At 46.5% G+C, this 143425-nt stretch overlaps 3 protein-coding genes across 4 annotated transcripts; 2 read left to right on the top strand and 1 right to left on the bottom strand.

Moving 5' to 3' along the window:
• Positions 1-67522: 67522 nt before the first annotated feature.
• On the top strand, positions 67523-77664 carry CHI3L1 (chitinase 3 like 1). Of its 2 annotated transcripts, XM_052653857.1 has the most exons (10): positions 67523-67628; positions 67850-67879; positions 68786-68987; positions 69506-69562; positions 70332-70482; positions 72427-72548; positions 75348-75471; positions 76035-76217; positions 76724-76840; positions 77039-77664. In XM_052653857.1, the coding sequence occupies exons 1-10, from the start codon at positions 67604-67606 to the stop codon at positions 77177-77179; spliced, it is 1152 nt and encodes a 383-aa protein (XP_052509817.1). In that variant the 5' UTR covers positions 67523-67603; the 3' UTR covers positions 77180-77664. The 2 variants fall into 2 exon arrangements, with proteins under 2 accessions (XP_052509817.1, XP_052509818.1); XM_052653858.1 differs by lacking the exon at positions 76035-76217.
• A 2964-nt stretch (positions 77665-80628) lies between these two features.
• Positions 80629-88857, top strand: MYBPH (myosin binding protein H). The gene is made up of 11 exons (XM_052653773.1): positions 80629-80933; positions 81041-81175; positions 81907-82074; positions 84470-84558; positions 84913-85108; positions 85261-85400; positions 85939-86098; positions 87270-87406; positions 87516-87702; positions 88026-88076; positions 88597-88857. The coding sequence occupies exons 1-10, from the start codon at positions 80687-80689 to the stop codon at positions 88040-88042; spliced, it is 1476 nt and encodes a 491-aa protein (XP_052509733.1). The 5' UTR covers positions 80629-80686; the 3' UTR covers positions 88043-88076; positions 88597-88857.
• Positions 88858-90540: 1683 nt separating this feature from the next.
• On the bottom strand, positions 90541-124585 carry ADORA1 (adenosine A1 receptor). Its single transcript, XM_052654153.1, has 2 exons — positions 124245-124585; positions 90541-91180 (listed from the first exon to the last, which is right to left on the bottom strand). Exons 1-2 carry the CDS (start codon positions 124583-124585, stop codon positions 90541-90543), a joined length of 981 nt encoding a protein of 326 aa, XP_052510113.1.
• Positions 124586-143425: the final 18840 nt, after the last annotated feature.

Genomic DNA, 143425 nt, shown 5'->3' with positions numbered 1-143425 from the left:
AAAGAATTTCTTAGCCTTGTGTTTAATTCCCTTACAGGAGACAAGAAGGCTAGAGGGCACAGAGTTGGCTAGCTGATTCCCCCCAGGTCAGATAAGGCTTTTGTCTGGTAAAGTGGTTTCCTTTAAAGGACAGGACTTTGTTATGAACAACACTCCAGGCATATTTCCAAATAGTTTCTTTTCCTTTCCTTCTTCAGGGAACGTGAGATTCCCGCCTCCCCCCTCCCCCCCCCCCCCCCCCGCTCCGCCCCGCCCCCAGTCTTTAATGTGAGAACTGTGCGGAGCTTCTGGAAGTAAAGCCTATAAATTGTGCCCCACCTTGGACTGAGTCTCCAGGAGCATTTAACTCAAGCTAGGTCACACTTAGTGAGTGAGTGCTCCGTCACTCAGTCATGTCTGACTCTGTGATTCCAAGGACTGTAGCCCATGAGGCTCCTCTCTGTTCATGGGATTTTCTCAACAAGAATAATAGACTGGATTGCCATTTCCTCCTCCAGGGGATCTTCCCCACTCAGGGATCAAAACTGCATCTCCTGCACTGCGGGCCGATTCTTTACCACTGAGCCACTGAGGAAGCCCTGAGTCTCATTTCATCACAATCACCAACTGTTCCTACCAGTTTATTAAAAATCATAGAATCTATTAGAAAATATATGAGTCTGTTTCCTTTAAAAGACTAGCTATATACTCAAAGCTTTGGCAATGCTAATTTAACGAAAGAGGAGATTCAAATGCCTAGAAAAAAGAGGGAGAATGGTGGCTCAGACAGCAAAGCATCTGTCTACAATGTGAGAGACCTGGGTTCGATCCCTGGGTTGGGAAGATTCCCTGAAGAAGGAAGTGCCAACCCACTCTAGTTGCCATTTGAAAATCCCATGGACAGAGGAGCTTGGTGCATGCTACTATCCATAGGGTCGCAAAGAGTCGGGCACAACTGAGTGACTTCACTTTCTTATATAAGGGCACAATGTACAATGTGTCCTACCAGGCCCAGACCAGCCCAGTTCAGAGCTTCTGATAGCATATCCCATGATGATCTTGGGGAACTCACCTTAGAGCAAGCAGATACTTAGACTCACTGAATCAGCAGGCAGAGACTGGGGAGAAGTACCTTAAATAGAAGCCTGTGCAGAGCACTGGAGTAGGAGTTGCAATTTTGTATTAATGAGGCAATGGGCCAGAACCAAGATGCTCCCACAAGGAGAATATTTTGACCAACCTTCCCTGTCAGGCTCTCCAGAGGCCAGGTGGAATCCATCTCAGAGGAATCAGCAGGCCTTGGCCCCAAGCTAAAGTCCACCACCCTTGCACATGTAAAGCCTCGAGTAATGAGGAGTCTCAGCTTCGATATATTTGGGGGAAGATAGAAAAGGCTCAGCGCCGATAGTGGGGATGGAAAATTGTTCTACTAGTGAGAAGAAACTGAAGTGTGGGTGACTCTCAGGGAATTTGCATTTTGAGAAAAGACCCCAGAGAGAAGCAGGGCTTAATGCTACGGGTTGCAAGCTCCACAGGCACAGGGACTGTGAATTAATCTCCGGGTCCCCAGTGCCTACATGGTACTTGTTCTCTAGAAGGTATACAGCAAGCAAGGAGACTAAATTTTTTAAAATAATAAAAGTAAAAAAGTAAAAGTAATATGTGCTCATTGTTAACAGTCAGAACATATACATTTGAGGTTAGAAAATCAGAAGCCCTCACTGATTTCTCCAAGTTCCTTTTTTCTGTCTGTTTTGATCTATCTTTCATGTGGGGCATCTTTCCTCAAATGTCTGGTGATCCTGGCTTTTCTTCCATATGCAATAATGAGTAATCAATACTGGCAGCTCTGGGGGCTTGGTGGCTTCTTATCTAAGGGCCCCCACCTTGGGGGTGATGGGAGAGGGACATGGCTATTCAGTTTAAGTCATCATTTGAGTTTTGATAGTCTGACTTCTAGTAACCTTTTAAAGGCTGATTTCTTTTCCTGAGAGGAGTTTGTTAATGCTCTGCTTGAGGATCTAGCAGAGGGAAGGCCTGGTTGGTCTGAGCTTCCCAGAAACTTTCAGAGACTTTCATTTGATTCTGCAGTTGTCAGGCTCAGTCTTCGGTCTGGTATTCCCCACCCCATCCCCACTCCACTCTGCTGGACAACACGTTTCCAAATCTACAGTCGCTCCAGTTTATCTTGTGTTTTATGGGGATGAAAAGAGAATCCCAGGGGTCTAAACTGTTCACTCCTACTTACTGTTGTCAGCTTCATTCTGCTTCACAGTTTTCTGCTAACTCCTGTGCCTTCCAGGGGCCTTGGTATAAGCCCCTTACTTCCTGTGCATGCCTCACCTGCAGTGCGAGGGTTCACCTTTTTCAGCTCTGCTGAATGCGTTCTACTTATTCATTCTATTCCATCTTCCAAACCCTTGTTGACATCTCTTGTCTGTTTTAGTCTCCTCTTCCATTTACTTTGTCCCAGTTGATTTATACCATTTTAATTCTTTAGTTGCTATTTTGAGGGAGTTTCAGAAGAGAGTAAACACCTCTGTTTGATCTGGTGTGTGCAATGGGTACACTGTGCTTTTCCCTTTAACAATATATTGAGGAAGTCTTTATTTCTTTGTAATAAGGCATAGAATTCCAGGCTCCAATAGGCAACACATAAACCTATTTTAGGTTTATGTTTTCTAATGCTTCAACAAATAGAATGAAAATTACTTTATACTAATAATCATATACAGAAACAGGGGAGAGAAGAATAGAAGGAGAGATACAAATAGAGTGAGAAAGAGAGAAGGAAGGATACGGAAGAAAGGTGTCTACATGGAATGTCAGAGCCTGAAGGAGGAAGTGGGGGAGAAGCATGGGGAAATGAATGGGCTATAGTTCTGGTCTTGGCCCACACTAGCTAGACTCAATCCTCACCTCTCAGTTCTGGTACCAAAGGCATGCCAACTGCTTCAGATGCAAGCCTGTTGTTATCTGTGAGGAAAGCAGCTTCCACTGGGATGTGGGCCCCCAGGATTAGGAAACAAGCTGACATTTGGACAGATGAGATCACAGTCTGCATGGCCAGAGAGGGCTCAGTGTGCTCTTCATTGCCAGAGGGTTGTAGGGACTCCCAGACGTGCATTTCTGCACAACTGATGGCCACAGTGGCCAGCGTCAAGGTCTACCCCTGACTGCGACTGACGCCCATCTGAAGATTCCCAGGTAGGAAAGGAAAGAGCCTGGGAGCCTCCACTCCAGCTCTGGCTCTGTTTTATCCAGCATTGAGCAGTTTACAAGTTATCTGGCATCTGTCTCCTCAACTGCAATATGGGAGAACAGCCTCTATTAATAGTAAGAGGTTTTATGGGGAGGTTTGCACTTCTCTAATCAATGAGATCCTTTCTGAGCGTTTGACATTGAGTGGTGAGGGGAATGAGGAAATAATACTCAATAGTCAATTCCCTCAATATTTTCAGATATTTCTTAAGGACTATTCTATGTGACAATCACTGGGGCTAACAACACACAGTAGTGGACAGACATGATTCTCACTCTTGGGGCTCTCAGTCTAATGAGAGAGACACACATGCAATACATAAACTCACAAAATTAGTACATAATTTCAAATTAGGATAAGGGCTAGGAAGGCAATGGCACCCCACCCCAGTATTCTTGCTTGGAAAATCCCATGGACGGAGGCGCCTGGGAGGCTGCAGTCCATGGGGTCGCTAAGAGTCAGACACGACTGAGCGGCTTCACTTTGACTTTTCACTTTCATGCATTGGAGAAGGAAATGGCAACCCAGTGCAGTGTTCTTGCCTGGAGAATCCCAGGGACAGGGGAGCCTGGTGGGCTGCCATCTATGGGGTCACACAGAGTCAGACATGACTGAAGCGACTTAGCAGCAGCAGGAAGGAAAAGAGCAGGCTGCTTCAGGAGAGAGTAACAGGAATGAGGTAATCAGGGGAAAGAAAAGAAGTAGCTAAAAAAAAAAGAAAAGAAAAGAAAAGAAAAGAAGTAGCTACACTAACCAAGGTGGTGATGGCAATGGTGGGGCTACTAGGCACAGTGGAGACCCTGGGTGACTGGGGCAGGTCAGCGTCAGAATCCTGCGGCAGTTTTCATTTCAATCCCAAATTCAAATTACCATACAATTGCACTCTTTTCCCATCCCAGCAAGATTTTGCTCAAAATCCTTCAAGCTAGGCTTCCGCAGTACATGAACTGAGAACTTTCAGATGGGGAAAATGTGGAAAGAGTATCAGGTTTCATTTTCTTGGGCTCCAAAATCAATGATGACTGCAGTCATAAAATTAAAAGACACTTGATCCTTGGAAGGAAAGCTATGAGAAACCTAGACAGCATTTTAAAAAGCAGAGACATTACTTTGTCGACAAAGGTCTGAAGAGTCAAAGCTATGGTTTTTCCAGTATGGTTTTTCCATACATTCCATGTATGAATGTGAGAGTTGAACCATAAAGAAGGCTGAGTGCCAAAGAATTGATGCTTTCAAACTGCGGTGCTGGAGAAGACTCTTGAGAGTCCCTTGGACTGCAAGGAGATCCAAACAGTCCATCCTAAAAGAAATCAGTCCTGAATATTCACTGGAAGGACTGATGCTGAAGCTGAAGCTCCAGTACTTTAGCAACCTGATGCGAAAAGCTGACTCATCAGAAAATACCCTGATGCTGGGAAAAATTGAGGGCAAGAGGAGAAAGGGGTGACAGAGGATGAGATGTTTGGATGGCATCACTGGACATGAGCTTGAGGAAACTTGGGGGATAGTAATGGGCAGAGAAGCCTGGTGTGCTGCAGTCCATGGGGTCACAAAGAGTTGGACTTTGCGACTGAACAACAAGAACAGAATCCTGGGTACCACCAAAGCAGGGTTCTTTTGGTGACATAAAGCACAGTCAGAAAACCTCAAAGCTGACAGGTCAGCTGTGTGTATGGGAGTCGGGGGCAAGAAAAGGAGGCCACCTGGCTCTCTGGAGAAGCTTCTCAAAGTCTCCTAGTTTTCACTTCCTACTTCTTCCCACATTGCAGGATCTGCGGCACCTCTATAGATCCCGGGTGACTCTGAATAGGCTCCTTCGCAGGATCTCCATGTGAAAGAGAAGTTGAGAAGGGCACAGAAGTCTTACCCTCTCAGAGAGCTCACAGAAGTGACCAGAACCCTGATCTCTGACATTCACAGAGATTGGGCAGAAGGATCAGGGCCAGGCGGCCCCAGGAATGACAGTGACCGGCAGGCAGTGCCTTTACGGCCATCTTCCGAGGGCTTCTTTTTACAGCAGAAGAAACCGGAGTCCAGAGAACTTAAAGAAACATGTTCAAGGCTACACAGTTAGTAGATGGCAAAGTTGGGATTCACACACAGGCAATTTGACTCCAGAGCCTGCTGCCACTGGACATTCCCACTCAATCATTCTGGTCACTCACATTAAGGCCAAGGACCAAAGAGTGGACCCCCTAGAAGCTCAGAGTCTTACCGGGACCCTAGAGTTCATGCACTCACTGGCCATTGTCTTCAGACAAAATAAGTAACGTGTCCCAGTAGGTCCTGCAGTGGCCAAATGCTGCCCATCCCACAGTATCTCTACCATACCTCAGAATGTGACTTTACTTGAATAAGGATGTTTTGCAAATGTAATTAAGGTAGGAATCTCAAGATGGGATCACCCTGGATTGGAGTGATGCTGCTGCAAGCTAAAGAACACCAGAAGCCATCAGAAGATGGAAGAGGCAAGGAAAGATTCTTCCCTAGAAATTTTGGAGGAAGATGGCCCTGCTAATACCTTGATTTCAATCTTCTAGCCTCCTGAATTGTTAGAGAATAAATTTCTGTTTCTTCAAGCCAGCAGTTTGAGGTATTTGGTTACAGCAGCTGTGGCAAACTAATAGAGGTCCCTACAATTCCTTATAAGAAACATGGGCATTTAAAAACATTAGTAGAGAAGTCTGCGGGGGGGGGGTGGTGGGGGCGGTCCTAAGATGGCGGAGGAATAGGACGGGAAGACCACTTTCTCCCTCACAAATTCCTCAAAAGAACATTTCAACACTGAGCAAACTCCACAAAATAACTTCTGTAGGCTGGCAGAGGACATCAGGCAACCAGAAAAGCAGACCATTGTCTTCAAAAACAGGTAGGAAAAAATATAAAAGACGAAAAAGGAGACAAAGGAGGTGGGGAGGGAGCTCCGTCCCGGGAAGGGAAGCCCGTCCCGGGAAGGGAATTTTAAGAAGAGAGGTTTCCAAACACCAGGAAACACTCTCCCTGCCGAGTCTGTGGCGAGCCTTGGAAACACAGAGGGCAACATAACAGGAACGAAAAATAAAGAAATAATTAAAACCAAGAGATTACAAGCCCAACAGTAACTCCCCCAGAGGAAAAGCAGCACAGACGCCTGCATCCGCCATTGGGAAGTGGGGGCAGGGCAGGGACGCGCGGGAGGCGCGGGCTGCAGTGCTTTGTAAGAATTGGGCAGGAATGCCCCACGCGCAACCAGAACGATCTAACTTGCGCTAGCAAACCAGACTGCGGGATAGCTACCGCACGAAAAGCTCGAACATAAGACACCGCCAGGACTGAGCACAGAACAAAGGACGGAACGGAAAAAGCCAGCTGCAGACCATCCCCCGCCGGGGACAGGCAGCCAGAGCCATAAGGACTGGAAAGGGGCAATTGCAGACCCGGAGAGACTTTACTTACCTAACTGCAAGCAGGCTTCTTTGGTAAGACTTCTGGGGGTGCTGGACAGTCACCATCTGCCTCACAAGGGGCACCAGCGGTCCACCCAGAGAGCTGAGCAGCAGAGGCAGAAAAAGCGACAAGTCGCAGCGATCGCGCTCGCCAAACTCCTGAGCTGCTCGGACCTGGGAAGGGCACAAAGCACAGTCCCAACCGAATCTGTGCCTCTGAGGGCTGCCTGAGTGCCGAACCTGAGCGGCTTAGACCGGGGAAGTGCACACAGCCTAGGGCCGGTCTCAGACAGTTCCCGGCTGAGCATCGTAGAGCCGGAGCGGTTTGTGGGCCGCGAGAAGGGACAGGTCCAGCGGGGCTGAGACACTGTGTGCACACGACAGCGCTATTTGTTTGCAGCATCCCCCCTCCCCACAGCGCGACTGAACTAGTGAGCCTAAAAAACCAGCATAAAGAAGAAGTTAAACAGAGGGAACCGCCTTGGAAGTGACCCCACACTGCCCACAACATCAGAGAAGGGCCAGATATATTTTTACTATTTTTAAAATCATTCTTTTTTTTTCTAACTTTTTTTTTTTTAATAGTTAAGTCTTCTATTCCTCCTCTAATTTTTATTTCTATAACCTATTATTACTATTCAAAATAAAAAAAAACTACTCTTTCTCTCTTTTTTTTTTTTTGGCAAACACCATATATAGTCTTTGGGTGGCTATTGGTGTTTTTTTTTTTTTTTTTTTTTACTAACTCTTGTGGCTTTTTTTTTCTTTTCTTTTTTTTTTTTTTCCTTTTTCCTTCTGCTTCTTTTCTTTAATATTGTATTTTTGAAAATCCAACCTCTACTCTAGATTTTTAATCTTTGCTCTTTGGTTTTTGTTGTCAAGTTTGTACATTTAAAAACCCAAACTTCACTACCCAATTTTACCTGAGAGCGAGATTACTGGCTTGACCACTCTTTCCTCCTTTGGACTCTCCTTTTTCTCCGCCAGGTGGCCTCTGTCTCTTTTCTCCCCCATCTCTTCTCTATCCAACTCTGTGAATCTCTGTGTGTTCCAGACAGTGGAGAACACCTAAGGAACTGGTTACTGGCAGGATTTGTCTCTCTCCTTCTCATTCCTCTCTCTTATCCTCCTGGCCACCTCTGTCTACTTCCTCCCTCTCCTCTTCCCTGTATAACTCCGTAAATACCTCTGAGCGGTCCAGACTATGGAGCGCACATAAGGAAGTGACTACTGGCTAGCTTGCTCTCTCCTCTTTTGATCTCACCGCATCTCATTCCAGTCACCTCTAACTACCCCCTCCCTCTTCTCTTCTCCTTGTAACTCAGGGAACCTCTCTGAGTGTCTCTCAATGTGGAGAAACTTTTCATCTTTAACCTAGATGTTTTATCATCAGTGCTGTATAGATGGAGAAGTCTAGAGGCTACTGTAAAAATAAAACTGAAAACCAGAAGCAGGAGGCTTAAGTCCAAAGCCTGAAAACATCAGAGAACTCCTGAATTCAGGGAACATTAAGCAATAGGAGCTCATCAAATGCCTCCATACCTACACTGAAACCAAGCTCCACCCAAGGACCAACAAGTTCCAGAACAAGACATACCACGCAAATTCTCCAGCAACACAGGAACACACCCCTGAGCTTCAATATACAGGCAGCTCAAAGTTACTCCAAAACCTTTGATGTCTCATAACCCATTACTGGTCACTCCACTGCACTCCAGAGAGAAGAAACCCAGCTCCACCCACCAGAACTCCAACACAAGCCTCCCTAACCAGGAAACCTAGACAAGCCACTGATAGAACCCCACCCACAGTGAGGAAGCTCCATAATAAAGAGAACTCCACAAATTACCAGAATATAAAAAGGCCACCCCAAACGCAGCAATATAATCAAGATGAAGAGACAGAGGAATACTCAGCAGGTAAAGGAACAGGAGAGTTGCCCACCAAACCAAACAAAAGAGGAAGAGGTAGGGAATCTACCTGAGAAAGAATTCCGAATATTGATAGTGAAAATGATCCAAAATCTTGAAATCAAAATGGAATCACAGATAAATAGCCTAGAGACAAGGATTGAGAAGATGCAATAAAGGTTTAACAAGGGCCTAGAAGAAATAAAAAAGAGTTAATATATAATGAATAACGCAATAAATGAGATCAGAAACACTCTGGAGGCAACAAATAGTAGAATAACGGAGGCAGAAGATAGGATTAGTGAAATAGAAGATAGAATGGTAGAAATAAATGAATCAGAGAGGAAACAAGAAAAACGAATTAAAAGAAATGAGGACAATCTCAGAGACCTCCAGGACAACATGAAACGCTCCAACATTCGAATTATAGGAGTCCCAGAAAAAGAAGACAGAAAGAAAGACCATGAGAAAATCCTTGAGGAGATAATAGTTGAAAACTTCCCTAAAATGGGGAAGGAAATAATCACCCAAGTCCAAGAAACACAGAGAGTTCCAAATAGGATAAACCCAAGGTGAAACACCCCAAGATACATATTAATCAAATTAACAAAGATCAAACACAAAGAACAAATATTAAAAGCAGCAAGGGAAAAACAACAAATAACACACAAGGGGATTCCCATAAGGATAACAGCTGATCTTTCAATAGAAACTCTTCAGGCCAGGAGGGAATGGCAAGACATACTCAAAGTGATGAAAGAAAATAACCTACAGCCCAGATTACTGTACCCAGCAAGGATCTCATTCAAATATGAAGGAGAAATCAAAAGCTTTACAGACAAGCAAAAGCTGAGAGAATTCAGCACCACCAAACCAGGTCTCCAACAAATTCTAAAGGATATTCTCTAGACAGGAAACACAAAAAGGGTGTATAAACCCGAACCCAAAACAATAAAGTAAATGGTAACAGGATCATACTTATCAATAATTACCTTAAACGTAAATGGGTTGAATGCTCCAACCAAAAGGCAAAGACTGGCTGAATGGATACAAAAACAAGATCCCTATATATGCTGCCTACAAGAGACCCACCTCAAAACAACGGACACATACAGACTGAAAGTGAAGGGCTGGAAAAAGATATACCATGCAAATAGAGACCAAAAGAAAGCAGGAGTGGCAATACTCATATCCGATAAAATAGACTTTAAAACAAAGGCTGTGAAAAGAGACAAAGAAGGCCACTACATAATGATCAAAGGATCAATCCAAGAAGAAGATATAACAATTATAAATATATATGCACCCAACATAGGAGCACCGCAATATGTAAGACAAATGCTAACAAGTATGAAAGGGGAAATCAACGATAACATAATAATAGTGGGAGACTTTAATACCCCACTCACACCTATGGACAGATCAACTAAACAGAAAATCAACAAAGAAACACAAACTTTAAATGATACATTAGACCAGTTAGACCTAATTGATATCTATAGGACATTTCACCCCAAAACAATGAATTTCACCTTTTTCTCAAGTGCTCATGGAACCTTCTCCAGGATAGATCACATCCTGGGCCATAAATCTAAACTTGATAAATTAAAAAAAATCGAAATCATTCCAAGCATCTTTTCTGACCATAATGCATTAAGATTAGATCTCAATGACAGGAGAAAAACTATTAAAAATTCCAACATATGGAGGTTGAACAACACACTTCTGAATAACCAACAAATCACAGAAGAAATCAAAAAAGAAATCAAAATATGCATAGAAACTAATGAAAATGAAAACACAACAACCCAAAACCTGTGGGACACTATAAAAGCGGTGCTTAGAGGAAAGTTCATAGCAATACAGGCATACCTCAAGAAACAAGAAAAAAAGTCAAATAAATAACCTAACTCTACACCTAAAGCAACTAGAAAAGGAAGAATTGGAGAACCCCAGAGTTAGTAGAAGGAAAGAAATCTTAAAAATTAGGGCAGAAATAAATGCAAAAGAAACAAAAGAGACCATAGCAAAAATCAACAAAGCCAAAAGCTGGTTCTTTGAAAGGATAAATAAAATTGACAAACCATTAGCTAGACTCATCAAGAAGCAAAGAGAGAAAAATCAAATCAATAAAATTAGAAATGAAAATGGAGAGATCACAATAGACAACACAGAAATACAAAGGATCATAAGAGACTAGTATCAGCAGTTATATGCCAATAAAATGGACAACGTGGAAGAAATGGACAAATTCTTAGAAAAGTACAACTTTCCAAAACTGAACCAGGAAGAAATAGAAAATCTTAACAGACCCATCACAAGCACGGAAATTGAAACTGTAATCAGAAATCTTCCAGCAAACAAAAGCCCAGGACCAGACGGCTTCACAGCTGAATTCTACCAAAAATTTAGAGAAGAGCTAACACCTATCCTACTCAAACTCTCCCAGAAAATTGCAGAGGAAGGTAAACTTCCAAACTCATTCTATGAGGCCACCATCACCCTAATACCAAAACCTGACAAAGATACTACAAAAAAAGAAAACTACAGGCCAATATCACTGATGAACATAGATGCAAAAATCCTCAACAAAATTCTAGCAATCAGAATCCAACAACACATTAAAAAGATCATACACCATGACCAAGTGGGCTTTATCCCAGGGATGCAAGGATTCTTCAATATCTGCAAATCAATCAATGTAATTCACCACATTAACAAATTGAAAAATAAAAACCATATGATTATCTCAATAGATGCAGAGAAGGCCTTTGACAAAATTCAACATCCATTTATGATAAAAACTCTCCAGAAAGCAGGAATAGAAGGAACATACCTCAACATAATAAAAGCTATCTATGACAAACCCACAGCAAACATTATCCTCAATGGTGAAAAACTGAAAGCATTTGCCCTAAAGTCAGGAACAAGACAAGGGTGCCCACTTTCACCGCTACTATTCAACATAGTTCTGGAAGTTTTGGCCACAGCAATCAGAGCAGAAAAAGAAATAAAAGGAATCCAGATTGAAAAAGAAGAAGTAAAACTTTCACTGTTTGCAGATGACATGATCCTCTACATAGAAAACCCTAAAGACTCCACCAGAAAACTACTAGAGCTAATCAATGAATATAGTAAAGTTGCAGGATATAAAATCAACACACAGAAATCCCTTGCATTCCTATACACTAATAATGAGAAAGTAGAAAAAGAAATTAAGGAAACAATTCCATTCACCATTGCAACGAAAAGAATAAATACTTAGGAATATATCTACCTAAAGAAACTAAAGACCTATATATAGAAAACTATAAAACACTGATGAAAGAAATCAAAGAGGACACTAATAGATGGAGAAATATATCATGTTCATGGATCGGAAGAATCAATATAGTGAAAATGAGTGTACTACCAAAAGCAATTTACAAATTCAATGCAATCCCTATCAAGCTACCAGCCATATTTTTCACAGAACTAGAACAAATCATTTCAAGATTTGTATGGAAATACAAAAAACCTCGAATAGCCAAAGCAATCTTGAGAAAGAAGAATGGAACTGGAGGAATCAACTTGCCTGACTTCAGGCTCTACTGCAAAGCCACAGTCATCAAGACAGTATGGTACTGGCACAAAGACAGAAATATAGATCAATGGAACAAAATAGAAAGCCCAGAGATAAATCCACACACATATGGACACCTTATCTTTGACAAAGGAGGCAAGAATATACAATGGAGTAAAGACAATCTCTTTAACAAGTGGTGCTGGGAAAACTGGTCAACCGCTTGTAAAAGAATGAAACTAGATCACTTTCTAACACCGCACACAAAAATAAACTCAAAATGGATCAAAGACCTAAATGTAAGACCAGAAACTATAAAACTCCCAGAGGAGAATATAGGCAAAACACTCTCCGACATAAATCACAGCAGGATCCTCTATGATCCACTTCCCAGAATACTGGAAATAAAAGTAAAAATAAACAAATGGGATCTAATTAAAATTAAAAGCTTCTGCACAACAAAGGAAAATATAAGCAAGGTGAAAAGACAGCCTTCTGAATGGGAGAAAATAATAGCAAATGAAGCAACTGACAAACAACTAATCTCAAAAATATACAAGCAACTTATGCAGCTCAATTCCAGAAAAATAAACGACCCAATAAAAAAAATGGGCCAAAGAACTAAATAGACATTTCTCCAAAGAAGACATACGGATGGCTGACAAACACATGAAAAGATGCTCAACATCACTCATTATTAGAGAAATGCAAATCAAAACCACAGTGAGGTACCATTTCACACCAGTCAGAACGTCTGCGATCCAAAAATCTGCAAGCAATAAATGCTGGAGAGGGTGTGGAGAAAAGGGAACCCTCCTACACTGTTGGTGGGAATGCAAACTAGTACAGCCACTGTGGAGAACAGTGTGGAGATTCCTTAAAAAATTGCAAATAGAACTACCTTGTGACCCAGCAATCCCACTGCTGGGCATACACACCGAGGAAACCAGAATTGAAAGAGACACATGTACCCCAATGTTCATCGCAGCACTGTTTATAATAGCCAGGACATGGAAACAACCAAGATGTCCATCAGCAGATGAATGGATAAGAAAGCTGTGGCACATATACACAATGGAGTATTACTCAGCCATTAAAAAGAATACATTTGTATCAGTTCTGATGAGATGGATGAAACTAGAGCCGATTATACAGAGTGAAGTAAGCCAGAAAGAAAAACACCAATACAGTATACTAACACATATATATGGAATTTAGAAAGATGGCAATGACGACCCTGTATGCAAGACAGCAAAAAAGACACAGATGTGTATAACGGACTTTTGAACTCAGAGGGAGAGGGAGAGGGTGGGATGATTTGGGAGAATGGCATTGTAACATGTATACTATCATGTAAGAATCGAATCGCCAGTCTATGTCCGATGCAGGATACAGCATGCTTGGGGCTGGTGCACGGTGATGACCCAGAGAGATGTTATGGGGAGGGAGGTGGGAGGGGGGTTCATGCTTGGGAACGCATGTACACCCGTGGTGGATTCATGTCAATGTGTGGCAAAACCAATACAGTATTGTAAAATAAAATAAAGTAATTAAAAAAATTAAAAAAATAAAAACATTAGTAGATTCACAGTTGCTATTTGTCACTATACATTTTTCTCAATGGATATAAAAATATTACTATCATGAGGACAGTAATAAAAACATTACTATTGTGGTATATAGATTATATTTGCAACACTGTTATCTTACAGAGAGGTTACCTGAGTTTTGGAGAAGGCTATGTTGAAACAAGCAGGTAGGTTGGGCTGGAAGCCAGCTCCCCGACTCAGGAGGTGTTTCTCCTCTTTCGAAACCTAAGTCTGTGACTGCTTATGGTTCTTACCAGCCCACCCCGAGAAAATCAGAGTCATGCCTGCCCAGCAAAAGGTTTAGAAGCACTTTCCTTTTCCCTCCATTTGTCTCTTGGTTTGGCAATGATAAGAGCCCAATTTACCCCATGCTTGCTCCAGAAAACCAAGGATTGCTAAAAGGCTTTGTGTCAGGTTTGCCAATTCGGCTACTCGACACCTAGACCTCCGTATCACATCCCTGCCCCCTGTGTCCTGCCTCTGCCCCCGCCTGATTTCAACACCCCCGGCTGTAGGGCAACAGGGAGCCCTGATAAAGGAGGGCGAGCTGCTAGGGCTGGAGTCCGTCCCTGAGCCAGCACCATGCTGTAGTCTGTGGCCTGGGCACGTGAGTGGGTGCTGTTGGGGAGCGTGGGCTTGGCCCTGGAAGCTGTGGGGAAGTGGGGATGTGTGTGTGAAACGGCTGCTTGGTGCTGTGTGTAAGGAAGCAGAAGCTTTCAGGAGAACTTAGGAGGGTCATTCCATTCCTCCCTCTGCCACCTGGTTTGTAGTCCCTGTGGGCTCCCCCTGAGGTCTTTCAGCCCAAGAGCCATTGTGTTGCAAGCAAAAGCTTTTCTTAACAGGCTAAGAATGACTTTTCCTCTTGTTCTGGGAGCCCAGGGTGAGTACATCAGCTCTGGCTGGTTTTGTCTTTCTTGTGCTCTAAGACTACTACTTTCCCAGGGGCCCCTACTGCCAAAGGAGTCTTCCCAACCTCGTGCTGGCTGCCCTGCAGAGGGCAGTCCAAGGGCCGTGACCCTGGGTGTTCTTACAAATTTTCAGGCAAGTTTTATTAGGTTAATGGGGAAACCCAAGTCACCAGAAAGATGAAACAAAGATTTTTAAAGCAGTCACGTTGAGCCCTAGGTCTCCAAGGATGTTGATAACTCAGCCAACCTCTTGTGGGTTATGGCAGGAAATCACCAGGAAGTAAAAAATTGTGTCTGTGAACAGAGGACCAGAAGCCTCATTGAGAGATGGACTCTCTGGCCTAGCCCTTCCAAATTGGTGCTTTGCAACCCCCGGACAGGTTTTCTGCTTGTTTCAAAAGACAAACTTTCTCTCTAAAAGCATTCAGTTAGTGGTTTTCCTAGAATCTTCCTAAACCTACACTGCTCCGCCGATACCCTAGAGAGGGAGCAGCCTCAGCTCATGGAAACTTCCATCAGCTCTGGAACTAGCCCAGGCCAGGTGGGAGTCCTGCTGCCTGGCCTGGATGAAGGGATGGGCACAGGACCCTCATGGGCAGAGGAAGCTGGATTTGTAGTAAACTGTTGTGAGCCCCCCGCTCCCTGACCACTTCTCACTCCTGCTTCAGTAGCCACACAGGGCCTGGGAGAGTGAGAATGATATCTTAACCTCTGCCCTCTTGTTTGTGCTGTTTAAGTCTGATGGTAAATGGGGTAAGTGGTGCCTCTCTTGAAGCTAACTCTGGATTCCCTCAGCCTCATTCCTTGGACTCTGCCACACTCTCCCACTCACTCCCCCATCCTTACTCCCATCCCAAGAGCTCTTGCCAGATTTCAGTGGGTTCTCTCCTCCAAAGCTCAGCCCCCTGCAAGGGTCCTTGTCCCCCTAATGGCCTTGCTGTTCCTTCTTTTGGGAAAGTTCTAGCCTCCTTATCCATTAGCTGAACTCCTGTACATCTGTGGGGCCAGCTTAAATGTCAGCCTCTCTCCAGTCTTTTCTGGAGTCACTTGCTTCAACCTCTTTGCTCTGATAGCATCTGAACATTTTATAGTATATATCAGTGTTTCTAATTATTGGCTTATGTATCCCCTATCCCCGCCACTTCAGGCTCTGAGCTACTGGAAGTAAGAAGCCTAAGTCTCCTCCAGCTCTATGTTCTAGCCCCTTGGCTCAGTAAGGAAAACACACTCTTTTTGTGTCTGTTGAATTGATTGCATGTGTGGTTTGAGAGGACCAGGAGGGCTCCTCCTTGTGCAAGACAGGAGATAACTCTCAGGGTGATGTTTACCAACTTGGACTCTTTCCATCCCACCCCACTCCCTGTACTCAGACCCTCATCCTGAGGCTGTGCTGCGCCATTGGTCACACATTTTTCTTCTTCATCTCACAGGAGGGAACAGCTTGGGTCCAGAGAAATAACAAACATGGGGAAGAGAGAGAAGTTGAAGATTTCCACAGAAGTTTAACTTATTTATTTTTCAAGCCTTAGTTCTTTAAAGAAGTTGAGTCCAACTTTTTTGGTCCCCCACACCCCACATAGTAGAGCTACAGCCCTTGCTGAATCTCCCCCAAACTCCATGTACTTTAAAAAATTTTTATTTACTTTTAATCAGAGAATAATTACTTTACATACTGTTCATGGGGTTCTCAAGATACAGATGGTGACTGCAGCCATGAAATTAAAAGATGTTTATACCTTGGAAGAAAAGCTATGACCAACCTGTTAAAAAACAGAGAGATTACTTTGCCAACAAAGGTCCGTCTAGTCAAAGCTATGGTTTTTCCAGTGGTCATGTATGGATGTGAGAGTTGGACTATAAAGAAAACTGAGCACTGAAGAATTGATGCTTTTGAACTGTGGTGTTGGAGAAGACTCTTGAGAGTCCCTTGGACTGCAAGGAGATCCAACCAGTCCATTCTAAAGGAGATCAGTCATGAATATTCATTGGAAGAGCTGATGCTGAAGCTGAAGCTCCAGTACTTTGGCCACCTGATGGGAAGAACTGATTTATTTGAAAAGACCCCGATGCTGGGAAAGATTGAGGGTAGGAGGAGAAGGGGACGACAGAGGATGAGATGGTTGGATGGCATCACCAACTCAATAGACATGAGTCTGAGAAAGCTTTGGGAGTTGGTGATGGACAGGGAAGTCTGGCCTGCTTCAGTCCATGGTGTCACAAAAAGTTGGACACTACTGAAAGACTGAACTGAACTGAACTGAATTACTTTACAATATTGTGTTGGTTTCTGCATACACCAACATGAATCAGCCATAGGTATACATATGTCCCTTCTCCCTTGAACCTCCCTCCCACCTCTCACCCCACTGCAACATCACTCATTATCAGAGAAATGCAAATAAAAACTGCAATGAAATATCACCTCACACCAATCAGAATGGCCATCATCAAAAAATCTACAAACAAGATGACAGAGGAGTAGGTGGGCGTGGAGTACATCTCTCTGTGGATACATCAGGACTACACCTTCAGACACAGACGTGCACGCGGAACACCGGCTGAGAATGGACAGGAGGACCTGACTGGCGGAAAAGAATACATAGACCCACACAAAACTCGGGAGGATGAAGGAACCAGGGGGAAAAGCGTGAGTGTTAGCAAGACTGGACCTGCTCTCGGCAGGTGGGGGAACTGAGGCAGGGGTCCCATCCCCGCATCGGGGCAATTGTCTGAGTCAAGGGAGAAACATTTAAGGCTGAGAGTGAAACAGCTGACCTGTGGCAGCCTAAATGGAATGAGAATCAGACAGTCCTTGCAGCAGCCATACATACCTTGGACAGGAATGCTGGTCACCTGGAAGGGGCAGTGGCTGGGAGCTGGAGATTGGGGATTGTGGAGCAATCTCAGGGCGAGGGCTGCTGTTGGCTGTGGAGAGGCAGACCGAGGGGTTGCGAGGGAGGAGATAGTGGTGGGAAATGCCTGTGGAGGAAAGCCAGGCACCATGGAAGCAAGGCGATACTGCTAAGTCACATGTAGGGGGTGGAGCCATCCCCATAGCCTCTCTCTCCCCACATGCCAGCATCAGCAGCTGAACAATAGAGAGGCTGGCCCATCAAACGTCTGACGCACTGAACTACAGAGCAGAAGCCCACCCAGGGTGCTCCTTTAAGTGCCTGATGTGCCGATCTACAGAGTAGGACCTCAGCCAGGGAGTCCCCCCTCGATGTGCCTGACAAGCTGAACAACAGAGAAGGACCCCAGGCAAGGGAGCCCTCTAAGTGCCTGAACAGGTGGAGCTATGGAGAAAGACTGGCCAAAGAGGCCTTCTGCTCACCAGCCACAAGAGGCTTGAAAAAAGACTCCGATAGGGCCATAACTCCTGTGTCAGAGGCAGTCTGTGTCCCTGCACACTTGGCACCACCAGGGTCCCCACAAGCCAAGCAGCTGCACCGCCTTCACATTCAACTGTCCCTGGGGCAGAGCTGCCACAGGCAGAAAACGTCCTGTGTCTATGTGCGCAGGATCGCTTTGGTAGTGTCTGACTCTTTGTGACCCTGTAGACTGTGGCCTTCCAGTGTTCTCTGTGAGGGAGGGGTTTCTCCAGGCAAGAATACTGGAGCACATTGGCCAATACTGGTTGCCATACCTTTCTAGAGCACTATATTTCCTGCTTCTCTAGCTGCCAACCCCTCTGAGTACCTGTTGCTGCCAGAACCCCTGCAACCCAAGCAGCTGCACCACCTCCACACCTGGCCCTCACAGTTTCAAACCAAAGTCCCTCAGGGCAGCCTCGGGAGCAAATCCCAGTGGACTATCCCCATGCAAAAAGTGAAAAGCGAAAGTGAGTCGCTTAGTCGTGTCCGACTCTTTGCGACCCCATGGACTGTAGCCTACCAGGCTCCTCTGTCCATGGGATTTTCCAGACATGAGTACTAGAGTGGGTTGCCATATCCTTCTCCAGAGGATCTTCCCAACCAAGGGATCGAACCCTGGTCTCTCACATTGTAGGCAGATGCTTTACTGTCTGAGCCACACGGAAAGTCTGACCCACATGCAGAAGTGGAAATAAAAGCACAATTGAAACCCAGGAGCGGTGTGACTAAGGAAGAAGACCCCAAACCTTCCCACCAGCTGCAGATTAAATCCACATGATCAACTAGACAGACTCGGTGTCTATGGAATATATAAAAGGCCATTGAGAGCTCCCATAAAAGAAAACACACTAGTTCTGATAGCTGTGGGCATTGGAGGCAAGGACACACAGGAGAAGGACCAGATTAGAATCTGAGCTGTCCCCACAGCAGGTCCAGGGATGGGCACAGTGTTGGAGGGCATCCTAGGGAGGTGAGGTGGATAGTGACTCCCAGCAAGGGAAAGGACTCTAACAGCAGTGACTGAAGAAAAACATTTATGGAATAATAAATAAGAATATTATGTTTTGACTTGCTTTGTAGATTCTTTTGAATTTTTTTTCTTTTATTTCCCCTTCTGTTGTAGTTGTTGATTTTATTGGCACTATGAAATCTGATCAAGGTTTCGAGCTTTCTTTTTTCATTTTTTTTCTTCAGTCAACAACTTTTATTGATTTTGTAAACCTCTGCCTCTACAGTAGGCTCTTGCAGTTCTGTGGAGTTTTCCTCCTTTTTAATTTCTTAAATCTATTGTTCTATTTTCTAAATTTATTCCTTTGTTTGCTCTTCCTATTGATCTTTTCCCCTTGCAGTTAACCTTTGATATATATAAATTTTCTTTATCTACCTCTATTTAACATTGTGTATCTATTCTTTTTTTCTTTTCTTTCTTTCCTTTCCTCTCAACATATTTGCTAGTTTTATTTTCATTGCTTTATTCTCCAGTTGGCACCTTGCTTTAGTTTTGTTTCCCAGTTTGTGCTTTAGCTAGTTTTGTTCTTAACTGGTAAATATATTGTTTGATTTTCTTCGTTCTCTAGGTCAATCTGTTGTACTTTATTTTTGTTGGACTGTTTAGACTTTGCTCATGGGTGTACATGTATATGTGTATATTCCATTATTTTATTTATTATTTGCCTGATTTTGTAACTGCCATTTGTGTGGGGTTCATATTTGGTTTCTCGTTTGGGACTTCCCTGGTGGCTCAGATGGTAAAGTGTCTTCCTACAATGTGAGAGACCCGGGTTCGATCCCTGGGTCGGGAAGATCTCCTGGAGAAGGAAATGGCAACCCCCTCCAGTACTTTTGCCTGGAAAATTCCATGGATGGAGGAGCCTGGTAGGCTACAGTCCATGGGGTCGCAAAGAGTTGGACACAACTGAGTGACTTCAATGTCAATGTCAATGTCATAACAAACCACTTGTGAAATCTTCATTCCTGACCAGAGATCAAACCCTGAGCCTTTGGAGTGGGAGCACTGACTCCGAGACCCTAGACTACCAGAGACCTAACCCTCCAGAGTATCAAATAGTGAGAACTCACAGAAAAGAAGCCACTTGAACACAAGACCTGGCATGACACAACCACCAGTAGCACCCTGTGCAGCACGCCTCACCTAAACAACAAACACAACAAAAACACAAACCCAGTCAGCAGCAGGCAGGAGCACCACCTCACTCACCCTTGCCCATAAGAAGAAAAAATCTCAGCACAAATCTCGCCATATATGAAGCTCACACAAACCACTGGACCAACCGTAGGAGGGCAGAAACCAAAAGGAAGAAAGAATTCAACCCTGAATCTTGGGGAAAGGAGACCTCAAACACAATAAGCTAACAAAAATAATGAAAAGGCAGAGAAATACTGCACAAATGAGGGAACAATCTAGAAACAGAGAGATCCAAATAAATGAAGAGGAAATAGGCAAACTACCTGAAAAAGAAATCAGAATAATGAGAGTAAAGATGAAATAAAAAACTTTGAAAACAAAATGGAGAAAATGCAAGAATAGTTAACAAAGACCTAGAAGAATTAAAGAAGGAACATACAGAGACAGACAACACAATTACTGAAATTAAAAATACTGTAGAAGGAATCAGTAGCAGATATCTGAAGCAGATGAACGAATCAGTGAGCTGAAAGATAAAATGGTGGAAATAACTTCCACCAATATAAATTATTTATTTCCACCAAAGTGAAATAACTTTATTCTGAAGAGCAGAATAAAGTAAAAAGAATGAAAAGAATTGAGGATAGTCTCAGATACCTCTGGGACAATATCAAATGCGCCAACATTCAATTTATAGGGGTCCCAGAAGAAGAAGAGAAAAAGAAAGGGAAAAAATTTGAAGAGATTGTAGTTGAAAATTTCCCAAACATGGAAAAGGAAATAGTGAATCAAGTCCAAGAGGTGCAGAGTCCCATACAGGATAAACCCAAGGAGAAACATGCCAAGACACATACTAATTGAACTAACAAAGACTAAATGCAAAAAAAGAATATTAAAAGCAGCAAGGGAGAAGGAACAAGTAACATACATGGGAAATCCTATATGCTTAACAACTAATCTTTCAGCAGAAGCTCTGCAGGCCAGAAGGGAATTGGCAGGATATATTTAAAGTACTGAAAGGGAGAAATCTATAACCAAGATTAGTGTACCTGGTAAGGATCTCAGTCAAAATTGATGGAGAAATAAAAAGCTTTTCATACAAGCAAAAGTTAAGAGAATTCAGTATCAACAAACCAGCTTTACAACAAATGTTAAATGGACTTATATAGTGAGAAAATACAAGAGAAGGAAAAAAAAAATCTACAAAATCAACCCCAAACAATTAAGATAATGGAAATAGGAACATATATAACAATAATTACTTTAAATGTAAGTGGATTAAATGATCCAACCAAAAGACACAGGCTGGCTGAATGGATACAAAAACAAGACCCATACATATGCTGTCCACAAGAAACCCACTTCACACCTCAAGACACACATAGACTGAAAGTGAGAGGATGGAAGACATATTCCATGCAAATGGAAAACAAAATAAAGCTGGAGTAGCAATCCTCATATCAGACAAAATAGATCCTAAAATAAAGAATATTACAACAGATAAGGAAGGACACTCCATAATGATCAAGGGATAAGTCCAAGAGGAAGACATAAAAATTGCAAATATCTATGCACCCAACATGAGAGCACCTCAATACATAAGACAAACACTAACAGACATAAAAGGAGAAATTGACAGTAACACAATAATAGTAGGAGACTTTAACACCCCATTCACACCAGTGGACAGATCATCAAAACAGAAAATTAATAAGGAAACACAAGTCTTAAATGATACGTTAGATGAGATGAATCTCACTGATATCTTCAGGACATTCCATCCAAATTCAGAAGCATCCACCTTCTTCTCAAGTGCACATGGAACATTCTCCAGGTTAGACCACATCTTGAGTCACAAATCAAACCTCTGTAAATTTAAGAAAATTGAAATCATATCAAGCATTTTCTCTGACCACAATGCTATGAGGCTAGATATCAGTTACAAGAAAAAAACTAAGAAACACAAACACATGGAGATTAAACAAGACATTTCTAAATAACCAATGGATTACTGAAGAAATCAAAACAGAAGTGAAAAATTTCTACTGACAAATGACAATGGAAACACAACAACTGAAAACCTATGGGATGCAGCAAAAGCTGTTCTAAGAGAGAAGTTTATAGAAAGTCAATCCTACCTCAAGAAAAAAGAAAAACATACAACCTAACTTTACACCTAAAACAACTGGAAGAAGAAAAAGAAGAAGAAAAAAACCCAAAATTAGTAGAAGGAAAGAAATCATAAAGATCTGAGCAGAAATAAATGAAAAAGAAGTGAAAGAAACAATAGTAAAGATTAATAAAAGTAAAAGTTGGTTCTTTGAGAAGATAAAACTGACAAACCTTTAGCCAGGCTCATCAAGGAATAAAAAAAGAAAGAGAAGAATCAAATCAACAAAATGAGAAATGAAAAAGGAGAGGTTACAGCAGACAGTACAGAAACACAAAGGATTATAAGAGACTATTATGAACAACTCTATGACAATAGGATAACCTGGAAGAAATGGAAAGATTCCTAGAAAAGTTCCATCTTCCAAGACTGAACCAGGAAGAAGTAGAACTTATGAACAACCCAATTACAAGCACTGAAATTGAAGCTGTGATCAAAAATCTCCCCAAAAAGAAAAGCCCAGGACCAGATGGCTTCACAGGAGAATTCTATCAGACATTTAGAGAAGAGCTAATGCCTATCCTTCTAAAACTCTTTCAAAAAATTGCAGATGAAAGAACACTTCCAGACTCGTTCTACAAGGCCACCATCACCCCAATACCAAAACCAGACAGAAACAACACACAAAAAGAAAACTATAGGCCAATATCACTGATGAACATAGATGCAAAAATCCTCAACAAAATTTTAGCACACAGAATTCAGCAACACAATGAAAAGCTCATTCACCATGATCAAGTTGGGTTTATTCCAGTGATGTGAGGATTCTTCAATATACACAAATCAATCAATGTGATACACCATATTAACAAACTGAAAGATATAAACCATATGATCATCTCAATAGATGCAGAAAAAGCCTTCAATCTTTCCCAGCATCAGGGTCTTTTCAAATAAGTCAGTTCTTCACATCAGGTGACCAGATTATTGGAGCTTCAGTATCAGTCCTTCCAATGAATATTCAGGACAGATTTCCATAAGGATTAACTGGTTGGATCTCCTTGCAGTCCAAGGGACTCTCAAGAGTCTTCTCCACTACCACCGTTCAAAAGCATCAATTCTTCAATGCTCAGCTTTCTTTATAGTCCAACTCTCATATCCATACATGACTATTGGAAAAATCATAGCTTTGACCAGGCAGACCTTCACTGGCAAAGTAATGTCTCTGCTTTTGAATATGCTATCTAGGTTGGTCATAACTTTCCTTCCAAAGAGTAAGCATCTTTTAATTTCATGGCTGCAATCACCATCTGCAGTGATTTTGGAGCCCAAAAAAATAAAGTCTGACACTGTTTCCACTGTTTCCCCATCTATTTCCCATGAAGTGATGGGACCGGATGCCATGATTTTCGTTTTCTGAATGTTGAGCTTTAAGCCAGCTTTTTCGCTCTCCTCTTTCACTTTCATCAAGAGGCTTTTTAGTGCCTCTTCACTTTCTGCCATAAGGGTGGTGTCATCTGCATATCTGAGGTTATTGATATTTCTCTCGGCAATCTTGATTCCAGCTTGGGCTTTATCCAGCCCAGCGTTTCCCATGATGTATTCTGCATATAAGTCAAATAAGCAAGATGACAATATACAGCCTTGACTTACTCCTTTCCCAATTTGGAACAGTCTGTTGTTCCATGTCCAGTTCTAACTGTTGCTTCCTGACCTGCATGTAGATTTCTCAAGAGGCAGGTCAGGTGGTCTGGTATTCCCATCTCTTCAAGAGTTATCCACAGTTTTTTGTGATCCACACAGTCAAAGGCTTTGGCATAGTCAATAAAGCAGAAATAGATGTTTTTCTGGAACTTTCTTGCTTTTTCAATGATCCAGTGAATGTTGGCAATTTGATCTCTGGTTCCTCTGCCTTTTCTAAACCCAGCTTGAATATCTGGAATTAAACATCTATAATTCAATCCTATACCCCAACACTAATGCCAAAGAAGCTGAAGTTTAACAGTTCTATGAAGACCTACAAGGCTTTCTAGAACCAACACCCCCAAAAGATGTCCTTTTCATAATAGGGGACTGGAATGCAAAAGTAGGAAGTCAAGAGATACCTGTATTAACAGTCAAGTTTGGCCTTGGAGTACATAATGAAGCAAGGCAAAGGCTAACAGAGTTTTGCCAAGAGAACATACTGGTCATAGCAAACACCCTCTTCCAACAACACAAGAGAGAACTCTACACATGGACATCACCAGATGGTCAATATCAAAATTAGATGATTATATTCTTTGCAGCCAAAGGTAAAGAAGCTCTATGCAGTCAGCAAAAACAAGACTGTGGTTCAGATCATCAGCTCCTTATTGCAAAATTCAGAGTTAAGTTGAAGAAAGAAGGGAAAACCACTAAGCCATTCAGGTATGACCTCAATCAAATCTCGTATGCTTATACAGTGGAAGTGACAAATAGAGTCAAGGGGTTGGATCTGACAGATTGCCTGAAGAACTATGGCCAGAGGTTCTTAACACTGTATAGGAGGCAGTGACCAAAAACCATCCCCAAGAAAAAGAAATGCAAAAAGGAAAATGGTTGTCTAAGGAGGCCTTACAAATAGCTGAGAAAAGAAGAGAAGCTAAAGGCAAAGGAGAAGAAGGAAGATGCACATCTGAATGCAGAGTTCCAAATAATAGCAAGGAGAGATCAGGAGGCTTTAAGTGAAGAGTGCAAAGAAATAGAGGAAAACAATAGAATGGTAAAGGCTGGAGATCCCATCAAGAAAAATTAGAGATACCAAGGGATATTTCTTGCAAAGAAGGGCACAATAAAGGATAGAAACAGTATGGACCTAACAGAAGCAGAAGATATGAAGAAGAGGCGGCAAGAATACACAGAGGAACTATACAAAAAAGGTTTTAATGACTTGGATAACCACAATGGTTATCATCACTCACCTAGATTCAGAAATGCTGGAGTGTGAAGTCAAGTGGACCTTAGGAAGCATTACTACAAACAAAGCTAGTGGAGGTGATGGAATTCCAGCTGAGCTATATCAAGTCTTAAAAGATGATGCTATTAAAGTGCTGCACTCAATATGCCATTGGAAATTTGGAAAACTCAGCAGTGGTCAGAGGAATGGAAAAGGTCAGTTTTCATTCCAACCACAAAGAAGGGTAATGCCAAAGAATGTTCAAACTACCATGCAATTGCACTCATTTCACATGCTAGCAAAGTGATGCTCCAAATCCTTCAAGCTAAGCTTCAACAGTTTGTGAACAAAGAACTTTCAGATATACATGCTGGATTTAGAAAAGGCAGAGGAATCAGAGATCAAATTGCCAACATTCATTGGATCATAGAGAAAGCAAGGGAATTCCAGAAAACTATCTACTTCTGCTTCATTGTTACAGCTTTTGACTGTGTGGATCACACCAAACTATGGAAAATTCTTAAAGAGATGGGAATACCAGACCACCTTGCCTGCCTCTTGAGAAATATATATGCAGGTTAAGAAGTAACAGAACCAGACATGGAACAATATACTGGTTCAAAATTTGGAAAGGATATTTGTTGTTACCCTCCTTATTTAACTTATTTGTAGAGTACGTCATGTGGATGCTGGTCTGGATGAAGCTCAAGATAGAATAAAGATTGCTGGGAGAAATATCAATAACCTCTGATATGAAAATGTTACCACTCTTACAGCAGAAAGTGAAGAAGAACTAAGGGGCTTTTTGATGAAAGTGAAAGAGGAGAGTGAACAAGTAGGCTGAAAATTCAACATTCAAAAAATAAGGTCATGGCATCCAGTCCCATCACTTCATGGCAAATAAATGGGGGAAACAATGGAAAATAGACTTTATTGTTTTTACTCCAAAATCACTGCAGCCATGAAATTAAAAGATGCTTCCTCCTTGGAAGGAAAGCTATGACAAATCTAGACAGAGTATTAAAAGGCAGGACATCACTTCACCAACAAAGGTTTGTATAGCCAAAGCTATGATTTTTATAGTAGTCATGTACAGATGTGAGTTGGACCATAAAAACAGCTGAGTGCCAAAGAATTGATGCTTTCCAACTGTGGTGCTGAAAAAGACCCTTGAGAGTCCCTTCTACTGCAAGGAGATTAAACCAGTCAATCCTAAAGGAAATCAACCCTGAACATTCACTGGAAGGACTGATGCTGAAGCTGGAACTCCAACACTTTGACAACCTGATGCAAAGAGCTGACTCATTGGAAAAGGGCCTGATGCTGGGAAAGATTGAAGGCAGGAGGAGAAGGGGATGATAGAAGATGAGATGGTTGGATGGCATCACCAATTCAATGGACATGAGATTGAGCAAACTCCCAGAAATGGTAAAGAATAGGGAAGTCTGTTGTGCTGCAGTTCATCGGGCTGCAAACAGTCGAACATGACTGAGCAACTGAACAGCAATAGCTGATTAACAATATTGTGATAGGTCCAGGTGGACAGTACAGGGACTCAGCCATAACATATACATGTATCTGTCCATTCTCCCCCAAACCTCCCTTCCTATCCAACGCCACATAACATTGAGCAGAGTTCCATATGCTATACAGTAGGTCCTTGTTGGTTATCCATTTTAAATATAACTGTGTACATGTTCATCCCAAACTCCCTAACTATCCTTACCCCCAGCAATCCTGTCTCATTTTCTAAGTGAGTCTCTTTCTGTTTTGTAGTAGGTTCATTTGTATCATTTCTTTTTAGATTCTACACATAAGGGATGTCATAAGGTATTTCCTCTTCTCTGTCTGACGTAGTACACTCAATATGAGCTTTCTATGTCCATCCATGTGGCTGCCAATGGCATCATTTCATTCTTTTTAATGGCTGAGTAATATTACACATACACACACATACACACACACACACATCTTCTTTAGCCATTCATCTGTTGATGGACATTTAGATTGCTTTGATGTCTTGGCTGTTGTAAACAGCGCTGCGATGAACATTGGGATGCATGTATCTTTTCAAATCATGTTTTTCTCTGGATATATGCCCAGAGGTGGGATTGCAGGGTCATATGGTAGCTCTCTGGAGAAGTGAATGGCTACCCCCTTCAGTATTCTTGCCTGGAGAATTTAATAGACTGGTAGGCTACAATCCTTGGGGTTGCAAAGAGTTGGACATAACACCTTATCTAATGGTAGCTATAATTTTAGTTATTCAAGGACCACCATATTGTTGTCTATAGTAGCTGTACCAATTCACATTCCCACCAACAGTGTAGGAGGGTTCCCTTCTCTCCACATCCTCTCCAGCACTTTTTGTGGATTTTTTGGAAGATAACCATTCTGGCTGATGCGAGGTGATATCTCATTGTATTTTTTATTTTCATTTCTCTAATAATTAGTGATGTTGAACATCTTTTTATGTGCCTATTGACCATCTGTATTTTTTTATTTTTTAAGAAATATCTGTTTAGGTCTTCTATACATTTTTTGAGTGGATTGTTTGCTTTGATGCTGTTAAGCCTTATAAGCTGTTTGTAAATTTTGGAGACTAATCCCTTACCAGTCAAATCATTTGCAAATGTTTTCTCCCAATCAGTGGGTTGTCTTTTCATTTTGTTTATTGTTTTCTTTTGAAAACTTGATTAAGTTTTTAAGAGAAAAACGTTTGAGTTTAAGTAGGTCCCATTTGTTTATTTTTGCTTTTATTTCCATTGTTCTAGGAGATGGATTGAAAAAGATGTTGCTGCGATTTATGTCAGATAGTGTTCTGCCTATGTTTTCCTCTAGGAGATCTTTAGTGTCTGGTCTCACATTTAGGCCTTTAATCCATTTTGACCTTATTTATGAGTTAATGAAAGATCTAATTTCATTTTTTTACACGTGGCTGTCTAATTTTCCCGCTATGTTTGTTGGAGGGATCTTTCCAATATTGTAATCTTGCCTCTGTTGTCATAGATTAATTGACCATAAGTGCATAGCTTTATTTCTGGATTTCCTGTCCTGTTCCATTGATCTGTATTTCTTTTTTTTGCCCCAGCACTGCATTACTTTGATGACTGTGGCCTTGTAGTATAGTCTGAATCAGGACCTTGATTACTCCAGCTCCATTCTTCCTTCTCAAGATTGCTTTGGGTATTTGGGGTTTTTTTGTTTCTCCTTACAAATTTTGAGTTTTTTTATTCTAGTTCTGTGAAAAATGATGTTGGTAATTTGATAGGGATTGCATTGAATCTGTAGTTTGCTTTGAGTAGTATAGCCATTTTGACAATATTAATTCTTCCAATCCATGAACATGGTATATCTTTCCATCTATTTATGTTTTCTTTGATTTCTTTCATCAGCATCTTATAGTTTTCAATGAGTGAAATTCATTCAGTCATGTCTGACTCTTTGCAACCCCATGAACTACATAGTCCACGGACTTCTCCAGGCCAGCATACAGGAGTGGGTAGCCATTCCCTTCTCCAGGGGATCTTCCCAACCAGGGATCAAACCCAGCTTTCCCACATTGCAGGTGGTTTCTTTACCAGCTGAGCCACAAGGGATTCCTTAAATTCAATTTTTAATAGATACACTAATTTACTTACACAGGACATATTACCATTTGCTATGTAACATTAAAGTTTCCAGCTAAGAAACTAGTTAGTGAGATGAGAAGCACCAGAAAAAAGAAAGAGTCAACCATCTGAGGAGAATAATAGAGGAAAGACAGAAGGAGGCTGGATCCTTTATGATGTAGCTTAATTACTATAATGATTCTGGAACCACCTACCCCCAGACTCCTTGTAAGGGATACTTAAACGTCTTTGAAGAGAGATAAAAAAAAGCTAGTTATAAACTTTTGTATAGGATTCATTTAAAAAATTATTTTTGAAACAAAAGTAGTTAAAAACTTGGATTTAGAAGAGAGGCATATGAAAATGGACCCATGCAGATACAAAGCTGAAGAAGGTGCAGTCATTTGGCTGCGTGTAGCCTTTAGCAAGATCACAATGTGCTCAAAAAGTCTTTACCTTTTCAACCAGACTGTCATGTTTTCCTTTAAAGTCTTCACTAACATTCAGTGTTGAGACAGGCACTTCTTATAGATAATAAAAGTTGGTTTTTAGTGTTCCATGCAGGAGCCAGCTTTCATGCTTTCTGAGTACAGGTCTTTTGTCTCCTTAGGTAGATTTATTCCTGGGTATTTTCTTCTTCTTGATGTGACAGAATACGTAGCATCTTGGCTTATATTAGACACAATAAACCAACCTTATATTAGTCACTGTATCATATAAACCAGTGACTATTTGGGAGGCTGTCTTTGAGCTCAAGTTTCCAGTCCAAATGGTTCCTGCTCCCTTCATACACCCTCAATCCCATTTCCTTCAAAATAATGGATGACTTTTGCGCCTTGTCACTAACTGACATTCTGGAAAGTGCTTTCAGAGGCAAGATCTTTCCTAAGTTGATAGCATCTCAGGGGACATCACTCAGGGAAGAGCCACCCCTACCCCACCCTAGTCCCCAAAAAGGGCAGACCTGAATGCAGACTGGGGTGGGTGGGGGGTTTCCTGCCCAGCTCTTCCTCACTGAGCAGGCTAGATGGTTTTATAAGCCCATTCTATGTTTTAGAAGTCAAGACTGGCCATATCACTTCTTCTTCTTAACATAAACAAGAACAACAAAATGTCCTAAATTAAAATATTTGTTTTAAAAATAGGGTTCTTTTTTTTTTAAGTAATATTATAAAGTAAAAATAAAAATTAAAAAAATGAAATAACATTGAAGCAGATACCAATAAAATTGAAAGCAGAAAAACAATAGAGAAAATAAAATATTTGTTATTTCTGAGGAGCCCACATCTTTGTGTGTCAGCTAGGTGGAAAGTTTAGGACTTCTGTGACTTTTTCACAAATAAAGTATACTTCTTTAGGCACTGGGGCCAGGTGTCTAGATCTCACATAGCCCAACCCTCCACTCCCATCTGGAAAACTGTATGGGTCCCAGGGGAAGCCAACCCAGGCATGTGGGGAGACACACAAAACCCTTCAGTTGAGAGGTGAGGGAGTAGAACCCCCACTGGCATGGTGCCCTCCAAACTGTGTGCTCTGGATCAATACGGGAGGATGGAGGCCTTTCTCCTCTTACAAAGAGGCCTTCTACTCTGCATACTGTGTGCCCTGTCAGACTGCTTCTGATCAGAGGGGTGAATTTTCCAAATTTGCATAAAAATGCCGCAGAGCTTAGCAGGGTGCTCTGATGCCTGCTTTCGGAAAGCTCCAGTTTGATCAAAGAGGTAAGTCTTACAGACCATCAGAAAGAAATACGTGTCAGTCATCACAGTGAAAATAGCCTAAGTGCTAAGAGGTTGCTAGAGTAACTAGAAAATCTGGACTAAAACAGAATGGCTTCTTGGAGAAAGCGGCAAGGAAGAGTCTTCATTACCTGGTTATTTTCCAGGGCTGTATGGTGTGCCTCCTCATGTTGTAGGCCTGGGGGTGTTATGTCAAGCAGTGCCTGATGGGAGAAGGTCTTGTGCAGAGGCGGTGAAGAAGTCCTGTGCTCATTTATTCTCTCTATTTGTGCCTCTCAGTGTCAAGTGTTGTTCTGGGCACTGGGGATACAGAGATCAATAAAATTGTTCGCTCTTGTACTGAAGGTGAAACAGCAGTGATTGCAATGATCATAATCACAGCTCCCCTTTATTGCATTGTCTTAGATCTTATACATGCATTATATCTTTTAATTTTCACAATGCTCTTAGAGACAAATACTTTTATTACTTCCATTTTATAGATAGGAAGGCTGAGGCTTAGCAATCAAATAAGTTGCTGAGTAAGGCAGGGATCGTTGCTCACTGAGTTATCCCAAGCATCTAGGACAGTACCTGGCACACAGCAAACCTTCAATAAGTATTTACTCAGTCAATGACCATCAGACTCCAGAGCCCAAGCTCTTGGCGGTAGGTCCATGTAGCTTCTCTCCCTGGGTTGAGGGTCTAAGATAGGATCTAAAGAAGATGGGGGCAGGGTTGGAGCCCTAGTAAAGGTTCATGAAAGTCCTCGGGAGCCACCAGCCTTGGATGAGCAGACCCAGTCTGAAGGCAAAGAAAATTAACCCTGACACTCCTGCTTCACTACCAGGACTCTGCCACACAATGGTGGCTATGCCCACCTACAGACGATCCTTTACCGTGGCCTCCTCGTTGGAGACCACAGTGGGGGCTCAAGCCACGGGGCATGGAATTCCTGGCCCCTTCACCAAAGAGGGAGGGGAACCAAAGACTGCTAGCTTACTCTGAAGTAAGAAAACCCACAACCACCCTGAGTACTGTGCAGAGTAGGGGCTCCTTCTCCCATAACTTCTGAATGAGGATGCCAGGCACAGTGAATTCTGGTCTCATAAATTCCATCCCATGTATGTCATTTTGGTTTTATCCTTAAGCCCAGGTGCCTTACTAACTCCACAGTTCTAGATCACTCAGTCTAGAACTTCCTCGGTTCTCCAGGCTTTTCAGACATGAATTTTTAGTCTCTAGTCTCCTCATGGGACCAAGAGTGCCAGGCTGTGATGGCACAGGGGTAGCTGAGAGGAGCTACCCCACGTCCAAGGAGTGGCGGCTGCACAGGTGCAGGAGGGCCGAGAGGAGCTACTCCATGTCCAGGGTCAGACGGGCAACCTCGTCCAAGGTAAGGAGCAGCGGCTGTGCTTTGCTGGAGCATTCGTGAAGAGATACCCCACATTCAAGGCAAGAGAAACCCAAGTAAGATGGTAGGTGTTGTGAGAGGGGATCAGAGGGCAGACACACTGAAACCATAATCACAGAAAACTAGCCAATCTGATCACATGGACCACAGCCTTGTCTAACTCAGTGAAACTGAGCCATGCCATGTGGGGCCACCCAAGACGGGCGGGTCATGGTGGAGAGGTCTGACAGAATGTGGTCCACTGGAGAAGGGAATGGCAAACCACTTCAGTATTCTTGCCTTGAAAACCCCATGAACAGTATGAAAAGGCAAAATGATAGGATACTGAAGAGGAACTCCCCAGGTCAGTAGGTGCCCAATATGCTACTGGAGATCAGTGGAGAAATAACTCCAGAAAGAACGAAGGGATGGAGCTAAAGCAAAAACAATACCCAGCTGTGGATGTGACTGGTGGTAGAAGCAAGGTCTTATGCTGTAAAGAGCAACATTGCATAGGAACCTGGAATGCTAGGTCCATGGATCAAGGCAAATTGGAAGTGGTCAAACAGGAGATGGTAAGAGTGAACGTCGGCATTCTAGGAATCAGCAAACTAAAATGGGCTGGAATGGGTGAAATTAACTCAGATGACCACTATATCTACTCTGTGGGCAGGAATCCCTTAGAAGAAATGGAGTAGCCATCATGGTAAACAAAAGAGTCCGAAATGCAGTACTTGGATGCAATCTTAAAAACGCAGAATGATCTCTGTTCATTTCCAAGGCAAACCGTTCAATATCACAGTTATCCAAGTCTGTGCCCCAACCGGTAACGCTGAAGAAGCTGAAGTTGAACGGTTCTATGAAGACATACAAGACCTTCTAGAACTAACACCCCCAAAAGATGTCCTTCTTATTATAGGGGAATGGGATGCAAAAGTGGGAAGTCAAGGAACACCTGGAGTAACAGGCAAATTTGGCCTTGGAATGCGGAATGAAGCAGGGAAAAAGCTAATAGAGTTTTGCCGAGAGAATGCACTGGTCATAGCAAACACCCTCTTCCAACAACACAAGAGAAGACTCTACACATGGACATCACCAGATGGTCAACACCGAAATCAGATTGATTATATTCTTTGTAGCCAAAGATGGAGAAGCTCTATACAGTCAGCAAAAACAAGACCGGGAGCTGACTGTGGCTCGGATCATGAACTCCTTATTACCAAATTCAGACTTAGATTGAAGAAAGTAGGGAAAACCACTAGACCATTCAGGTATGACCTAAATCAAATCCCTTATGATTATACAGTGGAAGTGAGAAATAGATTTAAGGGACTAGATCTGATAGACAGAGTGCCTGATGAACTATGGACGGAGGTTCATGACGTTGTACAGGAGACAGGGATCAGGACCATCACCATGCAAAAGAAACGCAAAAAAGCAAAATGACTGTCTGGGGAGGCCTTACAAATAGCTGTGAAAAGAAGAGAAGTGAAAAGCAAAGGAGAAAAGGAAAGATATAAGCATGTGAATGCAGAGTTCCAAAGAATAGCAAGGAGAGATAAAGTCTCCCTCATCAATCAATGAAAGGAAATAGAGGAAAAGAACAGAATGGGAAAGACTAGAGATCTCTTCAAGAAAATTAGAGATACCAAGGGAACATTTCATGCAAAGGTGGGCTCGATAAAGGACAGAAATGGTCTGGACCTAACAGAAGCAGAAGATATTAAGAAGAGGTGGCAAGAATACACGGAAGAACTGTACGAAAAAGATCTTCACGACCAAGATAATCATGATGGTGTGATCACTCACCTAGAGCTAGACATCCTGGAATGTGAAGTCAAGTGGGCCTTGGAAAGCATCACTACGAACAAAGCTAGTGGAGGTGATGGAATTCCAGTGGAGCCATTTCAAATCCTGAAAGATGATGCTGTGAAAGTGCTACACTCAATATGCCAGCACATTTGGAAAACTCAGCAGTGGCCACAGGACTGGAAAAGGTCAGTTTTCATTCCAATCCCAAAGAAAGGCAATGCCAAAGAATGCTCAAACTACTGCACAATTGCACTCATCTCACATGCTAGTAAAGTAATGCTCAAAATTCTCCAAGTCAGGCTTCAGCAATACGTGAACCGTGAACTTCCAGATGTTCAAGCTGGTTTTAGGCAGCCAGAGGAACCAGAGATCAAATTGCCAACATCGGCTGGATCATTGGAAAAGCAAGAGAGTTCCAGAAAAACATCTATCTCTGCTTTATTGACTATGCCAAAGTCTTTGACTGTGTGGATCACAATAAACTGTGGAAAATTCTGAAAGAGATGGGAATCCCAGACCACCTGACCTGCCTCTTGAGAAACCTATATGCAGGTCAGGAAGCAATAGTTAGAACTGGACATGGAACAACAGACTGGTTCCAAATAGGAAAAGGAGTACGTCAAGGCTGCATATTGTCACCCTGCTTATTTAACTTCTATGCAGAGTACATCATGAGAAATAGTGGGCTGGAAGAAGCACAAGCTGGAATCAAGATTGTTGGAAGAAATATCAATAACCTCAGATATGCAGATGACATTACCCTTATGGTAGAAAGTGAAAAGGAACTAAAAAGCCTCTTGATGAAAGTGAAAGAGGAGAGTGAAAAAGTTGGCTTAAAGCTCAACATCCAGAAAACAAAGATCATGGCATCTGGTCCCATCACTTCATGGGAAATAGATGGGGAAACAGTGGAAACAGTGTCAGACTCTATTTTTGGGGGCTCCAAAGTCACTGCAGATGGTGACTGCAGCCATGAAATTAAAAGATGTTTACTCCTTGGAAGGAAAGTTATGACCAACCTAGACAGCATATTAAAAAGCAGAAACATGACTTTGTCAACAAAGGTCAATCTAGTCAAGGCTATGGTGTTTCCAGTAGTCATGTATGGATGTGAGAGTTGGACTGTGAAGAAAGCTGAGCACCGAAGAACTGATGCTTTTGAACTGTGGTGTTGGAGAAGACTCTTGAGAGTCCCTTGGACTGCAAGGAGATCCAACCAGTCCATCCTAAAGAGATCAGTCCTGGGTGTTCATTGGAAGGAATGATGCTAAAGCTGAAACTCCAATACTTTGGCCACCTCATGCGAAGAGTTGACTCATTGGAAAAGACTCTGATGCTGGGAAGGATTGGGGGGCAGGAGGATAAGGGGATGACAGAGGATGAGATGGCTGAATGGCATCACTGACTCAATGGACATGAGTTTGAGTAAACTCTGGGAGTTGGTGATGGACAGGTAGGCCTGGAGTGCTGAAATTCATGAGGTCGCAGAGTCAGACATGACTGAGCAACTGAACTGAATGAGTCTCCTCATTACAAGGAGACGACGCATGCAGTGCCTCTCATCACCTTTCCAGCTCTGCCTTCTTCTCTTACAGGTCTGTTCCTGGAATGGTGTTGCTGAGAATCAAGGACCAGAAGGTGCCCTATGTCTTTCAGGGCATAGTGGGTAGGTTTTGATGATGTGGAGAGCTTCAAAACTAAGGTGAGACTCAGCCCTTTTGGGAGAGGGTGGTTTTGTGCCCAAGGCCTGTCAAAAACAATGACAGCATTAAGAATCTCTACAAGAAGAAATATCCTTTTATTTCTTCAAGAAGAGATATCTCTTCAGGAAGAAATATCCCAGCATCTCACAGAGCTCCATGTGATAACATCCTGTACACTTATCACTTGGTAAGAAAAGACACAATGACAAAAACCACTCTACACTGAGTGTCACTCTGAAAACATTCCTATTTTATTAAATACATATTATGCAGTCATATAAGAGGAAAAATACATATAGGAAGGCATATCATTTTTAAAATTAATTTATTTTTTATTGAAGGACAGTTGTTTTACAGAATTTTGGTGTTTTCTGTCAAAGCTCAACATGAATCAGCCATAAGTGAAGTGAAGTCGCTGAGTCGTGTCCGACTTTTTGCGACCTGTGGACACCTGGCTCCTCTGTCCATGGGATTTTCTAGGCAAGAGTACTGGAATGGGTTGCTATTTCCTTCTCCAGGGAATCTTCCCGACCCAGGGAACAAACCCAGGTCTCCCACATTGTAGCCAGACGCTTTACCATCTGAGCCACCAGGGAAGTCTGAATCAGCCATAGGTATACACATAACCCCTCCCTTTTGAAACTCCTTATGGCATGTCATTTTATTCAATCCATTGACAATATTTGCTGAATGTCCAAATTATAGACCCTTTGATTTACTTACATGGCACCCTCTCCACTGCTGCCCAAAGTTGGTGGCTCAAGACTTGAGTAATTTACTTGTCTCCACGTCTTTCCCCTCAGTGAGGTCGTCGGTTCCTGTAGAGGGGCCTGCATTTGCTCATCTTCCTGTCTCATCTCAGTTAGGAAGGGTGGACAGTGGCAGGTTCTTCCGGAGGTGTAGACAAAATGCCTTGGAGGAACTGAGGAGGCAGCATGATCCTGCCTGGGGAAAACGAGAGGAGGGATTGTGGTGGAAGAGCTTTTGTGGAAGTCTTAAAGCAGGGAAGCTGGGCCTTCTGGGGGAGGAAAGCACAGGAGAAGGACATGGTGGAGGTGAAAGGGGAAGATGGCCTCTGAGAGCAAGTTGGAGCCCTGAGTGGGGACTGGTGTCAAAAGGGAGGGAGACTGGGGCCAGAGCACCCCTACCTTCTAACTCTAGAGGTAAGCCTTGGCCTCCTAATGGGGCTGGGGCCAGGAAAGCCTATTCGGAAGGGACACACAGCCATCCCCTAAAGAAGCCCCAGAGAGCTGGTAGGGGAAAGAAGGCCCTCGGGATGGAAAAATACATGAAGATGAAATGGATTCAGATCTTTGGGGAAGCTTAGTCATTCCCTATGGTAACTGAACTCCTCACAATCAACAGACAGTACCCCAAAGAGAAAAGGCTGAGATGTTAAGGCTTCCAGTCTAAGGAAGGCCACAAATCCATGTATTCCTCACACCCTTACCCTCATACTGTGCTTATATTAGCACATAAGATTCCAGAACGAATTATTCCTAGCAGGAATCAGGACTTGTGGTCCTGTGGGGGTGTGGAGAAGAGAACCCTGTGTAGATGAGGAAGCTGGCTGTGGGTGCTGACCAGGCTTCCCCGGGCTCCTCCACCACGGTCTCACCCTCACACAGCTCAGCTTTCTGAAGCAGAGAGCACGGCAGGGGCCATGGTTTGGACACTGGACATGGATGATTTTGCTGGTTTCTTCTGTAACCAGAGCTGGTATCCCCTCATCAAGACATTGCGGTTGGAGTTGAGTGAGTAAGGGGCTAGGAACCAGGGGCAAAATATTGGGTAAAGTATGAGCACCCCTCCCTGCCGCCCCAGCTCCCTGAACCTTAGGTTCTGGCTTCTTCTGAAGGAATAACTGCTCCAGTACCGGGATTTCCCAAATTCTTCCCCCAGGAGCTGAGGAAGCTGTTGCAACCGTTCTCTTTTCACACTTTCGTCTTCCTCCTTATGATTGTGCCCATGCTGGCCGAGGGTGTTGGCGACCAGCGCTTCCCTGTAGAGGGTCCTCAGCCTCTCTTCTCAGGGAGGAAGCCTGTGCTCAGCCTTCAGTGTGGCCCCCGCTGGCCCTCGCCGTCACTTGGTTGGGTCTGCGTATGATGGCCCCTGACTGCTTGTGGCGCTTGCAGCCCTGGTGTTTCCTGCAGAGCTGTGCTCCAGCTGTGGGAGTGGCTGTTCTCTGCCTGGGGTGTCTGATGTTCCGTGCCCCTAGGCTGTGGTGTGTTGAGCTGCTGCCTGACTATGGGCTACTGACTATGCTGCCTGTGTGTTGGCTTATGGGTTTGAGATCTTTCGGAGGAGTCTTGTTTGAATCATTGCTGTTTCCCCAGGTCTTCTGTATACGCCTTTAGACCCCCCAGAACCTGATGTTCCTGCACCACCCCAGCCCTCTGAACCTGAGCACAGTTCCAGCCTTGAACAAGACGCTTCATGCCAGGGCAAAGGCGATGGGCTTCACCCCAACCCTCTGGACCGGTCCAGTTGCTACAGCTGTACAGGGGGATGGTTGTTCCAGCAAAGCAGCCGGAGGAGCCTGGTGTTCAGCTCCTGTTGCAAACTCTGCACCTGGAGTTGAAGTTCCAAGGCCCCTTCAGCCCCAGCACCTGGGTAAGGGCCCAGGACCATTCCACAACCACCTCCCTAGCGCTCCCTGGTGGCTACAGTTGGGCTCCCTTCCTGCGTCTTTCCTTGCCCAAGCTTTCTGTTCTCAGCCTTGGGCAGCCTCTGTCAGCAGCCCTGTTCTGCTCTTCCTGGGCTGCCTTATTTTAAAAATAAATCTTTGGCTTGCAGCTCACTGTCCTCAGATGTGATAATTTACAGAGGCTATCTGTTAGTTCAAAACCTACCCCGAGGAAGGCAGAGAACCAAGAGTGGGAGGTGACAAAAGGTATGCCTAGGTCAGAGCCCGGTGAGAAGGTGGTCCATTCAGGATATGTCAGGTTCTTCTCTAGGTCTCTCCTTGAAGACTTCACTTTCCAGTGGGCAGCACTCAGGGTACAGATGACTGCATCTGGGGCATGGCCCTGGATCTGACCTGGCTCAAAAGCCTTTGGAGAGAACTTTTCCTGGTAACCTCCACTCAACTGTTATTCCACAGATGCACACTAGATGGCAGCAGAAAATAGCTTTTCCCTGCCTTAAACATTGCTCACGAAGGCACTGGTGCCCCACTCCAGTGCTCTTGCCTGGAAAATCCCATGGGCGGAGGAGCCTGGTAGGCTGCAGTCCACGGGGTCGCTGAGTCGGACACGTCTGAGCGACTTCACTTTCACGCATTGGAGAAGGAAATGGCAACCCACTCCAATGTCCTTGCCTGGAAAACCCCAGGGACGGCGGAGCCTGTTGGGCTACCGTCTATGGGGTCGCCCAGAGTTGGACAGGACGGAAGCGACTCAGCAGCAGCAGCAGCAGCAGCAGCAGCAGCAGCAGCAGCAGCAGCAGGGTCTCTCTGCTTTAGAATGAGAATCCAGGCCCCCTGCTGCTAAGCTCTTCTGCCAGATGTGTGCGCTCAGTCACAGTCACGTCTGACTCTGTACCCTGTGGATTGTAGCCCGCCGGGCTTCTTGTTTTTAGGATTTTTCAGTTAAGAATACTGGAGTGCGTTGTCATTTCTTCCCTCAGGGGATCTTCCCAACTCAGGGATCATAATCTTGTCTCCTGAGTCTCCTGCTTCGCAGGCAGATTTTTTTTACTGCTGAGCCACTGGGGAAATCCTAGTTGCCAGAGGAGTCTGGGTCAATTATTACCCTCACTTTACAGGTATTTAAACTGAAGACTTACTGTAACCCAGCTCTGGGACCAGAACAAAGGCTTAAACCGACCGTTATGGAACAGAAGGGCGTGCGCACACAACACAGTATGCTGACAAATGTGTGCGCTTAGTTGCTCCATATAGTTCAGTTTCGTTGTCCATTCGTGTCCGACTCTTTGTGACCCCACAGACTGCAGCACGCCAGGCTTCCCTGTCCAACATCAACCCCCAGAGCTTGCTCAGACTCATATCCATCGAGCTGGTGATGCCAACCAACCATCTCATCCTCTGTTGCCCCCTTCTCCTTCGGCCTTTAATCTTTCCCAGCATCACAGTCTTTTCCAGGGAATTAGTTCTTTGCATCAGGTGGCCAAAGTATTGGAGTTTCAGCTTCAGCATCAGCCCTTCCAATGAATATTCAGGACTGATTTCCTTTAGGATTGGCTAGTTGGATCTCCTTGCAGTCCAAGAAACTCTCAAGAGTCTTCTCCAGCTCCACAGTTCAAAAGCATCAATTCTTTGGTGCTCAGCTTTCTTTATAGTCCAACTCTCACATCAGGAAAAACCATGGCTTGACTAGATGGATATTGTTGGCAAATTAATATCTCTGCTTTTTTATATGCTATCTAAGTTGGTCATTAACTTTTCTTCTGAGGAGCAAATGTCTAAATTTTATGGCTGCAATCACCATCTGCAGTGATTTTGGAGCCCCCCCCAAAATAAAGTCTGTCACTGTTTCCATTGTTTTCCCATCTATTTGCCAAGAAGTGATGGGACCGGATGCTATGATCTTAGTTTTCTGAATGTTGAGTTTTAAGCCACCCTTATCACTCTCCTCTTTCACTTTCATCAAGAGGCTCTTTTGTTCTTCACTTCCTCCCATAAGGGTGGTATCATCAGCGTATCTGAGGTTATTGATATTTCTCCCAGCAATCTTGATTCCAGCTTGTGCTTCATCCAGCCCAGCATTTCTCATGATGTATATAAGTTAAATAAGCAGGGTGACAATATACAGCCTTGGCGTACTCGTTTCCCAATCTGGAACCAGTCTGTTGTTCCATGCCCAGTTCTAACTGTTGCTTCTTGACCTGTATACAGGTTTCTCAGGAGGTACGTCAGGTGGTCTGGAATTCCCATCTATTTAATAATTTTCCACAGTTTGATGTAATCCACAGAAAGGTTTGGCATAGTCAGTAGAGCAGAAGTAGATGTGTTTCTGGAACTCTCTAGCTTTTTTGATAACCCATCGAATGTTGGCAATTTGATCTCTGGTTCCTCTGCCTTTTCTAAATCCAGCTTGAACATCTGCAAGTTCATGGTTCGTATACTGTTGAAGCCTGACTTGGAGAATTTTGAGCATTACTCTGCTAGAGTGTGAGATAAACGCAATTGTGTGGTAGTTTGAACATTCTTTGGCATTGCCTTTCTTTGGGATTGGAAAGAAAACTAACCATTTCCAGTCCTGTGGCCTCTGCTGAATTTTTCAAATTTGCTGGCATAATGAGTGCAGCACTTTCACAGCATCATCTTTTAGGATTTGAAATAGCTCAACTGCAATTCCATCGCCTCCACTAGCTTTGTTTGTAATGATGCTTCCTAAGGCCCACTTGACTTCACATTCCAGGATGTCTGGCTCTAGGTGAGTGATAACACCATTGTGATTATCTGAGTCATGAAGATCTTTTTTTTATACAGTTCTTCTGTGTATTCTTGCCACCTCTTCTTAATATCTTCAGCTTCTGTTAGGCCCATACCATTTCTGTCCTTTACTGTGCTCATCTTTGCATGAAATATTCCTTTGGTATCTCTAATTTTCTTGAAGAGATCTCTAGTCTTTCCCACTCTATTGTTTTCCTCTAGTTTTTTTTGCATTGATCAGTGAAGAAGGCTTTCTTATCTCTCCTTGATATTCTTTGAAACTCTGTGTTCAGATGGGTATATCTTTCTTTTTCTCCTTTGCCTTTAGCTTCTCTTCTTTTCTCGGCTATTTGTAAGGCCTCCTCAGACAGCCATTTTGCTTTTTTTTCCACATGGGGATGGTCTTGATCGCTGCCTCCTGTACAATGTCATGAATCTCTGTCCATAGTTCTTTGGTACTCTATCAGATCTAATCCCTTGAATCTATTTCTCAGTTCTACTGTATAATCATAAGGGTTTTGATTTAGGTCATTTCTGAACGGTCTAGTGGTTTTCCCTACTTTCTTCAATTTAAGTCTGAATCTGGCAATAAGGTGTTCATGATCTGAGCCACAGTCAGCTCCTGGTCTTGTTTTTGCTGCCTGTATAGAGTTTCTCCATCTTCGGCTACAAAGAATATAACCCATTTGATTTCGGTGTTGGCCATCTGGTGATGTCCATGCATAAAGTCCTCTTTTGTGCTGCTGGAAGAGGGTGTTTGCTATCACCAGTGCATTCTCTTGGCAAAACTCTGTTAGCCTTTGCCCTACTTTAGTTTGTATTCCAAGGCCAAATTTGCCTGTTACTCTAGGTATCTTTTGACTTCCTACTTTTGCATTCCAGTCCCCTATGATGGAAAGGACATCTTTTTGGGGTCTTAGTTCTAGAAGGTCTTGTAGGTCTTCATAGAGCCATTCAACTTCAGCTTATTTGGCATTAGTAGTTGGGGCATAGACTTGGATTACTGTGATATTGAATGGTTTGCCTTGAAAGTGAACAGAGATCATTCTATCATTTTTGAGATTGCATCCAAGTACTGCATTTTGACTCTTGTTGACTATGATGGCTACTCCATTTTTTCTAAGGGATTCTTGCCCACAGAGGTAGATATAATGGCCATGTGAATAAAATTCACCCATTGTAGTACACTTTAGTTCACTGATTTCTAAAATGTTGGTGTTCACTCTTGCCATCTCCTGTTTAACCGCTTCCAATTTACCCTGATATGTGGACCAGTTACCTAATACTCCAGATTCCTATGCAATATTGTTCTTTATAACATCATACTTTACTTCCATTGCCAGGCACATCCACACCTGGGTATTGTTTTTGCTTTGGCTCCGTCTCTTCATTCTTTCTGGAGTTATTTCTCCACTCTTCCCCCTTAGCAAATTGGGCACCACTCAGTTGTTCAGTCATGTCCAGCTGAATGCCTAAGCATACACTTTTGTACAGGATACTAATCCTTGAAGCTAGTTCTTGAAGCTTTGGGTTGAATCTTGGTCATTCTATTTGAATAAAATCTGCATAATCCACTTAACCTAATGATCCATTTTGTTGTGTCCTCACCCAAGGCTGTTTTGAAGGCAGGACTCAGGGAGGCAGTTAAGGATGGAGACAGGTAGGGAGAGAGATGAGCTGACTCTTTGTATGGGTGCAAGCAGCACCAGATCCCTTGAGCAGTGACTTCCCCTTTATCCCCTGCCTGTGTGCGGGCCTTCTGAAATCTGCTCTTTTTCAGTCCAGAGCACAGGTCTGCTTTTGCCCATGTTCTTTCTGCTGAGGTCTCAACTGAGACTTAACTACCTGCTCAGAATGGAGTGTAGAATGGAAGTGTCCTTATGGTAGGGGGAGCACCAGGCAGGGCAGAGCTGACTTCCTGCCCCACCGCCTAATAGCTGTGCGAGTTTAGGTGAAGAAATGGGAGGTCAGTGTCCTAGTCTGTCCTGCTGGCAGGGTGGGTGAGCGTTAAGCACACGTTAGCTGGATCAACATCATCAGCAACGCCTCCCACCAGTCTTCTCACTGGGCTGTCTGCTTCTTGTACCTCTCTCAGCCAGTCCAACCTCCTCACTGTGACTAGCTTGATCTTTCTAAATTAGGAATCTAATCCTTTCATCTCCCATGCCCAAGAACTACCAATAACTTCTTCCTGCCTAAATCATAAAGTCTCTGTCAAGTGCCAAGACCTTCCATCAGGCCCTAGTCCCTCCTCCTGCTCTCACATTTCTCATCCCACTCCAGTTTGGTTGCCGGGTACCCCAGTGGTCAGTGCTAACCTCAGACACACCAGCTTCTCATATAGGATCCCCCATGTCTACCATCATATGTCTGTGTCTTCCTATAATCTGAGCCCCTGCCGCATAGCAAATACTGCTTTAAACAAGACTGTCTCCATTGATCCAACAGTCTGCCCCGCCCATCCTCCCCTCATTTTATAAACTAGGCCTTTGAAGTCAGGTGCAAATGCTGCCTGAAATATTAGAATTTGCTTGTCTTTGAGCCGCATAGTTTATATAAAAAGGAATTTGGGGTCATTTATGCTTTTGTGGCTTAGTCCATGAATTGCTGTCAGACCACTCTTCCTAACAGCAGTGCCCGCTGTGAGCGCCCTAGAGGAGTTCCTCTGGTCTTCTCTCTGAGCACACTCTGAGCACTCGCCAGCAGGCCTCACACGCCTGCTGCACAGGTGAGTCCTCAGCCCCTACCCAGGCCGGGGCCCAGCTCTCTGGATGGGCCACAGTGTCGCTCCAGCACGGCCTGCCGCTGAGTGTGCCATGCCTCGCTCGGAGCCACGGAGCCCGAGGCACTGTTGCCTTCATGTTGTTCCAATGATGAAATCTGCCGCACGAGCAAGGAGTGTTTAAGATACGAATGCTTGGCATCTTCCAGAAATCAGTCACAGGAGGCAAGGAAGCGGCATTACCAGGAGCTGTGACGCTGCCCTGTGCCCCTGTTGAGTAGACACTCTTCTGGCCAGGTTTTGGCTAGCCTTTCCTTCTCTTTTGTTACAGTTTTACCAACTGTGTGTGTGTTCCTAAATAAGATATTGCTTAGTCTAGCCATTTTTGAACTTTAAATAAATAGAAACATACGTGTGGTACCTTCTGTGGCCCACTGCTTATGCTTCCCAGAGCTGGAAGCTCTTCTTCACTGCTCTGCGGTATTCCCTCACACGACTACACCACGGCGCGTACATACTGCTGGCAGTGGGCATTTTGGGTTGCTTCCGGCTTTGGGCCAGTGTGGACAATATTGGTATGAACACTCTTGAGCATGACTTGTGATGAGTGTGCATAGGGTGTGTCCAGGACTTTTTAGGACCTGAGGCATGTTGAGCATGACTTCTGATAAGTGCGTGTAGTGTGTGTCCAGGACTTTTTAGGACCTGAGGCATGTTGAGCAAGACTTCTGATAAGTGTGTGTAGTGTGTGTCCAGGACTTTTTAGGACCTGAGGCATGTTGAGCATGACTATTGCTGAGTGTGTATAGAGTGTGTCCAGGACTTTTTAGGACCTGAGGCATGTTGAGCATGACTTCTGATAAGTGCGTGTAGTGTGTGTCCAGGACTTTTTAGGACCTGAGGCATGTTGAGCAAGACTTCTGATAAGTGTGTGTAGTGTGTGTCCAGGACTTTTTAGGACCTGAGGCATGTTGAGCATGACTATTGCTGAGTGTGTATAGAGTGTGTCCAGGACTTTTTAGGACCTGAGGCATGCTCAGGTTCATTTTCACTGGGTGCTGGTGAATGGTTTTTCAAAGTGATTATACAAGTTTTTCCCCCCATTAAAAAGTTTACATTTCCTTCCATCCTTTCTACCAATCCAGGAGGTGCAAATAGGTATCTCACTATGGTTTAAATTGCATTTTCATGACTTCTCACTATTTTACCATATTTTCCTGGGTCATTCTTCTGTGAGTAGAGTGAGTGTCTCTTGCCCATTTTTCTGTTTGGTTGTTTGTCTCTTTCTAATTAATTGTATGAGTTCTTTACATATTCCGAACACAGATCCTTACATCTTTACAAATTTGACTATATTTTCTCCCAGTTTGAGGTCTGGCTTTTCCTTCTTCCTGTGTGTGCTGGCTGCTCAGTTGTCGAACTCTTTTTGCCCCATGGACTGTATGAAGCTAGTCTCTTCTGCTCACGGATTTCTCCAGGCAAGAATACTGGAGTGGGTTGCCATTCCCTTCTCCAGGGGATCTTCATGACCCAGGGGCCAAACCCGGGTCTCCTGCATTGCATGCAGATTTTTTAGCACCTGAGCCACCATGGAAGCTCCATATCTCGGCCCCCCAACTTGGTAGATGGGACAGTAAATCCTTCTGTTTTCTGTTTCAGGAACATCTTGGCTATTCATAACTCGTTCAATGTACATGTTAGAATCATTTTGCCAAATTTCATTAAAAATTCTGTTTAGATTTTAATACGAACTACATTGAATTTATAGGTTAGTTTAGGGAGAATTGGTATTTTTATTGTTTCCTACTCTAAAGACATGGTATATCCCTTTATTTAGTTTTATCTTCTAAAAGTAGCTCAATAAAATTTTGCAATTTTTTTCATAAAGATCTTATACATTTCTTATGATACTTATTCCTAGGTTTTTAATTTTTGATAAATTTTATCCCTTTTAAAAATTAAAGTTTTTCATTAATTGTTGCTAGTGTATAATAATGTCAGTGATGTTTGGATATAGATGTTATGCTCAGAAATTTTTCCAATCTTCTTGTTAATTTCAGTGATTATTCTGCAAAAAGTTCTATGTAGACAATCATATCGTCTCCATGAATGTTTTGTATATTCTGAACCTTATGACTTTTGTTTAATTTTCTTGTTGTCTGCACCTCCAGTACAGTGGTGAATAAAAACAGTGACAGTGGGCATCTTTACTTTGTTTCTGGCTGGATAGAAGATGTTTGCAACAGTCAATCTTAAGTATGCTATTTATTGTAGGGTTCTTGTAGATCCCTTTTATAAGACAAAGGAAGTTTCTTTCTATTCCTACTTGGCTGAGAGTTTTCATAAGAAGGGCTGTGATGCAAAATAAATGAGTCACCAGTATGAAAGGTACAGTGTCAATAACAATGTTGTCTCTTTGTATGGGGACATATCATAACTAGGCTCACTATATGATCATTTTACGATATATGGAAATATCAAATCAGTATGGCACTTAATGGGAACTAAATTAGTGTTGTCGGTCAATTCTACTTCAAAAATTCCCAAACAAACTCACAGAAAAAGAGTTCAGATTTGTGGTGTGGTTTTCAGGGGCAGGGCCTTGATAAAATGGTGGAGTAGAAGGATGTGCTCTCATCTTCTCCTGTAAGAACTCCAAAGTTACAACACGCTGCTGAACAACCATCGACAGGAGAATGTTGGATCCAACCAAAAGATACTCCACATCCGAGGGCAAAGGAGAAGCCCCAGCAAGATGGTAGGAGGGGCAAAATCGAGTTTAGAATCAAACCCCATACCCACCAGAGACACTCAGAGGGCTCAAACAAAACCTAGTGCTCACCAGGACCCCACAGAGACTGAGCCAGGCCTGCCTTTGAGTGTTTGAGAGTCTCCTGCAGAGGTACAAGTCAGCAGCGGCCTGCCACATGGGCAGGGCTCTGGGTGTGGCAGAGCTGGATCACACAGCATGTGGCACAAGCCTCTTCAAGGAGATCACCATCAGCCCCACCATAGAGCTGCCAAGCAGACACCCCACAAACTGCAGAACAGTTATCCCAAATAAATTCTCGCACTGTTAAGAAAGTTCTAGGCTGCACACCTGACTTCCCAGCCTGGAGATCTGGCAAAGGGACTGAAAACTCCCAGGGAATTTGACATTGGAGGCTGCTGTGATTTGATTACAGAACTTACACAGGACCGGGGAAACAGGCTTTTGGAGAACACAAACAAAACCTTGTGCACACCAGGGCCCAGGAGAAAGGAGCAGTGAGCTCACAAGAGACTGACCCAGACTTGCCTGTGAGTGCCCAGGAGTCTCCGGCAGAGACATGGGTCGGCAGTGGCCTGCTGCAGGGTCAAGGGCAGTGAGCGCAGCAGTGGGTGCAGGGGACCTCCTGAAGGAGGTCGCCATTATCTTCATTACCTCCGCCATGGTTTGGTCTCAGGTCAAACAACAGGGAGGGAACACAGCCCCACCCATCAACAGAAAATTGAATTAAAAATTTACTGAGCATGGCCCTGCCCATTAGAACAAGACCTAGTTTCCCCCGCAGTCAGTCTCTCCCATCAGGAAGCTTCCATAAGCCTCTTATTCTGATCAGAAGGCAGACAGAATGAAAACCACAAACACAGAAAACTAATCAAACTGATCACATGGACCACAGGCTTGTCTAACTCAAAGAAACTATGAGCCATGCTGTGTCAGGTCACCCAAGACAGATGGGTCAAGGTGGAGAGTTCTGACAACACATGGTCCACTGAAGAAGGGAATGGCAAACCGCTTCATTATTCTTGCCTAGAGAACCCCACAAAAAGGCAAAAACATAGGACACAGAAAGATGAACTTCCTGGGTTGGTAGGTGCCCAATATGCTACTGGAGAAGAGTGGAGATAGAACTCCCGAAAGAATGAAGAGATGGAACTAAAGCGAAAATAACTTTGTGAATGTGACTGGTGATGGAAGGAAAGTCCAATGCTGTAAAGAACAATATTGTATAGGAACCTGGAGTGTTAGATCTACGAATCAAGGTGAATTGGAAGTGGCCAAAAAAGAGATGGCAAGAGTGAGCACCAACATTTCAGGAATCAGTGAGCTAACGTCGACTGGAATGGGCAAATTTAATTCAGCTGACCGTTATATCTACTACTGCGGGCAAGAATCCCTTAGAAGAGATGGAGTAGCCCTCATAGTCAACAAAAGAGCCCCCCAAAATGCAGTACTTGGGTGCAGTCTCAAAAATGATACAATGATCTCTGTTCATTTTCAAGGCAATATCACAGTAATCCAAGTCTGTGCCCCAACCACCAATGCCAAAGAAGCTGAAGTTGAATGGTTCTATGAAGACTTACAAGACCTTCTAGATATAACACCCCAAAAGATGTCCTTTTCATTATAGGGGACTGGAATGCAACAGCAGCAGGGCAAGAGATACCCGGAGTAACAGGCAAATTTGGCCTTGGAGTACAAAATGAAGCACGGCAAAGGCTAACAGAGTTTTGCCAAGAGACCCCACTGGTCATAGCAAATACCTGCTTCCAATAACACAAGAGATGACTCTACATATGGACATCATCAGATGGTTAATACTGAAATCCGACTGATTGTATTCTTTGCAGCTGAAGATGGAGAAGCTCTATGCTGGCAACAAAAATGAGACCAGGAGCTGACTATGGCTCAGATCATGAACTCCTTATTGTAAAATTCAGACATAAATTGAAGAAAGTAGGGAAAACCACTAGACCATTGAGTCTAAATCAAATCCCTTATGATTATACAGTAGAAGTGAGAAATAGATTCAAGGGATTAGATCTGATAGGCAGAGTGCCTGAAGAACTATGGACAGAAGTTCATGACTTTATAGACAAGGCAGTGATCAAGACCATCCCCAAGGAAAAAAATGCAAAAAGGCAAAATGGTTGTCTGAGGAAGCCTTAAAATATCTGAGAAAAGAAGAGAAACTAAAGGCAAGGAGAAAAGGAAAGATATACCCATTTGAATGCAGAGTTCCAGAGAATAGCAAGGAGAGGTAAGAAAGCCTTCCTAAGTGATCAATTTAAGGAAATGGAGGAAATCAATAAAATGGGGAAGACTAGAGATTTCTTCAGGAAAATCAGAGATACCAAGGGAATATTTCATGAAAAGATGGTCACAATAAAGGACAGAAATGGTATGGACCTAAGAGAAGCTGAAGATATTAAGAAAAGGTGGCAAGAATATATGGAAGATCTATACAAAAAAGATCTTCACGACCCAGATAATCATGATGGTGTGATCACTCACCTAGAGCCAGACATCCTGGAATGCAATGTCAAGTGGGCCTTAGGAAGCATCACTACAAAAAAGCTAGTGGAGGTGATGGAATTCCAGTTGAGGTATTTCAAATCCTAGAAGATGATGCTGTGAAAGTGCTGCACTCAATATGCCAGCAAAATTTGGAAAACTCAGCAGAAGCCACAGGACTGGAAATGGTCAGTTTTCATTCCAATCCCAAAGAAAGGCAATGCCAAAGAATGTTCAAACTACCGCACAATGGCACTCATTTCAAACTTTAGCACAGTAATGCTCAAAATTCTCCAAGCCAGGGTTCAACTGTGAACTTGCACATGAATGGTGAACTTCCAGATGTTCAAGCTGGATTTAGAAAAGGCAGAGGAACCAGAGATCAAATTGCCAACATCTGTTGGATCATCAAAAAAGCTAGAGAGTTCCAGAAAAACATCTACTTCTGCTTTATTGACTACAAGAAAGTCTTTGACTGTGTGGATCACAACAAACTGTGGAAAATTCTTAAAGAGATGGGAATACCAGACCATCTTACCTGCTTCCTGACAAATCTGTATGCAGGTCAAGAAGCAACAGTTAGAATCGGACATGGAACAACACACTGGTTCCAAATAGGGAAGAGAGTACATCAAGGCTGTATATTGTCACTCTGCTTATTTAACTTATATGCAGAGTGTATCATGGGAAATGTTCAGCTGGATGAAGTGGGAGCTGGAATCAAAATTGCCAGGAGAAATAACCTCTGATATGCTGATGACACTACCCTTATGGCAGAAAGTGAAGAACTAAGAGCCTCTTGATGAAAACGGAGAGTGAGAAAGTTGGCATAAAATTCAACATTCAGAAAACTAAGATCATAGCATCTGGTCCCATCACTTCATGGCAAATAGATAGGGAAATAATGTAGACAGTAACAGACTATTTGACCAACCTAGACAGCATAATAAAAAGCAGAGACATTACTTTGCTGACAAAGGTCCGTCTAGTCAAGGCTATGGTTTTTCTAGTAGTCATGTATGGATGTGAGAGCTGGACCATAAAGAAAGCTGAGTGCTGAAGAATGGATGCTTTTGAACTGTCGTGTTGGAGAAAACTCTTGAGAGTCCTTTGCACTTCAAGGAGATCAAACCAGTCACTCCTAAAGGAAACCAACCCTGAATATTCATTGGAAGGACTGGAAACTGAAACTCCAATACTTTGGCCACTTGATGCGAAGAACTAATTCACTGGAAAAGACCCTGATGCTGGGAATGATTGAAGGCAGGAGGAGAAAGGGATGACATCTTGCATTCCTAGGGCAAATCTGAGTCTTGATAGATAACAGTTTTTGTATATTGCTGGATATGGTTAATATTGTGTCTCATGTTTTTGCACTTATTTATTAATGAATAAGATGGGCCTGCATCTTACATTCTAGGGTGTCCTTGCCATCTCTTGCTGTCTTTTAGGCTTAAATTGAATTTTGCTAAACTTATAAAATGAGTTGGGCAAGTTCTATCTTTCCACTCTCTTGAGTTTTATTGAAGGACTCATCCATTTCTTGAATGCTTGCCCCATACTTTCACAGAGGATGATTTGTAACTGCTAATTAAATGTCTCTTTTTGGTTACAGGACTGTTGAACTTTGTAGTTTTCCTTGAGTAGATTGATGGCTGAAACTCTATTATTCTCTGGGCCAAAGTTCTTCCCTCCCTCCTCAGTGAATCTGAGAGTTGTATCTTGTGGCCCTAGAGCCTGCTTTTATTACTCAGAGTTCAGTATCCTTGTGCTCCTTGTATGGCTTTCATTTGAGATAAAGTTGGGGAGGTTACTGGTTCTCTCTTTTTCCCATCTGTCCCTACCAAGTGACCCTGGAGAGAATTGGGTCAGGTTGCACACCCATAATCTCAGAAGTCAGTGGTGTGGACTGAGATTGTTGAAGGTCCCATGGACAGTTACAAGCCTCCTGAAAAGGCAGTTCATCTAGACGTACCATCCTTACCTCCTCCCACTAAAGAGTTCTCAGATATCCCCAGGGATCTCCAGGGGGTTCAGGCTCAAAGACCTAGCTTCCTCTATGCCTTTCTGCCTCCTTCCTTTGCCCTGACCCCCACCCCCACCCCCAAGGCAAAACCCTCCGGATGCCACTTTCCCTCCAGTGTTAGACTCTCACCTGGGAAACACTTGCAGTTCCCTTGACCTCAGGGCCTGCTATTGCTGAGTTTGGGGAAAACTGGAAGGGATTGTGCCTAAGGGATCAGCGCCATGAGAGCTACGAATGGAGAGGTATGGAAAGGCATTTTAGATAGAGCTGCCTCTAAGAGGCTAGCGGAGGGCATACAGGAGTTGGGGGCTACTAAAAGACCCTGGGCACCCCTTCCGAGTCATGCTGCCCAGACAGCTATTAATACAGTCCTTTTGCTAAGCATCTTCACTGGATGCCACCACACAGGTCAGTGTGGAATCCCTTCTAACAAGCACTCCTGGAGTTCATTCCACCTTTCTCTGCTGTTAAGAAAACCTATTTCCTCATGTTCAGATCTTGGTGCAAAGTGAAAATAGCCAGTCATATATTAATTAAGCCAATAATTAACTCAGTCATTCAGACAAAAAAAGTGTTTTTTAAATACATCTCAAGTAGAAAGCAATGGCACCCCACTCCAGTACTCTTGCCTGGAAAATTCCATGGATGGAGGAGCCTGGTGGGCTGCAGTCCATGGGGTCGGGAAGAGTCGGACACGACTGACTGACTTCACTTTCACTTTTCACTTTCATGCATTGGAGAAGGAAATGGCAACCCACTGCAGTGTTCTTGCCTGGAGAATCCCAGGGACGGGGGAGCCTGGTGGGCTGCTGTCTATGGGGTCGCACAGAGTCGGACACGACTGAAGCGACTTAGCAGCAGCAGCAAGTAGAAAAGCATAGCTTCTGAAACGGACTGTTCAAATTCTCTTGGGCCTTACCTCATTTTATTAAGCACTGAGAGTAGGGAGAAGAAAACACACAGACTTTCCTGGCACTCCCCTCTCCTCCTCAGCCCCCACCATATGGCTTGTGAAATCCTGGGAGTTTAGGATGGCCCCAACATCATCCATTTCAGAGTGTCTTCACTATTTCCAACTGTTGCCCGAGCCAATAGCAAACTAGACAGCTCAAAGCAGCCGGGAGCCCAGGCTTAGCTGAGCATGTCCCCCCAGTCCTCCCATCTTCTCAGCCCCTTCATTTCCTGGAGACCACGCTCCAAGAAAGGAAACTGAAGGGGCAACCTCAGAAGGAGAGGCACCTGGACGAAAAGGGCAGAGGGACTCCGTGTCCAGAACTTCCATTGTCACTGTGACTTGCCCTTGGCTTTCCTCTGAGACAAAACAGCTGTGGTACTGAGGAGCCAGACCAGTCTAAACCAGCCCAGACCACAGGCCTTGGGTCTTGTTTTCCTTAAGATCCTTCCTAGCATTAAATATGAGAGCCTGGAGCTATAGCAATAATTCACGCAACGTTACTTGGACCTCTGTAGGTCTGGAAACCTTCACCCCATTGATTTTTAAAGTAAGCCCTCAGTCTGCACCCTTGGCTTCTCTGTGTCCATGTGTAACTCTTGGGCTCCCTTCCAGTGTGCAGCCCAAGGCTCCTTCACTCACCCCTGCCCCACTGAAAGGCAGACTTCAAATATGTGGAGCTCAGACTGTGTAACACGAGCCAGGGCCGGATTTGAAGCCAGACGTCTGGAACCCCTAAAGTTAGAGTACGGAGAGATCGTCACCCCATCTTGTTCCTACCACGTCATCCAGACTGAAAAGTGACTTGATGAGGAGGAAGGTATACCAGGCTTTACCTCGGCCGCCCTGTGTGGCCTTGGGCAAGTCACTTCTGATCCTGAGTCATTAGTGTCTTGCTGACAGTGGGTGGGTGAGACTTACTGGCCACAACCAGCCACCGCCAACCACCGAACACCTCTTTCCAGAAAACAGCATGGGGAGGCCAGAACCTCCTTTTGTCTTAAATATTTTCCCCTCACCCTGTTCTCCCACCTGAAAGGCCACTTTTAATATAAGTCTTGAGCTGAATGTTGGGGACGTGCTCTGTGAATTTTTCCTATACACACACACACACACACACACACACACACACACACACACGCGCACGCGCGCGCGCACGCGTGCGTAGAAAGTTTGTGCTTCCTTGGCCAAGCAAAGGAGCTGTAACACCAGGATGGGGGTTTTCCAAAATCCTTCATGCCAGAATCTGTCTTAACATATTTCTCAGGGTCTCCATCTCCGCTAGCAGACTTCAACCAGGCCTTCCTTGCCCTTGCCTCTGCCCTGTTCCACATCTGCAGGGGCAGCCTCAGAGCCAAAGCCAGCCAACAGCTGAGCATAACGTTCTGGCTGCGTTCCAGAGCATCCTTGGAGTGATTCTGAGGTCACTGGCCTCTGGGGGACATCCAGACCTCCACTCCCCAGTGGTGGAGAGATCTCTCAGCACACCAGTCCTCAAATGCCTTGAAACAATCTCTCTCCAATCCTTTAATCCAGTAGGTTGGACCATTTTCTATTAAGAGATGGTGACCTCAGTGGAAAAAACAAAACATCCGTGGGTCATATAATCATATAAAATTGCTTAAGTTAGGTGTGGATGCTGCTGCTGCTCCTTTTTAGCTTAAAGAGATGTATAAGCATTAAACACACCTAATTTTAAAAGGTAAGCAAAGCTATACTAAATAATCAATATTTTAAAATATGTCTTTAATCCAAGGTTTGGTTAGTTGAGATGATATGACTTGAAATAATGTAAAAGAAAGCACAAATAAGAAATTTGTGATGGAAGAAAAGAAAGAAAAATAAAGGGCAAGAAAAAAGATGAAGGAGTGAGAAAAGCCAGGGAGGAAGAGGGAGATGGAATTAGGAGAGAGCAGGGAAGACTTATTAGGGCAACTGCTAGCATGCCACCCTCTGAGCTCATGCTCCGGGCCATCACTAACCTTATTAAGCTTCTTTCTACGCCATTGCCCGGGTTATAATCCACCATTTGTAAAGAGTCGACATGTAGATGCTTATTTCTATCACATCACTTAATTGCACAAAAACTCTAAAAATGAGATCTTTTACAAATGAAGAAATTAAGACCCAGAAAATTTGTCCAAGTTCACACACCACTAATAATTAGAATCAGGACTCAAATTCATCCTTTATTTTAAAGCTCTATATACTATGCCATCCTTTATGGGCTATCTCACTATCAGCTCCCTATTGAACACTTATTTCCCATGACCCAGTCACTCTCCCCTCCTTCTAGCCCTCACAGCCTTTAAACCCGCTCTGTCTCTCTTCCCACGTTCCCCAGTCTCAGAGCTTTGTGCCCCCCCCCGCTTCACGGACTGCTCTTGCTCAGCCTTTCTGTGGCCAGTCGTGCTCAACCTTCAGGTCTTTCCTTAAGACCCACTTCTTCAGAGAACCCTGGCACTCATTTCCCAGTCACACTATCACATCATTCTGACTTAATTTTTTTTTTATCATGGCACTTACCACTAAGTGATGTTTTCCTTGCTTATAATCTGTTTCCATGGGTTAGAACAGAATCTCTACCTGAGTAAGAACTTACCAGGCTTATTCTCCAGCATCTAACATTTCTGGCACATGGAAGATGCTTAATAATTGTTTGTTGAATGAATGGATGGGTGAATGAATGAATGAATGAATGGATATTATCCCTTTACATACTGCGTTTAGCAGAGAGATGAATTTTTCCCAGAGAACCAATAAAATGAAGTCTTAGGCTGCATTTCCCACATCATCTCAAGGATCCCCCTACAACTTTAATCAAAACTCATCCATTCCACAAACTTTACAGGATCTCTGCTGAGACTGTGGATGGAGATAAATGAGATTTGGACCCCAGACACAAGGCTTGATCTCCTGGAGTTTATAGAGTCTGAAGGGGCAACAAGCATGCCTGAAGCATTATAGGTCAAGATTAAAATGCCATAAAGAATCAAAGAGGAACAAACTAAACATGTTCAAAGGAAAGAGGAATTTTCTTTGGTTGGGTGATGGGTGAGGGCTTTAACAGAGGTGCCAGCACTGAGACTGAGCCTTGGATGTGGGTTCAGACCCTCCTCAATCCCAGAGGCAGAGCATTACCCAAGCAAGGACTGAGTGCCAGGATCCCCAGGGCACGGCCAGGCTGACGGGACGTGGCACACACGAAGGAGGCACACACAGGACAATGATGGAAGTAGAGGCAGGGCCAGATTGTGCAAGTTCATGGACTGGACCTAGCCAAGGGAGAGTGAGCCACAGGGCGCCTTGACCTAGAAGCAAAGTGAGCAAGTGCAGCCAGGCTCCCTTCCCCCAGCAGTGGATGGAGGGGGAGGGTGGGCAGAGGAGGGTCTTCACCTGCACTCATGCGGGGGCTGAACTGGCTTCTCTCTGAGCAGTTCAGTGAGACACATTTCTCTTCTTCAAGCAGCGTGAAAAACAAGCTGGTCCACATACACGATTTCCCAACAGTAGGAAATTAAGCAACAGTTTTTGAGACAACATCCTGCCTAGAGAGAGGGCAAGGTGCCAGAGTAATTTTGCTCTGTAGCCAATCCTGTTTTTAAAAGCAGTTTTCTTTGTAAGGGCACTAGCCTGTCTGGGAAGGGGTGGAGACCTGGGGCTGGAGACAGGGGTGGAAACTAAGAGTGATCTGTATGGAGTTGGCATGGACAGTGGGTATTCTGGTGGAAGAAGACTAGGGTGTGGAGGGCTGGGGAGAGGTGAAGTTGACGGTGAAGTTGAAGTTCAAGGAGACTTGGGGAGTCTCATGGGAGATCCACCAGACCAGGAATAATTCCAAGCCTCTGCATCCTTTCTCTTCATCTTCCAGGGGCTCATGGCCCCTCCCATAGACTCAGCCATACTCCCAGTTTCAGAGACCAGCAGACATTTTCAGCTCCTTCTCCTGGGTCCATCTCTATAACTACTTTACCACATGGTACTGTAATTACAGGCTCACATGCATGCTCGCACACACTGTGAGCCTCTGAGGGCAGGGGCCGTGTCCTCCTCCTCTGGTGTCTCTCGCATCTGTGCAGCCAAGCCTGTAGGCTGGATAAAGTGTTTGGCTGAATGAAGCGGCTTCAGCTGCACCTCCGGGGGCCACCATCTCTACCTGATCTCTAACCGTCACCGGGCTTGGACAGGGGCTCGCTGCCCTTCCATCCCTGGAAGATCTCATCCGTTCTCATGGCTTTAAACAGCATGTTTATGCTAACGACTCCCATACTTCTATCTCTCTAGTCCAAGGCTCCCCTCTGAGCTCCAGACATATATATCCATAAGCCTTCTCATTATTTCCACTCAGAGAAAGTGTAAACAGCTCATCTTTACCATGTCTGAAACAGAACTCTTTACTCTAAAGCCTATCCTCACCCCAAGTATTCCTCACTTTAGAAAATTACCACAATCCTCTCCAAGTTGCTAGAAGTCCAAGGTGGTTCTTGATTCCTTCTTTTCCATCATCCATTTACATCCAACTCACCAGTAAGTTTGTTAATTCCCCTCCAATAAATGTCTAGAATCTGCCCGCTTATCTCCATTTCCATCTCTACCAGCCTGGTGCAGGCTTTGACGTCTCTTGCTTGAACTCTTTAGTAGCTATTTATGTTCTTACCTCTTTCCACTCTATATCTGCTCTTTATAGAGCAACGAGAGTGGCTTTTAAAAGCAAAAATCCTACCACATACCTCCTTGCTTAAACATCCAGTGTCATCTGATTGCACACAGAGTAAGCTCCGCCCCTGGGTTACAAGGTCCCGCTGACCCAGAGCTTCCTGTCTCTCTCCACTGGGCCTCCTGCCTCTGTGCCCCTTAGCTCAGTCTGCCATAGCCAGTGACTGTCTCTTTCTCTTACTTAAAAAAAAAATATCAAAGCTGTTTCTCACCCCGGGACTTGGCATATGGTATTATAGCTCACTTTCCCATTTCTTGGCATGGCTAACTTCCTATCCCTCAGATTTAAGCTTAAGCTCACCTCTCCAGAGAGGCCTCCCTGGCCATGCAAGGTAAAGTAAGTCCCTCCACGCATTCACCACTCCTACCCACACCACTTAGCATAGGACTTGGCACCTAATAGGGCTCAGTAACTACCTCCTGAAAGGATGGTAGGTGCAGCCCTGGGTCCCATCTCCTGTGAGTTCTTTCCTTCCTCCTTCCTTACCACCAGGAATTCAGCACTCTCCCCACATTTTTACAGTTTCTCAAAAACGCCCACACAAGCACCATATTGTAGGATTTCTTTCTCCTCCAAAATTAGCTGCAAAATTGGACAAAGACTCCTTTGCTATCTGCTTCCTGGCTGTCACCTTCAGCTTCAGGTTTAAAAGCTAGTCACTGCAGGGGAATGGTGGGGAGAATGGAAAATCACCAACAGGGAGAAGTGGCTGAGTTCAGAGCCCGATGCAGTTTCCGGAGAAGTGGTCGCGCTCTATAGTTAGCTCCTGACTGCCTTTCTTGGCAAGATCCCACCAGTTATCTAGGACAGCCCTGACTTCCGCCATTCTGTTCTAGTGTTTGACTATGTACCATGAGTCTTCTTACCATACGGTCATTCTAACCTTCTCTTCCTGCTCTTCTCCCAGGACAGGAGGCTTTCTTAAACCACCCCAGCTCTCAGCAGTTGAAAGGCCACAGTCTGGTCCAAACCCTTGTTCTGCCACATTAAAATCTGTGTGACTTTGGGGAAATTCATGTCTCAGTTTGCTCATTTGCAAAATAAGGATTAGAACAACACCTCCATTCCAGGAACTGCCAAAGTGGTGATTGGCATAATAAGTGCCAAGTATTTGGAACCCATAAAAAAGTGCCCCCATTTCCCTCAGAATGGATAAATGGTATGACAGAATCCTAGGCTCCAGTGAAGAGTTTAGTGCTTTGACCAGTGTACACGTGAAACTGATATGGCATTGGGTGACTGGTACATTCCTGTGGGCTGGATTGTGAGCCAGGCCACATCTATAGGGCAGGAGTTCGGTCTCCCTGAGGAGAGGAAGAAAGTGCGGGGACTTTTTCTTCTAGGGACTCAGGTTTGCACGTTAGCAGGGAAAGGGCAAATCTTTATTGGAAATCAGAGCTCCTAAGACTGGTCTTAGGCAGACGGTAGAGGATCTCCAGTCTTTTGGGCCTGGTTCTCTTAACCCCAGCTCAGGAACAAGGGTGCATCCCTGAAAAGTGCTTGTGAGATGGCACCCTTCCTGCAGCATCAGCGGGAGACCATAGCTGGAGGGTCTGCTTCCTCTGGAATCCATCGCTTAGTGCTCACTTCCCTTTGACCCCCCCTGAGCTGCCCCTAATGTCTTAGTTGAATGTAGTGGCTCAGACCCAACTCGGCAGAGGGATGGTGTGCCACCTCCTGGGCTAGAGTGTTCATTGAAGGACAACCAGTGTCCCAAGGCCACTTTGCTGATAGCCTCTCAAGGTGGGATCATGTGGTCCAGTTGCCCTTCCAGTGTATGAATTCTTCCAGCGCCAACTCAGGCAGTCCTGCCTGAAGTTTGCTTTTATTAAGGGAGCTGCAGTGGCCCCTTCAACATTCCAGGGGCATTCATTTCACACTGTGCAGGTGTTACCTCCCAAGGCTTTGCAGGAGAACCCTCACTTTCAGGCATGGCCTCATAGTCCCTGAGCTCAGGCCTGCTTTAGGCTGTGCCTGTCAGAACAAAACTGAAGTCTGGGCTCTAGGGCAGGCTCTGTCACAGTGGCTGAATGACCTGGGAATTCAGCTATTCTATTTCCTTGTTGCTAGGTGGAGAAAACAACCTCTGTGCTAGTTTCCTACTGCTTCTGCAACAAATCCCCACAGACTTCAGTGGCACATTTATTCTCTTACGGTTCGAGAGGTAAATTTTGTGGAGCTAAAATCAAGGTGTCAGCAGGACTGTACTCCTTCTAGAGGCTTTGGGGTAGAATCCATTTTCTTGTCTTTTTACCATCAAGAAGTCACCGCATTCCTGGGTCTGTGGCCCCTTCCTCCGTCTTCAGAGCTGATCACTCCAGCCTCTGCTTCCATCGTCACATCCCCTTTTCTGTGTTTGAAGGATTATTATGATTACATCAGGCCCACCCAGAAAATCCAGAGTAATCTCACCATTGCAAGATTCTTGACGTAGACACATCTTCCAAGCTCTTCTTGTGTGTAAGGTGCTGTATTCCCAGGTTCAAGAGTCAGGACATGGCTCTCTTTGGGGAACCTGTATTCCATCTGCTGCAATTGTCTTAGTGTATAAGCTATTTTTTTCAAACTTCATCTATTTCCCAGGCTCCAAAAGAGACTGTTATCTTAGTCCAAAGTGCCTGGCTTAAGATTCTAAGAATGGAGGATCTATAGATGTTTCTAGTTGCCTGTTTTAGTGTTGAAAGCCCTGAAAGGAACCATCTCCTGGCTATGGTATAAGACACCCATGCAGCTCTGCATTCACTCTCTCACATAAATGGATTGAATATTATATTTAGATAAAAAAGGCTCTACAATCCTACCCCATCTTTTGATTAACCAGAACCCTGTAATCTTATTATTGCAGATGATAGTTTATTAATCATAAATGCAAATTAGTTTTCCTTGCATCTACTAAAGGCCCCTGCTATAAGCTGAAAAATCAGAAATTCAGTCTTCTAAAGAAATAGCTAACAAAGGAACATCAATTAAAAAAAAAAAAAAAAACAAACCCTGAATCTGGTACTCTTGACCTGAACCCCATAGGACATACACTTACAGGTACAGTTCAGTTCAGTACAGTTCAGTCCAGTCACTTAGTCATGTCCGACTCTTTGCGACCCCATGAATTGCAGCAGACCATGGCCTCCCTGTCCTTCATCGACTCCCGGAGTTCACTCAAACTCATGTCCATCAATTTGGTGATGCCATCCAGATATCTCATCCTCTGTCGTCCTTTTCCCCTCCTGCCCTCAAACCCTCCCAAGTATCAGAGTGTTTTCCAATGAGTCAACTGTTTGCATGAGGTGGCCAAAGTATTGGAGTTTCAGCTTTAGCATCAGTCTTTCCAATGAACACCCGGGACTGATCTTCTTCAAAATGGACTGGTTGGATCTCCTTGCAGTCCAAGGGACTCTCAAGAGTCTTCTCCAACACCACAGTTCAAAAGCATCAATTCTTTGGTGCTCAGCTTTCTTCACAGCCCAACTCTCACATCCATACATGACTACTGGAAAAACCATAGCTTTGACTAGACAGACCTTATTTGGCAAAGTAATGTCTCTGCTTTTCAATATGCTATCTAGGTTGGTCATAACTTTCCTTCCAAGGAGTAAGAGTCTTTTAATTTCATGGCTGCAGTCACCATCTGCAGTGATTTTGGAGCCCCAAAAAATAAAGTCTGACATGGTTTCCACTGTTTCCCCATCTATTTCCCATGAAGTGATGGGACCAGATGCTGTGATCTTCATTTTCTGAAACCAACTTTTTCACTCTCCTCTTTCACTTTCATCAAGAAACTCTTTAGTTCCTCTTCACTTTCTGCCATAAGGGTGGTGTCATCTGCATATCTGAGGTTATTGATATTTCTCCCAGCAATCTTGATTCCAGCTTGTGTTTCTTCCAGCCCAGTGTTTCTCATGATGTTCTCTGCATCTAAGTTAAATAAGCAGGGTGACAATATACAGCCTTGACGTACTCCTTTTCCTATTTGAAACCAGTCTGTTGTTCCATGTCCAGTTCTAACTGTTGCTTCCTGACCTGCATATAGGTTTCTCAAGAGACAGGTCAGGTGGTCTGGTATTCCCATCTCTTTCAGAATTTTCCACAGTTTATTGTGATCCACACAGTCAAAGACTTTGGCATAGTCAATAAGGAGAAATAGATGTTTTTCTGGAACTCTCTTGCTTTTTCAATGATCCAACAGATGTTGGCAATTTGATCTTTGGTTCCTCTGTGTTTTCTAAAACCAGCTTGAACATCTGGACATTCATGGTTCACGTATTGCTGAAGCCTGGCTTGGAGAATTTTGAGCATTACTTTACTAGCATGTGAGATGAGTGCATTTGTGTGGTAGTTTGAGCATTCTTTGGCATTGCCTTTCTTTGGGATTGAAATGAAAACTGACCTTTTCCAGTCCTGTGGCCACTGCTGAGTTTTCCAAATGTGCTGGCATATTGAGTGTAGCACTTTCACAGCATCATCTTTCAGGATTTGAAACAGTTCAACTGGAATTCCATCACCTCCACTAGCTTTGTTTGTAGCGATGCTTTCTAAGGCCCACATGACTTCACACTCCAGGATGTCTGGCTCTAGGTGAGTGATCACACCATCGTGATTATCTGGGTTGTGAAGATCTTTTTTGTACAGTTCTTCTGTGTAGTGTTGCCACCTCTTCTTAATATCTTCTGCTTCTGCTAGGTCTATACCATATCTGTCCTTTATCGAGCCCATCTTTGCATAAAATGTTCCCTTGGTATCTCTAATTTTCTTGAAGAGATCTCTGGTCTTTCCCATTCTATTGTTTCCCTCTATTTCTTTGCATTACCTCCCTAAATAAATGGACACTGGGCCTCTATCAGACTGAGCCAAGTCACCGAGTCAGACTCTCTAGAATTACTTTGGTCTAGATTTGAATAAGGGTCAGCAAACTATGGCCCTCAGGACAAATACAACTAGCTGTCTGTTTTTGTAAATAACACTTTTTTGGAACATAGTCATGCACATTGAGGGGTGCATGAGGTAGGTAACTGTTAAAAAAAATCCCCCTACCATGCAGAAGTCACAGAAGATGCAGGTTCCATCCCTGGGTAAGGAAGGTACCCTGGAGAAGGAGATGGCAACCCACTCCTTTATTCTTACCTGGAAAAATCCCATGGACAGAGCAGCCTGGCCGGCTATAGTCCATTGGGTTGCAAAGGAGTCAGATAGCGACTAAACAACAACATGCTCGCTGAGTCACTATTATCTATGGCTCACATCCTGCAACAGCAGAATTCAGTGGTTACATACAAGGTATGCAACTCACCTAAAAGTATAAAACTTTGTAGAAATAGACTGCTGCTGCGGCTAAGTCACTCAGCAGTAACCAACTCTTTGCAATCCGATGGACTGTAGCCCATCAGGGGTCCATGGGATTCTCCAGGCAAGAAAACGGGAGTGGGTTACCACTTCCTTCTCCAGAAATAGACTACCTAGCCCCAGGTCAATAAAATAAAATGAATTACCTACAGTTAAATAGACTAAATGGACTGATCTCATGTGATTAATATTTATATTAATTGGCATAAGGATAAAACCTTTCCTTTTAATCTATTTATTACCCTCAACTTAGAATATACTTAATTTTAAAAGTAATATATTTTATTTAACCCTATGTAATCCACAATATTAGAATTCCAACAGATAATCAAGGCAAAAATATTACAGATAGCTTATATTTTAAATTCTCTGTCTTCAGTTTTAATTTAAATCTAGTGTTTATTTTTATACTTCCAGTTCAGTTCAGTTCAGTGGCTCAGTCGTGTCCGACTCTTTGCAACCCCATGAATCGCAGCACGCCAGGCTGCCCTGTCCATCACCAACTCCCGGAGTTCACTCAGACTCACGGTCATCGAGTTTTATACTTTAGAGCCTACTAAATTACATTTTGAATGTCATTTTGTCCCAATTGAACTTTCAGATTTCAAAAGAAAAAAAAAAAAAACCTGAGTGATCTTAAATATATTATAAGCTGATATATCATTAGCACAATTTAAAAAGAACAATTTTGTAAATTGTAATGACACGTATTGATTTGGCTTGTCTACAGAACAATGATAACACAGGTTAAATAGTATGGAAAGTGCCTTTACTGATTTCCTATACTTTTCATGGCCAAATTCCGTATTTTATAAGTTTGAGGCAATGTAACCAAACTGATATGGCTTATTTACCTTTGGAGAGAATTAATACTTGTGATTAATACTTTTGTAGGTTATTTATATAGGCTCAATAAGAATCTATCCATTTTTCCTACCAGCATGTAATTGAGTATTGACTATGCCAAAAATTCCACTTAATTAGGTGTGATAAGCCCTTTTTAAAGGAACAAAGATTACATTTTACATGTAAGGATGACATCTATGAAGTCTTCTCAGGAAAACTTTTCTGGGACAGCTTTATGATTTGTGAAATTCCAAAATTTCATTTATTGGCAGGCATATTAACAAACATGGGAATTTAAGAGAAAATAGTGCTAATAAGGATGGTAAAATTTCTCTGACACATAAAAGTAATTCCCAGCCTAGGAGTTTCACAAGCCTCCAGAAAGAAGTTCTTTACATGGAGATAAATCAAAAACAACGGCTATCCTGACTGGTTTCAGACTCCAAAATAATAAATTCTGACTATTTCTCATAAATATGGACTTTTTGATGAAAACTATTTTCTTCTTGATTTTTACCATGCTAACAAGTGAAGATAAACTGAATATGATGGACACGTAAGAAAGCTGTTGATTTCTATGAACATGGTAGCCTTAGTCATCTTTTTTCACTTTTTAAATACTTGTTGCAATTTCTATTCAACAAAGTTTTCTTTCTGAAGTTACTTTTGCAGTTGTTTACTTGTCCAAATGTTTCTGTGTCTGAGTCTTTGACAGCATTTAGTATGTGCTGGCACTAACACCATGCTGGAGCTGAGGATTTGGAAATGAATTTGAGGAAGAGACCTGACTGTGAATAAAGAACTTCCCCTCAAATACTTGGTAGGATGTTAACATCACCTTCATTTGTTCTGGTGCTCCATGCAACAGGAAAGGATCCTCAAAACAGTTATGCCTGAGCGGCTATCCCTGGGATCCAGAAAGTTGTCCTCTGACATAGTTGTCTGCCCACAGCCTCCTGATCCAGCCTTATCTGTGCCTTCATTGCCCTACTTCGTTCTTCAAAATGAAAGAAAGAAAGTGAAAGTCGTTCAGTAGCATCCTACCCTTTGTGACCCAATGGACTGTAGCCTGCCAGTCTCCTCTGTCCCTGGAATTCTCTGGGCAAGAATGCTGGAATTATGTTAGCCACTCCCTTCTCCATGGAATCTTTCTGTCCCAGGGATCAAACCCAGTTCTCATCCATTGCAGGCAGATTTTTTACTATCCGGGCCACCATGGTGCCTCTCTTACCCTACTTCGTGCTTCAACCTCTTAAATCCATCCAGGTCCTGGAACATGGCAGCCTCTTCCCATCATGGGCTTTTTCTGTTTCTCCTGCCTCATATGTTTTTGCCAGGTTAGCACCTATTCTTCCCCTTTCAACTGAAACAACATTTTCCCAAGGAAGACTTCCCTGACCACCCACAGCATTTATAAACTCGCCTAACCCTCAAAAGAACTTTGTTGAACTTTTCACAGTTGTAATCAATTACTGCTTTATATGAGCCGCTGTTTAATGTCCATATTCTTTGCAGACCAAGTGCTTCACGAGGACAGGCGCTGACTCTCTGATTTCACTCGGTTTTCTGCCTCCACCGCCTCCCGCCGTGCAGGGCAACTGTAAGTGCTCAAATAGCATTGGTTGCATGAGTAAATGAATGAAAAGAGCAGATGATTAGAATGATTGGATCAGGGAAAAATGGTCAGGGTGCTTTCTTTGGGTTTTCATTGTACCTCCAGAGTTGGTTATTCACAAGGTGACATAACTATTGAAAAAGATGAAATGTCTAGCACCTCAGGTTCCAAATTCAAAGCAGAAGGGTTTGGAGTTGCATACCATCCTGAGATCATTTTTTCATTTGTTCAGTCACTTAATAAATGCTTTGCTAAGCATCTGCTATGTGCCAGGCACTAGGGGTGAACACAAATGTGAGTAGAACAGGACCCTGTCTTTGCCTTTACTGAGGGAGGCAGACATTAATGACATCCGCACTCAGACACAAGATGTAAAATTATAACAGAGTCATGCGCTAGGAAGAGAGGTACAAAGTACTCTGACAGCCCCAATAGGGATCTTCCCTCACAGGGGAGTCTGCCTTTTCTGAAGGTGCTTGCTGAGCTGCAGTCTGAAGGATGAGTAAGTGTGTTAAGTTGAAAATATGCAGATTATGACCTGCGGCCCGAGGAGGCAGGAGCCGTGCACCCAGGGTGGGCAGGAGGCTCCTTCACTATCAGCTTCGACTTTGGGGAAATGAAAACCCTGGGGCTGTTTTGATTGAAGGCACAGTTTCAATACACAAAGGAAGTGAAGTGGCAGGATTCCTTAGACTCCAGAAACAGACGAGGGAGGCGTGCAATGAGCTGGGGGTGGGAGCAGTGCTCTGTGCTAGCTCACAAGCCTGCGGGAGACAGAGAGCAAGGACTTTTACTTACAAGGTGGTGGAGGAGCACCACCTCCCTCCTCTGTTTCTGGAGTCTAAGTAATCCTGCCACTTCACTTCCTTTGTGTATTGAAACTGTGCCTTCAATCAAAACAGCCCCAGGGTTTTCATTTCCCCAAAGTCGAAGCTGATAGTGAAGGAGCCTCCTGCCCACCCTGGGTGCACGGCTCCTGCCTCCTAGGGCTGCAGGTCATAATCGGCATATTCTCAACTTAATACACTTACTCATCCTTTACTTTTCGAGGGCTCAACTTTAAAATTTTATTTTTAAAGGTGCCTGGGGAAATGCAAAGCTGGACCTTGTGGCTGGAATCCTAAACTCAGGTTCTTATCTAAATTGCCAGATTCTGGGTTTAAGTAGAGTTGTCATACTGTGAAATGCTTAACTCAAAATAGCTGCCTCATCACAAGAAATGATGCAGACATGAAGTTCATGCTGCTTGTTGTGACATGAGAAGTCCTTTGTCTCTGCCCTAAGGTTCTCAGTCTTCTGTCGGAATCCATGAGACTGTGGCTGTGTATCTCGTTAGCTTGCAAGTAGTATAAAATCTCAGGCCCTTCATAGTTATTGACATGCAAGTAGATGGCATATACGAAAGCCGTGTGGTGGAAGAGAGCAGAGCAAATATAAGAAAGTTCAAGAAAGAAGGCATTGCGACTTCCCTGGTGGTCCAGCAGTGAAAGTTCTGTGCTTCCACTGGTTTCGAACCCTGATGGGGGAACTAAGAGCCTGCATGCCACGTGGCGTGGACAAAAAGTAAAAAAAGAACGATGGAATGAATGGCTGGGTTACAGGGGGTGGACGGGGCAGGGCATGAGATGAGGTTGGGAGGTGCCCGGAGACCCTCGGCCAGTCATGCTGGGGCAGCCCCAGGGAATGTCTTGGCCACTTCTGGCCACTTTCATGCACGACAGTGTGGAACTAATGAACTGGGTTTAGGGGAGCACATGGGCCGATCTAAGCCTATGAAATAATTTTTAACAAAGGAGGAGAGTGAAAGTAGATGTTTTCTTAACATCCTGCACCCTGTTATGAAAATTTTCACATACCTACCACTGTAATATTTCTATTAGACATTAGAAGTCTATTTCCCAGTGCCCCAAACAAAGAAAGGTTATTCTGAACTATCATTTCTGTCAGTTATCTAGGGTACAAAAGAAGGCTATTTGCCTAAAAAGGGTGAAGCAATGACCCTTTGGTATTCATGAGTATGACTCTGGACAAACTGCTCTCTGACCGTTTCTTTCAGTGAAGAGTTGTTTCAGTTTTACAGGGAGAGGAAGGAAGAGATGTGCAGAGGGACAGACCTCACCAAGAGAGGGCTGTGAAAGCAGTGTGGCTGACATCGGATTAGTACCTAATGTTAGTGTAAAAGTAAAGGTATCTATTGAGAAGCCCTCTGACCTATTCCAGTAACTGGAGTTCTGAATTTTTCACTCCCTGCCTGTTAATTCGTTTATAGCCTACAAAGAATGGAGTTGTCCAGGATCTTTGGCTCAAAATGTATCCACAAATAGGACAAATCGTGCAGAGCCTTGTTAAGTTTTGTTCTTATCTGAAGAGTGACAAAAATATATATATATATATATATATCACCGAAGGATCTAGAAAGGGGTGGTATCATTGGGCTTCAAAAGAGAGGAGCTGAGGGAATGGAGGTTATTGATCTTCTGAGATGATCTGCTCCTGGGGGAAACTGAGTTGTCTGCATTTTTACCTCTTGGTACTTCACCAAAGCCTCAGACTTGCCAAATTCTTTCTCATTCATTGTAACTGGCATTTCAAAAGGAGGGAAAGCAGCAGCAGGTCTCAGAGTGCCCCTCAGCAACTTCCCACTCCTCTCTAGCTTTTCTTGTTAAACAATCAGCATGTCAGTCGCTGAAAGGCTCTGTGGCCCTCACCTTGACCTTCAGGCTGCTATGGGAAACAGGCTTAGCGAGGAGGAGATAGGGTCAGGCAGGGTGATGCCGGGGTCAGGGAGAGAAGAAATAACAGCCTTGTTTGGAGGTGCTGCGCGTTGCAGAATTCAATTGTGCCCAGTTTCAGCCTGGCCAAAGGCCTGGACAGAGAGCTGGAGAGGCAAAGGTAGGGATTGCCAGAAAAGCAGGGGAACTGCTGGCTTTTGGAGAAAAGTGAGTGGGAGGCTGAGTCACTGGCCCCAGGAGCCCCCAGATCATCCCTCTAATGGCTGTTCTACCGGCAGATGCCTCAGGGAGACCTGGCCCAAGTTTTCAAGACTTTCCAGGGTTTCCCAATCCACCTCCAGTGGCCCACAGTGCTCCTCCCCCGCCACTTCGGCCTGCCAGTTCCCTCACTGACACACAGCTCGGTTTCCTGTAAAGGGAGGATTGCGGTGCAGGGGAGTGGAGAAGGGTACATATAAGAGGAAGCTGGAGGCCCAGGAAGCGTCCTGCTCAGGCAGCTGGGGAGCAGGAACCTGAACCGGAGGAAGAGGCCGTGCTACGCTCTCCTCTGCCGCAGCCAGGATGGGGCTGAGGGCGGCTCGGACAGGTCTCTGGGTTGGCCGCAGAGCTGCTGCTTGCAGAGGCTGGCCTCCTACCTGCTGTGGGGAGAGGCAGTGGGCGGGAGAAGGGGCGGTGCAGAGCCAGGGGAGAGAGAGGAGGTGCCTAGTGTGAGGAGGCCCTGGATTCCCTGGAGGTGGGGCGGGTGCAGGCAGCAGGAGGTAGGGCCGGAGGTGCTTGCAGGGGGTCTCATCCTGGATTTCCCTTCAGGTTTTGTGGTCCTGGTGCTGCTCCAGAGCTGTAAGTAACCTTCTTTTAAGTCATGGAAGGTGGGGGTGTGGTGAGGGCTATATGGAAGGGAACTTGGCACTTTTCCCCAGTTTCTTCTCTGATTCAAATGGCTCAGAAACATTAGCATTTGTTAAACCAAGATGATGAGTATATAGATGTTTATCATACTACTCTCTACTTTTCTGTATATTTAAAATTTTTCAAAATTAAAAACCTTCAAAGGCTCAGGTTCAATGAAGCCTTCAACCAATAGCCTAGTGGGAACCACTAACAGGAGCCCAGGAACAGTGTGCATGAGTGATGTCCACTCCAATCAAGAGGGCAGAAGAGGCCTGCTCCGCGGCAGCAGAAATTAGAAAAAGAAGAGGGTGGGAACTTTCCGGTCCACTGGGTTATTGTGTCCCAGGTAGGGGGATGCACTGAGGGGCCCGGAGACTGCCATTCTAGGTGGGTTACAAGTCAGGGGTAGCTCCCCCATGAAGGCAGAGAAGAGACAGGCCAGAGCCTCTCAGATCAAGGACTCCTGAAAGGCAAAGGTCTTCTAACACTGGCTGTTCGGGGCTGGGCCATTCCTCTCCTTCAAAGCCTCCAGGAAACCTTCCTTACTTGCACCAAGTCCCATCTTATCTTTATTCATCAGGCCCCCCTCACTCCATACAGTGTTCTGCTCTTAGTCTGCAGTATATTTATATACCATGTTTGATCTTTCCCAAGCATTTTCAAAATAGGTTTTATTTTCACCAGACAGAGAACTCCCTTGAGCCAGTTCCTTTCACTGAGAATTTTAACTATGCTCAGAGTTCTACCCGTCCATCCCACCCCTCCCCCAAAACCCCACTGGTGCTCAGCTCAGGGTTCAGCCAGAGGGTCCCTGGCTCAACTGTGGCCCAGGGCTCACCCTAGCCTTCTCCTCAGGTGCTGCATACAAGCTGATCTGCTACTACACCAGCTGGTCCCAGTACCGGGAGGGTGATGGGAGCTGCTTCCCAGATGCCATCGACCCCTTCCTGTGCACCCATGTCATCTACAGCTTTGCCAACATAAGCAACAATGAGATCGACACCTGGGAGTGGAATGACGTGACGCTCTATGACACACTGAACACACTCAAGAACAGGTTGGGCCACTGGCTAGCTAGGGCAGGAGAAAGATGGAGGGTGCGGAGGGCTGGTTTCAGGGTAGAGTACGCCTGAGCAAGGGGATGGGCAAGGTCCCCGGGACTCACTTCTGGGTGGAGAATTGGAGGGCCTTGGCTCAAATGGGAGGAAGTGATGAGGGCAGAGGTCAGGATATAGAAGAAGCCTGCAGAAAAAGGCATAGCTGGACTCCCCTGGGAGAAGAAACTCTCTCTGTCCACTGAAGGTACCTCTCCACAGAGAAAATGTTCATGGTTCTATTTTGCCATATCGTGGCTTCCCACTGGAGGGAAAAAAAATGGGCAACACATCTCAGAATAAGTGCCACAAATACTTAGAAAACCTTAGAATAGTGAATTTCAATGTTGGAAGGCCTTGGAGGCCTGATTCAGCCTCTACCCGAAGCTAGAAGCCTACTACAGCTTCCTAAACATGGGGCCACCCCGTGTCACAGCAACTTCACTCAACACCAGCCTTCCTGCCTCTCTGTGCCCCACAGGAACCCTAAGCTGAAGACCCTCCTATCTGTTGGAGGATGGAACTTCGGTCCTCAAAGGTAGGATGCATCCCCCAGAGGACGATGGGATAAGAGGAAGTATAGGTTTCTCTACACCCATGGGATGAAGGTCACAGGGACCCCAGAATGGCCAGGCACAGGGATGTGAATGGTGGTCAGGAGTTTGCATCATGTGCAATCATGAAATCAGAGCCCAGAAAGGGGAAGGAACTTGCCAAGAGACACACAGCAAGACGGCAGCCAATGTTCTGATTTCTTGCTAATGCTCTTTTTACTACTTCTCAGACATGAACACAAAGAAATTTGAGGGGATACTGTCCTAAAGGTTGGAAGGAGCGAGATGGAATGAATGGGAATTTGGGAGTGGAGACCCTGGGAGGACTTCCTGGAATGGGTAGAGTTGGAGCAGCTTTAAAAAGAGTTGAAGTAATGGCTATAACAGCTCTCATTTATTGAGTGGTTACTATGTGTCAGGCATCCTGTCCACCCATTATCACATGTAATCCTCATAGTAGCACTGTGAGATATTACATTCATGCCTGTTTTACAGATGAGGAAACTGAGGCTCAGGTTATAATCTGCTCAAAATGGCTTGGCTACTAGGTGACAGAGCCAGGGATATCTGATTATATTGCACATGTTCTTTCTGTTAATAAGATGATTAGAAGTGGGTCCTGTCCCACCCATGCCCTCCTATAGCTCTGTGAGTTCAGGCTCCCAGCTGCACATGCCCCAGAGACCACTCCAAAGGGCCAAGGCACCCAGCATTTTGGTGCTGAGCACTCAACTGTGGTGATTTTGGTTCTAGATTTTCCAAAATAGCTTCCAAGACCCAGAGTCGCAGGACTTTCATCAAGTCAGTGCCACCATTTCTGCGGACCCATGGCTTTGATGGACTGGACCTAGCATGGCTCTACCCCGGGTGGAGAGACAAGCGGCATCTCACCGCTCTGGTCAAGGTGCTGGTCGGGCCGGGGAAAGGGGCAGGGAGGCGGGGAGCACCAAGGAGTGGGGAGGGCGGAAGCTATCTTTGGGCATGTTCTCCTGAGGCAGGAAAAGGGAGACTGAAACCTCCTTGCTGCAGAGTCCTGAGATCTGGGCCAAAGGTGAGACACACACAGGTCTGTGTCCTGAGGTCTGACACAGCAGGGAAGACATCCTCTGAAAACAGTGGGAGGTGGGCTGGTGTTCTAAGAGGCAGCGCTCGCTAACCAGAGCACCTACTCCTCACTGCCACTTAGTCGAGCATCATTGTCCTCTATTCATTCTCAAACTGACACCGCACACTCCCAAGCATGCACTAAATCAGGATACTCAACTCCATCTGGGGGCAGCGCAAGCATCTTTAGTTACCCTAGGGGCAGAGCAATCAAACAAATTGTTCACAGTATCAGCAACGTTCGTTGGATCATAGAGAAAGCAAGGGAATTCCAGAAAAATATCTACTTCTTTTTCATCGACTACAATAAAGCCTTTCACTGTGTGAATCATAACAAACTACAGAAAATTCTTAAAGAGATGGGAATACCAGACCATCTTACCTGTCTCTTGAGAAACTATGTGGGTCAATAAGAACAGTTAGAATCTGAACAACTGACTGGTACAAAATTGAGAAAGGACTATGACAAGGCTGTATATTGTCACCCTGTTTATTTCACTTATATGCAGAGGACATCATCCAAAATGCTGGGCTGGGTGAATTAAAAACTGGAATCAAGATTGCCGGGAGAAATATCAACAACCTCAGATGCACAGATGATACCACTCTAATGGCAGTAAGCAAAGAGGAACCAAAGAGCCTCTCGATGAGGGTGAAAGAGGAGAGTGAAAAAGCTGGCTTAAAACTCAATATTCAAAAACCTAAGATCATGGCATCCAGTCCCACCACTTCATGGCAAACAAAAAGTGAAAAGGTGGAAGCAGTGACAGATTTCCTCTTCCTGAGCTCTAAAAGCATCATGGATGGTGACTGCAGCCTTGAACTTAGAAGGTGGTTGCTTCTTGGATGGAAAGCTATGACAAACCTCGACAGTGTATTAAAAAGCAAAGACATCACTTTGCCGACAAAGGTCCATATAATTAAACCTATGGTCTTTCCAGTAGTCATGTACGAATGTGAGAGTTGGACCAGAAAGAGGGCAGAGCACTGAAGAATTGATGCTTCAAACTGTGGTGCTGCAGAAGACTCTTGAGAGTCCCTTGGACTGCAAGGAGATCCAACCAGCCAATCCTACAGGAAATTGATCCTAAACATTCATTAGAAGTACCGACACTGAAGCTGAAGTGCCAATACTTTGGCCACCTGATGTGAAGAGCCGACTCATTGGAAAAGACCCTATGCTGGGAAAGATTGAAGGCAGAAGGAGAAGCAGGTGACAGAGGAGGAGATGGATGGATGGCATCACTGACTCAATGGACATGGACGTGTGCAAACTCCAAGAGATGGTGAGAGACAGAGAAGCCTGGCGTGCGGCAGTCCATGGGGTCGCGAACAGTCAGACACAACCTGGCGACTGAACAGAGTAGAACAACAGATTGAACAACAGTCAGCGTGAATCACTGTAACTTTGTCTTCTCATTTACTACCTTAAACAAAGCACAGACCAACAGGCAAATGTCTTCCAGCTCTATCTGTGGGCTAAGTGGGATCACTCTTTATTCTCATGGTCCCTGCAGGATAAAGAAAAATTGAATATTGATGAGTATACATGGGGTGTAGGGATGAGATCGGCCCAAACTGTTTTTAGGAAAAGGATGGGTGAGCCTGCAGATGGGACCAGTTTATCATTCCCACTGAACTCCAGTCTGGTTGGAGATTACAGCAGACAGGGAAGGCCAATGACATGCTCAAAGATCTTTCTCCACAAGGCTTGCTGTCACTCACCTGCCTCTCTCCCCACCAGGAAATGAAGGCTGAGTTTGTAAGGGAAGCCCAAGCAGGCACAGAGCAGCTCCTGCTCAGCGCAGCAGTGCCCGCAGGGAAGATTGCTATTGACAGAGGCTATGACATCGCCCAGATATCCCGGTAAGTCTCCTGACCTACTCTGCCTTTGCAGTCTATGTACAATCAGAAGACTGGGCTTTTGGTCCCAATTTCTCCAGAGATGCGTGACTTTGAGCAAGTCACATCACTTCTCTGGGCCTTAGCCTTCCTATCTGTCAAAAGGGGTATAATAATCCCTATCTTTTCTTTTCACTTGGGATATTGTGCTGATCAACTGAGAAAACTGTTATGAATGTATGCTTGTGGGAAAAGAAGTAGAGAAAGTTATACAAATGAGCCAGTCACTAGTCTCTGGAAGGGCAAAGCAGCAGTTAATAATGCCTTTCATTTCTAGGCCGCTGGAGAGTCCTCAAGGGACTCTGTCTTGCAGAGACTCCCCTTTCTTATGCATCCGGCCCTTCTCCTCGCCTTGCCTCCTATGCATGTGGCGATGAGCAGTCTCCACCCAAGCAGCTTGACTTCTTGGTGGAACAAGACATGGATCTTAGGAAACCCAAGAGTAAGAAACAAAGACTCTTCACTCTGACTAGAATCTTCTTTAGGGCCTCAGGCACATGTAGATTCATTGCTTTAATTGCAATAATTGCTTTAATTGATCACTTCAGTTCAGTCACTCAGTCATGTCTGACTTTTTGCCGCCCCATTGACCGCAGCATGCCAGGCTTCCCTGTCCATTACCAAACTCAGGTCCATCAAGTCGGTAATGCCATACAACCATCTTATCTTCTGTCATCCCCTTCTCCTCCTGCCTTCAATTATTCCCAGTATCAGGGTCTTTTCAAATGAGTCAGTTCTTCCTATCAGATGGCCCAAGTATTGGAGCTTCAGCTTCAGCATCAGCATCAGTACTTCAAAGAATATTCAGGACTGATTTCCTTTAGGGTGGACTGATTGGAAATCCTTGCAGTCCAAGGGACTGTCAAGAGTCTTCTCCAACACCACAGTTCAAAAGCATCAATTCTTCGGTGCTCAGTTTTCTTCACAGTCCAACTCTCACATCCATACATGACTACTGGAAAAAAACATAGCTTTGACTAGATGGACCTTTGTTGGCAAAGTAATGTCTCTGCTTTTTAATTTAATCAATCTAGGAATGATGATAGCTTTTCTCCCAAGGAGCAAGCATCTTTTAATTTCATGACTGCAGTCACCATCTGCAGTGATTTTGTAGCCCAACATATAAAGTCTCTCACTATTTCCATTGTTTCCCCATTTATTTGCCATGAAGTGATGAGACCGGATGCCATGATCTTAGTTTTTTGAATTTTGAGTTTTAAGCCAGCTTTTTCACTCTCCTCTTTCACTTTCATCAAGAAGCTCTTTATTTTCTTCTTCTCAGGTGGTGTCATCTGCATATCTGAGGTTGTTGATATTTCTTCCAACAGTCTTGATTCCAGCTTGTGCTTCATCCAACCCCACATTTCACATGATGTACTCTGCATATAAGTTAAATAAGCAGGGTGACAATATAGAACATGACATACTCCTTTCCCTATTTGGAACCAGTCTGGTATTTCATGTCTGGTTCTATTGCTTCTTGATCTGCATATAGATTTCTCAGGAATCAGGTAAGGTGGGCTGGTATTCCCACCTCTTTAAGAATTTCCCACAGTTTGCTGTGATCCACACAGCCAAAGGCTTTGGCATAGTCAATAAAGCAGAAGTAGATGTGTTTCTGGAACTCTCTTGCTTTTTTGATGATCCAACAGATGTTGGCAATTTGATCTCTGGTTCCTCTGCCTTGTCTAAATCCAGCTTGAACATCTGGAAGCTCACAGTTCATGTACTGTTGAACCCTGGCTTGGAGAATTTTGAGCATTACTTTACTAGCATGTGGAATGAGTGCAACTGTGCGGTAGTTTGAATATTCTTTGGCATTGCCTTTCTTTGGGATTGGAATGAAAACTGACCTTTTCCAGTCCTGTGGCCACTGTTGAGTTTTCCAAATTTGCTGGCATAATGAATGCAGCAATCTCACAGCATCATCTTCCAGGATTTGAAATAGCTCAACTGGAATTCCATCACTCTGTTCATGGTGATGCTTCCTAAGGCCCACTTGACTTTGCATTCCAGGATGTCTGGCTCTAGGTGATTGATCACACCATTGTGATTATCTGAGTCATGAAGATCTTTTTTGTATAGTTATTCTGTGTATTCTTGCCACCTCTTCTTAATATCTTCAGCTTCTATTAGGTCCATACCATTTCTGTCCTTTATTGTGCCCATCTTTGCATGAAATATTCCCCTGGTATCTCTAATTTTCTTGGAGAGATCTTTAGTCCTTCCCATTCTATTGTTTTCCTCTATTTCTTTGCCTTGATCATTGACAGTGGTCAAGTGATCATTGATCACTTAGAGGGTGGGAATGAGGTGGCTCTCAATCATTTGCCCCAAACACCTACAGCTCATATTCATGCAATCCACCTGGAGACCCCGAATCTGTGCGTATAGAAAGCTTACTCCTTATTACAAGGAATCATAATTTCAGGCCACCATCCTTTGGTCCTGCTCTTTCCCCACAAGGCTAGTTACTGATGATATTTATCTGCTTTCTCAAAGATGAATGTGGTTGGAGAGTAGGAATTGAGATGTGCTGGAGGGCAGCTCCCGGTTGTGTTCTGTGAGCAGATAGGAAGAGCCCTGTTCTTGCTTTGAATGCTCCTGTGGGACCCTGAGCAAGAGCCTGGGTCCAGCAGCCTAGTCTGGTCACCGGCTTCTACCAGATTTTGGATTAATGACTGCCTGTTTTTCTTGCTCACATTCTGTTGGGGTGGTGTGCTTTTAAACTTTTCTCCTTGCCCTGCATCCACTCTTCTATAGACACTTGGACTTCATCAGCCTTTTGACCTATGACTTTCATGGAGCCTGGCGCCAGACAGTAGGACATCACAGCCCCCTGTTTCGAGGCCAGGAAGATGCAAGTTCTGACAGATTCAGTAATGCTGTGAGTGTCCCGAAGGAGGGAAGGCTGAGAGGGGGCCACAAAGACCTGCCACCTGCTGGAGCTCACACACCAACCTCTCCATTCCTTGGTAATCCTGTAAGGGAGGGGTTAGGGGCCCACTTCACAGACAAGGAATCTGAGGCACAATGTTCATTCATTCTCCACAGCTCTGGGAACTGAGGAGGTGATACTTACATAAAGAATCAAGATATCTCCTGACAGGCCTATAGGGTGGAGGCACAGGGCAGATGGGAGAGAGCAAACGAGGGCTGGGGGCTGAGAAGCCAAGCGTCTAGTCTAGCCCTGCCATTTGCTTGCTGTGAAATGTGAGCCAGTCACCTGATTTCTGCAACTATGAAACAGCATCTCTTCCTACACCTAAGAGGATTTCTTTGGGATGGAAACTGTACAGTGCTTTTTAGACTGACATTATGAGTTCCCAGAAGGAAGGGAATTCCAGATGCATCTAGACCTGGAACTCCTTTCAAGGCAGCAGTGGGAACTGCACGACCTTCTCCCTCTGAGACTAACTGCTCAAACTGTCCTGCCCTGCCCACACCCAGGACTACGCGGTGAGCTACATGCTGAGGCTGGGGGCTCCAGCCAATAAGCTGGTGATGGGCATCCCCACTTTTGGGAGGAGCTTCACTCTGGCCTCTTCCAAGACAGATGTGGGTGCCCCCATCTCAGGGCCAGGAATACCAGGCCAGTTCACCAAGGAGAAAGGGATTCTTGCCTATTATGAGGTATGAGCTAGGAAGAAGGTAAGATTTCCCACAGCATCAGCAGCCCTGGGGAAGGTGACCCTCCAAATCACCCCCACTTTACTCCTTTGAAAATTAAAAAAAAAATAAAAAATAAATTCCAGCAGACCTAGCACTGTAGAGAGGAGGGAGGAGGAGGGCAGGCACATCACATCTTCATCCCCTCTGGCCACCAAGTTGAGGCCTTCCTTTTAGCCCAGGATAAAGCAATGGGCAAGAGGTAGGTTCTTTTGTTTTGATCCAACCTCTGCTGCTCTGAGTTGCCTTGGCCAATCCTCAGTGTCAGTGCAGAACAGCCACAGAACCTCGGGATATTTGCATCAATTTTAAGTAAAGTTGTGTGAAATCTGCCGGTTCTAGGGGCAGGTGCAACCTGCAGGATGAAGCAAGGGGCTGCAATAGATTTGGGGGGGTAACATCCCCACAGTGACCAGCAACGTCTCAGCACAGCTCTCCAGCCACCGCTGCCCTGTTCTCTCTCTGCTCAGATCTGTGACTTCCTCCACGGAGCCACCACCCACAGATTCCGTGACCAGCAGGTCCCCTATGCCACCAAGGGCAACCAGTGGGTGGCATATGACGATCAGGAGAGCGTCAAAAACAAGGTATGTTCACAAGGCCACACCCACCAGATGAAAAGCGAGAGGGACGCCCCCTGCACTGAGGGTGGGGGTTGGCTACAGGGGTGTTTCGGGTCCCGGTGTCTGCTTTTCTCTCCTCTGCGGAGGAGTCTAGATAGCATGCCCCCATGTGCACCCTGGCACAGGGAACCCAGCCACGCCCGCCTTGGGTCTCCCCACCAGGCGCGATACCTGAAGAACAAGCAGCTGGCTGGCGCCATGGTGTGGGCCCTGGACTTGGATGACTTCCGGGGCACCTTCTGTGGGCAGAACCTGACCTTTCCTCTCACGAGTGCCGTCAAGGATGTGCTTGCTGAGGTGTAGCCTTCTGCCCTTGGGCTCACAGTGGGGCAGAGTTGCCGCTCACACTTGGCTCTGACTGACCAGAAGCCTGGTCTTCTGCCCTGCCGGGGCCCCGCTGAACCTCAGCCTCCCTTCTTTGGGCCCATGTGAGGGCCACGGCTCCGCAGTCTGAGCTCCGCTCTGGTTCAGGGGCAGGCCAGGGTGGGGCTGCGGGGCCAGCACAGAGCACGGTGCAGGGTCAGCACATACCTGCTGATGAACGAGAATGCTCAGCAGCGCCAAGCCCGACACCAGGAGATTTCTTCCCCTTGCTTACTCCTGGGGCCTGATGCTTAAGGACGCCATTTTGGCAAGCTCTGCGGCCAAACAGCTTTACAAGAAGCAGCAACCACACTAATTACACCGTCTGCAAAGCCTAGTTTGAAACCTTTTCCCGGGAGCATAACTGTGTCTCCATCCCACTTCCCCTTGCTGGTTCTGCACCTGCTCAATAAAGCACCAAGGCTCACCTGTTGTTGGCGCTTGCTTCAGTATCCGTGGCCCCACTGGGCTCACCTCCCATCTCTCTTCTGGATTCCTTTCTCTCAGACTTGGGAGCCCCGAGGTGCAGAAAGTGAGACCACCCTAGCCTCTGCTGCCTCCAGGGCATCCCCCAAAGTGGCAAGCATCACCAGATTCATCAGTTGTGGACTTAACCCGAGAGTGCTGGAGGCCTTCTAGATCTTAAAGTCATTGTCGTCCAGACTTCTCTATACGATTCTTTGTTGAAAGAAGCCTTTTCTGTTTCCAGGGGCTAGCAGACACTAGGAAGGAAACCCTTTAATCCCAGCCCTTCATCTCTTCTCACCCTGGGGAGGGGAAGGAGCCAATATAGGGCCAGGTTAGAGAGAGCCCTGACCCTGAACTCAGGGTTAGAAGGAGACACCAACGTTACCTCACACATTGTCCCACAATCCCAGGTCTAGAGTCTCTGCACATCTTGAGAGCTGGCCTTCCAAGCTCCCCACTCTCAGTGACCAGTTGCTCATCACCTTAGAAGAGCCCTTTTCATTGCTGGACTGAAATTGGTCAGATGTCATAGGGCTGTATCCTAGCCCTCTGTCTCTCTCCTCTCAGGACACACTCAGCCCTCAGCCCATGCAGAAATCAAGGCTCCTTGGCCCAGCCTGGGACATGAGGTGGGGGCCAGATAAGACAGTGTGGGTCAGACAGGACGAGCTCAGAAGATCAGCCAGGGTTCTAACCTTCATGAAGTAGAAGTGTTCTTAACAGTTCCTACAGACTCCAAGAGCCTTGGACAAGCTTTGTATCCAAAGAGGGTTCATCTGCGTGGTCCCAAATCAAAGAGAATTTATTTGAGGATTCCCGGATGTTTGAATTATCTGTGACTTGGCCCAGTGGCTTGTGGCACTAGTTTGAGGTGTGGGGAAAGGAAATACCTATCGGCCTCCCTGAAATCTGAACTAGCTGGAGCAGGACAGAAGCAACTAATCCCAAGGTCACTGCCAAGCTAAAGGCAAAGAGAGTGAGAACTTGGCCAGAGCTTCAAGGTTGCCTGGCATTTCACTGCTGGCCAGTGGGCCCAGCATTCCCAATCTGTGCCCACAGCCCTCCCACCACACGGGGGTCTTTGAAATCCCAGGAGCTGTGAGTCCTCCAGTGCAGCTAACCCCCTCCCCACCTCCCCCGGCCACCCTTCCCCCATCCTGGGGCAGGCTCTGCAGGGCTGACTCAGGGTCCCGCAGAGTTAGTCACATTCACTTATAGCTGCAGAGTCAGAGGCCAGGGATGGGGATTGGGTCTCCAGGACCTGAATCCCGCCCAGCAGGACTCTGACTCACCCAGCAGAGGGCCCGGGCACACAAGCAGGGCAGGATCAAGAGGCTCCTGAGGCCCTCGACTGCCCTTCCCAACAAGGACAGCCACTGTGGGACGTGGCCACACTCCTCAGCCCTGGGGAAGGGGCAGAGTGTGAACGCGACTGATAGCTTGAAATAAATTACACGGGCATTGATTTTAAAATGGTAGCATACATGCTGAAGAGCACACAAAATGTATTTTTTTTTTTAAATTTAAAGAATTACTATATAGTGAAAGCCTGTAAAACTACTACCCAGGACGGGAAACAAGACCGCATTCGTGCCTCTGAAACTCCATATCTCTGTCCCTCCACCCAGGAGCAAGCATTATCCTAATCTTCTTTGCCTTCTTTTGTGGTCTTATCACCTAAATATGCCCCTTGAAGAAGAGAGCTGGTGCTGCCCGAGTTTGAATTGAGTATGAATGGGGTCGCATCACTCTCTGTGCCCAGATTCTTTCGCTCCCTGTTATGTCTGTTTGATCAACCGTGTAGCTGAAGTTTGCTCATTTTATTTCATTTTTGGTTTATAGGTGCACATATACGCCACTTATTTATGCATTCCTCTGCTGAGGCAGAGCTGTGTTCTCCAAGTTTAATGTTATCAACAATGCTGCTGTGAATGTTTACATGCATGTTCTTGGGACTGTAACTGCTGGGTCACACGTTTTCAGTTCGACTAGATACCATCTCACTTTTTTCAAAGAGATTGCTCCTATCTACAGTCCCGCCAGCAACAAATCTTAATGTTTTATTGGATGAATGACTGAGTGACTGGGAATCTGGCCATACCTGCCTCATTTTCCCCGTGGCATGCCAATGTCCATGCCATGCTCTGCTTCGAGGACTCTAGAAGTCTCTGAGTGCAGTCCTCCTCCAAGATCTCTTCCAGATCTGTCTTACGATTTGATTTCACCCCAAGGGCTAGGGGATTGTCATAGTGCCCTCTGTAACAGATGAGGAAACTGAGGTCCAGAGCAGGAATTTGACAGACTGGGTAACCTGGAGCCTTGGACTCCCTTCCTGGGATCCCACTGTTAGAAGACTTCCTGCAATCCAGCCCACTTTGGGCATCTCAGCTCCCTCCCTCTCTAGGCCCTCAGCCTCATACAGCCCAAGTGAAAATTCCCGGGGATTGTAAGGACTAGGGGAGTGTGGGAGCCCAGGAACAAAGCTGGGAGTGCTCTAAGAGAAGGCTGCTTCAAGCTGTGTGCACCCAAGCCGAGAAGCCCTGAGCACAAGTGGCCCCACAGAGGCCAAACACACAGAGCCTGATCTGGGTTCATTATCCAGATAGAATCTCTTGTTCCCAATGCCCTGACCCCTGGCATAGGCTCCCGGCAATGTCCCATCTCACTGATCTGTGCCCTCCTCCCATCTGGGCACAAGAACCCTGTCTCTAAGATTCAATCGGGATGATGGACGAGGTTGTGCGCTCCTCAAGGGACCCTTGAAGTTCCTCCCCCAGAGCTATTCCTGGCCTAGGCGCCTCCCTCTCCCTTCGGTCCCCCTGCCTGACCTGACCCCACAGCTGGGAACATTTGCTTGGGGGTGGGGCAGCCCCCTGACTATATAAGACTGGACCTAGGTAGTCCCAGGCACCCTGGAAGCACAGCTCCTCCAGTGCAAACCCCTGCACACTCCAGCTTGACTCTCCATCAGGCACCGCAATGACAGAAAAAGCCACCTTGGAGGCCCCTGCCTGTGGTCTGGAGGAGACCGCCTCTGAGTCTGCCCGTGTGCCCCCTACAGAGCCCTCTGGAGACACGGCAGCTCTGCAGGCTCCTGGGGGGGAGCAGGCTCCCGGGGGGCAGCAGGCTTCTGAGCCACAGGAGTCTGCCCATCAGCCTCCTGACCCCGCAGCCTCTGCAGCCCCCGCAGCCCCCACAGCCACTGACCCTGCACTTCCACATGAAGGTGATGAGAGCTGGCGCGGGCGGAGGGGGGAGGCAGTCATGGCAGGGAGCGGTGGGGGGCGAGGTCTCGGCTGCAAACCCCTTCACCGCCCCCTGCTTCTCTCTCAGATGTCCCCAGTGCCCCGCTGCTGCTGGCCGTGGAGGATGTGAGTGACAGCTCGGTGACTGTGAGCTGGGAGCCTCCAGAGAGGCTGGGGAGGCTGGGGCTTCAGGGCTATGTGCTGGAACTCCGTCGAGAGGGAGGTGAGCTCCGGGTTAAGCCCTCATATGCGGAGGGGAGGTGGGCCTGGGGGGCAGTAGGGTCAAGCCCCCAGACGCTGCAGTTGAGTCAGACCAGAGGGAGACGCAGAGCGGGAGTGGAGGCAGTCTGCTTAAGCCTCAAGACAGCGTCTGGCTCACCTACACACCTCTGAAAGCAGGAGGGCATCCAGCGGGCCTCAGCAGGTGCCTTGTCCTCCAGCTTCAGGAAGCCTCTGAGTAACAAGGATGAAAAGCTCGGTGATGCTGCGGTTCTCCTCTGTAAGACTTAAGGGGGTGCTGAGTCTCAGAGGACCCTGCTTGTAGAGCTGAGGGAGAGGGCTAAGTTAGAACAAGAAACAGTGAGGAGAAGCAGTGGGGCTGTGGCCAAGCTCCTGATGCCGCCATCTTGCCGCCGCCATCTTGTCCACCTTGGTGACACGCAAGTTCAGTCTGGCTCCTGCCTTTGCCCCCACCTTACTGTGTGACTTGGCAAACGTGTCCAAGCCTCTCTGGGCTTCAGCAACCCCATCTCTGGCCACCACTCAAGGGCTCTGACACAAGGTGTCTTTGATGGCATTTGGCACATGAGAAGTCCAGGAGGGAGAGCAAAAGGAATAAAAGGCCCGGAAAGGGAGGCTAGCTTCCTCAGACCATCAGTGAGAAGGGAAGCCCCACTGAGAAAGGGTGCCTGCGGCCATGGGGCCAGGGCCTTGTATTGTCTTCATTCCTCTCAGCCTTGGACTGGGTGCCTGTGAATGCCCGGCCCATGATGGTGACCCAGCAGACCTTGCGGAACCTGGCTGTAGGTGACAAGTTCTTCGTGCGCGTGGCTGCAGTGAGCTCTGCAGGGGCTGGCCCACCAGCGGTGCTGGAGCAGCTTGTCCACATCCAGGAGACCATCGGTAAAGCCTATCCCTGCTCCCCAGCCCTTCCCAGGCACCATAGCTAGTGGACGGAGAAAAGGAGGCCAATGGGTAGACTTGCTTCCCCACACTCACGTGCACAAGCCACCTGCTAGCGCCATCTTGCCTTAAGAAAGTTCCAGGTTCCTCAGCAGCAAGGAGTCTCTGGAGGTCAAAGAGGCCAGTTTTCTGGTTGGTCCGGCTCTCAAGCATTGGAGGAAGGGCTTCCCGACCCCCAGAAATGAAAGCTCACGCTGCCCCGGTCACCTGCCTCAAGAGTCCCAACGCTTAGAGTCATTTCATTCTTCTATCTAATTGTAATCCCTTCAGCAGCCACAGAAGCTCATTTTCTGCTCATTTCATATGACCTGGGTTCCAGATTCTCCCAAAGGTTTTGGAACAGAGAAAAGTCTTTGTTTGCCTCTTACTGTACCACGTCCCTAGTGGAAAGAAGACAAACACCCTGCAAAAGACCTGTGAAAGTTTCTCCATCCCCAGAGGCCAGTGCTGAACTGGAAACCCGGGAGGCCAGCTGCTGTCTCCTTGCTAAGATTTCTATTTGTAGGGTGCATTAGCCTCAAGCCTACCCTTGCTCCCCTCCCAAGGCTGCTCAGGTTTCAGTCTGTTAATGGCAGTGAGTCATTTGGTCGGATCCAAGGTCTCTGGGGACAGCCCAGAGCCCCAGAGTGACAAGAGACATGGGCCAGCAGGTGGCCCGAGGCCGCCTCCACCTTCCCGCTTGTCTTGCCCTCCTCTCTCTCGGAGGCAGAGGGGCACCCTGCAGCCTGGACAGGCCTCCAGAAAGAGGGAAATATTGAAGGAATATTTCAAGGAGATAGTTTTCAGCTTTCAGGCCTGAGAGAGGTGGGAACCACAGGGCTAGGCAATATAGAATTATGGACTGTCATGGCTGGTCCAGCCAAGCCAAGGCACCCCAGGACTCCCTTGAGGTCACCCAGACTATTAGTGGCAGTTCCAGAACTGACTCCCACACAGGACCATTCCTGTCCCACCAGGTGGCAGGCAATCTTTTCTGGTGAATTTTGAAACCAGAGTACATGTCCATCCTTCGAGTCTGGGTGAGACATGGTCCCACCTGGCAGCTCGGTATGATTCTAGCCTGGAAGCGGTGGGAGCCATCCTGGCTGGGAAGGGGGCGTTAGCAGGCACCCTGGACCGTCCCTGATGGCACAGGGAGCTCGGACTCTGAGAGCTTGCTGGGGCCAGGACCTTCGACCTCAAGGCCTAACATTGGAGGAGTCAGCTAGACTCAGCACCCACTACTCCATTAAAATTCCTCTGGCAGGAAAGAAGGGGATTTCCTGGAGAGAAGAGGGCAGGAGGAGATAGTGAATAAACAGGGAGCAGCCAGGGGCAGGGCAGGGTGGGGACCCTGTCTAGAGTCCTTAGCTGCTCAGCTGTCCCTCTTCAGCCACCTGGAGCTGCCAAGCATTCCTGGCCCCCTGCAGCTGCCTCTGGAACATTCCACCCCTGGTGCTCCCAGGGCCAAGTGCCTGCACAGCTAATCCTCAGAGACACCGTGTTCCTTCTCACTGTCTCCTCCCTCTCCACCCTGCACGCCGCTAACCAACTGCTGCCACCTGTTTGCCACTGAGGGGCCTCAGCCACCCCCACCCCAGTCCCGCCTAGGCAGAGTTGTGAGGGTGTTACAGCTCCCCGTGGAACACCCAACAGCTTCAGTGGTTGCACCCAATGAGGTGATGGTCAGGAAGGTGGTTCTCCACTACAGCACAGGTCGGAAGTAAGGTGTCAGGAAGGACCTCCCAACTGCAGACTGAAAGGTAATGGGAGGGAAAAGAGAAGGAAGGGGGTATGCCTGCTCTTGCTCCCTTTAGCAAGGGAAAGACCCCAGCTCTCTTACTTGATTGGGGACAGACCATTGTGCAAATGGGTCTCACGGGGGCATCTCTGAAGGCCTGCGCTGGTGCAAGGCAGAAGGGCAGAGGCATTAGGAAGGAGACAAAGTTGGCCACACTTCCTGGGAATGCAGGCGACAGGTGCGCACGCACTCCCCACCAGGGGGAGCCGGGGAGCCAGCAGGGCCCATCTGGAGTCCAGGAATGCCAGGGCTGCAGGGCAAATCCCAGCCTGGCAGGGTTGGGGCACCAAGGGAGTGCCTAGGATGCCTACCAGTTCACACCGTGAAGGCCCTGCCCTCCTGGAACCTCCTGTTTCTCAACTCCCCAAGGGCCCCAGGGGATTCTGGCCCCTGAATCTGGGGAGTGAGCTCTGCCCTGCCCACAAGGAGGCAGTCTCAGAGCATCCCAGGAGCCCTCCTGCGGGGTGCAGCCTCACTGTTTGTCCCGTCCCCTGCCACAGAAGCCTCTCAGTAGCCCCACTGCTATGCTAAGCCTAGACTCTGGTTCTAATGCAGAGGCCCCCAAGATCCGTGTTCCCCGGCACCTTCGTCAGACCTACATTCGCCAGGTGGGAGAGTCGATTAACCTGCAAATTCCCTTCCAGGTGGGTATGCCTCCCTCCCAGGGTAAGAGCTTGGGTGGAAATACAGGGCCCACCTGAGGTGTATCGGACGAGCCCAGAAAATGTCAGGGTTCTGTTGGAGGTCTGCTGAGACCCACCCATCAAGATACACATGACTCAGTCAGTTCTCCAGCCGGCGAATAGGACAGGTGGCTCCGGGGCCGGCCGGACAACCGGACGATGAGGCTCTAGGAAGCGCCTGTGGCTCTAGCCGCTGCTGCCCTTCCTAGACAAGGCTGGTGCAGCCAGCTCCCTTGAGCACAGCTCCAGAGAACCCTGGAGCGGTGGTGGGACCTGGCACATTTTGCTCCCACTCAGAGAGTTTCTCTCTCCCAGGGGAATCCCAAGCCTCAGGCTTCATGGACCCACAACGGTCATGCCCTGGACAGCCAGCGGGTGAGCGTGCGCACTGGGGACCAGGACTCCATCCTCTTCATCCGCTCAGCCCAGCGCTCTGATTCAGGCTGCTATGAGCTCACTGTGCAGCTGAAAGGCCTGGAGGCCAAAGCAGCCATCAACATCCTGGTGATTGGTATGGGACCAGGGGAGGCAAGGGCTGAGGTTCCCCCACCCCAGGACTGATGGTCAGGGGGGTCAGGCCAAGAGAGAGCAATAGGAGCCTGATCGTGTTGAGGGTGGGGTTGCTGCGAGCCCAGCCCTCCTCCTTACTCTCTGGTCCTGCAGAGAAACCTGGACCCCCCAGCAGCATCAGACTGCTGGATGTCTGGAACTGCAATGCTACCCTCCAGTGGACACCGCCCAAGGACACAGGCAACACAGAGCTCCTGGGCTACACGGTGCAGAAGGCAGACAGAAAGACAAGGGTGAGGCCTGCTCGAGCAGCGTGGCGTGGGGAGGAGGGCCTGACTAGAGGTGGGTTAGCGGGAGAGGAAGTGGCTGAGGTGGTGGGGAAGGCCTGTTCACAGAGAGTACAGAACTGAGGCCTTCTGGTCTGCCCACTGTGATCCTGACTCGCAGTGTGGCTTTTGGCAAATCTCTTTCATCTCTGGACTTCAGTTTCCTTATGAAGACTGCAAGGACTGTTCTCTGGGGCCCTTCAAGCTCTAAAGCAGTGCTTCTGAAAATGTAATGTACATGTGAATTACCTGGGAATTTTGCTACAATGCAGGTCTTAATTCAGTGGGTCTGAGGTGGGGACTGAGATCCTACACATCTCTGCAGGTCCCAGGTGATTCTTACTTTGCAGGTCATCTGGCCACTCTTGGATCAGTGAGGTTCTAGAATTCTCTGAGGTCCCCAGAGAGGTCGCCTTCTTCCAGAAGCCCCTCAGAGGAGGAGGCCCCGGGGCGCAGGGAGGGTGAGGGCATGGGGAGTGAGGATGGCAGGCCCGGGCTCTTGCAGCAATGGTTCACGGTGATCGAGCGCTGCCGCCCCACCACCTGCACTGTCTCTGACCTCATCGTGGGCAACTCCTACTCCTTCCGAGTTTTCTCAGAAAACCTGTGTGGACTCAGCGCCTCAGCAGCCGTCACCAAGGAGCTCGCCCACATCGTAAAGACAGGTGGGTCTGGGTCTAAGACCAGAAACCAAGCCAGGCATCGCCACGCCTGTCTCTTCCGTCCCTTGGAGTGCTGGCACCCCTCCCTGGGTGCGTCTCACAGGAGTCCACTTGCCAGAACTTTTGCTTCTCCACACCCAGGCCACCGCTATGTGCACACACACATTCACAGAGTGATTATAAAAGATGAATGTGGTTGACTGATCGCAACAAACACATCAGAGTAAACCACGCAAATGAGCAGCACCCCTTGGGAGACTGCACTTATGCTAAAGATGCCACGTGGCTGCCGGCATCATAGCAGTCACTGGATCTCATGTACAGCGTCCCAAGAGCACCACTCTGAAGGACAATGTGTGTGGTTAGGTAGACTGGCGAGTTTGCCAAAAGCAAACTCCCAAGTCTAATATAGCACCACATAGATGGACGACAGAGATGTGGATATTCACTGTTTCTACACAGGCACGTGGTCCTCTTGCGTCAAACGTGAAATTCCCAGTCCTTTCTCCCTGTCACGTTGTCTGTCACTTGGACGTTGGACCGAAGGGCCCCACACAGTCCGTGTGGGCCGCAGAAAGCACACTCTTTTAAACACCAGCCTAAGCTGCACAGAATTAGGAAAAAGGTTTTGTTTAAAAATAGAAAGCCAGTAAAGTCTCTGAAGACAAAGAGAAATAATGTGTGGACTCGCTGGGTTTTTAGTCTCCACCCTCAGTCAGTGTCACCATCCTCCCATGGTTTTGGCTTTCCTCTGCCTCCCTGAGATACTGTCTTTGCTCCTGCACGTTGGCTTCCCAGAGATCTCAGGAGCCTGGGGTCCTGCCATGGGCCTCCAGCGGTGGAGGCAGGGGTGAAGTGGACCGTCGCCTGCCCTCAGTCTTCCTCCAGCCCACCAGCTCTCTGCTCAAAGAGCCACGACCAGCATGTGGCCTTCCACCTCTTAAGCCGCAAACTCACTATGTGAGATTGGCAAGTCCCTCATCCATGAAGGGTCTTAGTTTTCCATCTGTTAGCTGGGGTGATAAACCTACCCTTCCAAAGGAATCCTGTGTAGATTAGATGGGATACCTAGGTGTAAGCTATAGTGATTATTTCAGGAAAACAAATGAGGTCAGTCTTAAGAGGTCTCCTCCTGTAACCTCAAATTCATCCTGTCTTTCTCCTCTGAAACCAGATATTGTTGCCAAACCTAAAAGCTTTGTTGAGCGAGACTTCTCCGAAGCCCCCTCGTTCACTCAGCCCCTGGCTGACCACACCTCCACCCCCGGCTACAGCACACAGCTCTCCTGCAGTGTCCGAGCTTCACCCAAGGTGAGGTGAAGAATCTTTCCAGACTACTCTGCCTAAGCCTGAGGGTGGCCTTCGGGGGCTTCATCCTGGCCCACACCCTTCCCAGCTCTCTCTGACCTTGCCCCCCCAGGCCAAGATCATCTGGATGAAAAACAAGATGGACATCCAGGGTGATCCCAAATACCGAGCTCTCTCTGAGCAAGGTGTCTGCACCCTAGAGATCCGGAAACCCAGCCCCTTTGATTCCGGAGTTTACACCTGCAAGGCCATCAATGTGCTGGGGGAGGCGTCTGTGGACTGCCGGCTGGAGGTGAAAGGTGAGGACTGAGAGAGGTTGCTTTTTAGGAATCTTCTGATGTATGGGAGACCAGGAGAAGCCATCTTTTCTCCTGCTGGACTAGATGAGGCTGAGCGCTGAAAATCAAGGCAAGATGAGGACAGTAAAGATAGAGGTCAGACTCTCAGGAGGACTTTCCAAGAGGGAGGGTGGCCCAGTGTGGGAAAAGGAGGGCTGGAGTCTGCCTCACAGACACACGGCTCACTGGGTGAGGGTGTGAGACTCACTATCTCTCACCCTGCACTTGGGTCCCCAGCAGACACCTGCCCCCTCCCTGAGCTCTAACCTTCAGGTCTCTCCCAGCCTCAGCCACACACTGAGGAGCCTCTGGTGGAAGCTGTGAAGAGGAGAAAGGTAAGTAACTGCAAGCACCCCCTCTCCTGCCTCTGGGGGTGGAGGCCTGGAGCAGGGGTGGGCTTAAGAAGGGAGGGTGGCAGTCAGCTCTGAGTATAAATCTGCAGCCACAGGCAAGATACCCGCGCAGTCCCGGTGGTGCTCCGGAGACCCAGCACAGTAGTGTGATGCTGGCAAGGCCTGGAAGGCATGGACATCCAGGGGACGGGCACAGGACAGGGTCTAGTCCCGACTCTGAATGACCTTAGGCTGGGGCATCCCCGTGGGATAATTTCCTCAGCCAGAAAAGTAGCAGAAACAACCATGCCCTGACTGCCCTTCCCAGGTGGGTCTGAGGTTCTGGATGGGTGAGGGTGTATCCTAGAGCTGCGGGGGCCAGAGCTGGAGCCCGGTCTGCGGGTCTAGGGCCTGAGGGGAGGGGAGCCAGGAAGGGAGGACTTTTCCCCCATATTACCTCTTCAGCAGGCGCACGTCGCCCAGCTCTGCCTACCAGCAGGGCTCGTGAAATGTTCTCTGCCAGGTGCCGCAGACCTGAGGGGTCAGGGCTGCCAGGCCCAGAATCAAGCGCCTCAGAGGCCGGAGGTATTCACCCCACAGCGACAGCTGATGGCTTTGCTCCTCGGTACCTGCCTCGCCTCTGTCCCTCCACTGGGAGCGGGCCGAGCAGGCCTCTGGACAGGCTTCTAGACACCAGGAGTCCTGGAAGGTGCAAAGATCGGAGCCCTCCTGCAAAGAGTCATATGCTGGGCGGGAAGCACTTGAATAAAGGTGTTTGGTGTTACGGTGCAGCGCCTCTGTGACAGTGAGAGTCAGCGTGATGGGCACTGTGTCCCCAGGAGGGTGGGCTGAATGGGTCCCCATGATGGAGTCTCTACCTCTGACACCGTGAGGAAGGTCCAGTGGGGGCGGTCTCGTGGTCTCATGGGGGTTTTCCAGGTATGAGATCTTTTAGGATCTCGCTTCACTTTCAGAGTTTGCTGCCCTTAGAGGATAACTACAGGAACAAACACACCCTTCTCTGGACCCTCCTTGCTCCAAACACCTCCATGCCCTCCCCATTCCCTTCATTTCTCCCCAGACACCACTCCCAATTCCTATCTGCTGAGGTTGCCTGCTGCCCTCAGTGGTGGGGTGCATTATCCATGAGGGTTGACAGTCCTTTATTACTCAAGTGACCTCCCTGGGAGCCAGGGGACATTCCACCTGAGAGAGGGAAGGGCCTGGAATCCGCCCTGGAGTTGCTGTTCACACTTAGAACCTGGCCCCTCACTCCTCTGTATAAGGAGCTTTGGTTTGGGCCAGGAGTAGACCCTTCCTGAAGGGTCTAGTCTAAAGGCCTAGACACTGTAACAGAGCCTAAAGCCCGTGAATATAGAGCTAGTGCCAGGGGTGCTGAGGGTACTTAAAATCCGGTAAGGCCTTCCTGTCCACACACTCCAGAGGGGCGTCTGCTCCGGCCTGAGCAGCCTGGCACACTCATCCCACGTGCCCATGGCAGCCCACTTTCCCTTGTTCGTCTCCTCCCCAGGCAGGCAGCGTGTTCCCAAGAGTTGACAGGTCTGGAGATCCCCAGAAGCAGTAAAGAGGGGTGTCACCTAGGAGGGTGCCCAGCACAGAGGAGGGGTGGAGCGGGTAGAGCTGGTGGCCTAGATGACAAGCCGTGATGCTTCCTTCTCTTACTTGGGATGCTCAGGGCAAGAATCAGGGCTCAATGCTTCTGCCCTGTGGCTGTTTGAGGCCCACACCTGCCATTCCACACTAGTTCCAGGGAGCACAGAGCTCCCACTCAGGGCCCAAGGGCTAGTGGAGAATAAAGCAAATAGTGGAAATGATTTCTGGACCCGTTCTTTCTGCCTCTCACAAGTATAACCTAGGAATCCCTGGGGCGAGAAGATCAGGCACCCTGGCAAGCATCATGGCCAGGGACACAGGGTTGTGGAAGGTGGGGACTAAAGGGCTCCTTGATTCCTGCCTGTCAGTGGCTCTGGCCACCTTCTCCTGCAGAACAGGAGAGAAAACAAGGCCAGGACATGCACTTTCTCTCCTTCTCTCTGTCTTGGCGGGGTGCTTCTCTCCTTAAGCTGGGTCCCAGGGCTGCAATCCCAGCACCTAAGTCAGACACGCTGCTGTCCTGCCTGCTGTGGGAGCTGAGCTTGCTTTTCTGGCCTGTGTGGTCCCACGGCAGTCTCAGGGTCTCAGGCCCACTCAGGCTGCGGCACTGGGCTGCCTTGGGTTGATCAGGCAGATGGGGAGGCCCAAGCCACTTTCCTCTTTCCCTCAGGTTACCTGGTTCTCTCCCCGTGGACTGACCTCCCAAACCTCCCCCAGCACCATGAGGGGTGGGTCTCAGCCACAGCCCACAGCCCACAGCAGGGGGAGACAAGGGAGACGAGTGGGATAGCAGGGAGGGGAGCCCTGGGCCGAGACACCCCAGATGCGGGCCAGGGGGGGCGGGAGGCAGAGTCTAGTCATCGGGCCTCTCTGCTGGGGGATCCTCATCAACGGGGGGTGCAGGCTGGCAGCGGAAGTGGTCATTCCAGATCTTAAGAAAGGTCACTCGAAACTTCTGGATGCGGAAGGCGTAGACGATGGGGTTCATGGCCGAGTTGCCATGCGAGAGGAAGATGGCGATGTATATGAGGATCCTGGGCATGTGGCAGGAAGGGCAGAAGAGGGTGACGCAGTTGAGGATGTGCAAGGGCAGCCAGCTAAGGGCGAAGAGGAAGAGGATGAGGGCCAGCGACTTGGCGATCTTCAGCTCCTTCCCGTAGTACTTCTGCGGGTCTCCGGAGGAGGCCGACACCTTCTTGTTGAGCTGCTTGCGGATCAGATAGAAGACCTCCACGTAGATGAGGACCATGAGCAGCAGCGGGGGCAGCACCCACACGAAGAAGTTGAAGTAGACCATGTATTCCATGCTGATGACCTTCTCGAACTGGCACTCAATCACAGGCTCGCCCACGCTGCCGTTGGCCAGCCAGTCCCGCTCGACGGCTCTCAGGTTGTTCCAGCCGAACATGGGCGTCAGGCCCACCACAAAGGAGAGAACCCAGCAGCCAGCGATGGCCACCACAGCCCTTCGAGGAGTCACCACTGTCTTGTACCTGAGGGAGAGGAGGGCAGAGTGTGAGGCCCCCTCCTCGGTTCACCCAACCCCAGGGGTCTCTAAGAGGAGCTCCTTGCTCAGCCAGGGCCCAGTAAGTGGGGAGGTGCATGTCTTTTGCTAGAGGGCAAAGTCTTTGGGATCTAAAATTTAGGCCAGAACTTGTAATGCACTGGCTCATGTCGCCTGCTGAGGGTGGGAAAAATCTAGAAGAAAATAACAGATGAACTCCTTTAGGAGTTTTACTAAAATTACCAAAGTAAAAATTGTTCGTATGCACTTGGCACACCCCCACTGGTGACCTTATCATGGCTTCATGACAGTCCCCATGTGGTAGAAAAGCACCATCAGAATGAGGGCCCATTGACTGATGTTCAAGGTAGTCAAGTGTTCTTCCCGAGGCCACATGGAGGGTGCAGGCTATCCTGTGCTTCCTAGCTGACCACACAACAAAATGATTAACAAACCACCCCTCCCCTTGGGCCAGCTGACTCACTATCATAAAAAGCTCCCCCACACCTGCCTCCCATGGCTCCATCCTGTCTCCCCACCCCCATCCCAACCTCCCCTCCTTTTTCAGCCATTGTACAATGCTTGTCTCCTGAAGGGTTCATCTCAAGAAGCAGCTCTCCTCCCCCAAAGTAACTGGGAGTTATTCTCAAGAAAGAGGACTGACGCTCACTGAGGACCACATGCAGGGGACCCCAGTCCGGGCCTGCAAGCCTGGGTGTGGTCATCCGTTTTCTGAGTGCTTTCCATGCCAGGCATTGGCCCCTGTGCTGGGACTAAGATAAAGAACCCCTCCCGCTACATAGCTCATATTTTGAGTGAAGAAACAGAAAACATAAAAGTAAGAGAGGAATAATGCAGCTACAGGTTGTGATATGTCCTTTGAAGAAAATAAGCAGGACCATGTTGAGGGGCAGAGCCCCCAACCCTCTTCAGGCCGTAACACACACAGATATGAAACCATTAGGAGGGCCCCGAGAATGGACGCGGCTGCCCGCGGGCCATGCCCCTCTCTCTGCCGCTGTCCCCAAGGTTGAGGAGATGCAGTCTAGAGAGGCTCCCTGCTTCCCTTTAAACCAATTCAGCCAGCAGCCAGCATGTCCTTGGCCCACGCACTGGCCTTGGGATGAGTGCCAAAGGCTGAGGCCTGCCTGGCTCTGGGCCAGTAGCTTGCCCAGTTGTTATTTTCCGATGCAGCTTCTGAGATGGATGGATTGGCCTCCTGAGCATGTAAACAGCTCCTGCGGCCCACGGGTGTGAAGGTGGAGGCCTCCTTCTAGCTCCATTTTCTTCTGTCTTGTGCCTGGAGAATCTGCAGCTTTCTCCTCCATATTTACTTTACTGGAGTGGAAAGGGGAATGATTTGGGGGATGCGAGAAGCTGGACCCACTGCCACCCCGTCTAAAAACTGAGCACTAGAAAGGACCTTGGGAACCTCATTTCCAATCTCATCATCCCAGTGGGGAAACAGGCCCTTAGAACACTCCAGCTCCACAGTGTGGTACCCCCTCCCCTACTCTGTAATCTTGTGTCCCCAGAGCTCCGAGGAGTCTTGAAAGCTGCCCAGATTGCTTGTGCCTATCTGAAGCTGTGGTTTTTCTAGCAGTCATGTATGGATGTGAGAAATAACTTGGACTAGAAAGAAACCTGAGCATCGAAGAATTGATGCTTTTGAACTGTGGTGCTGGAGAAGACTCTTGAGAGTCCCTTGGATTGCAAGGAGATCCAACCAGTCCATCCTCAAGGAGATCAGTATCAGTCCTGGGTGCTCATTGGAAGGACTGATGTTGAAGCTGAAACTCCAATGCTTTGTGGCCACCTGATGGGAAGAAGTGACCAATTTGAAAAGACCCTGATGCTGGGAAAGACTGAAGGTGGGAGGGGAAGGGGACAACAGAGGATGAGATAGCTGGATGGCATCACAGCCTCAATGGATATGAGTTTGAGCAAGCTCTGGGATTTGGTGATGGACAGGGTAGGCCTGGCGTGCTACAGTTCATGGGGTCACAAGGAGTCGGACACGACTGAGCGACCGAACTGAACTGAATCCTTGCATTCTTGCTATAACTAAAGCCCATTTCTGCCTCTTGAATCCCCAGCAGAATAGCAAGCCTGGTGCGTACTTTGGAGTCACAGATCCATATCTGAGCCCCAGGTCTGCAACCTACTTGGTCAATTCTTCCTCTGTAAAATGAGTTTATGGGACCTACTTCAGATCAGTTAATATATGTGAAGTGTTCTGTAAGCACCCCGCCAACATTCCTGTGCTTGAGCTCCTACCCCTCCAAAGCTCCTGAAAACACACACACACCTGGGAAACCCTGCTGTCTTTAGATGTTCAGCAAACGTAGCCCAACGTGTCTGCAATCATCTGGCTCAGGATTTGTTTCTGATGAGCTCCAATTGCTTTCCCACACATCCCATGGTGAAAGAAGTTCTGGGAGAGCCTATGGGGTGTGACTAAAGGAGTGAAGATCATTCTACAAAAGAGAAAGGCACTCTGTCATGGCTGTCACAAGCAGGGGGCAGGGCCCTGGGGTGAGCCTCAGCAGGGCCAAATGGGGCTGCAGCTGCAGAAGGAAGGATGGAGGCAGGCATCCCGTCACAGCTATCGCCTCTGTGTTCACAGCATGTGTATCACTTATAAAGTGCTTTCACATTCATGTCTCAGGTCATCCACACGACCACTCTGCAGGCTGACTATGGGTTGTTTACTTGTGGATGATAAGCAGATTCGGAATATCCCTTTCTGACAAGCTTTAAAATGCCTGTCCACAGGCGGTACTACCTGGAGAAAGAAGGGCAGACACGGTGAGCTCTGGTATTGCCACCCAGCCTGAGGACTGGAGGAGGGGGTGCCTAGCCCAGGACTCACATCTGGGCAATGATGACCCACCAAGAGAGGAGATGAATTCTGACAGTGTCCCAGCTGGGAGACAAGGAGAAGGCAGCTTCTGGCTAAAGAGGTGCCCCCCTTTTCTTCTCCCCGCACCCTTCTCAACTGCCTGGAGCCCTGGGGTTAAAGCTTTCCTGGGGCTCCTCCAGGACCAGGTCCCAGCAGACCCTGCAGCCTAGGGTATCAGTTCTCATCTGTTTTTCTTGCTATTTTTTCCATAGTGGGAAAGGGTTAGACTCAGAACTTTGGTGGGGTAGGGGCAGGCATTCACAGGAAGGGCTACCTCCCAGGGCTGGGAGAAAAACTCACCTCTCCTTACATGTGGGAAAAAGCGGCAGAGGCTGCAAGTTCTGGGGTGCACATGGGGTGGGGCATGTTCAACAGGACAAGTGCTTGTCCCCCCCAAGTCATGGTCTAAGGCCTCATCACCCCTGGGGCTGTGCTGAGAGCTAGTCAGAGAGATGACTACCCCAGACAAAGGGGAAGCAATAGCATCGAGGCACTGAAACACCACGTGGGGCCCCACTGCAGGCAAGCGGGGTGGGCAGCCCTTCGAAGACGTCACTGAAGGAACCAGGGAGAGCCCTGCCCACCCCTGTAGCCTAGTGAGGGCAAGACACCGGGCAGGGCAGTCAGAGCTGTGGTCTGGGGCGGCCCCCTGGGCTGGGCTGGTCACATGAAAGATTTCAAAGTTTTGTTCTTGTGCAGGGAAAGCCGTTGTAAGCAAAGAAAGAATATAATCCAGTTTCTGTTTTTAAAAGATACCTTGGGCTGTGGTGTGGAGTGTGCTGTGTGCAACGGGGAAAGCAAGAACACCACCGCGAGCCTACTTCAGCTGTCCAGGCAAGAGGCAGGGCTTCCCTATTCCGTGGCGGCTCAGTGGTAAAGAGGTCACCTGCCAATGTAGGAGGCATGAGAGACGTGCTTTGATCCCTGGATCAGGAAGATCCCCTGGAGGGCATGGAACCCACTGCAGTACTCTTGCCTGGAGAATCCCACGGACAGAGGAGCCTGGTGGGCTCCAGTACATGGAGTCACAAAGAGTCAGACATGAGTGAAGTGACGTACATGCAGGAAGGCAAGAGGCGAGGTGGTGACCTCGGGTAGGTGATGGTGGGGGTGAGGAGGAGCTCCCGGCTGTCAGAGGTGTTGGGTGCAGAGCCCACAGGACCTGCTGCTGAGTTTGGATGTCCAGGTGAGAGAGAGCACCATCAGGCTGAGGCTCAGTTTCTGATCCCAACCATTGAGGGGACAGAGGCACCCTGCCTTCAGCCTGACCCCTCTCTCACCAGGGGCCCTTCTCCTCTCCCAACACCTCAACATGAATAAATACACATAATAATGGACACATGAATCCATATATCCATTTGTTCAATCTTTATGGTTTATGCAATGGAAACCACATTTTATTCAGCAATAAATAAAAATGATTTATTTGACCATTCATGACTGATTGAGGATGAGGGCCTCTTCTGAGCGGTATGAGTGAGTGCCACCAGGCCACCAGCCAGGCTCCAACACACACGCAGCAGCCCTGCTCCCAACACACAGTGAGACCAGCAGAGGCTTCCCCAGCCAGAACCAGCCTCCCCAGAGTCTCCCAGAGCAGAGGCATTTCCATCTCAAGCTAAATTCCAGCAGGAGCTATGAGCATGACTGAGCTCTGCACTGGCCCTTTGCATTATGAATAAGCCCTCTTCATGGGTTGGAGACCCGACTGCAGAGAGGGCTGGCCTCTGTCTGCCTACAGCATCGTAGGACAGCTCTTCAGGTACACTGCTGTGGGCTAATTTTTAGGCGGATTATGAGACCATGAACAGTAAGCTCCTTAGAACAGGAAAAGCTCAGAATGCCACCAGGTGATAAAGAGACCGGGGACCCAGGCAGGAAAGATACGCTGGACAAAGAAAAGAGAAGGGAGGGAAACATCCTCAGAAACTCTTTGGTGGACAAAGAACTGGCCACCAGCGCCAGGTCCTCAGAGAAGCTACTCCATCCCTGAACAGACAAGACTGGGTGTGCTGGTCCTCAAGCTGGGCACCCTACCCGCCCCACCCCCCAACCCTGTCCTGTTCTGAGTCACAGGGGATGGGGGCTAACTCCTGTAGCCTGCATCCCCCAAGGTCCTGGGTCACTGGGTTCATCGAAGGCATTGGACTGCTGGAGGGAGGAGACGGAAGGATGTTTCCGCCCACCTCTCTGTCACAGGCAGGTCTCAGGCAGTGGTTAAATCTCTTCCTTGGCTCCACCTCCCACTAGCAGGCCCACTGGTTCCAGCTTCCACTCACTGCCCACAGCCCCTGGGTTTTGGGACCACCTGCTTCTTTTGCCCTTCAGCCCTAGGGGTAGCTTCTTGTTGTTGCTAATGTCTGAGTTACCTCACTATCCCCTCTTTGACTTTTCAGATGCTTCATGACCCATGTTACCAGTTCCTAATGCAGGCATTAAAAGCCCTCAGTTGTAAACACCTAATTATTTCTGTGTTCCGGGTTAGATCCCAGTGGTTCAGGGGTGAAGCTGGAGCAGGAACAACTGAGTGTAGTTATCACAAAGAACTCCCTGCTAGAGAGACGAAAGACCTGGCCAGACTTTTAATAAATATGTGTTAACTCAAAAGAAGAGAGATAATCCAAGGAATGAGTGTGGAAAAGGTTACACATGGTTCTGTTTGGAGGCAGGGGTGATGAAGTATCCTGTGAACTGCTGAGACCGGGGCAGGGTCTGCAGGCCACCGTCACCTTCCTCTCACCAAGGCCCTGGGCATGCAGACTGAGCAGGGACTGGAGGGGTCCACACCTTTCTGCAACAGGCAGTTTGGACAGTCTGAGGCTGAGTCCTCCATCTTCCCTTCCCTTTCTCGCCGTCTGAGAAGGAGTGATATTCCGCAGCTTGGGTTACCTCCTTCCTTGCCTCCCTTCTTATCAAAGATCTCAGCTACTTATAAATGGAAACTTGGATCTCAAGATCAGGGACGTAAGACTTTCAGACTATTAAACTACTTCCTGCAGAGAAATTCTCGCTTTCAGAGGAAACAGGAAACCATATACAATCAAAAGCACACTCCAGGGACAAAATATTTAATAGTAACATTCCCCACAGGAGTCTGGATCAGAAGCCCCGGGGAAGGACCAGGATGTCTGGGTCCTAATTATCTTGCCTTGAATATTGCTTGCTTTAGGCCCTGTGGCACTACCCACCATCTCTGAATGTCAGTGTCACCAATCCCCAAAAGGGGGATCCATCTGACACCCTCAGGGCTACTTTGCAGAGCTACAGACAGTGGGGGAGACACGAAACTCCTTGAAAGAACAAAGCTGGATAAATTAATTATGCTAGTAGTGTAATGGACCTTGGAAATAACTCCTGGTCATGTTCTGAGGACAAACAATTCAACAGACTGGTAGGAAAAACAATTATATCTATGTATGTGACCCAGTAACATCCTCTATTCTGAAACAACTTCCCCCACCCTCTCTGCTTCAGATTCAGAGCTTCCTTGAATCTGGGAATGAGTGGAAGATATATGCTATTCTCTGCCCCAAGGGAACTCCCCTTCTGATAGGGGAGGTATAGCTCCTGAGTCTCTGATGGAAGAGCAGTCCAGGCTAAATAAAACATACAAGGCCAAAGTTCCTGGCCTCAACCCCAGACTCAGAAGTAGTCCAGGTAACTGACATCACAAGCTCCTCTAGAGGCCTATGAGCCTGTGACAAAGCCCCTCTCCTCTCTGGCTGTGTCCTCTCATCCTTACAAAGAGGGGTTGGGATTTGTTCAGAGCATCTGATGCGGAGGACGCTGCAGGGGGTGGGATGTAGGCAGGAAGGTTCGCAGATTCAGGGTAGGCATGAGCTCAAAGTGTGAAAGTGAAAATGTTAGTCACTAAGTCGTATCCTACTCTTTGCGATCCCAGGAACTGTAGCCCACGAGGCTCCTCTCCATGGGATTCTCCAGGCAAGAATGCTGGAGTGGGGTGCCATTCTCTTCTCCAGGGGAATCTTCCTGACCCAGGGATTGAACCTGGGTCTCCTGCAGTGCAGGCAGATTCTCTACTGTCTGAGCCCCCAGGGAAGCCCCAACCTTGCCTACATCCCCAACCCTTTCCCGCAGTCCCAGGCATATCAGAACGTCCCCAAACAGGCAACAGGAGACCGGGGACTGTGCTCTGACACAGTCCCCTGGGTGACTTTGAGATGCCGTCACTTCCTCCCCAGCCCAGTACTTTGACTCCTGAGGCCAGTGAAGCCCCACATCCCAGGAGCAGGGTGGTCTTCAGGGAGGAGAGTGTCTCACCTGAACTGCAAACTCAGGAAAACACGATCCAGACCTCAGCATTCCTGGCCATTTCCTGCCCTCAGATTTGATTCCAGTTCTTGTGGTGAGGCCAGGATGGTGAAAACACCAAGGCCAGATAACCCCACCTGCTCTGGGAGACTTTCTAACTCATTTGGTGGCATGGAAAAAAAAAATCCTGTCTGCATATAGATTTAATGACCTATGAGTGGTTGGCACGGTGAGGCCTTCCTGGTTTGACCACGGTGGTAAAGGGTGTCAAATTCTTTTCCAACAGAGTGGAAAGACCTGATGTTATAGGAAAACAGAGCTGAGTTCTGGTCCAGGCTTTGCAGGAGGGAGTGAGCTTGGGTGAAACTCCTCTCCAGTGAATGAAGAATGCTATGGAGTCAGATCTGAGTTTAAGCTTTGGCTCTACCAGTTAATAATCTGTAGCCTTGGCCAAGTAACAATTCCTTGAGCATTGCTTTGTCCTCAGCACATTGGCACGAGCGGACCTACTTGGCAAGCTCACTGTGACCACAAGGCCCCTCTGTGAATAGTAGCAACTGGTGCCTCCTGTTACCACCACCCCTCTCCCAAGGACACCCCTGGCTCTACCAGAAAACACAGTCAGCTCCTGAAGAGAAACAAAACAGGTTGCAGCAACTCAGAGAAACAAAAAGTTACTTGTTTCACTTCAGCTCCCCTCCTGAATTCAGCCTTGGCACAGAGCTAGTCTGTGTCCCCTGATCTGACTAGTGTCTGATTCTTTGGGTGGGGAGCAGAGTGCATGGGGAGCTTGCTGAGCCCAGCACTGCACCCCACACGGGGCCCTGGAGAAACCTTAATTCTTGGCTAAGTCCAGGAAAGCTCTTGCGAGTAAGCGGCCAGTACAGAAAGTGGAGACGGGGGGACAGTCTTGGGGGGGGCTCCAGTGCTGTCTCCCACCCTCCTCTGCTCATCTTCTAGTCTGTCTGGAACTGTCGAGTACTCAACATCCGCCCAAAGGCCTGCTTCCCTCAAGGGGCCATGACCCACCCTGGGCAGAGAGACAGTGAGCGGAGTCCAGAGCAGCCCGAAGGCGGCAGCGCACTGAGGCCAGAAAGCGGATCAGAGCATGGAGTCACAGGGGCGCCCCCAGCCCTCCCCTGGCCTGGGGCGGGGGCGCTCGCCCCGCGGGTCACTGCGCTCGAGGACTCGGGTCCTTACTCTGCTTTAGCCGCCCGGGCCTCATTGGTGTTGTTGAGTCATGAAGTCACGCCCAGCTCTTTTGCGACCCCATGGACTGCAGCCCACTAGGATCCTCTGTTCATGGGACTTCCTGGGCAAAAATGCTGGGGTGGGTGGCCGTTTCCTTCTCCAGAGGATCTTGCCAACCCAGGGACTGAACCCAAGTCTCCTGCAGTGCAGGTGATTCTTCACCAGTGAACCACCAGGAAAGCTGCTTGGGCTTTCAGGGTTCCCTAAAGTCAGCATCAGCCCTCTACTCTAGGAAAGACGCAACAGACGTGGGAGAGGGGCAGGAGAACAGGAAGACCCCTCCTCTGTGGAAATCTTTTCAAAGAGAAGGCCCATCTCACCCGCAGGCCTCTATTCCATAGCTTGTACTTTTATACCAGAAAGTCCTACCCAGGATCTAACTTCAGTCCCTCCTGCTGTATCCCAACCCAAGGAAGTACTGCTCTCAGGACCTGGAAGAAGCTGCAGTCATATTTTCCCAAGTCCTGTCCTTGCTCCCACCTCACGTTCAGGTTGGTGGAAATGTGGGGCCCCAATTAGAGCAGTAAGAACTCCAGCACCTAGCAGCTTCCCATCGTCCCTCCTTTGTGCCTCTCAGGCTTCGTTTGTCTCGAGCACCACCACAGGCCTACTCACTGATCCCTGCAGTGTGCAGCGCATTCACACGAAGCTGGAGGCCAGGCCCCGTCCCGGAGCCAGCGCAGCCACCCAGGCAGGAGCACACAGAAAAGTTCAGCAACGGCGTCAGCCCTGAGCTCTGCCCCACCCTGCCTTTCTGTCTTCTTGGGTTTGAGGCTTTTCTCCTCTTTTCTGTAGCACATCTAGAGATGGGCTGGGGAGAAGGAGGGTCCTGATGCAGTGAGAGATGGGGAGGCACCCAGCATTGCCCAGGTAGGCGCAGGCCAGCATAGAGTCCCCTTCCCAGGCCTTCTCGAAGTCGGCTCACCTGGATCAAGGTGGAGGTGGATACCCTCCTCTTCCCCAGGCGGGGCAATCACTAAAACTATGCTTTCCTCCCGGAGCATATAATTGCAAGTTCCTCAGTGACGGGAGTCAGGTCTGGTTCAGTGTTGTATTCCCAGCACCTGCCATGGTACAGGTATTCAGTGGGCACACAATAATATTTTTAGAAAGGAAAACAGAGTCACATAGAATGCTCAGTTAAAACCAGAGAAGTCAGAAAAAGAGAAGGTGGGAGCAAAACAACAGATCCAATGAATAGAAAACAGTCGCTAACATGGTAGATGGCCAGGGATACCACTGACCATTTTAAATGGGAATAAAGCAGGAAGAAGAGGAAGAGGAAGCTGCTCTGAGGCTGTCTGCTTCTTGCCACAACATCCCTTCTGGAAGAAGAACAGAACATGCACCCAGCCCACCAGCTGAGGAACCTTCCATAGACTCCTTGAGATTTCCAATCCTATGTTTCTATGCCAGTTAGTTACCCTGCCCACTTGCCATTCTAAGTCACCCAGCTTAATACATTACGCTACTTAATTAGGTGATTCTAGCCTATTTAGAGTCTAACTACACTTCCTCCTGCTGCAAGACTAGACTTTCTTCTCACAGCTGCTCCTGGGTGGAAGTAGGGGACAGTCTGTTCTCAGCAAGCTGGCCTACATCGCCGTGACTTGCATCAGGATAATGGAGCAGCTTGGAGCCACTGGCAGCATCCCAGAGCAGGGACCTGGTGAGGCAGCTTCTCGGAGCCTTGATCAATGACCTCATTTTCAGTCACTTCTGCCACTTCTGCAAAGCCTAATAGATCACTCACATCTGCCACAACCCTGGATGAGGGAATCTCACATTATGATGTATGTGGGAGAGGAGGAAGCTTATTAAAAATCAAAGCCTTTTTTCCCATCTACCATTCACAAAAACTTCAAAGTGCTGGGCTCAGAGCCGCAAAAAGTAAAGGCAGATTGTGGGCAATAATGGACCCTGGGGACTCAACCAGGCAAGAATTCGGTAGGAAAGGCATACCAGGCACGTGGTGGGAACACCAAAGTGGCTTTCCTCTCCCAGCTGATATTAATACCAACAATCTGGACCATATGGAAGATCCAACTCAAGCGCCCCACAAAGGGATCTGACCACCCCCCTCTCCTGGGGAAGCCGGTACCAGTATCTGCAACAGATTCACACCAGTTGGCCAGGGAAGCAAGAAGCTCAAGATAACAAAGCACTGGCAGGCATGTGACAGGCATCAGAGGGCCTGGGTTCGAATCAGACTCAAACTTGCTGTTAGCAGATTGCATCACCTCTCAGAATCTTAGCGAGGCAGATATCAAACGGAGCTGATAGCTGCCTCACCCATCTTCCAGCGTTTCCATAGTAACCACTTGGCACTGAGCCTTCGTGCAGTCTCTCCTTTCTCTTTTCACAGTCTTCCTGGGAAGAAGGCAGCGTCTCCACAGATGAGACTGGGTAACTCTCTCAGAGTCATACAGCTGGTGGTCAGAACTGGGATTGCACCTCAGGTCAGCTCCCTCCAAGACCAGGGTTTGGTGTCTCACACAGTCATAGCCCCGTGAGGCAGGGCAGACCCTGAGAGCAGGGACTGTAGCCTTACGTCCCCAGTGTCCCTCACTGTCCAAGCTTCTCAGACTTCAGTGTGTGTCGAAGGAGCAAGTCCCAGTGGCATTCAGCTGAATGGTTGGCACAAAAGTAACCCTTTCCACCCTTGTTTGCGCAAAAGCCTGTCTGAGGAGCCCAGGAAAAAGAAAGGCATTGTCTTGGATCCTGTAGGAAATAGGAACTCAAATCCATGCCAAGTCCCCTGCAAACCACCTGTGTGACTTGCTTCTCTTTATGGAGAGCCACCTCCACCATATGGAGGGAGCAAAGGCAGGGAGCCAGAATGGGAGAAAGAAGGGCAAGAGGTTTCCACCTCAGCAAAATGACAGTGGGGTGGAACCTTTCTTCTCACAAAGCACCTCCAACCAAGGATCCTCCCTGTTGCACACATTATCTTGTCTGACAGAAAAGACAGCTTTGGTTGCTGACATTTCACAGGTAGGGAAACTGAGGCCTAAGAGGGTTCAGCCATGCAAGGCTGGTATAAACATCATTTCGACAAATAAAGACTTAACCAGGTTCCTCTGACTGTGGCCCAGTGCTCTTTGCAGGGTGCCTGCTACCAGCGGGTGGCAGAGAAAGTTTCCCAGAATCTCTCATAACACTAAGCCCTAGGACCAAGCCCAGCGTCTGCTGGGCTGCCTCTTTAGCCCATCTCCTCCATTCTCACTTCCACAGACCTCACTGGACTATTTCTGCCGTCATGAGGCTAGCAACACCTCCTGATTTAGCTTCCTTACACTTGTGATTGAAGGAGCTGTGCAGATGAGCACACGCAGGCTGTGGGACCTGAGAGAAAGCGGACAGGGCCTAAAGGAAACCAGACGGTGGGTCAGGCCGGACCTGTACCCGCTGCTAGCAGCCCTTGTCCCAGAAGTCTCAGCCTTCTCAGCCAGTTTCTCTTATCTGAAAAATCTTGTGTGTTCTAGCTCCGTCTCTGCCTAGAAGCTCTCTGAGGACAGGGACTTCGGTTCCCCTGGAAATCCCTGGGGACAGTGGCTGGGTGATGGGTGTATCACAAACAGCATTCACTTTGGTGTCTGGCAGGCAGGTGTTCAAGCTCCACTTTTGCTAATTACTAGTTGGATAGCAATTTTCAAGTTCCTTTACCTGCTTGGTTCTCTGTTTCTTTATTTGTAGAAATGATGTTTATACCAGCCTTGCACAGGTAAATAAAATTAAATATGCTGCCAAAGAAGTCCCTCAATGCTGCTCCTGACATTGAGGAGACACTTAGCACGCAGCTGCCTCCCCTCCCCTCAAGACTGCACGCCTCCTTCCTCGGGACCCTTTGTCAGACAGCCTCGGGGCTCATGGAGGAGCTTCAGGCAGAGGGAGGAGCCCCGGGCACTGTACCCAGAGCAGTGACAGAGCACCACCTCACACTCAGCGCGCCTCCCAGCCTGCCGCACCACCTCCCCAAGGTAAACACGGGAAGCTTGTGGAGGAGCCCTCAAGACACAGTGGTGCAGGAGTGTTAACTGTCCACCCTGTTTGCAACAGAGACAGACACACACACATACACACACCCACGCTGCTATCCATCGATTCTCCTCCCTTCCATGAGACAGCAGGAAAGGGGAAGAACAAGCCCTGTGGTACCAGAGAAAGATGGTGGCTTTACATTATTTTCACATGTAATCTCTCAACAGGTCAGTAAGGTAGATATCCTTATGTTCATTTTTCAGATGTAGGAACTGAGGCTCAGAGAGTTCTGCCAAGATCCCAGAACAAGTGAGCCGCAGAGTCAGGATGAGGAAACCAGCCCTGCCATCCTGACTCCTGAGACACGCAGTTCTGCACCTCCCAGCTTGCCTCCTTTTTCAGACTCAGCACACGCGCTGCCCCCTGGGTCCCTGCAGCCACTCTGTGAGGTCAGTAGGGGCTGCGAGTCCCCGCTCCCAGTGGGGATGTGGGGCCAGAGAAGCGGGGTGGCTTGTTCAGATGGTGCAGTCTGATGGTGCAGTGTGATGGTGCAGTCTGATACTCCAGTTTGATGATGGGTGTAGTCTGATGGTGCAGTCTGATGGGTACAGTCTGATGATGGGTACAGTCTGATGATGGGTGCAGTCTGATGGGTGCAGTCTGATGATGGGTGCAGTCTGATGATGGGTACAGTCTGATGGTGCAGTCTGATGGTGCAGTCTGATGATGGGTACAGTCTGATGGGTGCAGTCTGATGGGTGCAGTCTGAGTTCCAGCCTCAGGACTGCTGGCTCCCAGCCTCTCTCTGCCCTGGGAAAATGAAGGGATCAAGTCTCCTTGGTTGGGGAGGGGTTCCCTTGTCCTTGATTCTCCTCCCAGGTGTTTCCCTTCTTTTCTTCAAATCAACAGTAGACTGAGCTCAGACTCAGGCCACGTTCTGACTGGAAGACAAGGGCCCAAAGAGTGTCCCCTTCTTGCCTTTGTGGATGTCAGCAGCGGGAGGTGACAACCACTCCTCTGCAGACCCTTGAGGCTCTAGAGCTGCTTAACACTGAGGACTTCAAGCTCAATGCTAGCCTGCACGTCCAGTGGCTGAGTTCCCCCCACCAGCCCCAAGGTGCCCACTGACCTCATGTGGTCAGGGAGTTGTTAGTGTGGAGCCGCCAGTCCACCATGCTGGAGGTGGATGGCCCTCTCCCAGCAGCCAGAAGCTGTGTCCACTCTGGTGAGGGGGAGACAGCACGGCACGACACCTGAGAGGGAAGAGGTGCTCTTTTTAAACGTCGGCTCCAGAAACACGCGAAGCCCCAGACAGGTGCGTGGCAGCACCTGCCTCCTGCCTTCTCGCCTCCCAGCGGCAGCTGTGTTGGCCTCGCGCGTTCCTGTCCCCTCTCATAGCCATTGCCCTGCTGCCAGCGTTAGCTCCTTTGCCCCTTCTGTGTGCCCGGCCACCCAACTCACGGGTCTTCCTCTGTGCTGCAGCCAGAGGACAGGCGGGGCTGGAGCACTGGGGGTCCTGCCTCCCCCCAGACACACCCAGAGGCAGCTGACCTCTGAGCAAGGAGCCTTGTCCTCTTCTCTTCTGAGAGCACCGTCTTACAGACAGCTCTCTGCAGTATGGTTAGCAATTGCACCCATTCTATAAATGTGGGAACTGAAACCAAAGAGGTAAGTGGTTTATCCAAAACCACCCAGCGCTAACGGTGGAGTCAAGGCACAAAGACAGGTCTTTTCATTCATCTGTTCCGTTGCTCATTCAACAACCCCAGTTACACTTTGCTGCTGTGTGACTAATATCAAGCTGTTTAACCTCTCTGAGCCTCAGCTTCCCCAGAAAATGAGGGAAAGAGGAACATATTCTAACTATTACTATAAAATACTATTAGCTCCTCTTCATAAAACTGTGTAAGGATTTAAATAAGAGAATCCACACAAAGCATTTAGCACAGGGCCTAGCAAATATTAGGTGTTCAAGAGTCACTTGCTACTATTACCATTCATTTATTGATCAGGCATTGGATACCAAAAATGGGCAGAAACTATGCTGGACACTGTGAAGCAGAGATGAACAGGCTTGGGCCCCACCCTCAAGTTGCTCACTAGCCAATTAAGGAGGTTACCTCAGGGCAATCTGACAAGGGCTGTGTAACAGAGGAGCATGGGGAGCTGTAAACATGACAAAACAAGGAAGGCTTCCTGGAGGAGGTGTCGTCTGAGTTGACTATTATGGAAAGAGCAGGAATTAGAAAAGAGAAGGGGATAGTTTTCTGAGGGGTGTGTGTATTTGTTTAAGACATGTTCTTATATGTTAAATATCCTTTTATATTTCTCCTCAACTCCAAGGCTTGGACAGATTAAGCTGTAAGTGGCTAGGAGGCAAAGAAAGTTTTGAGCATAGGTAAAAAGAGGGATGGGGCTGAGTGTCCTAGGCTGAGGGAGCAGCCTTGGCCCTGTGTGCTCGTGTGTGAACCAGGCTGCTCAGGCCTCTTGGTGTGTGCAGCGGGTAAACTGCCGGTCCCACCCATGGGACGATGGGGCTGTGCCCTTGAGGGCAGGACTTGTGCTGTCAAAAAACATTTCTTGACTTGAACACATTGTATTTCCACATCAGGAAGGTGGGGGTGAGGCATAAGGATTGGGTGAGGGCACAAACAGAAAAGAGATTAGCTTGCTGGGCCTCTTCCCTAGGCCTTGAATGAAGGACTGGAATCAGAGGGAGGAGGGGTGAACAAGGAGAATTGAATGAAAGGGCTGCAAATCCAGAATATGATTTCTTGACCTTAAAAAATAAAAAGCTATAGCTCCTTACACACACACACACACACACACACACACACACACACACACACCACTAAGAGTCTAAAAACACCGGGGCCTCCTGTCATGACTAATGGTGATGATGGCAGGGGTGTCACGCCTTCACACCCTTCGCTGGCGTGCTGGCTGCTCCCAGACTGCCAGCCCCAGGGCCTGAGTGGTGACTGCATCTCTCCCCGGCCCTGCTGGACCATCCTCATCGAGGCAGCACCAGCAGCCCGTAACACGGGGTGCGGAGTTGTGTTTACTTCGCAGAGGACAGGGCACCACATCAGGTGCATCTGCTGAGCACAGTGGGCCTCTAACACACTGAATGTTTTCCTCCCCAGAGAGGATTTATGGACTTGCCAGCCCCCAGGGGAGCCCCTGCTGCAGCTCCCTCAGAGGCCAGCCCTCCAGAAAGGGAAGGATGAGGCCTTGGGAAGGTAAACAGAGCTCAGGAGGGACTCTTCACCCCTTTCCTTATAGAAACAGGAGCATGGAGACCAACGCGAGCTGAGCTAGGGATCAGGAGGCCAGAATACTCCCCCTAACTTGCCAGATAAGCTTGATGAGACCCTTTATTCCTCTGATCTCCTGGGGATGTTTTAATAAAATAACACTTCCCTCTCCAGTACCTGCGTTTGCACTCTGCAGGTGAATTTAAAATATCCAACTGACTGCTTCTCAATCAAGCTACTCAATCTGCCCCACTAATGCTTCCTTCCCCCACCGAACATTGATTCAGCCACCTACTAAGTGCCAGTCAGGTATGCGTTGTTAGGTCCTGAAATACAGTCAGTGAGGCAGGTGAAGAGAAGCACATCCTTCTCTCAGAGAGCAGGCAACACGTCTCCGTAAGATCTTCCTCCCTGTGGGACCAGAGTGGCCACAGAAGGGCAAGTGGTAAGTGAAACCAAGTTTGGGTTATTTGACAATAGTTATAGCCGCCATTAATCAGAAAGGTTGAGCAGTTAACCTTCAGTTCAGTTCAGTCGCTCAGTCGTGTCCGACTCTGTGACCCCATGAATCGCAGCACGCCAGGCCTCCCTGTCCGTCACCAACCCCCAGAGTTCACTCAGACTCACGTCCATCGAGTCAGTGATGCCATCCAGCCATCTCATCCTCAGTCGTCCCCTTCTCCTCCTGCCCCCAATCCCTCCCAGCATCAGAGTCTTTTCCAATGAGTTAACTCTTCGCATGAGGTGACCAAAGTACTGGAGTTTCAGCTTTAGCATCATTCCTTCCAAAGAAATCCCAGGGTTGATCTCCTTCAGAATGGACTGGTTGGATCTCCTTGCAGTCCAAGGGACTCTCAACAGTCTTATCCAACACCACAGTTCAAAAGTATCAATTCTTCGGCGCTCAGCCTTCTTCACAGTCCAACTCTCACATCCATACATGACCATAGGAAAAACCATAGCCTTGACTAGATGGACCTTAGTCGGCAAAGTAATGTCTCTGCTTTTGAATATGCTATCTAGGTTGCTCATAACTTTTCTTCCAAGGAGTAAGCATCTTTTAATTTCATGGCTGCAATCACCATCTGCAGTGATTTTGGAGCCCCCCAAAATAAAGTCTGACACTGTTTCTACTGTTTCCCCATCTATTTCCCATGAAGTGATGGGACTGGATGCCATGATCTTCGTTTTCTGAATGTTGAGCTTTAAGCCAACTTTTTCACTCTCCTCTTTCACTTTCATGAAGAGGCTTTTTAGCTCCTCTTCACTTTCTGCCATAAGGGTGGTGTCATCTGCCTATCTGAGGTTATTGATATTTCTCCCAGCAATCTTGATTCCAGCTTGTGTTTCTTCCAGTCCAGCGTTTCTCATGATGTACTCTGCATGTAAGTTAAACAAGCAGGGTGACAATATACAGCCTTGACGTACTCCTTTTCCTATTTGGAACCAGTCTGTTGTTCCATGTCCAGTTCTAACTGTTGCTTCTTGACCTGCATACAGATTTCTCAAGAGGCAGGTTAGGTGGTCTGGTATTCCCATCTCTTTCAGAATTTTCCACAGTTTATTGTGATCCACACAGTCAAAGGCTTTGGCATAGTCAATAAAGCAGAAATAGATGTTTTTCTGGAACTCTCTTGCTTTTTCTATGATCCAGCAGATGTTGGCAATTTGATCTCTGGTTCCTCTGTGCTTTCTAAAACCAGCTTGAACATCAGGGAGTTCACAGTTCACGTATTGCTGAAGCCTGGCTTGAAGAATTTTGAGCATTACTTTACTAGCATGTGAGATGAGTGCAATTGTGCGGTAGTTTGAGCATTCTTTGGCACTGCCTTTCTTTGGGATTGGAATGAAAACTGACCTTTTCCAGTCCTGTGGCCACTGCTGAGTTTTCCAAATTTGCTGGCATATTGAGTGTAGCACTTTCACAGCATCATCTTTCAGGATTTGAAACAGCTCAACTGGAATTCCATCACCTCCACTAGCTTTGACCTTAAAGTTAAGTAACCTTAATCAGAAAGGTTAAGTAGCTACTCCAAGATGACTCGTTCTAAGTCCCTGAACTATCTGTCTCGGGATACTGCTTTTGCCCCTCATTCTACTTGAGTACTTCCTTAAAGCAGAACCAGAGAGATGTTTCTCTGAAAAGGTGATCATTAAAAATATCTGAGATAGAAGCTGTGGTATATATATACAATGGGATATCACTCAGCCATAAAAAGGAATGCATTTGAGTTCATTCTGAGGTAGAAGAACCTAGAGCCTGTTATACAGAGTGAAGTCAGAAAGAGGAAAACAAATATCGTATATTAATGTGCACATGTGGAATCTAGAACGATGGTACTGATGAGTCTATTTGCAGGGAAGCAGTGGAGATGCAGACAGAGAACAGACTTATGGACATGTGGGGGGCAGGGGAGGAGAGTGGGATGAATGGAGAGAGAAACATGGAAACATACACACTACCACACATAAAACAGCCAATGGGAATTTGCTATCTGACTCAAAGAACTCAACCTGGGGCTCTGTAACAACCTAGAGGGGTGGGATGGGGCGGGAGGTCGGAGGGAGATTCAAGAGGGAGGGGATATACGTATACTTATGGCTGGTTCATGTTGATATATAGCAGAAACCAACACAATATTGTAAAGCAATCGTCCTCCAACTAAAAATAAATAAAATTAAAACAATACAATATTATAAAGCAATTATCCTTCAATTAAAAATAAATAAAAATTTAAATATCTGGGGATAAAATAAGTCATGGGACTGTAATATACAACATAGGAAATATCATCAATAATAGTGTAATAATTTTGTATGGTAAAAAATCAACTAGACTTATCCTGGTGATTGTTTTATGGTGTATAAAACTATCAAATACTATGTTGTACACCTGGAACTAATATAATATTGTAAATCAATTATACTTCAATAAAAAATGAAATATATCTGGGGTAAGAGGCTCTTTTCCAAGAAACGTTTCATTCTGGTGCCCCCAAGAGAATCATGGCCTGATACATTCCCATTCCAACTGGTAGGTATGCACCAGAGCACTTGGTTCCACTGGGCTAGAAAAACAAGGACTAAGAAGTAACTGTTGCCCTCCTGTAGTCTTTGTCCCTGCTTTCCCAGGGGTGGGAAGCAGAGAACTGGAAGCCTGTGAACTCTAAGAACAAGTGCATGGCCGGCGCCAACCCCACAAACTGTACTGCAAAGCTTTCTCTGCTACACAAGGCTAAAGGAGATTGTTTCTGCATGGAAGAGTTAATAGTGCTCCACCAAGCAGTCCATGGCGACAGAGACCCTGTCCCTGTGTGACCCATGCCAGCCTGGGGCTTTCCCCAGCCCTCCTGCTCTGCCCACTAGGGCTAGTCTGGACCTGATAACTGCCTCCTTACTGGTTGCCCATCTCCTTTACTGTGTTAGCTAAAACCAGGCCCCCAGTGCCCAATAGAGCAGCTGTGAGAGGACCCTGCTGTGGCGTGGGAGAGGAACACCCATTGTGCAGAGGATTAACACAGTCCACACTGCCAGACCTGGAGAAGAAAACGGCAACCTACTCTGGTATTCTTGCCTGGAGAGTCCCATGGACAGAGGAGCCCGGTGGGCTACTGTCCCTGGGGTCGCACAGAGTTGGACACGACTGAGTGAGCAGCAGCAGCGCAATGCCTGGTCACTGGCGGGTTCCGGCGATGAGGGTGGGAAATGAGGCCGTGGACACAGAGCATCTATGGAGAGTGCCTGGCTGACTGAGGATGGGCAGAGACTCGAGGTGGCCTTCACTATCACAGAAGCCACTGTGCATCATTCTAAATAAAGCCTGGCAAGAAGGACAAACTCCCAACTCTGCCATCTCCTTCTGGAAGCTTTAGGGAGTCCAAAGTCGCATGTCCTTATTTCTGGGGTTTCAGCCTAAGAAAGCCAATTCCTAAAGAATTATTCCACACTTTCTACTCTCTCCATCACCTCCTCCCTCTCAGCTGATGGCCTTGCTTCCCACTGCTAAGAAAACCGACACACTCAGAAGAGAACTTCACCTGCCAGCACCCTCACCCTGCCTTCCTGCCTGTTAGATGACCTCCATGCTCCTCTAAAGCCAACCCCTCTGGGTTTGCCCGGGCCCCTGCTCTGTTGGTCTCAACAACAACATCAATCCAGAAATTCTCTTCTTTGTCCTATTGTTAGTTTTGCACTCTCTACTAAATTGTCTCAGGAAGTACACAGGCATACCAATGTCCCTCCTCAGCAAAAACAGAGCAAAACGCCTCGCTCCCATTTCCCCTGGCAGCTCCTGCCTCCTGCCTTTGCGCTCTGCAACAAAATTCCTCAAAGGCGTAACCTATGCCAGCTGCCTTCGATTCCGTTCGTCTTCTCTGCTGAGTCCTCTTCAATCAGACATTTTTCTCCCACCGTCGATTAGCATTACTCCTGCTGACAGTAATTCTTAGTCTTCGCCTCCCTTGCCACCCTGGCAGCATGTGGCGGCCAGCCTCTTGGTCCCTCTTCACCCCCTTCCCTAGCTGGCTTTTGGGACACCACGCTAGGGATTCGGGGTTTCTTCCTATATCTGTGGCTCTCCTTTAGTCTCGGTTGCTGGTGTCTCATCTCCCAACCTCTTGATGCTCAGTCCTTGGTCCTTTCCTCTCCTTTTTTAAATTAAAAAAATATACACTTTTGAAAGGTTGCTTTCTATTTACAGTTATTACAAAATATTGGCTATATCCCCCCATGCTGTGCAATACACCCTTAAGCCTATGTTATACCCAATAGGTTGTACCTCCCACTCCCCCACCCCCATATTGCCCTCACCCCCGCTCCCCACACTAGAAACCGCCAGTTTGTTCTCTGTATCTACGAGTCTGCTTCTTTTTTGTCATGTTCACTAGTTTCTTGTATTTTTCAGATTCCATGTATAAGTGATATACAGTATTTGACTTTCTCTGATTTATTTCACTCAGCATAATGCCTTCCAAATCCATCTAAGTTGCTGCAAATGGCAAAATTGTGTTTCTCTTTTATGTTTCAGTAGTATTCCATTGGGTTTCCCTGGTGGCTCCGACAAAAGAATCTGCCTGTAATGCAGGAGACCCAGGTTCGATCCCTGAGCCAGGAAGTTACCCTGGACAAGGAAAGGGCAACCCACTCCAGGATTCTTCCCTGGAGATTTCCATGGACAGAGGAGCCTGTCAGGCTACAGTCCATGGGGTCACAAAGAGTCAGACACAACAGTGACTAACACTTTCAGTATTCTATTGCATATACACACACACACACACACACCCACATCTTTATCCATATCTGTTAATGGACACAGGTTATTTCCATATCTTGGTAATTGTAAATAATGCTTCTATGAATACTGGGATGCATGTATCTTTCTGAATTAGTGTTTTTGTTTTTTTTCAGATATATACTCTGAAATAATATAGTAGTATAATTGCTGGTTCAAATGGTAGTTCTGTTTTTAGTTTTTTAAGAAACCTCCATACTGTTTTCCACAGTGGTTTCACCAATTTGCCTTCCTACCAAAATGTAGGAGGATTCTCTTTTCTTCACATCCTTTCCAACATGTGAAAATCAACATCAACAATGGCTTTTTTTGATGAAATCCATTCTTACAGGCAAACGATTCAGCATCACAGTAATCCAAGTCTATGCCCCAACCACTAATGCCAAAGAAGCTGAAGTTGAATGGTTCTATGAAGACCTACAAGACCTTCTAGAACTAACACCAAAAAAGATATCCTTCTCATCATAGGGGACTAAAATGTAAAATTAGGAAGTCCAGAGATATCTGGAGTAACAGGAAAGTTTGGCCTTGGAGTACAAAATGAAGCAGGGCAAAGCTAACAGAGTTTGCCAAGAGAATGCACTAATCATAGCAAACATGCTTTTCCAACAACAAAAGAGATGGCTCTACATACGGACATCACCAGATAGTCAACACCAAAATCAGATTGATTATAGTCTTTGCAGCCAAAGATGGAGAAGCTCTATATAGTCAGCAAAAAGAAGACTTGGAGCTGACTGGCTCAGATCATCCACTCCTTATTGGGAAATTCAGGTTTAAAATGAAGAAAGTAGTGAAAACCACTAAACCATTCAGGTATGACCTAAATCAAATCCCTTATGATTATACAGTGGAGGTGATGAATAGATTGAAGGGATTAGAAGTGGTAGACAGAGAGCCCGAAGAACTATGGATGGAAGTTTGTAACAACCATCCCCGAGAAAAAGAAATGCAAGAAGGCAAAATGGTTGTCTGAGGAGGCCTTACAAATAGTTGAGAAAAGAAGAGAAGCAAAAGGCAAAGGAGAAAAGGAAAGATAAATCCATTTGAATGCAGAGTTCCAGAGAACAGCAAGGAGAGATAAGAAAGCCTTCTTCACTGATCAAGGCAAAGAAATAGAGGAAAACAATAGAGTGGGAAAGACTAGAGATTTCTTCAAGAAAATTAGAGATACCAAGGGAATATTTCATGCAAAGATAGGCTCAATAAAGGACAGAAATGGTATAGACCTAAAGAAGAGGTCGCAAGAAAACACAGAAGGACAAAACAAAAAAGATCTTCATGATCCAGATAACCATGATGGTGTGATCACTCACCTAGAGCCAGACATCCTGGAATGTGAAGTCAAGGGGGCTTAGGAGTATTACTATGAACTAAGCTAGTGGAGGTGATGGAATTCCAGTTGAGCTACTTCAAATCCTAAAAGGTGATGCTGTGAAAGTGCTGCACTCAATATGCCAGCAAATTTGGAAAACTCAGCAGTGGCCACAGGACTGGAAAAGGTCAGTTTTCATTCCAATCCCAAAGAAAGACAATGGCAAAGAATGCTCAAATTACTGTACAACTGTGCTCATTTCACATGGTGGCAAACTCAAAATCCTTCAAGCTAGGCTTCAACAGTACATGAATAGAGAACTTACAGATGTACAAGCTGGATTTAGAAAAGGCAGAGGAAACAAAGATAAAATTGCCAACATCCACTGGATCATAGGAAAAGCAAGGTAATTCTATAAAAATATTTACTTCTGTTTCATTGACTACACTAAAGCCTTTGAGTGTGGATCACAGCAAACTGTATATAATTATTAAAGAGATTAGGAATACCAGACCACCTTACCTGTTTCCTGAAAAACCTGTATGCAGGGCAAGAAGCAACAGTTAGAACCGCACTTGGAACAATGTACTGGTTCAAAATTGGGAAAGGAGTACAACAAGCTGTATAGTGTCACCCTGTTTATTTAACTAATATGCAGAGTACATCATGTGAACTATCAGGCTGGATGAATCAAAAGCTGGAATCAAGACTGCTGGGAGAAATATTAACAACCTCAGATATGCAGATGATGCCACTCTAATGGCAGAAGGTGAAGAGGAACTAAAGAGCCTCTTGATGGGGGTGAAAGAGGAGAGTGAAAAAGCTGGCTTAAAACTCAACATTCAAAAAACAAAGATCATGGCCTCCAGTCCCATCACTTCATGGAAAATAGATGAGGAAAAAGTAAAAACAGTAACTCATTTTACTTTCTTAGGCTCCAAAATCACTGTGGAAGGTGACTGAAGCCACAAAATGAAAAGACACTTGCTCCTTGGAAGTAAAGATATGACAAACCTAGACAGCATACTAAAAAGCAGATACATCACTTTGCTGACAAAGGTCTGTATAGTCGAAGCTATGGTTTTTCCAGGAGTCATGTATGGATGTGAGAGCTGTACCATAAAGAAGGCTGAGCACCAAAGAATTGATGCTTTTAAACTGCTGTGCTGGAGAAGAGTCTTGAGAGTCTCTTGGACAACAGGAGATTAAAACCAGTCAATCCTGAAAGAAATCAACCCTGAATATTCATTGGAGGGACTAATGCTGAAGCTGAAACTCCAATACTTTGGCTATCTGTTGCGAAGAGCTGACTCACTGGAAAAGACCCTGCTGCTGAGAGAGCCTGAAGGCAGGAGGAGGATGAGCAACAGATGATGGGATGTTTGGATGGCATCACTGACTCAGTGGACATGAATTTAAACAAATTCCAGGCAACAGGGAAGGACAAGGAAACCTGGCATGCTGCAGTCCATGGGTCACAAAGAGTCAGACTTGACTTAGCAACTGAACAACAACAACATTCGGACAGGTGTGAGTTGCTGTGTCATTGTGGTTTTGATTTGCATTTCCCTGATGATTAGTGATGTTGAGCATCTTTTTATGTGCCTTTCGGGCATCTGCATTTCCTCTCTGGAAAAATGTGTATTCAGTTCTTCTGCCAAGTTTTTTACCTTTTTTTTTTAACGTTGAGTCGTGTGAGCTGTTTATATATGTGGAATATTAATCCCATATTGTTTCACACTATTTATAAATATTTTCTCCCATTCAGTAGGTTGCTTTTTCATTTTGTCTATGGTTTCTCTTGATGTGCAAAAGACTTTAATTAGGTCCCATTTGTGGTTTTTGTTTTTACTTTCATTACTCTAGAAGATGGATCCAAAAAAATATTGCTGCAATTTATGGCAAAGAGTGTTCCACCTATGTTTTTCCTCTAGCAGTTTCATAGTATCCAGTCTTACATTTGACTTTATTTTTGTATGCAGTATTAGAGAATGTTGTAATTTCATTCTTTAACATGTAACTGTCCACTTTTCCCAGAACCACTTGTGAAAAGATCATCTTTTCTCCATTGTGTACTCTTTGCCTTCTTTGTCGCAGATTAACTGACCATATGTGCATGGGTTTATTTCTCGGATCTCTGTCCTGTTCCATTGATCCGTGTGTGTGTTTTTGTGTGAGTACCATACTGTTTTGATTACGTAAGGCAAGGAATGTGATTCCTCCAGCTCTGTTCTTCTTTCTCAAGATTGTGTCAAGGTTATATTCTGTGTCTTTTGTCTTTCCATACAAATGTGAAAAGTGACATTGGTATTTTGACAGGGATTGCACTGAATTTGTAGATTGCCTTGGGTAGTATAGTCATTTAAACAATATCAGTTCTTCCAATCCAAGAACATGGTATATCTTTCCATCTGTTTGCATCATCTTCAGTTTCTTTCATCAATGTCTTATAGTTTTCAGACTACAGATCTTTTGTCTTTTAGGTAGGTTTATCCCCAGGTATTGTATTCTTTTGGGTGCAATGGTAAATGAGATTGTTTTCTTAATTTCTCTTTCTGATATTTCATTGTTAGTGTATAGAAATGCAGCCGATTTCTATATATCAATTTTGTATCTTACAACTTTACCAAGTTCATTGATGAACTCTGATAGTGTCTTTAGAATTTTCTATGTATAGCATCATATCATCTGCACTCTATTCTTTATTTCCACTTCCTCTCTTGGTGATCTCATCTAGCCTTATGAATTTAAACACTATCTACATGCCAATGGCTCTCACATTCACATCCCCAGCCCAGACCTCTCTCCTGAACTCCATCCTCGTATATCCATCCAGCTGCCTGCTCAACATTTCACTGAGGTATTTAATAGATACAGACAAGTCAACATGCTTAAATTTGAACTCCATTGATTGCTCCCACAACTTGTATCACCTATAGCCTTTTCCACCTTGGATAATGCACATTTCATACTTCCAGTTGCTTAGAACTAAAATCTTGGTCATTCTCAACTCTTTTTTCTCTCACACTCCACATTCAAGCCATAAACAAATTTTTCTTTCTTCCAAATATATCCAGAATTTAAACAGGTCATGGCATATTCATTCAATGGAATTCTAATAACAATGAGAAAAAAAAAAAAAAACAAGTAAAACCTACTATTTCATTCAACAGTACAGATAAATCTCAGACATAATTTTAAGCTTCAGAAGCCAGACAGAAAGGAGGATATACTACTCAATTCCCTTTATGAAAGTTCAAGAACAGGCAACATCAGTCTACGGAGATAAAAGACAGAATAGTGATTATCTTTTGGAAAGTACCTTTAGGGTGCTGAAATTGTTCCAAATATTGATCTGGGTGGTAGTTACATAGATACATCCATGTGTGAAATAGTTTATTGAGCTGTACTTGTAAGACTATGTACTTTATTGTGTGAATATTTTATCCCAATAAAAAGGATGTGCTTAGTCCCTCAGTCATGTCTGACTCTGCGACTGTATGGACTGCAGCCCATCAGGCTCTCTGTCCATAGGGATTCTCTAGACAGGAGTACTGGAGTGGATCGCTATGCCCTCCTCCAGGAGATCTTCCCAACCCAGGAACTGAACCCAGGTCTCCCTCATTGCAGGCAGATTCTTTACCATCTCAGCCAACGAGGGAAGGATACAGTAAAAACAATACAAAAAGCTAAAATTTGAAAGTGCACACCCAGAATTAATCACTTCTTACCATCTCCTCTGCTTGCTATTTTATCATTCTGATTCACGTCACTTCCCTCTTCTCTTGCCTGAATTTCTGCTTTCCACTCTATTTCCACACATCAGTCAGAGTGAGCATTGAAAACCTAAGTCATTAATATCATGTCACTTCCTTGTTCTAAACCTGCAATAGCTTCCCATTTCCCTCAGAGTAAAAGCCAATGTCCTTCCAGTGGCTTCCAAGCCAGCAGTTTATAAACTTCTCAGCCTTATCTTCAACCACTCTCTCCTTTTATCTCAGCTGCACAGACTTCCTTGCTACCACTTTGGGTACATTTCTTCCCCAGAAACTTTGCTCTAATTATTTCCTCAGCATGGATTATTCTCCCAATATCTGCATGGCAGAGTTCCTCAGCCCCAAGTTTGTGTTCAAATAGCACCTTCTCAAGAAAGCCTCAATTATCACTCCATTTATAATTGCAAAACTAACACCACCACCCCCCACCCCCACTGACCCCTATCCAGGCATTTCCAATTTCATTTGCCCTGCTCTTTTTTCTGTTTTAATTGGAGGAAAATTGATTTACAGTGTTGTGTTGGTTTCTGCCATACAACAATGCGAAACAGCCATAATTCTATACATATCCCCTCCCTCTTGAGCCTCCCTTCCTCACCCCTCTAGGTTGTGACAGAGTGCCAGGCTGGGCTCCCTGTGTTTTACCTTCTAACACTCTACATATTAGGTTTTATGTTTATTATGTAGCATCTGTCTACCAACCCAACTAGCCTGCAAGCTCCATGAAAATCTTTGTTCTATTAATGGATGTATTTCAAGTGTCCATAACAATGCCTGGCACATAGGATGCCTCCTATGAATGAATGAACAGATATCTCTAAATTAGGGCCCTGTGTGGAGACAAATTAGGGTTAGACAAATCAGTTACCCTCCTCTCCCAAAGAACAGAGTTCTGAAAGCAGGTGGTAGGAAGATAGTTCCAAAGGCCCTCTCTACCATGACCAGGGCTGCAGAGAGTGGATGTGGAGTCAAGCCCAGACGCCCAGCCCAAGCACTGCAAGGGGTCAGGGGCTGGGTTCCAGCTCTCCAGCCACTCCTACTCCCACCAGCTAGATGGGTTGGGATTTTCTACTCGGCCCCCTTGGTATATAAGAATCCACAACTTCAGCAGCGTCTAAGCACCCCCAGACAGAGACATAGACCAAACCAACTCACCCATCTCTGTATCCCCAAGCCCCACAAAGTACCCAATAAATGGCCAGTACAAAAATGTATGTTTATGAAATAGATAAATGGATATAACCAGCTCCCTAACTGAACAGCTCCCTGCGATCCTGGTAATGAAAAAAATTCCAAAGTGAGGAACATTGGAAGATAAGATGCCTGATCTCCTTTTTTTGGGGAAGAGGTCAGGGAAGCCCATTGCCAGCTTCCCCACTCTCTCTGCCTACCCCCAAGCCAGTATTTCCAAGGAGATATGAATACCAAGGCCTACCTACCTGTCTCTTCTCTGTATCCCACCCCACCTTCAGCTGCTAGCCTTTTCTTTCTTCTGCAGCAGCTGATAGCTTCCTCTGGGCTTGAGTTAAGAGACTGAGGCTGAAGAGGTGATTCATGCAGTTCATGGAGTCAGGTATCCTTCTTCCTCTCTGTCCTGTGGCCACCCTGCCAGATGAGGCCAACCAGGAAGGACCATATTCCAAGGCTCTCTCATCTAGGGGGTGCTCTCCTCACCAAGACACAAAGAAACAGGATTCCCAGGCCTCCTGTGGACTGGTCTTGGGGCCCAGTCATTCCTGCCCTACCTAGCCCAGAAGGGCAAATGAGCAGAGAAATGCCAGATGCAGCTATGGAGATTTGCAGTTTTCAAGAAACTGGGCAGGAGGAGCAGGGAGAGTAGGAGGACAAGGAGTTGGGGAATATTTAAAGTTGTAAAATCTCTTACAGATAGAAGCTGTGCCATTTACTAGGAGGCACAATCCAGAGTTCTAGGCTTGGCCCTGATCCTACGAACAGTGTGAACTGTGGATATCACTGCAGTGTTATTTGTAAAAATTTAAAAATCTGTAATAATCTAAATAGTCAAAATTATAAGGTGAGGTGAAGTCATTCAGTTGTGTCCGACTCTTTGCGACCCCGTGGACTGTAACCTACTAGGCTTCTCCGTCCATGGGATTCTCTAGGCAAGAATACTGGAGTGGATTGCCATTTCCTTCTCCAGGGGATCTTCCCGACCCAGGGATCGAACCCGGGTCTCCAGCATTGGAGGCAGATGCTTTAACCTCTGAGCCACCAGGGAGGATAAGAATGAATCAATAAGATGTGATAATCATTTATTAAAAATGTTTACAGCCAATCTACTCTGTGCCACGCATGGGATAGACATCAGTATGTGAGCAGGTGTGTTCCTGCCCTTTTGGTGCTTGCTAAGTCCAGAAAGAACTACCTGGGCCAGGAGAGATGGGAAGGAGAAATATATCTAACCTGAGTAAATAACAGAGAAAATAAAACTGGTTTAGCTGAGGAGGGGGTCAGAGAAGGCCTCTCTGTGAAGGTGCTGTTTTAGCTAAGACCTAAAAGATGAGTAAAAAGCCAATTCAATATTATATCATTATAAAAATCCTTAGAAAATATTTTTATTGATAGGGGGAAATGCTTATAACATTAAGTGAATAAAATAGGATATAAAAATCATTGATGTACTCAACTACAATAAAAAAATTATCATTCTATCCATCTGTCATCTATGTGGGAAAATTTTCTGGAACACCAGAAAGTTAACAGTAGTGCTGTGCAGGTGGCAGAATTACTGGTAACTTTAGAGACCTGAGTGGCTCAGATGGTGAAGAATCTGTCCACAATGTGGGAGACCCAGGTTTGATCCTTGGGTTAAGTAGATTCCCTGGAGGAGGGAATGGTTACCCACTCCAGTATCCTTGCCCAGAGAACTTCACGGACAGAGGAGCCTGGTGGGCTACAGTCACAAAGAGTCAGACATGACTGCGCTACTAACACTTTACCATCTTTATTCTTTTCTATATTTCTCAAAATTTTTACAATAAATATGGATTGCTTTAATGCTTGGAAATAAATATGTCAGGGCACAGCCTCTAAAACTCGACCCCATGATCTCTAGGTGGAGGGGTTCTCCAGAAGGTATCTTGGCCATTCTCTTGCTTCCAAGCAGCACTTCCACCACGGTCTCTTGCTCCTAAAGCACTTGGAGGCTTCCTAGATGCCATTCCAATGACAGCTAGCGGAAGCTTTCACCACTGAATCTAATCCAGAGTGCTTAGCACGATCTTTAACATAACCCATCTGAAGGCTATCCTTAGTCCAATCAAAGAAACTACTTCTTTCTCTCCATCACATTTCCCTTCTAGACCCATGATTAATTTGCTGGCAAGCTGTAGAGGCTGAATTTCTCTGTTCTGTTCCTTGAGGATGACTGCCTTTTACATCAAAGGCTGGGGAGCAACAGTCAGAATTAGGAGGGGAAAAGAGCCTGTGGCTGAGTGGCCTTGAAAACGCTGGAATTCTGTTTCCTCTTCTCCAAATGTGAGGGAGTTGGGCTTCAGGACTTGCTATCGCCCCTCTTCTGTCTCAGACACTTAAGTCGACGACTAATCCATCCTTAGACAGAGGAGCTAGAGGTGACCTATGTCTCCTGAAAGCAGATGGCACCACTGAAGAGCAATTATTCCGGGACCTTGAGGCCACAGATGAGCGCCTGCTGGTACAGGAACAGGAGGCACTTAACCCGTCCAGAAAAGCCCAGGGTAGCTGGAGAGTTGGGGTTGCCTAAATTGATGTCTAAGAGCAAACATACCTTAATCTATCAAATTTCTTTCCCTGTCAGAGCTCTGGTCCAGTAATCTGGCCTCCCCCACATTCTGCTGTACTTCCCTGGTCAGCAGCCCAGTTGGGCAGGCCTCCAGCTGTGGACAAAGGCAGGGCTGCCCGGGGCTCACATGTGCACTGGAGAGAAGGTGAGGAGGCAGAGAGAGGCGTCAAGCATGGGCTGGAGCAGAGTGTAGAGTCCATGGCAAAAATAAGAGGAGAAAAATCACCCCCACTGACAGCCTGGAGGCAGCTCCTCCATAAATCCTACAGCTTCTAGAGGCTGACTCAAAATACACACGGGCTCACTAGTTAAGGGCTTCCCAGGTAGCACTTGTGGTAAAGAATTGGCCTGCAAATGAAGGAGCTATAACAGACAAAAGTTGGATTGCTGGGTCAGGAAGATCCCCTGGAGGAGGAAATGGCAAGCCACTCCAGTGTTCTTGCCTGGAGAATCCCGTGGACGGAGGAGCCTGGTGGGCTACAGCCCACGGGGTCGCAAAGAGTCGGACACGACTGAGCGACTTAGCACCCACGCACTAGACCTGGGTTCAAATCCTTTCTCTGCTCCTGAGAAGACATTTGAGCAAATTACTGAAATGTTCTGAGCTTTAGACTTTAGCCACGCATGCTATTCCTCCCGCAGGAGGGACCCAGGCAGTGACCAGCAAGGACCTGGAGAGGTCTGTCACCTCAGCCCAGCCTCTGGGATCCCAGCTTCAGAAGCCAGGCCTGGCAGTCTTTCTCTTGCAGCCACTGTCGATACGTGGCTCTGAAGCAGCTGCCTGAGCTGGTATGGGCAGCTGTGGTCCTGACCCTGAGCTGGAAAGCAGGGAAGACAGGCCACAGCAGGATGGTTAGAGGTCAGACCCCTGGGAGGCCTACCTGAGGCTTCACCGTGTGACTCTGAATACTCATTCAATTCAATCGACTTTTACTAAGTAGACATTTTCAATGTGCCAGACACTATGCCAGGCATTTTAGAGAATCTGTAAGAATTAACAAAATGTGGTCACTGCTAGGTTGCCGCCCTTGAGGCATAACAATCTAGCAAGGGAGAAGAAACATGTATAAATATAATTTCATAGAAGTTTGACACCTCCCGGCGAATGCGGTGTGTTGTGTGTGCCCATGTGTGTATGCACATGTGTATATGGGCATATGTGTTATTATATAAAAGCATGAGTGTGTGGGGGATGGGAGTACAGGGCTTGTCTATTCAGACCCATATGTTAATAATGATAATAAAGCAACAAAATAAACCTACCACTTCAGGACTGCATATAATGCTAAGTATATACAGTACTAAGTGCTTTATATGTAGGAATTTATTATATTCTTCCAAGCACCCTAGAAGGAAGGTACTATTTAATGTCTCCTTTTATTGACATGGAAATTAAAAATGAAGGAGGCAAATAAGTGACTTTCTTAAAGTCATAAAGCTAGGAATTCATAACAAGTATTTGAACCGAGGCCTGCAGTCTTCACCTCTATGCCAAAGCCTCTGCTTTGGCCCTCCAGTGATCGCTCCTAAAGACCACTCACCCTCACCCGCCACCCCGCCGCCTCAAGGCTGAAGCAAGGAGTGACAGAAGCTGCCTTCTGCAGGAATGAGCCTGCAGTTCCTGCCAGCACAGCCATCCCCACCCCCACAGGACAAGTTGGGCACATTCTGTGAGTCTGTGATCACTGCTACATCATGGCGAGGCCTTTGTCTCACCTTGGCACCCACTCAGTAGACCACATTTCTTAAGCAGCTTTCCTATATTCACAAATCTGCATGACTTTCCGATTGTGGCAACACTTTGTTGTAATGGCCAGGCTCAGAGGCCCAGCCCACTCTAATGGACTGAAACCAGGTTCGTCAGCACAGGCCAGCCATGACCTGGGGCTAATAACAGCATGCAGGCCCCTCAGCTCACAGGCCTTCTGGGCTGCCTTCCCTTCTCGCTTGAGCAGCAGTCTTCGCCTTCCCTGGGAAACTCGGGGATTGTGAAGGGGGTAAACAGGGCAGAGAGCGTGGCATGGAGGCGCAGGACACAGCGGGGGCAGGAAGGAAAGGAGGCTGTGGGATTAAGGCTGCGTTCCCAGCCAGCCCCAGGAGAGCCTCTGGATCTGCTTCCCCTTGACCAGGTTCTACTTCACTTCCCTCACAGAATCATGTTGAAAAGAGGGGAAAAAAATGGTCCATTAAAGAAGCTTTGAAAAATTGAATGTACAAACAGGACAAATGTGGGTGTCTAGGCTTGCTTGGGCAAATTATCAAGTGAGGCCAGGAGCACCATATCCCAGGAATGGGAGCTACTCCAGGGATGGCTGGTGACAAAGATGGCTAGAACTTCACAGTAGAGAGAGAATCTACCAGTGAGAAGATTTAAGGAGGAGGCAAGCGTGCCTCACAAGAATGTCCCAGCAAGGCAGCACTGGCAGTGTGCCCAGGCATTTGCTGGTACTTGGTGGCCCAGGCACTGCCTGGTGATGAGCCTATGGCCTGGCAGGCCCAGGGAAGGAACCCCAGTGTGGGCTTGCCACCTGCATGAGAGGCCGGCCGTTATTGGGCCACCCACTCTGGTGCTGCCTGGACACAGTGTAAGGACCTCTGCTGTGACTGGAGGAACACCAGTTTCACAACAGAATGGGATCATTAAGAGCCTGTCTGCTCCTGCCTGCAACAGAGATTCCGTAAGTGGGAGTTGGGCAGAGGTAATCAGACTGCTTGGGTTCAACAGGACAGCCCTGGAGCTCGGAGCTGGCTTGCGCAGGGGTATCTGGAGAACAGGAGAGCTATGGAGTATCTTTAGGAAGCCTTCTGAGGTCTGGCTAGAGGAGCAGCACCCCTCTCTGCGGTGCGTCACCCTCAGCCCACCCGAGCAACTTGCTCTGCTCTTTCTACTTGCCTCAAACCGGTGGAGCTCAGCTCCACCACCTAGCCCCTCCCCACCACCGCCTCCGCAGGCCAGACAGGCAGCCTCAGGTGCCCTGGCCGGATCAAGAGAGCAGCAGCAGCTTCAGCTCTGGGGGCCCAAGCACTACTAGGTTCACATTCTTCCAACCACCCAGCCCCTTCCTGCTTCAACTTCAGTTCAGCTTGGTGCTGCAGAGTGAGGGCTGGGGCATAACGGCCCGGGGAAAGTCCGGCTCACGTGGGGTTTGATGGTCTACCTTTTCTCCTCTTCAGATGGCCCTCGAGCCTCCCGGCATGGGGTACCTGCAGCTGCTCTAGACTCACCTCAGTGGGATCTTGACACGGAGGTAGCGGTCAACAGCAATTGCCAGCAGGGCCAGGATGGAGCTCTGAGTGAGGATGAGGACAGGGCAGGCGACCTTGAGGCAGGTGTGGAAGTAGGTCCGCGGCCCAATGTTGATGAGGATGGCGAGCGGGATGACCAGCGCGCCCACCGCCACATCAGCCACAGCCAGTGACGCGATGAAGCAGAAGGTGGCATCCCGCAAGGCCTGATTCACCTTCACCGCCCAGATCACCAGCACGTTGCCAGGTATAGAGACCAGGGCGATGAGCACCTCGATGCCAATATACGCAGCCTGGAAGGCTGAGATGGAGGGCGGCATGGTGGGCACAGGCTGGGCACATCAGCAGACAGGCGCCAAGGGGCAGGAGGCAAGCACCTGTGGTCACGGAAGCCTAGGGTGGGAAGGCCTGCCTGGGGGGAGGGGAACCAGGCAGCTCTGGAACTCCAGTTGCCCTTTGGAGATGTGCCCCACTTGGCACATGCAGTGCCTACCCAAGCTGACGGGATACGCTAACCCTTTCTCTGCCTAATCTCTGTCCCCTCTCCTTGTCAACCCCAGAGGATTCATTCAGCAACTTAAAATAGCAGCACTCACTCCTCCACTGGCTTTTTTTTATCAGGTGTGAGGCAGTTCCCGGCACACACACAACCCACAGGGCTCCCGGTGCCTGGCTCTACCTACCCATGATCATAGAACAGGATGCAGGGAGCTCACGATCCTGACTGCTGGTGGCCCGCGAGTCCCAGAGGCGGTGCCCAAAGTTCTGGGCACCTGGTGCCTCCCGAGGCTAGAGGCTGCGCCAGACAGGGCTGGGCTCGGGGCCCCCGCGCAGCGGTTCTCCATCCTCCAGGCTCCCAGCCCTGCCTTTCAAGCAATCACATGGTGCAGCAGAGGCTCAGACTGGGCGCTTTTAAAGAGGTAGCGCTCCAGCTTCGCACCTGGGACTGGTCTGGCAGACGCGGGTCTGGAGGACTAAGCCCAGCAGCGGCCGGGGTGCGGGGACCCCCGTCTCCCACCTTGCCGCGCATGCATGCCGTACGGCCCCCTACCTGAGACACGGCTGGCTCCTGCTTCCTAGCAGTCCCCAATCCCGGTCCGGCTCTGCCAGGGACCCTCGTAAACACTCGGTCCCGGGTGGGGAGGGGGGATTCTAGCAGTCCCTGTCAGCACTTTCCTCCATCCCCAGTGGGGATGACCGGCAGGCGAACCAGGTACAGACTTACCAAAGCTGGCAGAGCTCCGAGCCACCTGAACGGCTCTGTCCAAGCGCCCTCCTAGCTCCACGCCGTGCGCAGCCGCTCGCTCCAGGGATGCTTGAAGAATCCAGAGGGAGAGTAACTGGCTGAGACTCAACTCTGGCGCCCGGCGCCTCCGTCGCCCCGGCGCGGGAGCCAGGCTGCCCGGCTCCGCACAGCCGGAGCGGCGGGGGCGGCCCCGGCCCCTCCCTCCTGGGCCTCTGTCTCCTCCCTCATCCCCTCCTCTAAACAAAGGCCGTAATTCTGAGTGAGAGAAGCTGGAAGATGTGACCTTTCCGTAGGGTCTGATGTGCGAATCCAGATCACAGCAGGGCATGGCACCTGCGAGTCTCTAGGACGCCTCTTCTCCATTTGCCTCAACAGTCAGTTGGAAGCCCTGGCACACTCTCCTACCCCTCAGCCCGGAAACCCTCCTTTCCCATGAAACCAGCCCCTGCATTTTCTCAGGCGCTAATGTTCTTCCAGTACACGTTGCTCTGAAGGCTCTATCCTGAGTCAACATGTCCGCTTTACCTCTATCTTTCAGAACACCTTTTAATCTGTTAGCGATTCCCAGTTTTCAGATGAGGGCACTGAGACCCAGAGAATGACCTGGCTTCACAAGGTCATTTCCATCAGTGCCACCTCCTCTTGTGCCCCCTTTCTTTTCTCTATCTCCCTCTTCATAGCACAGTACGTAAACCAGGGGTATCCAGTCCAATGTCCACGTGCTATTGATAAAGAAGCCGGCTGGGGAAGAAAGAGACTTTCCTAAGTTACCATAGCAAGTCCTAATAGAACCGGAGTAAGAAGCCAGGCTGCTGACTCCCCGCACAGTGCTCTCTCCACTGTCCTCCATCCTGACCCCTCTCTTGGCGATCTCCTGCCACAGTTTCAGTTTAGGTGGGCCACTGGTACTGCCTCAGGACCACCCCAAGGAAGACGCTCACTCAGACCGAGTGCCTTACTAAGATCCTGACCTGAGAAGTCCTTGCTCGTGGATATTGGAAAAGAGCTCTGGAAGGGCAAAGAGTCAAGTGGGGGGAGCCCAATACCACCTGGCTACACCCCAGTCCCTGAGGTCACTACACTCTTGTTGGGTTTCAGGATGTCAAGAGAGGGGTTCTGTTGTGAGGTGGGTGCCTACTAAAACTGCCATTTGCCATCTGCCTCTACGAGGGTTAGGTCACTCGCCTCTGCAGTCACTGACTTTCAACACAGGAGTTCGGGGCAGAGACCAAGAACAAGGCACTCTCAGTTCAGTTCAGTCACTCAGTCGTGTCCGACTCTTTGTGACCCCATGAGTCGCAGTACGCCAGGCCTCCCTGTCCATCACCATCTCCCAGAGTTCACTCAGATTCACGTCCATCGAGTCAGTGATGCCATCCAGCCATCTCATCCTCTGTTGTCCCCTTCTCCTCCTGCCCCCAATCCCTCCCAGCATCAGAGTCTTTTCCAATGAGTCAACTCTTCGCATGAGGTGGCCAAAGTACTGGAGTTTCAGCTTTAGCATTGTTCCTTCCAAAGAAATCCCAGGGCTGATCTCCTTCAGAATGGAATGAGTTTTATATTGTAATACTTGATTCATGGCTAAGTGTTAAAATGAAGCTATGAGATCTCTGGTTGTATCTGTCTATATGTCTGTTAATATCATCTAACTTTGGATGATATTAGCTCTACTTAGTTGGCTTAAAGAAAATTAAGAGCTTATATAAATTTCTCAGAATAAAAAGCTTGCCAAGATGAATTTTGTATTCACAGGAACTAGGAAAAAAAGAGATCCAACCAGTCGATTCTGAAGGAGATCAGCCCTGGGATTTCTTTGGAGGGAACGATGCTGAAGCTGAAACTCCAATACTTTGCCCACCTCATGTGAAGAGTTGACTCACTGGAAAAGACTTTGATGCTGGGAGGGATTGGGGGCAGGAGAAGAAGGGGACAACAGAGGATGAAATGGCTGGATGGCATCACTGACTCGATGGACGTGAGTCTGAGTGAACTCTGGGAGTTGGTGATGGACAGGGAGGCCTGGTGTGCTGCAATTCATGGGGTTGCAAAGAGTTGGACATGACTGAGTGACTGAACTTAACTGAACGGATTAAAGTTTTGAGCCACGAGGGAAGTCCAAGAATACTGGAGTGGATATCCTATCCCTTCTCCAGGGAACCTTCCAGACCCAGGAATCCAACCGGAGTCTCCTGCATTGTAGGCAGATTTTTTACCAGCTGAGTTACCTAGTATTAAATTAATACCATCCAAAATCACTGCAGATGATGGCTTCAGCCATGAAATTAAAAGATATTTGCTCCTTGGAAGAAAAGTTTGACCAACCTAGGCAGAATATTAAAAAGCAGAGACATGACTTTGCTGACAAAGGTCTATCTAGTCAAAGCTATGGTTTTCCCAGCAGTCATGTACAGATGTGAGAGCTGGACAATAAAAAAGGCTGAGCACCAAAGAACTGATGGTTTTGAACTAAGGTATTGGAGAAGACTCTTGAGAGTCCCTTGGACAGCAAGGAGATCAAGCCAGTCAATCCTAAAGGAAATAAACCCTGAATAGTTATTAGAATGACTGATGCTGAAGCTGAAGCTCCAATACCTTGGCCACCTGATGTGAAGAGCCAACTCATTGGAAAAGACCCTGATGCTATGAACGAAGGCAGGAGGAGAAGGAGATGACAGAGGATGAGATGGTTGGATGGCATCACTGACTCGATGGACGTGAACTTGGGGAAATTCTGAGAGATGATGAGGGACAGGGAGGCTAGGCACGCTGTAGTCCATGAGGTTGCAAAGACTCAGACACAACTGAGTGAATGAACAACAATAAAGCTTGTTGATTTAATGAATATGGACATGTCTTTAGAGACATCAATATTTTAGTGTACTACTCATATTGTACCTACGCTTAATAGAAGTCAAATAAGGTCTTAACATCTATTGCAAATTTGTCAGCAAGAGAAGTAACTTGGTATGATAAAATTTTTATAAGTAAAATATAAACAAGGTAAGAACTTCTGGGTGAACTCTTTTGGAGTAATTATATTTTAGAAATATCTGTGCATGTGTATGTGTGTTCAGTCATGTCATGACTATAGTCTGCTAGGCTCCTCTGTCTATGGAATTTTCCAGGCACAATACTGGAGGAGGTTGCCATTTCCTTCTCTAAGTGACCCAGGGATCGAACCCACAACTCTTGCATCTCCTGCATAGGCAGGCAGGTTCTTTAGCAGCTGAGTACCGGAAAAGACCCCCCCCAGGAATGTTTACTTAAAAATAATCTCTCCAGGTATTTGGTAACTTAAAATTGTAGAGTTGTGCTAAGTTCAGTTAAATGATAGAAGTTTATCATTCTCAAATAAAATAAGATACTGAAACTTTAATTACTAAACATTGGCCTCCTTTCAGAGAAACCAAAGGTATTCAGTACTATTAATGCATATATCTGGTACCATACTGAGATAATTGATATAAAAAAGTACATGTTCTCAGCAATTGTTATCAGTATTTATATGTTCCAGTCTACAGAATGCTAATGGAGTAGACAATTCACAGTTGTTTACTTTTTAGTTTTCACTAGAAATTAAGGTTTTTAGAGTTGAGGATTCTAATTTAAATATCATTAAAGCTACTGGAAATAACAAAAGTTTCAGTATGCAGTAAGAAAGTAGGATGTACGTTTTCAATAAAAGAAGATATGAGGAATGGAATTGCATTTCATTAAGGGAAGAAATTTTGTCCTAGAGCTGGTTGTTTCTGGATAGAGAAAATAAGGGATAAACTAATATGGATATAGAAAGTGATGGATAAGGAGCCCTGAGAAGAGATTTGTGCATGATTAGGATTGACTAAATTTTGAATTAATTTGAGTAAATCAATTTTAAAAGTAAACTGTGGAAATTTAAATTTGGCTTTTCTCTCTGTTAAGAGAACAAAGTTTTCTTATAATGTTGATCTGCTTTGATAGCAGATTTTAAGTTTCTTTACCTTTTAAGTGATTTGCCTCTGTATTTGCCTCTGATATATTTTATTGTCACATTGGTTAAGTGAAAAAGTATTTTTTCACAGTGACCTATGATCCTATTTGACCAAGAATTTTAAAACTTCTTTGATATTCTTTGACAGACTCCCCAAATAAAATTGCAATGAAGTTTATTTAGCTTACTTTGGGATGCTTTAAGGGGCCCTGAAACATCCCAAAGATATTAAACTAACTAGGTTCATTTGGTATGTTAATTAATGGGAAAGATTGTCAAATGGGTAGTAAATCTTCTTAGGTTATATGGTATGGGTAATCCTTTTTTAATGAGGGAAACCTCATCTTTTAAAAAATTTATTGATTTAGTTTTTTGGCTGTGCTGAGTCTTTGTTGCTACATGTGGACTTTCTCTAGCTGTGACTGAGGGTCACTATCTAATTGTGTTTCAAGGGCTACTCGTGGTGGTGGCTGCTCTTGTTGTGGAGCATAGGCTCTGGAAGAATGGGCTCAGTAGATCTGGCACATGGGCCTAGTTGCCTCCAGCATGAGGAATCCTCCTGGACAAGGGAGCAACCACATGTACCCTGAATGGGCAGGCAGATTCTCAACCGGTGGACCACCAGGGAAGTCCTGGATTACTGTTTTTAATATAGATATTTTAAAAATTATATGGAATTTCTAAAAATATGGTATGTTCTGATAAACTATTATCAGTCATAATTCTAGTTATTATCTTAAAACACTGTATGTCACAGCAATAACCGAGTTTCTTTGTCAACTGCATTGTATAATCAGGCACTTAACTGTACCTTCTTGTCTTTTTTGTCACTCATTGATAGTCATTGTTTTGCACTTATGCCTTTGCAAAAATGTTTCCTCTTCAAGAAGACTCATAGCAATAACTTTAAAAAATATTTATCTAGTTATTTATTGACTGCATCAGGTCTTAGTGTGACATGTGGGATCTTAGTCCCCTGGTTAGAAAGTGGATTCTTAACGACTGATCATCAGGGAAGTCCCTAGCAAGAACTTTTTGACAAGTACCAGCAAAGCCAAATTTTTAAAAAGCCTATATGATCAATTATATAAGTAATCAGGCCAAGTTTACTGAAACCAGATTTATTTTGCAAATAAATTCATCAATTTTGCAGTATTTGTTAGAAATGAGGGTAATTCCAGAGAAAGATAGTGTTTCAGTCGATATTAAATTCTAGATTTGTTAATTGAGGTCTGTATTTACGGCCTAAGACTCACTTCACATGCAGCCCTTTGCTATTATGTTATATTCTTGTAAGTTTAATTGAATTATTAAAATGACACTCTAGGTTTGTTTCTGAAGGTTATCTCATTAATCCGTCTTTGGATTAAGATCAGAGGCCCTGTGACCTGAAACTAGGGGAGTATGCTCACTTGAAAAGATGTCATTTAAAAGACTATCTCCAATCAGAAGGAAGGACCCTTATCAGGTACTCTTAACTAGCTCATACACAGGAAACTGAAGAGAATTGACTCTAGGATTACTATTTCCTCTTAGAAAGTGCCCCTGCATTGGACTGGCCTATAGAGAGGACTTCTGACCTTAAAATTACATTAAATCAATGTTCATACAGAGAAGAAACTACCAGATCAGGATAAGAGGAAGACAACATGTGAAGTAGACAGCTGACCCAAGATGCTGGACCAGGCCTGTATACCAATTACTTTGATAATTGCTCACACCTTTGCTTATGAACCAAATGTCTATCACAATCTTATGCAGAGTTAAAGTTCATCCAATTATTAGGTTTATGGTCAGTTACCTATAACTGGGTGGCATTTGTTGATTTCTCTTCCCCAAGGCTCTAATTGGAAGGCCTTTAGAAAGTTATTCTACAAGAAAGAAATCATAGTTCCGTTCAAGCCAGTATTCATATTATTAGGTAGGTTCCTCTCACCTGGCTATTTAATAATACCTGCTCTGACTCTGACCATAAATAGGAATTTTCTTCTAAAGTCAAACTTGTCAGAGTAAAATTTTAGCCAAGGAATGTAACCTCCCTCAGTTGTGGAATAGATTTATATGACTCACATCAAGATATAATCATTTAAGTTCAAGGTCCTCTTTAAGTTGGGAACAATTAAGCCATACTAAGGATTAAAAGTGAAGAAGAACTAAAGAGCCTCTTGATAAAAGTGAAAGAGGAGAGTGAAAAAGTTGGCTTAAAGCTCAACATTCAGAAAACTAAGATCATGGCATCTGGTCCCATCACTCATGGCAAATAGATGGGGAAACAGTGGCTGACTTTATTTTTCTGGGCTCCAAAATCACTGTGGATGGTGATTGCAGCCATGAAATTAAAAGATGCTTGCTCCTTGGAGGAAAGTTATGACCAACCTAGACGGCAAATTAAAAAACAGAGACATTACTTTGCCAACAAGGTCTGTCTAGTCAAGGCTATGGTTTTTCCAGTAGCCATGTATGGATGTGAGAGTTGGACTATAAAGAAAGCTGAGTGCAGAAAAATTGGTGCTTTTGAACTGTGGTGTTGGAGAAGACTCTTGAGAGTCCCTTGGACTGCAAGGAGATTCAATCAGTCCATCCTAAAGAAGATCAGTCCTGGGTGTTCACTGGAGGGACTGACATTGAAGCTGAAATTCCAATACTTTGGCCACCTGATGCAGAGTACTGACTCATTTGAAAAGACCCTGATGCTTGGAAAGATTGAGGGCAGGAGGAGAAGGGGACGATAGAGAATGAGATGGTTGGATGGCATCACTGACACAAAGGACATGAGTTTGGGTAAACTCCTGGAGTTGGTGGTGGACAGGGAGGACTGACATGCTGCGGTTCATGGGGTCACAAAGAGTTGGACATGATTGAGCAACTGAACAGAACTGAAGGATTAAAGAGTATAGTCCTAACAGTAGGACATTGGGTTGGGTGCCTTATGAATAATGATAATAGATAATTTCTGTTAAAGATACGATTGGTACAGAATAGAATAAGTCAGATGACCTAGGGATATACTAGGCTACACCTAATGGAAGTTCTTGGCATTTATATTTTCCCTGATTTACAAAATTGTTGTTTCCTGCACTACCAGATGTATGGCTGAGCCTCTGATAAAATAATAACTAGATGAAGCAGTTTACCACTTATGTAGTAATATATGAATGATTGTTATAGTGTAACTTTAATATGGAAAAAAAGCAATAGGGAATCGGTTCCTGGACCATAACAGACTAGTAAGACAAATTGTCCTGAGATTTTTGGCTACCATTAATAAGGTCTCAGTTCAGTTCTGTTGCTCAGTCATGTCCAATTCTTTGTGACCACATGGATGCCAGGCCTCCCTGTCCATTAGCAACTCCTGGAGCTTGCTCAGACTCACGTCTATCCAGTCAGTGATGACATCCAACCACCTCATCCTCTGTCATCCCCTTCTCCTCCCACCTTCAATCTTTCCCAGCATCAGGGTTTTTTCCAATGAGTCAGTTCTTCACATTAGGTGACCAAAGTATTGGAGTTTCACCTTTGGCATCAGTCCTTCCAATGAATATTCAGGACTGATCTCCTTTAGGATGGACTGGTTGGATCTCCTTGCAGTCCAAGGGATTCTAAAGAGTCTTCTCCAACACCACAATTCAAAAGCACCATTTCTTCGGTGCTAAGCTTTCTCTGTGGTCCAACTCTCACATCTGTACATGACTACTGGAAAAACCATAGTTTTGACTAGAGAGACATTGTTGGGAAAGTAATGTCTCTGCTTTTTAATATGCTGTCTAGGTTGGTTATAACTTTTCTTCCAAGGAGTAAGGGTCTTTTAATTTCATAGTTGCAGTCACCATCTGCAGTGATTTTGGAGCCCAAGGAAATAGTCTTTCACTGTTTCCACTGTTTCCCCATCTATTTGCCATGAAGTGATGGAACCAGATGCCATAACTTTAGTTTTTTGACTGTTGAGTCTTAAGCCAGCTTGTTCACTCTCCTCTCTCACTTCCATCAAGAGGCTCTTCAGTTCTTCTGCACTTTGTCATAAGGGCTTCCCTGGTGGCTCAAATGGTAAGGCATCCCTCTGCAGTGCGGGAGACCTGGGTTCAGTCCCTGGTTCTGGAACATCCCCCGAAGAAGGAAATGGCAACCCACTCTAGTACTCTTGCCTGGAAAATCCCATGGATGGAGGAGCCTGGTAGGCTGCAGTCCATGGGGTCGTAAATAGTCAGACACAACTGAGTGATTTCATTTTCACCTTTCACTCTTTCCTGTCATAAGGGTGGTGTCGTCTGCGTATCTAAGGTAATTGATATTTCTCCTGGCGATCTCGATTCCAGCTTGAAGCCATCCAGCCTTCTGCATATGTCAAATAAGCAGGGTGACAATATACAGCCTTGACGTACTCCTTTCCAAATGGAACAAGTCTGTTGTTCCATGTCGAGTCCTAACTGTTGCTTCTTGACCTGCATACAGATTTCTCAGGAAGCAGGTCAGGTGGTCTGGTATACCTATCTCTTTAAGAATTTTCCATAGTTTGTTGTGATCCACACACTCAAAGATTTTCCTAGTCAATAAAGCGGAAATAGATGTTTTTCTGGAACTCTCTTGCTTTTTCGATGATCCAGCAGATGTTGGCAATTTGATTTCTGGTTCCTCAGTCTTTTCTAAATCCAGCTTGAACATCTGTAAGTTCACAGTTCATGTACTGTTGAAGCCTGACTTGGAGAATTTTGAGCATTACTTTGTTAGCATGTGAAATGAGTGCAATCGTGTAGTAGTTCGAATATTCTTTGGCATTGTCTTTCTTTGGGATTGGAATGAAAACTGACCTTTTCCAGTCCTGTGGCCACTGCTGAGTTTTCCAAATTTGCTGGCATATTGAGTGCAGCACTTTCACAGCATCATCTTTCAGGATTTGAAATAGCTCAACTGGAATTCCATCACCTCCGATAGCTTTGTTTGTAGTGATGCTTCCTAAGGCTTACTTGATTTCACATTCCAGGATGTCTGGCTCTAGGTGAGTGATCACACCATCAAAGTTATCTGGGTCATTAAGATCTTTTTTGTGTGGTTCTTCTGTGTATTCTTGCCACTTTTTCTTAATATTTTTTGCTTCTGTTAGGTCATACCATTTTTGTCCTTTATTGTGCCCATCTTTGCATGAAATATTCCTTTGGTATCTCTAATTTTCATGAAGAGATATCTAGTCTTCCCCATTCTATTGTTTTCCTCTATTTTTTTGCATTGATGACTGAGGATGTTTTTCTTATCTCTCCATGCTATTCTTTGAAACTTTGCATTCAGATGGGTGTATCTTTCGTTTCCTTGTTTGCCTTTAACTTCCCTTCTTTTCTCAGCTATTTGTAAGGCTTCCTCAGACAACCATTTTACCTTTTTGCATTTCTTTTTCTTGGGGATGGCCTTGATCACTTCCTCCTGTACAACTTTATGAACCTGTGTCCATAGTTCTTCAGGCACTCTATCGGATCTAATCCCTTGAATCTATTTATCACTTCCGCTGTATTACTGTAAGGGATTTGATTTAGGTCATACTGGAGTGGTCTAGTGGTTTTCCCTACTTTCTTTAGTTTAAGTCTGAATTTTACAATAAGGAGTTCATGATCTGAGCCACAGTCAGCTCCTGGTATTGTTTGTGCTGACTGTATAGAGTTTCTCCATCTTCAGCTGTAAAGAATATAATCAATCTGATTTCAATATTGACTGTCTGTTGATGTCCATGTGTAGAGTTGTCTCTTGTGTTGTTAGAAGAGAGTGTTAGCTATGACCAGTAAGTCCTCTTGATAAAACTCTGTTAGCCTTTTCCCTACTTCAGTTTGTACCCCAAGGCCAAACTTGCCTGTTACTTCAGGTATTTCTTGACTTACTACTTTTGCATTCCAGTCCCCTATGATGAAAAGGACATCTTTTTGGGCTGTTAGTTCTAGAAGGTCTTATAGGTCTTTATAGAGCCATTCAACTTCAGCTTCTTTGGCATTAGTGATTGGGGCATAGACTTGGATTACTGTGATACCGAATGGTTTGCCTTGGAAACAAACAGAGATCATTCTGTCATTTTTGAGATTGCACCCAAGTACTGCATTTTGGACTCTTTTGTTTACTATGAAGGCTACTCCATTTCTTCTAAGGGATTTTTGCCCACAGTAGTATATATAATGGTCATTTGAACTAAATTCGCCCATTCCAGTCCATTTTAGTTCACTGATTCCTAAAATGTTGGTGTTCATTCTTGCCATCTCCTGTTTGACCACTTCCAATTTACCTTGATTCATGAGCCTAACATTCCAGGTTCCTATGCAATATTGTTCTTTACAGAATCATACTTTACTTCCGTTGCCCATCGCATCTACTCCTGGGTGTTGTTTTTGCTTTGGCTCCATCTCTTTATTCTTTCTGGAGTAATTTTTCCACTCTTCTCCAGTAGCTTATTGGGCACCAGTCAGTTGCTCAGTGATGTCCAACTGGACGACTAAGCATACACATTTTTCTAAGACACTAATCCTCAAAGCTAGCTCTTGAAGCTTTGTGGTGAATCTTGGTCATTGTATTTGAAGAAAATCTGCATAATCCACTTAAGTTAATGGTCCATCTTGCCATGCTCTCACCCAAGGCTGTTTTTTGGGCAGGACTCAGAGATGCAGCCAAGGATGGAGATAGGAGGGAGAGAGATAAGCATGAGAGGTACAAGCATGCAAGCATGGGTACAAGTCATTAAGATCGTTTTTGTGTAGGTCTTCTGTGTAGTCTTTCCACCTCTTCATAATATCTTCTATTTCTGTTGGAAAGTGAAAGTGAAGTCTCTCAGTCGTGCCCGACTCTTTGCGACCCAGTGGTCTGTGGCGTACCAGGCTCCTCTGTCCATGGGATTCTCTAGGCAAGAATACTGGAGTGGGTTGCCATTTCCTTCTCCAGGGGATCTGTCCTTCTCCAGGGATCAAACCCAGGTCTTCCACATTGTAGGCAGACATTTCACCCTCTGAGCCACCAGGGAAGCCCTACTTCTGTTTGCTCCATACAATTTCTGTCCTCTATAGTCCAGTAATATCACATTGAGTGGCCTATCAATGAAGTCCTCACCTGACCTAGCACCATGGGCAAAATGGTCATGAAAAGCCTCCAGAAATCATGCCTGAATCTATAACCATGAGGGAATCCCTGCCAACTAAAAATTGTTGCTTGCCATCTGCCTCTACAAAGATTAGGTCACTAGCCACTGCAGTCACTGACCTTCAGCTCAGGAGTTCAGACAGAGATCAGGAATGAAGTACTCTGTGCTCTGGGAAAAACTGGCCAAACAGCCCTTCAGATAGTCAGATATTTTCAGAAGAAGATTCTATGAGCCCAGTTTCTTGCATCTTCTCATATCTAGAAAATCACTAAAATCATTAATGGAGACATTTGCTCCTTATAACTAACAGCAACCCTCTACCAAAATGTGTGCTTGTTTGCACATATCCCCCTTCACCAAAATCACATATATACTGACTTCCCCCCACCCACCTCTTTGAAGCAGTTCCTCAGAGCTATCTGAGAAGCTGTTTCCCAGGCTATGGTCTTCTTGTTTGCCCCAAATAAAACATAACACACAACTTTCATGTCGTACAGTTTTTCAGTTAACAAGCGTGAGCCCACAGCTTCTGCTGGAAATCTCTGCTGAATCATAGTGAGGCCTGAGGTGGGGCTAGAACCTGAATAGCTTGGAGGAGAAGGGTAAGGGTGGATTGAATCTCCCTGGAGAAGGAGGAAGCCCAGCATGGGGAAAGTTAACTTCCATTTCTACCTTCAGGGGGAGCAAGGAATCTATGCCTCAAGAGCAAAATTGCAATCTTTCCCTAGGACCTAGCTGGAGAAACTGGAACATGTCAACTTTCCTACCTGCATCCCCTTCCACTTCCCCTACAGATTTCCTTCACACTCGTGAAGTTCTGCTTACTCCCCATGCCCTGTGAACATACAAGCCTTGTGTCCACATACCTGTCTCTCAGACCTTTCCTTGACTCAAATTCTTTTTGATTCAAGGCTTTCTCTTAATTTTCTCTCAGCTTCCTAATTTTCATTAATCTAGCTGTCATAAAAACCTGCAAAACCCTAGCTGGGCTGACCTAGCTGGAGGTGGATGGTTGGGTCACCCTACTGAGACTCCAGCAGCTGCTTCAGTCCTGGAGGCAACTGACCTCCCCTGCCCCCCACCCTGCTGCACACACTCATCTGCAATTCTTCTCACCTCACCGTGGATTTTTGACATGTAATAGGTACATTTGCATAATACCTGTAGGTAATTTGTTTGTTCTTCAGCTCTGGGTAAAATAAACCAAAATAATTTTCCCTTCTTTCCTCCGCCCATCCTTCCCTCCCTCCCTTTACTCCTGCCTGTTTCCAGGGTCAAGTGTCCTGGGGGAATAAACTGGCCTCTTTGAGAACAGAGCTGATTCAGTTAGGGTCCATCCTGGAGAACTCTGGGAAAAGCACACGATCTCCTCAGAGTCTCCTGAGTGGGAGACGGTGGGGGTGTCAGTGGTGAACTGTCTTTGGCAGCAGGTCCCTTTGGTGCACTGAAAAGAGCACTTGAGAGTTAGCAGAGCTGGAAGCTGGCTTCTAGACCACACTCTGCCTCTCACTGGCTGTGTGGCCTCAGCCAAGTGACTTTTCCTCTGCTGGCTTCAGTTTATACATCAGTCATCTCAGAGGATTGACACCTACCATCCTGTTCTCTCTGACAACTGGTGAGTACATTCCAAGGTGGAAAAGATGCCAAGATGGATATGGAACCCATGGGCACTTGGATTTTCCACCTAAGTGAAAGCGGCTTAGTCGTGTCCAACTCTTTGTGACCCTATGGACTAATACAGCCCATGGAATTCTCCAGGCCAGAATACTGGAGTGGGTAACCATTCCCTTCTTCAGGGGATCTTCCCAACCCAAGATCAAACCTACGTCTCCCACATTGCCAGTGGATTCTTTGCCAGCCGAGCCAACACGGAAGCCCATTTTCCATCTAGAAAACTTCTAAATCCAAGCTACTTAATCTAAGGTAGATTTCATGGCTGAGAGGAGGGGAGGTTTGTGGTGGGAGAAGTAGAAAAGGGGGACAGAAGTCTATAGTGGGCAGAGGATGGTGTAGAGAGGTGTTAGCCAAACAAGTGGAAACAAGGTGTTTGGAGTTTACACTGAACCAAAAACTCTGGCTTTCACAGTATGTCCAGGGCACCCTAACTAGATGCACATCCCTATGGCCAGGGTCCACTTATGCTTTGCAGACCTCCAAAGCATAAATGACCTCCATGCTTACACCAGCTGTGAACAGTTAGCCTTGGTTTCGTTATCCATAAAACTGGCATAGAAATGCCACCTCATTGCATGGTTATGAAGGCTCAAAGAGCTGACTCCCAGAGCGTCCAGCACAGATATTTTATCAGCAAGGCAGGTAGACAGCACCAAGCGGGTGGAGTAGTGCGGGTAGAAAGGGGAGAGAAGTGAAAGATTCTGGAATCTGCTCTGTGCAGCCAGTCATGTTAAAGTTCCACAGGTACCAGGTTTGGGTGTCCTTAAAATACCCTATGAAAAGCTTATATTTGGCATATGGCTCTGGGAGCAAGATAACATTACCATGGGGCTACAGGTCCCCAGGGCCTGGCCCTCATCCCCTTTACCTCTTGGTCCTGCTTCTGTTCTCCCAAGGCCCCTGTCCTGGGTTTCTCCCTGACCCTTCACCCCCACAGTCTCATCAGTGGGGGAAAGGGTGGATAGAGGAGAGGGGGCGCTGAGGTGGAAGCACTCCTGAGGGGCAGCTTTGCATGTCTTCCCTCCTGGTGTTTTCTAGGCTGGGTTAGACACCCCAAGTCAGGAAGGCCCCCCCCCCCCCCCCCCACGGAGGCTGAAGCCATCCCAGTCACCCCCCTCCCAGGACACCAGCAGGAAAGGGGGCTGTCAAGGCTCTGTTTAGCTCTGAGGGGACTGGGTGGGTAGATGAGATTTTAGGATTCTCTTCTTCCCAACAGGAGGAGGTTATTTCAGTTCTTGCCTTATTTTTTAGGATTGTTCTGAGTATCACGTGTACAAGGAGGAGGAAAAGGAACAGGACTGGGCAAGGACAAGCAGTTTGGAAGGAAAAGATTTCTAGATGGCAGGGAAGCCCCTGGCCTTTCCCCAGTGGGGCCCACCCCAAGCCAAGCCTGCCTCTGCAGCGGCTTTCCTGAAGTTCCCTTCCTTTCCTTTCTTCTACCCTCCTCCGTTCAGATCTGGAATCTAGGTCTCCCTGCCTCCTTCTCCCTCCCTCCTCCTCTCTCTCTTCTCTGGGATCAGAGGCTCCATTGTGTGAGATGCCCGGTTTATGGGAAGGAGTGACAACACAGGCGGAGAATTCCCTGTGGCTCAGTGTGTTTGTGAGGAGAGGGAGGTGTGGGGCAGGTCAGGGCCACTTAGTCCCTCCGGACAGCATGGAACTGTTTCTAAATCCTGAAATGAAGATGTCACTTTCTTCTTAAACTCATTGCTCATTCATTCATTCATCCATTCACTTGATCTATTCAAGAGAGGGTTATTGAGCACCTTTTGTTGTACCAGTGAGCTGAGCACTGCAGATATAGAGATAAGAAAAGCTCCCAGTCAGGAGGGGGGACAGAAGGCATAAATGACCCCCAATACATAGGACTTGGCAGAAGAGGCTCTAAAGGCTGGGAAGGAGGGTCAGGTCTTGGGGCTCAGAGAACTGCTCCTGCTTTAGCTGTTCTGACTTACATTACATGTGGGTTGCTGATATAAGATTTTATTTAAACATAAGATTTTATTGGCCATGTGACTTTAAAAAAATTGAAAATCTGAGCTTCAGCTCAACCTGTCCAGAGCAAAGGAGGTATGTTTTGGACAAGGTTGGGAACTTAGTGAGAGTGCTGACCTCTGGCTGAGCTGGTGGGCAACAGTGAGGGGTCACATTTCTGAGGTTTCTCAGGGGAGGCCAAGATGACTGGAGTGGGCAGCGCACCCACCCCTCAGCCCTGAGTGAACCCCAACAATGCACCACATCTCTGAGCCTCAGTTCTCTTATCCATAAAGGAGGGGTGATCACATTACATATTTTACTTATTTGAAAGTGTTTTTCAGGTTGTAAATCACTAAATAGATATCAAGGTCTCTTCTATTGGTGACAGGAAGCTTTTGTAGGTTTTGAACAGGAGACTGACAGATCTGAATGAAGCTTTGGAAAGATAATTCTGTGACCCTGCGCAGAGGGAACTGGAGGAGGGAGAGGGTAAAAGCAGGGACACCTGTCAGAGGTAACAATGGTCTTGGTCCAAGAAGATTAAAAGTCAAACATAAAAGGAAGCCCAGTGAGAACAGAGGAGATGAGCAAGAGAGATGTGTAGGATTCCTGGGATCCTTGGGCAGTCAAGCAGAACAGCCAGGCAAACATGACTCTTGGATGTCAAGCGTGGGCTCCTGAGGAAATGCTGATGCCTATAAGGGAGATAGGGAGCAGCAGCTGCTGGTTATGAGAGCTGGGGAAGGATGGGTATCTACTCCAGGACAGGTTGGTGGGATGTGCCAATAGGGACACTCAGGGGCAGGGTCCAGTGGGCTTGTGGGACTGGCCAAGGGCACAGCTGGAGTTCCATCTGAGTCATCTCAACTGAGGTCTGGTGGAGAAGAGATCACTCAGAAGAGTAGCTGCAAGAAAGCAGGGCTGTGCCTATAGCACCTGGGAAGAGGAGCAGCCAAAGTGAGGAGCAGGCTGGCAGGTATTTCAGGAAGAAAGCTTCTAGGGGGTTCAGGCCTGGAGAATAGCTTGAATGGTCTGAGAGGGGCAATGGCAAGATTTGGTGACAAGAAAGAGGAGTGGGGTAGAAGTACCATCTCACAGGTTAACACTGGCTCAGGCAGGGAAATACAGGGTGTAGGTGCAGATGAGGCTTTGAAAGAGTTTGGCAGGGAAGAGAATAAAAGATGGACTGCCAGCTGTGAAAGAGTAGCATCAGAAAGAAGTTGGTTTTACATGGGGAGACCTAAGCATGCTCATAGTGAGAGGGAGGGAAGTAGTGGCAAGGAAGAGATGAATCAGAAACTGAGAAGACACTTTACTTGTCAAACTCCTAAGTGATTAATGACTTAGGACTGCTGGGCATGAGGTTCTAGATACTCAGAAACCTGGAAGAACTAGTGCTCCAAGGCCCTCTCTCCCACCCCCAGTGAATCTTGAGGGGAAGCTCCCAGGCCTTCTGCCCCAGCCCAGTCTCTCTGCAAAGCCCCTCCACTCTTCCACCCTACCCGCCCCTGACAGGAGACCAGCAGTTTGCCTGGCCCTGTTGCACATCTGTTAAACAATCAGTCTTCTCCCAGCACCAGCTCCTCCAGGCCCATGGCAAAGCCTTCACTTCTGATCCCAGCCCACATGGTACTGGCTATGAATTTCTTGACTTCTCTGGTCCTTGACTGCAGCCAAAAAGGTGCCTCTGGGCAATCCAGTCTGCAGGGTGCAAGATGTGGTGTTGACACTACTATGTACTAGATTCATTAGCACTCACACCTCCCTGCACAGCCTACCCTGTCCTGGCCAGAATATTCACACCCACCTACCTGGACCCCTCAAACATCACCTCTAAGGGTGTGAGGCAAGGATTCTCTGCTTTCCTTCCCCTCAGTGGGCAGAAAGAAAGATCAAGACTGGGGAAATATGTGACTTCTGTTGGAGATTAAGCAGACTGGTATCCAGATTCCCTGATGCCTCCCTTACTCCTCACTCATCAAACAGTGCTCTTGTCCCCTCAAGAAAGGAATATGCCCACTACCTTCTGTATGTTCTGAGGAAGGGAAGACGTCCATGAAGACTGGGGCAAGAGGAAGGAAGGATAAAACTAGAGTTGCCAGATTAATTTTAGGAACAGTTAAATTTTTAAACAGCTTTAATGAGATGTAACTTACATAACATAAAGTTCACCCATATAAAGTGTACAGTTCAATGGTATTTAGTGTATTTACAGAATTGTGCAACCATTACCAGCCATTACCTGGTGGCTCAGCTGGTAAAGAATCTGCCTGCAATGCAGGAGACCTGAGTTCAATCCCTGGGTTGGGAAGATCCCCTGAAGAAGAGAAAGGCTACCCACTCCAGTATTTTGCCCTGGAGAATTCCATGGACTGTATAGTTCATGGGGTCGCAAAGAGTTGGACATGACTGAACAACTTTCACTTTACCATAATTTAATTTTAGAATATTTTTCTTACTCCCCCCAAAACTTTAAACCCTTTAGCAGTCATTACCTAACCCCTCCCCATCCCTACACAACTCTAGGTAAACACTAATCTACTTCTGGTCTCTATGGATTTTTCTGTTTTGGACATTTTGTATAAATGGAATCAAACAATATGAAGGCCTTTGTTACTGGCTTCTTTTACTTAGCAAAACGTTTTTAAAGTTTGTCTGTATTGTACCACATGTCAGTGTTTTATTCCTTTATATGGCTGAATGATACTCTGTTGTGTGGATGTCTCACATTTTGTTTAATCCATTCTTCAGTTGATGTTCATTTGGGTTGTTTCTATTTTCAGACTACTTTGAATAATGCCAATATGAACATTCATGTATTGATACTAATTTTTGTGTAAATCTATATTTTCATTTGTTTTGAGTCTATCCAGAGAGAAGGAAAAGTAGAACCATGTGCCTGACCCTTTCTCACATTTATTTCCATATATCATCATGCTGCCTGTCTGGGAGGCTATTGTATGATCTCATTTAACAGATTCCCATTTAAAAGATTAAAACCCTGAGGCTCAAACAGAGGCCTGAAAGCACCAAATGCTGGAGCTGAAATACAAACCCAGTCTAGGATTCTTTCCAACACAGCACAGTGACTCTCAGAGAGTCAGCAATGACTCTCCAAGAACTTTGGAACACGTGAATTTTGAAAAGCAACATAAAGTGAAGAGTCAGTCTAAACTCCTAATTAGGTTCTG

Source organism: Budorcas taxicolor, chromosome 16 (assembly GCF_023091745.1).
Source record: "Budorcas taxicolor isolate Tak-1 chromosome 16, Takin1.1, whole genome shotgun sequence".
NCBI lineage: Eukaryota > Metazoa > Chordata > Mammalia > Artiodactyla > Bovidae > Budorcas > Budorcas taxicolor.
This window is presented reverse-complemented; position numbering and strand designations above follow the sequence as displayed.

What these genes read in the sequence shown, in the direction of transcription:
- CHI3L1 (XM_052653857.1), top strand. Translation starts at nt 67,604, where the DNA reads ATGGGGCTGAGGGCGGCTCGGACAG. An exon ending in CTGAACACACTCAAGAACAG is followed by an intron (nt 68,988 to 69,505) that starts GTTGGGCCACTG and finishes TGTGCCCCACAG; the next exon opens with GAACCCTAAGCTGAAGACCC. An exon ending in AGGAGAGCGTCAAAAACAAG is followed by an intron (nt 76,841 to 77,038) that starts GTATGTTCACAA and finishes TCTCCCCACCAG; the next exon opens with GCGCGATACCTGAAGAACAA.
- MYBPH (XM_052653773.1), top strand. Translation starts at nt 80,687, where the DNA reads ATGACAGAAAAAGCCACCTTGGAGGCCCCTGCCTGTGGTCTGGAGGAG. An exon ending in GGAACTCCGTCGAGAGGGAG is followed by an intron (nt 81,176 to 81,906) that starts GTGAGCTCCGGG and finishes CATTCCTCTCAG; the next exon opens with CCTTGGACTGGGTGCCTGTG. An exon ending in AGGCAGACAGAAAGACAAGG is followed by an intron (nt 85,401 to 85,938) that starts GTGAGGCCTGCT and finishes GGGCTCTTGCAG; the next exon opens with CAATGGTTCACGGTGATCGA.
- ADORA1 (XM_052654153.1), bottom strand. Translation starts at nt 124,585, where the DNA reads ATGCCGCCCTCCATCTCAGCCTTCCAGGCTGCGTATATTGGCATCGAG. An exon ending in CGTGTCAAGATCCCACTGAG is followed by an intron (nt 91,181 to 124,244) that starts GTGAGTCTAGAG and finishes CCTCTCCCTCAG; the next exon opens with GTACAAGACAGTGGTGACTC.